General features: G+C 38.4%; 11 protein-coding genes across 22 annotated transcripts; 5 read left to right on the forward strand and 6 right to left on the reverse strand.

Moving 5' to 3' along the window:
- The first annotated feature begins 1,785 nt into the window (after positions 1–1,785).
- Positions 1,786–4,369, forward strand: LOC113060510 (complement component C1q receptor-like). Its single transcript, XM_026229470.1, has one exon. The coding sequence runs from the start codon at positions 2,011–2,013 to the stop codon at positions 3,670–3,672; it is 1,662 nt and encodes a 553-aa protein (XP_026085255.1). The 5' UTR covers positions 1,786–2,010; the 3' UTR covers positions 3,673–4,369.
- A 16,510-nt stretch (positions 4,370–20,879) lies between these two features.
- On the forward strand, positions 20,880–27,874 carry LOC113060511 (matrilin-2-like). The gene is made up of 2 exons (XM_026229471.1): positions 20,880–22,733; positions 27,379–27,874. Exon 1 carries the CDS (start codon positions 21,050–21,052, stop codon positions 22,076–22,078), a length of 1,029 nt encoding a protein of 342 aa, XP_026085256.1. The 5' UTR covers positions 20,880–21,049; the 3' UTR covers positions 22,079–22,733; positions 27,379–27,874.
- A 2,683-nt stretch (positions 27,875–30,557) lies between these two features.
- Positions 30,558–37,188, forward strand: LOC113060512 (sushi domain-containing protein 4-like). Of its 2 annotated transcripts, XM_026229474.1 has the most exons (9): positions 30,558–30,649; positions 31,134–31,307; positions 31,977–32,180; positions 33,297–33,470; positions 33,606–33,794; positions 34,239–34,430; positions 35,592–35,736; positions 35,818–36,203; positions 36,320–37,188. In XM_026229474.1, the coding sequence occupies exons 2-9, from the start codon at positions 31,169–31,171 to the stop codon at positions 36,355–36,357; spliced, it is 1,467 nt and encodes a 488-aa protein (XP_026085259.1). In that variant the 5' UTR covers positions 30,558–30,649; positions 31,134–31,168; the 3' UTR covers positions 36,358–37,188. The 2 variants fall into 2 exon arrangements, with proteins under 2 accessions (XP_026085259.1, XP_026085258.1); XM_026229473.1 differs by lacking the exon at positions 30,558–30,649 and having other exon boundaries at positions 30,741–31,307.
- A 5,645-nt stretch (positions 37,189–42,833) lies between these two features.
- Positions 42,834–46,644, reverse strand: LOC113060513 (mitochondrial amidoxime-reducing component 1-like). The gene is made up of 7 exons (XM_026229475.1): positions 46,275–46,644; positions 45,344–45,514; positions 44,435–44,600; positions 44,103–44,243; positions 43,963–44,024; positions 43,814–43,885; positions 42,834–43,514 (listed from the first exon to the last, which is right to left on the reverse strand). The coding sequence occupies exons 1-7, from the start codon at positions 46,529–46,531 to the stop codon at positions 43,400–43,402; spliced, it is 984 nt and encodes a 327-aa protein (XP_026085260.1). The 5' UTR covers positions 46,532–46,644; the 3' UTR covers positions 42,834–43,399.
- Positions 46,645–47,740: 1,096 nt separating this feature from the next.
- LOC113060514 (potassium channel subfamily K member 3-like) lies at positions 47,741–52,421 on the reverse strand. The gene is made up of 2 exons (XM_026229476.1): positions 51,922–52,421; positions 47,741–50,329 (listed from the first exon to the last, which is right to left on the reverse strand). Exons 1-2 carry the CDS (start codon positions 52,202–52,204, stop codon positions 49,461–49,463), a joined length of 1,152 nt encoding a protein of 383 aa, XP_026085261.1. The 5' UTR covers positions 52,205–52,421; the 3' UTR covers positions 47,741–49,460.
- A 2,846-nt stretch (positions 52,422–55,267) lies between these two features.
- Positions 55,268–66,885, reverse strand: LOC113060515 (radixin-like). Of its 2 annotated transcripts, none has more exons than XM_026229477.1 (14): positions 66,685–66,885; positions 64,049–64,132; positions 63,498–63,593; positions 62,246–62,520; positions 60,210–60,293; positions 59,979–60,125; positions 59,628–59,724; positions 58,634–58,797; positions 58,270–58,400; positions 57,979–58,080; positions 57,609–57,766; positions 57,094–57,228; positions 56,696–56,959; positions 55,268–55,993 (listed from the first exon to the last, which is right to left on the reverse strand). In XM_026229477.1, exons 1-14 carry the CDS (start codon positions 66,697–66,699, stop codon positions 55,829–55,831), a joined length of 1,917 nt encoding a protein of 638 aa, XP_026085262.1. In that variant the 5' UTR covers positions 66,700–66,885; the 3' UTR covers positions 55,268–55,828. The 2 variants fall into 2 exon arrangements, with proteins under 2 accessions (XP_026085262.1, XP_026085263.1); XM_026229478.1 differs by having other exon boundaries at positions 57,609–57,754; positions 66,685–66,880.
- Positions 66,886–67,396: 511 nt separating this feature from the next.
- LOC113060516 (T-cell activation Rho GTPase-activating protein-like) lies at positions 67,397–73,405 on the reverse strand. 3 transcript variants are annotated; one of them, XM_026229480.1, is made up of 11 exons: positions 72,284–73,403; positions 71,628–71,950; positions 71,222–71,300; positions 71,028–71,087; positions 70,637–70,706; positions 70,262–70,404; positions 69,989–70,150; positions 69,761–69,870; positions 69,499–69,667; positions 69,233–69,341; positions 67,397–68,780 (listed from the first exon to the last, which is right to left on the reverse strand). In XM_026229480.1, the coding sequence occupies exons 3-11, from the start codon at positions 71,246–71,248 to the stop codon at positions 67,768–67,770; spliced, it is 1,863 nt and encodes a 620-aa protein (XP_026085265.1). In that variant the 5' UTR covers positions 71,249–71,300; positions 71,628–71,950; positions 72,284–73,403; the 3' UTR covers positions 67,397–67,767. The 3 variants fall into 3 exon arrangements, with proteins under 3 accessions (XP_026085265.1, XP_026085267.1, XP_026085264.1); XM_026229482.1 differs by having other exon boundaries at positions 70,262–70,401; positions 71,628–73,405; XM_026229479.1 differs by having other exon boundaries at positions 71,628–73,403.
- Positions 73,406–73,512: 107 nt separating this feature from the next.
- LOC113060517 (neudesin-like) lies at positions 73,513–75,643 on the reverse strand. The gene is made up of 4 exons (XM_026229483.1): positions 75,208–75,643; positions 75,039–75,099; positions 74,546–74,649; positions 73,513–74,406 (listed from the first exon to the last, which is right to left on the reverse strand). The coding sequence occupies exons 1-4, from the start codon at positions 75,340–75,342 to the stop codon at positions 74,230–74,232; spliced, it is 477 nt and encodes a 158-aa protein (XP_026085268.1). The 5' UTR covers positions 75,343–75,643; the 3' UTR covers positions 73,513–74,229.
- A 1,578-nt stretch (positions 75,644–77,221) lies between these two features.
- On the forward strand, positions 77,222–79,780 carry pacc1 (proton activated chloride channel 1). Of its 2 annotated transcripts, none has more exons than XM_026229484.1 (8): positions 77,222–77,397; positions 77,624–77,720; positions 78,282–78,494; positions 78,575–78,729; positions 78,806–78,951; positions 79,029–79,170; positions 79,375–79,482; positions 79,591–79,780. In XM_026229484.1, exons 1-8 carry the CDS (start codon positions 77,362–77,364, stop codon positions 79,750–79,752), a joined length of 1,059 nt encoding a protein of 352 aa, XP_026085269.1. In that variant the 5' UTR covers positions 77,222–77,361; the 3' UTR covers positions 79,753–79,780. The 2 variants fall into 2 exon arrangements, with proteins under 2 accessions (XP_026085269.1, XP_026085270.1); XM_026229485.1 differs by having other exon boundaries at positions 77,225–77,397; positions 78,809–78,951.
- A 4,296-nt stretch (positions 79,781–84,076) lies between these two features.
- Positions 84,077–105,179, forward strand: LOC113060519 (zinc finger protein 106-like). 5 transcript variants are annotated; one of them, XM_026229488.1, is made up of 23 exons: positions 84,078–84,218; positions 85,163–85,323; positions 86,442–86,542; positions 86,834–86,895; positions 88,685–88,879; positions 91,566–93,311; positions 93,408–93,804; positions 93,997–94,066; positions 94,148–94,302; positions 94,405–94,465; positions 94,739–95,062; positions 95,150–95,849; positions 97,007–97,050; positions 97,797–97,939; positions 98,055–98,189; positions 99,560–99,676; positions 99,787–99,978; positions 100,177–100,239; positions 100,316–100,435; positions 102,235–102,306; positions 102,432–102,503; positions 102,586–102,732; positions 103,658–105,179. In XM_026229488.1, exons 3-23 carry the CDS (start codon positions 86,489–86,491, stop codon positions 103,712–103,714), a joined length of 4,926 nt encoding a protein of 1,641 aa, XP_026085273.1. In that variant the 5' UTR covers positions 84,078–84,218; positions 85,163–85,323; positions 86,442–86,488; the 3' UTR covers positions 103,715–105,179. The 5 variants fall into 5 exon arrangements, with proteins under 5 accessions (XP_026085272.1, XP_026085273.1, XP_026085274.1 ...); XM_026229489.1 differs by having other exon boundaries at positions 85,163–85,267; XM_026229487.1 differs by lacking the exon at positions 85,163–85,323 and having other exon boundaries at positions 84,077–84,218.
- LOC113060520 (calpain-3-like) lies at positions 104,941–121,549 on the reverse strand. 3 transcript variants are annotated; one of them, XM_026229493.1, is made up of 21 exons: positions 120,853–121,549; positions 119,281–119,350; positions 118,749–118,867; positions 118,536–118,669; positions 118,049–118,217; positions 117,856–117,939; positions 117,661–117,755; positions 116,683–116,760; positions 116,449–116,609; positions 116,098–116,267; positions 115,965–115,976; positions 115,560–115,768; positions 113,983–114,019; positions 109,088–109,165; positions 108,860–108,917; positions 108,704–108,777; positions 108,156–108,224; positions 107,961–108,039; positions 107,729–107,845; positions 106,728–106,786; positions 104,941–106,580 (listed from the first exon to the last, which is right to left on the reverse strand). In XM_026229493.1, exons 1-21 carry the CDS (start codon positions 121,102–121,104, stop codon positions 106,554–106,556), a joined length of 2,151 nt encoding a protein of 716 aa, XP_026085278.1. In that variant the 5' UTR covers positions 121,105–121,549; the 3' UTR covers positions 104,941–106,553. The 3 variants fall into 3 exon arrangements, with proteins under 3 accessions (XP_026085278.1, XP_026085277.1, XP_026085279.1); XM_026229492.1 differs by having other exon boundaries at positions 108,713–108,777; positions 109,052–109,165; positions 120,853–121,548; XM_026229494.1 differs by having other exon boundaries at positions 108,713–108,777; positions 120,853–121,547.
- Positions 121,550–121,896: the final 347 nt, after the last annotated feature.

The following is a 121,896-nucleotide window of genomic DNA, read 5'->3' on the forward strand; positions in this document are numbered from 1 at the left end:
AGTGTAGATTGATGTTGGGAAAACAGAAATTTTGAAGGGGTAGCATGGAAGTTTTTTTGTTTTTGTTTTTGTGAATGAATAAATTTTTTACAAGTTTAGCAAAGATTAACGAAATTGAAAAGATTCATGTTTTTCAAGAAAATGATATGCTGTACGTGTGTGTGCGTTTGTATATAAAAAGTGTCGTGTCACCAGTTCACCAACAGAGGTCTCTGACGTCAAAGAAGTGACATTAAATCCCATCGTTGCCTGTGTAATCGTGAAATCTTCATGACAGCATATTGTGAACAAACATGTATTAATATTTAAAATGTATGTAACACAGAGAAGGTTTTTCCATTTTGAAATTATCATTAAATATAGTTCCCGTAATAAAGATTTTGTCGATAGGTCTTGCATTAGATAAATTCAACAATACATTTTTAACTACATTTTTATGCTCAACTGATGTAACAGTCTTTGGTAAGTTCTTGGATCTCCAACATGGAGAGTGTCTGATACATTTTAATGTGAGGTTGAATGGATTTCTTATAACAGCAGAGATCCCTGATAAATAAATAAAAGGAAGGAAACTGTTTACAAAACTAGAATCAGAGTTAATGAGACAAAATCAAATGGAAGTGTTCTGTTTTGAGAGAGAGAGAGAGAGAGAGAGCGAGAGAGAGGCCTATATATACATTTATATATATTTTTTATTTATATTGAGAATTTCTGATGTGATTCATTATCTGTCATCCCTTTGGTGATTCAGTGCTGAAGACAATGTTAGGAAAGAACACAATTTCTAATGGCTAAGAAAACATTAGCAACTTCTGCACTGACATTGGGTCCAAAGGTCCCACCGGAAGGGTGTCGTAGGTCATTTCCTGCCTTTCAAACAGAGACAATGTCCTGCTTAACACAAACACAGGATGTGATCCATGGCTAGATTTATCAGCAGCTGGCAGACAATGTACACAATAGCAAGACACATTGTATGTTTGTTTCAATGTAAAGTACAGAAAAAAACATAACTAACTTTTGTGGCCAAGCATGTAGTCTGTCTTCAGACTCATTTTGGAGCTAGATGTCACAAAGGCTATAAAAGTTAATTACACAAAAGTATGGTTTTATATATTGGTGTTCATTTTTGTATTTTATGCTTTTACATTTTTGGTATTTCATGAATCCTTCAAATTCACATTTCAGATGAGTTTGTCTGTTCATATTAGACTAGATTCGAATTAGATTCAACTTTATTGTCATTGTGCATTATTGTGCAGAAGGGTCAACGTAATGCAGTTAGCATCTAGCCAGAATCGCAGATAGCCAATTTATATAAAAAAAGCCTAAATATGTATATATAAATAAATATATAAATGTAAGCATGTTCAACCCCTGTTCAATGAACAATGCGGTGTGAATATGATTTTTCACCGGACTCTACCATTGTGAAACTTGCATATATATATATATATATATATATATATATATATATATATGTATATATATATATATATATATATGTATATATATATATATATATATATATGTATATATATATATATATATATATATATATATATATATGTATATATATATATATATATATATATATATATATATATATATACATATACATACATATTGTAAATGTAGGCCTAGCCTGCTTTATAATATATATATATATATATATATATATCAGAATCTCAGTTTACATCTAAAATTATACTGATGTCACACTGTGAGTTACCATAGGCTGAGACATCTGGGAAAACTAGTCAAAACAATAGGCAGCCAGGGGCAGTTGTTTTTTGTTGGCGGCAGGAACTCACTCTGAGAAGAGACAAATTAAGCCTGCTGCTTAAACAAGATTTCCTTTGTAGGCTTTACACTAAACAGGATGCATCAGTTTGAGTCCTCTCATGGTGCTTGGAAGGCCTACGAACAATTCCTTCTCCAGTCTCTGAGATGAACTGAATATTTTCTCGTCAAAGCGAGTAGTATTTTATAATTAATGATACTGCCGGGATGATGCTCGTACTGATTCTGATGTTATCCTGTTTTGTCTGTGGCGGGACCGACCGGGTGAAGAAAGCATGCACCCCCGAGGCTTGTCTCACGTTGCATTTGGAGAAAAAACGTTTTGCAAATGCTTCAGAAGACTGTATCAATAATGGCGGCAATTTGGTTACTATGAGAAATGAAAATGAACTTCAGATCATCAAATCGGTTCTTTCAGCAGCAGGAGAATACGACATCCTTAATTCTAAAGTTTGGATCGGACTTGAGCTGCAGAAAAGAAAGTGCACCGATGTCACTGAGGAGTTAAAGGGCTTCAGATGGACGTCAGAGCCAACCAATTCCAGATATTCCAACTGGAAAAAGACACCTTTGTCCACGTGCACGGAAAAAAGGTGTGTGTCGATTTCACTGGCAGATGGTCTCCAGTGGTCAGATGGCTCATGTAGAGACCGTGCATTTTATATGTGCAAATTTATCTTCAAAGGAATGTGCAAACCAATAGAGTTGAAAGAACCAGGTGATGTCAAATATAATGTTCCGTTCCTACTTAAACCGCTACGTCCAAATGAAAGGTTGGCGATGTTACCACATGGGACAGTGGCTGAAATAAAATGCAGCGGCTCGGAAGATGCAGAAACTTTTGTCTCCATTTGTCTCAACAATAACTCTCTTTTTGGCTGGACACCTGAACGTTTTTGCACACAAAATCAAAGTTACAAAAACATGGGCTGTGATCACAATTGTTTTGAGACTGCAGGAGCAGGTGTTCGTTGTGAATGTTGTGAAGGCTATTACCTCATGGATGATAAAGTGAGTTGTGCTCCTAGAATTAACTGCGAAAATTCACCTTGCGAATCAAAGTGTGTACCGACTCCCACTGGGTTTTCATGCAAATGCTTGGATGGATTTAATTTGGCTGAAGACAAGGTCAGTTGCATTGATATCGATGAATGTCAGCAACATATCTGCGGTGAACACGGCTGTCAAAACACTCCGGGAAGCTATTTTTGTGAGTGTAAACCCGGTTTCAGGCTTGTTGCTGGAAAATGTGAAGATGTGGATGAATGCACCGAAGACAGATGTCAGCAGGGCTGTCTCAATTCAGAGGGGTCATTCTCTTGTTACTGCCATGCAGGATACAGTTCATCATCAAACGATAGCAAGAAATGTATAGATATCAATGAATGTGTCAGTGGACCGTGTGAAGACGACTGCCAAAATACCTTGGGTAGTTTCAAATGTCACTGTAGGGAAAACTTCATTTTGGCTAAAAATGGCATCAGCTGCATCCCGTATCCCGTGGAGAAAACACAAATCACTCCATCTACAGATCATAGAGGAGCATTCATCACTAAAATGAGTCAGTCGCCTGTCACTTCTGGACCGTCAACAATCAACACCCCTCTACTTAACATGACAAACACTAAAGCGGACTCTAGTAAACGCAAAGAACGTTTTCTCGGAAGTTTTTTGATGTTGGTGTGCGTCTTGGGTTCAGTTATTCCATTGACTGTGATCACTGTGCTCATCATGTCTGTCTTTGTTATCCACCGATGGAATCGTTCAAGAAAAGCCGCTTTGAAAAATGCCAACGCTGACAACTACTGCTGGGTTTCATCTGGAATCGACAATGAACATAAAAAGAACAACAGTCAACTGAATGGTTAAATGAAGCCAAAATATGAACGTTTAGTTTTTGTCAGCATCAAAGTCAGAGTTTAATTTACTCAAATGCTGTTTTCCTAATTTTAATGTCCTTTTTACAGCCTACACTAGTTCAATTATTATTAATTTTATTATTATTTGTGACTTGTGTCCTTTAAACTGGAATTCCATAATTATTCAGAGGTTATTCTGTAAACTAAGTTTAATGCAAGTTGTATATATGTTTATGTTTTTGTTTTTTACCATAGTATTTCTATCTTTTACATGTTTGCTGTTTAATTGATTGCTTTGTTTAAGTTTTTTTTTTTTTTTGCTGAAAACATCACGTTTGTAAAGTGAACTTTGTATGTCTTTCTGGCAATGGAATAATTATATAATTTTACAGTCTGTAGTAGACAAGAATGCAAGGTACATATAGAGAAATTGACTTAAAAAATTAACCTATTCTAAGATGTGTTAGATAAATTCTAAGATATCTATTCATTTGAGTAACACTGTGACAATTTAGCCCACTCTCCCCTTTAAATGAACTATGTAAAAGTTAATGTTTGGACAAGCTTCAAACCTGTTCACAAGTGTCACTAAACGTCTTATAACATATCTTATATTATCTTTTTCATTTCATGTATATGATAAATATTATTGTTGAATCAAAATCTCTGTACATTTTGGTAGAATAAATAAAGTTTAGTTGAACTAGTCTCAGTGTCAGTGATTGAAGCGCAATGTTCTTGTTTGATCTATAACAAGGCTATGGAAGCCCATTTCCACCACAGTTGAGAAAAATATGATTCTGTAAGACATAATAATGAGAAACTTTCCAATTATGACTTAGTATCTTGTTATATTGAGATTTTTTTTCTTGTAATAATGACTTAGTTTCTCATAATAATTAATTAGTTTCTCATAATAATGAGAAACTTTCTCGTAATAATGAATTAGTATCTTGTTATATTGAGAAGCTTTCTCATAATAATGAGAAAACTTCACATAAAATTGACTTGTCAAATAACAGTGACGCAGTCAAGCCAACTTTTAGCTTCAATAAAGGTTTTTCAGAAGTCTACGGATGACGTCACGGATACTACATCCATATTTTTAAACAGTCTATGGTCGTAACACGCTCATTTATTAAAATGTTAACATAATGCAGTGTTCCTGACAGCTTGAATATAATATAATATAATATAATATAATATAATATAATATAATATAATATAATATAATATAATATAATATTACATTAAATTATATTATATTATAGTTATAAGTATATTTGTAGAGACTTTATTTCCAAGACCTAGATGGCTGCACGTCAGTAAGTCATTGACAGGTTTTTTTTTTTTTCGTTAATCCCTATTTTTCCCAGTCTTTGAAATAATTACTTCTTTTATTATTTTTTTGTTCAGTCATTTAATTTAGATGTGTATTTTTTTCTGCCCTTTTTTAATTATTTCATTTATAAATTCAAATTTAACTATACTCACAAGAAGTTCACAAGAAGCACGAATTCTGAATATGGGTCACCATAGTTGGCTGTATTTCACGTCACACCAAGAATAAAGACTCGAATAAAGTTAAAGGTGTAATCTGTAAGATTGTCCTACATGTTACCAAATCTGTATCCTAAAGATGCACTTATGGCTTTACAATTACTCGTATTACAATTACTCCAGAGCACTCATAGATCAATAATGATTTTCAAGTGATACTTAAGTTACAATGCTTTTAGGAAACAGACCATAATAATGAGATCGAATTTCTTAGTCTAGGGAAGATATATCCAGAACCGGAAGTGAGGGGCGGCATTATTTACTATGAGACAAGCATGGCGGAGAGCATGGTACATAGTATCTAATGTTTTTGCTGTCATATGGTCAATAATTATCGTATATATTAAGTTAAGTGTTTATCTGCAAAAAATACTTAATTTGTGCTTGGCTTTGTTGTCTTTTTTGTAGCTTCAATTTGTTGTCGTAGTTTAATGTAGGCTATAGAATGTCTCAGGTTACGAATGTAACCATGGTCCACTGAGTAGGCAACAACACACTGCGTCCTCTAGGGGTCGCTATGGGGAACACCTCGTTGTGACCCATGTTTGAAGCATACGTTGAAAAAACACCAATGAGTTGGCCGGCGACAGCCTCTGACATCACTACCGGCGTGACTATAAACAGGCACCGGGAGAATACGTCATTCACTTCTTCATCTGAAGCTTGCATCCGAAACATGGCAGGGAGCTAGAGGAAACAGTGTCTCCTTCCCTACTTTCAAGGGAACTTCGAACTGCATCCTCTAGGGGTCGCTATGGGGTACAGTATATAGCTCATAGATGGAATGGTTCATCTAAAAACAGTATGTTTGAGAGTTATCAACTCGATCTGTGGAAATAATGCTGGATCGCTCTGGAAAAAAAAAAAGCAACGAAAGGAGAACTCTGAATTCAGAGTAGCGCACTCATAGGCGACCCTTATTGGAAAAGGGAAGCACTGCTAACCTCAATGAGAATCACCCAAATAGCCCCTCATGTTGAGGGAAGCGATGCTTGAAGTGTATAAACAAATACACACTGACTGAATAGAGCCCAAGGAACCAAGGTCTAATCATTTCAAGATAGGGAATGAGGCAGAGTGGGTAGCCCTTACCGTACAACATTTCAGAAAGTGCGCAGAGTCTTGCGTGCACACTTACCACTAACGTGGATTTTAGAAAGTGCCCAAAATGTTCACATGCACACTAACCACCATGTGGTTTTCAGAAAGTACATAGAGTTTATCGTGTGTACCTAAAGGTTCCTAAGCATTGCAGAGGCGCTGTACCGCACAGGAGAGGCAAGCTAAAGTTTTACAAACCTCTGGCGACGAGAGCATCACCTGAGGCAGCATATACAAGAAGACTTCTGTAACTGCCACATTCATTTCAACTAAGTGGCCAGGAAACCCCTTAGGGTGACCTGGCCAGACATCCATGGAATTCCCTGCAGTGCTGCACCAAGCCTGATGATCAAGGAGGCTCCCGCAGAAACCTGTGATTTCAGCCGCCTAATACCAGAACATGCAGCTGGATGGCTGGTGCTGACAAGCGTTTAGTAAACACTGTAACTGAACACATGTAGACACATGACCACAAGCAATTTTATACACAAGTATACATAAAGGGTTACATACTCACCCACCCTCCTGCGCAGGAGCCCTGCTCAAGTGGTGCCTCCTTTTAGTCCGGACCATCAGTAACATGGTTGCTATGAACATAGAACCAGCCAAAAACATTAAAGGTCCAGCATAGGAGACTGTTATGCGAGAGGTTTCCACCTAACCTCAATCAGGTGGAGAGCTGGTTGTTACAGGGGAATTAGGAAGGGGAGGATAAAAGAAGAAGTTAAAAATCTCCAAAGGGAATGAGTAGATACCTAGGTATTGCTCTGATTCGGCGAGAATGCTGCCCCGTCTGGATCACATCCCTTATGTTCTGCTTACCTCCTCGTGACCCACGATTCCTATTCAGGTGGGGGAGGAACGTGAGTCATGACACTAGCCTTCTGTGCCTGTCTTTGATCCTCAGATCGAGACAGGCCAGGACCCCTATGTTGTTCGGGCTCAGACCTGGACCTTCGTGGAATGAAGGATCTGAAAGCAGCGGAGCGTGCTTTCGTCTCCCTGAACTTCTCGATCACCATCTCAATGGAAATACCGAAAAGTTCAGAAGGCGAAATCTGAGCATCGAGAAGAATGCCTTTCTTTCTTCCCAATGTCTGCCAGGTTCATCCTCAGATGTCTCTCCACTACCACCATGGTCGCCATAGTCCTGCCCATATATGGATACTTTTTTTAACCTTTAATCTTTAATAAATGTGTGTGCGTGTGTGTTTGTGTGTGTGTGTGTGTGTGTGCTCTTGTTTTTGTGACATATCAGGACACTGTATAATGACATGGGTATGACACAGGTATTACAAGGAGAGGGTGACTTGTGAGGACATAACCCATGTTCCCATTTTTCAAAACGCTTATAAACCATACTGTTATGTCTGGTTCGGAAAGAAAGGCAGAGAATCCAATAGAGAGTTAATGACAGAAATTAATTATACACAGGCACTCATGAAATGTTAATGTCAGTTTCGCTGGATGAATCACAGATGAGTGAAGACGGGCTCTGAGGCAGGCAGGCAGGCAGACAGGCTGAGGATACCACTGCTCAGAGCAGTGACGCAGGGAAGCAATGGGCGAACCGGACTGGCGGGATCCAGGAATCCGAAACGGAGAGTGTAGACCAGAAAGCACATGAACAGCCGGAACCCCAAACACACTGCAATGAACTGACAACATGGCTGGGTGATAGACAGGTTAATATAGCCCAGGTTATGAGTGCAGCAGGTGGCAGTGATCAGAGTGATAGGTAATCAGTAACCACGCCTCCAACACAACCGCACGAACAGAAAAGGTGAGACAGTGTATTCATGAATCGTGACAGTACCCCTCCCCCTAGGAGCGCCTGTAATCATCAATAAGGGAGTGATTCAGTATGTCCCTAGCAGGAACTCAACTTCTCTCCTTTGGACTGAACCCTCCCAGTCCACCAAGTACTGAAATCCACATCCCCTTCATCTCGAATCCAGAATACGATTGACTGTATAAGTATGTTCCCCATCTACGAGACGTGGCAGGGGGTGGGGGGGTTGGGGGGCAGGACAGGCAGGTTAATATGGGAGTGAAAAACAGGTTTCAATTTGGAGACATGGAATGCGGGGTGAACCCTCCTATTCACAGGATGTAGTTTGAGGCGGACCGTCACCGGACTAATGATTTTGGTTACAGTGAATGGACCAATAAATTTAAGAGCCAGTTTATTACTCACGGAACACAGAGGAATGTTCTTGGATGAAAGCCACACTTTTTGACCCATGACGTATACGGGAGGATTAGACCGGTGGCGATCGGTCTAAGCCTCCCGTATACGTCGTGGGTGGTGGGTCAAAAAGGCCACTGAAGGGCCTTGCGGGAATCTGGGCTTGACCAATCAACCACAGCCTTAACCTTGTTGGCGTCCATGCGCACTCCATGGGACGACACAATGTACCCCAAAAATGGAACTGACTATGGGTGAAAAATTCATTTCGCCGCCTTGAAAAAAAATCTCATTCGCTCGCAACCTCTGGAGCACTAGTCTGACATGCTGAATGTGTTCCTGGAGAGAAGAAGAAAATATAGGTATGTCATCCAGGTAGACATAAATGAACTGATCTACCATGTCTCTCAACACGTCATTGACTAGTGCTTGGAAGACAGCAGGGGAGTTGAACAGCCCGAAGGACATAACCAAATATTAAAAATGGCCCCGGGGGGACCAAATGATGAGCATTACGTAAGTCCAGTTTTGTAAATATAGATGCTCCATGCAGCCTCTCGAAGGGTGAAGGCATCAACGGCAAAGGATAGGTATTCTTCACCGTGATGTTGTTCAACCCTCGGTAATCAATGCAAGGTCACAGAGATCCATCCTTCTTACCCACAAAAAAGAACCCCGCCCCTGCTGGAGAAGAGGAAGGGCAGATGAACTCAGAAGCCAGCAAATCAGAAATATATTTCTCCATGGCCTCCCTTTATGGAGTAGAAAGTGAATCTAACTTGACCTTAGGCGGAGACGTACCTGGCATAAGGTCTATCGCACAGTCATAGGGACGATGGGGAGGAAGAGAAGCAGCCCGGGACTTACTGAACCCTTCCTTTAGGTCAAGGTACTCCTTGGGCACCTTAAACGAATTCACCGCCTCCTCCTGAAACACAGAACTAGACACAGACGAATGAGCAGACACAAGACAAGAGGCATGGCACTGATTACTCCAGGTGAAAACGGAGCCTTGGCCCCAGTGCACCCTGGGGTTGTGTTTGATAAGCCAGGGGTGCCCAAGAACAATGGGGAGTGTCAGTGAGGAGGAATTCCAGTGTTTCAGTGTGGTTACCCGCTACCGTTAACGTGATGAGATCTGTGGTCTGCGTGATGGTGAGTAATGTCTGACCATTGAGAGCGTGGACTGCTATGGGTTTGTGGAGTGACGTGATGGGGATGCGGAGGTGTTGGGCCAGTCAGAAGTCCATGAAATTACCCTCCACTCAGGAATCCACAAGGGCTTGGCATTCGTGAGAACAAGTTGCCAATTGCAGTCTTCCCGGAAGGAGAGTTGCGGACGAGGATGGCTGGCTGGTGATGTTAATAGGGTTGGGGGGAACAGGCGGTGGGGTGGACACAGTGGGCGATTGTAGCTGTTGAATCTGGGTAGTGAGCTCAGACACCTGCATCACTAGAGCTTGTACTGCCTGAGCGACACCAGCGGCACCAGGGGGGTCTTGGGGGGTCTCAAAAAATGCCTTGAACCCATTTGACCCCCTATCCTCTTCCTGATTAAAAAAAAAAAAATATATATATATATATATATATATATATATATATATATATATTAATATATATATATATATATACATATATATATATATATCTGGGATAAAGATTAAAAAATGTTTCTCTTCTAACTATGCAGAAGAATAATAAATAATTGGTTATTCGTACACTGAACCGAGAACCGTTTCTGTCGGACGTGTCTGATTCGAGAACCGAGGAGCTGATGATCCTGCGCATGTGTGATTCAACGTGAAGCAGACCGTCACACAGAGCGTCTGAACCGAATTGATTCTTTTGGTGATTGATTCTGAACTGATTCTGTGGTAATGTTATGAGCGCAGGTAAACCGATGGCTTAAAGGAACACTCCACCGTTTTTTGAAATAGGACTTATTCACATTATTTCCTACATTTAGATAGGTGGGCAAATGCATTTTTGTGTCAGTGCATGCATTGTTTTAGTTTGACTGGGTCGGCGTTAGCTTAGCTTAGCACAATGAATGGAATCCTTTGTTGCCAGCTAGCATGGCCTGAGTAAAAGTGATCAAAATTTTTTAAAAAACCCACCTAATTACTTCTTGTGGCCTGCGTATTCACAACGAGTATAAATAGCGATCCAGATTAACACTAGGCGATTTCCTAGGCAGATATTGACTTGGGACTATATTATGGGGAAGCACAGGCGAAGCACTGCTGCTTAGGCGAAGCACTGCTACTTCGGCGCAGAGATATCACGCAACACATGAAATCCCACGACTTCTGTCAAACATGCCGGCATACAACGCATCAAAAAAAAAACAGAAGAAGAACATACCCACGTGACCTGCACCGAGTGTCTTCGCTTTTGGATGATTTATTTTGAGAAGTTACAGCAAACATGGTTATTACCTGCATAGCAAAAGGTTGTGAGAACAAGCAAAGGACATACACGAATGTAATGTTTCACAGAATTCCATCTAATGTGGAACTGAGAAATAAATGGCTAGCAGCTCTGGAGATCTGTAGTTCAACGCCTCTCAACAAAATAAAGCAGTATCGTGTTTGCGAAGAATATTTTGCACCAGAGGACTACTTTGAAAAAATGGAATATGGGTCCAGAAAGACGGTACTACGTCTGAAAGATACGGCAGTCCCATCTATTTTCAAAGCACAGGAAGAACAAAGTGCACATGTAAGTTGTCTTTTATTTCTCTTCCTTATGTTAATCTGTGTTTTTATTCGGATGTAAAATAGATGCTGCACTAGACTACGGATAGACTAGACTACTATCTAGACTACGAACCTGTAAAATGAAATGACTGAGGGGTAAGTTAGCTAGCTATATTTCTCTCACCAAGTTAGACTCGGGAGTTTTAGTATAACTACTAGAGAGGAGAAGGCTACTAGCATTTTGACCAAAGGAGGTAGCAAAACGGTCTTCATTGTTTATGTAACACACACACACACACTCGTTGCGTGATATTTCTGCGCCGAAGTAGCAGTGCTTCGCCTGTGCTTCCCCATAATATAGTCCCAAGTCAATATCTGCCTAGGAAATCGCCTAGTGTTAATCTGGATCGCTATTTGTACTCGTTGTGAATACGCAGGCCACAAGAAGTAATTATGTGGGTTTTTTTTTTTTTTTTTTTGATCACTTTTACTCAGGCCATGCTAGCTGGCAACAAAGGATTCCATTCATTTTGCTAAGCTAAGCTAACGCCGACCCAGTCAAACTAAAACAATGCATGCACTGACACAAAAATGCATTTGCCCACCTATCTAAATGTTGGAAATAATGTGAATAAGCCCTATTTCAAAAAACGGTGGAGTGTTCCTTTAAATGAAAGGCAGACATGGCCAATGATGCCATTACGTCAAGCACAAAAGAACCAGTGAACCGTTTTTTTTTTTTCAACTGGTTTATTTGATCGAACTGTCTGAAAGAACGGTTCACTTGAGCACCTGCTCCTTTGCCCCTTAAGTGCCCTTTTGTAAATTTTTTTGTAATAACATTCCCTTTTGTGAATGCCTGACCATGCCCAATCATAATATTAGTACAATTAATGAATAATAATTTAGCCATAAATAAAATGACCAACATGATGACCTCACCTGACGATGCCGATTCCTCACGCCGCACGCACATTTTTAAATTTCTAGAGGATATTTTCAACACCGTGGCAGCTGGTAAGTGGTGTTTCATTCTCAGCTAAGTGATTTTGATGTTTATTTACTCATTATTATTTTACAAGGACGATGTGATGTGAGAACATGCAGATATGTTGTTTATATATATATACGTATATATATATATATATATATATATATATATATTAGGGGTGTAACGGTTCACAAAATTCACGGTTCGGTTCGATACGATACACTGATGTCACGGTTCGGTTCGGTTCGGTTCGATACGTTTTAGATACAGCAAAATGTAAAAACATCTCAACTTTTCAGAATGCCGCAAGCGCACCGCGGGTCATGTGACAAGAACCAACCAATCAGCTAAGGCGCTCGCTCACTCAGCACGCGCTGAAGGCTCGTTGCAAAATGTCTAATGCATTTAACAGACCAGAAATATAAGATCCTAAAATAACCAACAGGTCTGGTGTTTGGGTTGGATTCCCTGTAAGCTATAGTGTCTAAATGCTGCAGGGATAGTTTGCTGCGTGCATGTTTCTCCTTTTTTTCGTCTTTTCCCAGATAGTACTGACGCATATATCCCAGATATTCCCGCTGGTGTTTTTTTTTTTTTTTTTTTTTTTTGTATTCCCGCTGGTGTACCCTGTCATGTTGCAGATGCGACATACCGTTGTTTTTTTATCCACCATTCTCTTGCCATCACCATTATAGCTTAAAGGGAATCCAAAGTGCACCCAAACACCAGACCTGTTGGTTATTGGAGGATCTTCTCATTTCTAGTCTGTTAAACGCATTGGCTATTTTGCAACGAGCCTTCAGCGCGTACTGAGTGAGCGAGCGCCTGCTGAGTAGCCTAACATAAACATATAAGATGGTGTTTTTTTCTTCTTCGGGAGTGTCAGGGGCGTTGCCTGTTACGTTGTTTGGGTTATTGGGCTACCTTGTTGAACGCATATCATTATATTTCTATCTCTCTCTTTTTTTTTTTTTTTTTCAAATATAATTAATTACTCCAACGAACCGTTCGGTATACATAATGCGTACCGCGTACCGAACCGAAAGCGTCGTACCGAACGGTTCAATACGAATACGCGTATCGTTACACCCCTAATATATATATATATATATATATATATATATATATATATATATATATATATATATATACTCAAATAGGAATATTAGGAACACCTGTTCAGTTTCTCATTAATGCAATTATCTAATCAACCAATCACATGGCAGTTGCTTCAATGCATTTAGGGGTGTGGTCCTGGTCAAGACAATCTCCTGAACTCCAAACTGAATGTCAGAATGGGAAAGAAAGGTGATTTAAGCAATGTTGAGCGTGGCATGGTTGTTGGTGCCAGACGGGCCGGTCTGAGTATTTCACAATCTGCTCAGTTACTGGGATTTTCACGCACAACCATTTCTAGGGTTTACACAGAATGGTGTGAAAAGGGAAAAACATCCAGTAAGCGGCAGTCCTGTGGGCGAAAATGCCTTGTTGATGCTAGAGGTCAGAGGAGAATGGGCCGACTGATTCAAGCTGATAGAAGAGCAACTTTCACTGAAATAATGACTCTTTACAACCAAGGTATGCAGCAAAGCATTTGTGAAGCCACGACACACACAACCTTGAGGCAGATGGGCTACAACAGCAGAAGACCCCACCGGGTACCACTCATCTCCACTACAAATAGGAAAAAGAGTCTACAATTTGCACGAGCTCACCAAAATTGGACAGTTGAAGACTGGAAAAATGTTGGCTTGTCTGATGAGTCTCCATTTCTGTTGAGACATTCAGATGGTAGAGTCAGAATTTGGCGTAAACAGAATGAGAACAATAACCAGCATGCCTTGTTAACACTGTGCAGGCTGGTGGTGGTGGTGTAGTGGTGTGGGGGATGTTTTCTTGGCACACTTTTTTTCACACTTTTTATAGGCCCTACAGAGGTTTCTGGGATTTGCCAACTTCTACCTGCGTTTTATTCGCAACTTCAGCCAACTAGCCGCACCTCTGACTGCCTTGACCTCCCCCAAAACTACGTTCAGGTGGTCACAGCCGAGGCTGTGTTTGCCAAACTGAAGGGTTGCTTCGTTTCGGCCCCCATCCTAATTACCCCTGATCCTTCAAATGTCAGTTTGTGGTGGAGGTCAAAACGTCAGAGGTGGGGATACATGCGGTGTTATCCCAGCATTCTCTCTCAGAAGACAAGGTGCACCCGTGTGCATTTTTTTCCTACCGTTTATCCCCTGCCGAACATAATTATGATATTGGTAACCGAGAATTGTTGCCAGTCAAGATGTCATTGGAGGAATGGCACCCCTGGTTAGAAGGCTCGAGGGTTCCTTTTATAGTATGGACCAATCATAAGAATTTAGAATACATTAGAACTCCCAAAAGGTTGAACTCCAGGCAGGCTTGGTGGGCACTTTTTTTTCGACCGTTTAGATTTTAGTCTCTCGTACCGCCCGGGTTCTAAAAACATCAAACCGGTTTCGTCAAGTAATTTTTGACCTTTCCGAACGCCCGTCTACTCCCGAGTGTATTTTACCCGAGACATAAGTGGTCTCCACACTCACATGGGAGAAGGGATTACGGTCCAACGCCATTCAGTGGGGGCATTGTTCCAATGTGGCATTAAGGAGTTAACCTTACTACGTTTTTGGTCAAGCAACAATTCTGGTGGCCACTTAAGGCTCGTGACATTTGTTTTGGCTTGCTTCCAATCGACCCCCTTGATGGGTTACTCCAACCCTCTGCTGGTCCCTTCGAGACCCTGGTCCCATATCGCACTATAGATTTTATTATAGTGATGTCCGATTCGTGAACAATCGTTCGATTTAACCGGTTCTTCTTAGTGAACCGGTTGAACCAGTTCACTAAATCGAACTGAATCGTTTGAAACAGTTTGCGTCTCCAATAAGCATTAATGCACAAATAACTTATGCTGTTAACTTTTTAATGTGGCTGACACTCCTTGTGAGTCAGAATAAACCAGTATCCAGTACACTGACTGAACTGCTGTGAAGACCGAACTGAAGATGAACACCGAGCAGAGCCAGATGACGAATGAACACACCCACTGCTGGAGCAGTTCTCGTTCTCAAGTCAAGAACCGGTTGCATCGATTTTCAGATCACCAGTACACTGAACTGAAAACCGTTTCTTTTGGACACATCCGAATTGAGAACCGATGAACTGATGTTACTGCACATGCGTGTACTTTTTCAAGTATTTTGTTAAACATCGGAAAGTGTGATAACATAACTATTTTATTTTGTTTTTGTTTTTTTAAGAGGAATGTTTCTAATCTGTATATTGTAGATTATGTATAGGCCAAAGGGGTTTTCAGGGAAGTTGGACAATAATTAAGACTCTAAAGACTCTATGGTCAATAGGAATAAGGGATGATTTATGAAATATCTGTACTGTATTTATAGTTAATGATGACACATTCACAAATTAAGTTTGTAGTAAACAGAACATGAACACGAGTAGAGCAGCTGATGATACTGACTTGCAGCACGTGCCGGTTAGAGAGGTTCTCGTTCTCGAGTCAAGAACTGGTTGCATCGGTTTTTGGATCATCAGTACCCTGAACTAAAAAACGTTTCTTTCGGACACGTCCGATTTGAGAACCGAGGAGCTGATGATAGCTACTGCGCATGACTCACAGCGCGTCTGAACCGACCTGATTCATTTGGTGATTGATGACACAAAATTTATTTACTTTATATCTTCAAGACTTAATTCCTCATATGCACATTATTGCTGTTACTATATTTGGATGCGTTGTTGCAAAACTTAACTGTAAACTTTTCATGATTATGAGGTTTATAACTAACTATGATTACTGACTTTATATATTTGAATGTTTGATAGACTTGACGCCATTGCACCATCACCAATGACGTCATAACCTTAGGGTTAGGAGTCAAACTCTCTAACCACCAAGCCACGACTTCCCCACATGCCACATTGTTTTCATTAAAGTAGACCAATTATTATGACAACATGACAGTCGAGCACGTTTCCCAGTTCAAACCTTTTGGTCAGGTGATTACATATGGTGAAATGTGTCTGTGTGTTGGTGCATACTGTCTAAAATGATCGAAAACATGTCTCTTTCAAGTTTCAACTAATTACCTGCATGTGATTTGTGATTTATTTACTGGAGCGATGTTTAGAAACCCAAACAAAGGAAACAGTGTCTGTGGCATCCTTGACTTTTAATGTCTTATTTATGTGTAATAGGTGGGTTTGTATTAAGTGTAACAGTCAAAACAGAAAATGACAAGACTTATTTTCAAGTTGAGGTAGGGGCTATTATGTGTCTTTTTGACACAGGTAGACAGGATCTAAGACAACCAAAAAAATCATATCACACTTTTAGTTTTAAACACTCATCCAGAAGGACTATCCTTTTATTTATTTTTTATGCCGTAGTTGTTCATAAATTCCTATGAACATACACTGCATGTTTGACCACAATCAGAAAAAACTAATCACCTGAAAGATATGCAAATACAAACAGCGAACAGATCGATTATCTATCAAATAAAATAAAATCACACATTCACAACAGAGAAGGGGAGAAGGTTTCTCTTATGTGCTCAAAGGTAAAACACCATCCCAGTTGCTCAAAAAAAAACACCTTGACGCGCCATTCCCCCATCCGCGCTCGCCACCGCTTGTGCCTCAGGTTTGCTGCTGAATTCAAATGATCATAAATTAAAGATGGACATCTATGCCAGTGAAAAGACATCAGCAATCCGCCGCAGAAATAAGAAATTAAAGAAAGAAAGAACAGATGCAAACGAAGTCCATGCATACATTTCGGCACATTCGTAATGCTGTGAACGTTAATAGCGTCTTTTAATGTCGAAATAATTTCACCATCACTAACGCATCTGATATTCCATGTTCCTTTATGAAAACAAGTCATGGTTTTAACACGAATAACACCAAAACTTATCATTCTTTTAGATTTGGTAACTGCAAATTAACCATGTTTTTGTTACTTCAAATAATAAAGAAGTATTAAGGTTTATTTTTTATTTTATTTTATTTATTTATTTATTATTATTATTATTATTTGGTTATAAAAACAGACCTAAGCCAACAATAGCCTTAAAATGCATTATATAAAAACAATGAGGCAATAATGATTGGTTAATAAGGCTGTTAAAATACATAATGTTGGCTAATACAAAATAAACAATTTACATTACGTTATTACAAATGTCTGCAAAGGGAGCCAAAGACCTGGTTATTGCTGCTGTTACACTTACAGGACAAGCAAATCCTTGTTGGCCAAACATTCAATTCAAATATTCACTTAATCTTTCATTTTTGGCTAGCTTTTTGCTATAAGATGACACAGCCTTTATAATTTATTCAACAGAAACATGTGGACATCACAACGCTTACAAAAACAAACCATGGTTTTATCATAGTAAAACTACTTAATTTTCTTTTTTAAGATTTCTGAATGCTTGAGACTATAAAATCAATTAGACAACTTTTAAGCCATAGCCATAGGTAACTGTCTAGAGCTACAATAGTAATTTGTAAATAATACAATTTATTTATTTATTTACTTATTTAATTTAATTATAGTTACATTTTGACCCCTATTCTCCTGAGAACCAGAAATAAAAAGCTTTGTCAATTTTGTATTTTTGATGTCATTACATTGTTTAGCGCTTAAGAGAGAAAAAAAAGGTAAAATACATTTTTTGCTAAATTATATTTTATGTACTCTGTAGATAACACCAAAATTGACAAAATGATAAGAATAGACATGAAATCAGTCAATTCAGGATTTTTTAGACCAAACTTTAAGGATGGTTCTCAACTATGTTATAAAATATATAACAAAATGATTTGATATACCATTTTGCTTTATACAATATGTGTTCAAAAATCCATAAACTGGGTTTTCCATTAAGCACAATGTTATCTTTACACTGTATCTAATTTGCACATTAAAGTGCTTGTTGGAACAGCGTGCTGAAAAAAGAAGTGTAATAATGAGAGTGGTAATTGGCCATTTTCATAATAATATCTAAAAGTTCATTACAATATTGCTATATAATTTGTTTTCCTATGCAATTCTTTTGTCTCCCAAAATGCACAATACAGTAAACATGCTTTTAGTGGTTTCCTCTCTACATGTGTAAAATTATGTCCTTTTTCATAACAGGAAGTCATATTTTAATTTGAAGCCCCATAAATATTTTCCTGATATGTTGATTTATGACAAACAATTTGAAAGTTAATCAGATTTAAATTATAATAACAAAATATTATCATATCTCAATAAGGATGTACAGTCAGGTACAGGTAAAAACCAAGAAGAGGGAGTGTTCATGGTGAAACATCTAATCATTTGGTATTTCGGGAAAGCCCTGAATGTGCCCTGTACAGCACATCCAGACTGAAAAATGTGGCATCTCACAGAAATTTGCTAAAATACACTGCGTTCCAAATTATTAGTGACATCAATATCAATAGGATTTACAATAAAGAGTCTGCTCTTTTTTGTGTTGTTTTTCACATCTTTTTTGATAACTGCTATCAATCTCAGACAGGTTTGTTCAATAGTTTGCCAGGTTTTCTTAGGTAAATGGAAACCCTATTTAAAGATGCTGTTCCACATTATTAAGCAAGTCACAGTTCTCATGAAATAAATATGGTGAGGAAGAAGGATATTTCTGAAGAGGAAAACTATTAAACAATGCAATGTCTTGCAAAAGGCAAAAAAACACTATTTTGTGAAAAGCAAATAGAGATTATTGAACTGTCACAAGATTTGTGAGTGACAGAAGATGACATGAGAGCACAGAAGATCTTGGTCAGATGAAGATTTATTAAGGAAAGTTTCTGTCAAACAAATGACAATCCTGCTTATACAGTATTGTTCAAAATAATAGCAGTACAATGTGACTAACCAGAATAATCAAGGTTTTTCGTATATTTTTTTATTGCTACGTGGCAGACAAGTTACCAGTAGGTTCAGTAGATTCTCAGAAAACAAACAAGACCCAGCATTCATGATATGCACGCTCTTAAGGCTGTGCAATTGGGCAATTAGTTGAATTAGTTGAAAGGGGTGTGTTCAAAAAAATAGCAGTGTGGCATTCAATCACTGAGGTCATCAATTTTGTGAAGAAACAGGTGTGAATCAGGTGGCCCCTATTTAAGGATGAAGCCAACACTTGTTGAACATGCATTTGAAAGCTGAGGAAAATGGGTCGTTCAAGACATTGTTCAGAAGAACAGCGTACTTTGATTAAAAAGTTGATTAGAGAGGGGAAAACCTATAAAGAGGTGCAAAAAATGATAGGCTGTTCAGCTAAAATGATCTCCAATGCCTTAAAATGGAGAGCAAAACCAGAGAGACGTGGAAGAAAACGGAAGAAACCATCAAAATGGATAGAAGAATAACCAGAATGACAAAGGCTCAGCCAATGATCACCTCCAGGATGATCAAAGACAGTCTGGAGTTACCTGTAAGTACTGTGACAGTTAGAAGACGTCTGTGTGAAGCTAATCTATTTTCAAGAATCCCCGCAAAGTCCCTCTGTTAAAAAAAAGGCATGTGCAGAAGAGGTTACAATTTGCCAAAGAACACATCAACTGGCCTAAAGAGAAATGGAGGAACATTTTGTGGACTGATGAGAGTAAAATTGTTCTTTTTGGGTCCAAGGGCCACAGGCAGTTTGTGAGACGACCCCCAAACTCTGAATTCAAGCCACAGTACACAGTGAAGACAGTGAAGCATGGAGGTGCAAGCATCATGATATGGGCATGTTTCTCCTACTATGGTGTTGGGCCTATTTATCGCACACCAGGGATCATGGATCAGTTTGCATATGTTAAAATACTTGAAGAGGTCATGTTGCCCTATGCTGAAGAGGACATGCCCTTGAAATGGTTGTTTCAACAAGACAATGACCCAAAACACACTAGTAAACGGGCAAAGTCTTGGTTCCAAACCAACAAAATTAATGTTATGGAGTGGCCAGCCCAATCTCCAGACCTTAATCCAATTGAGAACTTGTGGGGTGATATCAAAAATGCTGTTTCTGAAGCAAAACCAAGAAATGTGAATGAATTGTGGAATGTTGTTAAAGAATCATGGAGTGGAATAACAGCTGAGAGGTGCCACAAGTTGGTTGACTCCATGCCACACAGATGTCAAGCAGTTTTAAAAAACTGTGGTCATACAACTAAATATTAGTTTAGTGATTCACAGGATTGCTAAATCCCAGAAAAAAAAAATGTTTGTACAAAATAGTTTTGAGTTTGTACAGTCAAAGGTAGACACTGCTATTTTTTTGAACACACCCCTTTCAACTAATTGCCCAATTGCACAGCCTTAAGAGCGTGCATATCATGAATGCTGGGTCTTGTTTGTTTTCTGACAATCTACTGAACCTACTGGTAACTTGTTTGCCACGTAGCAATAAAAAATATACTAAAAACCTTGATTATTCTGGTTAGTCACATTGTACTGCTATTATTTTGAACAATACTGTAGGGCACCCATTTGGCCAGCAGCGGCCCTGGATTGAATCATTACAAGTGAACATTACACTTTTGTGACACAGCCAGTTGGAATGCTGTTCGTGTGTAATTTTCGTCAACATCATTATGCTCTCCCAGTGGGCATTGCGTGCATCCCGTTTGAACAAACTCACTCCGGAGTAGCCATTTATCGACTCCCGCAGGCGGGGTTTCCTTCCTATCTTTACTTTTATCTCCTGGATGTGCTTGTAAAAGGTAGAAATATTTAAAGCTTTGAACACCATCGATGCAACTGAAGCTGCCGCCTAGCTCTTGAAATCAAAATAAAATGGATTATCATAAACAAACGATTTTGTTCATCATGTTAATTTCATATTGCGCTGGAATGGTATGTAGCTGTGCTTGTTCAAGCAATCTAAAACACTGTGCTAACATTTACCAAATGTCAGTGGACTTCCAAACGGCTGAACAGATGTGCAGAGAACAGGGCGGTCAGTTATCTGTCCAGTCAAATGGATCAGATAAAGTTGTCGACTATCTTATTGATAACCTGATCGGGGACTTTTGGTCCGGACTCCATCTACCAAGCGACAAGTGTTTAAATAATACGAGCGCATTACGCGGAGAAGAATGGACCAACTTGGAGACCGAGGAAGCGCCTTGCCTTCCACTCTGCATGTCTGTCTCCAGCGACGGAACGCGGACGCCGAGACCATGCACGGACAAACTGGATGGGTTTTTGTGTGAGGACTCTCAAGGGGATCTTTGCAAAGGACGTGCGGTCATTCTGGATAATACACGGTGCATGAATGCGCCCTGTGAACATGTATGCACTCCTGTGAAAGCCGGATATAAGTGTTCATGCATAGAGCGATTCCGTGCAAATGCTCGAGATCCACGCCGCTGTGATTTTTATTGCGCAAAGAACGTTTGTGCGGCGTTGTGTATGAGAAGCGGGTCGGCGTGCTGGTGCCCGGCTGGTTTTGTTAGAAGCGACCAAAACTGCGAAGACATAAATGAATGTGATTCTAATCACGACTGCGCACACAAGTGCATAAACACCATAGGAAGTTATAGATGTGAATGCTATGAGCCTTTCATACTCGTTAATGGATCTGAGTGCACTCGTGTTCGTAGTTTTTATAATGGTATAAAAGTATTAACAACACCGTCACCGAATTATATAGCAAGAGGGACACTGTCTACCCCAGGAGAGTTTGCTGGGCTGATAATATTCCTGGTAATGGCTGGTTTTGCTCTATTAATACTTGTGCATTATTTACGCGGTCGTAAAGCAACTGTACAGGAATGCAATCCATCAGATTCTGGCGAGTTTCAAAAAACTGTATCTAAGTAAATGGAAACTTTATATAAAGATGGTGATGTCCCTTAGTGTATCTATTATTTCATTTGTTTACTGTACACATTCTGTGAAGGATTAGATTTGATGGAATGACTGTTAAATCTCGTAATATGTTTGTGAACATATATGTAATATGCAAAGTAATGTACCCAGAATGACTTCAGTTTACAGCCAGATGAAACTGCACTATGAAAGTCATTTTCCATTTTACATAGGCGTACCTTTTCACTCAACCTGCCCTGTACGAAATACAAAGGGAAAAAGCGCTTTTTATAATTATTTAATGTATAGTTTATTTTGTTGTATACAAACTTTATTCAAATTCTAAAGTTTACATGACATTTTCAAATTTATTTTGTAGAATTCATTTAAAAAAGTGTTTATCACTATTAAAGTTTTTTTATTATTATTATTTTTTTTTTTAATGAACAATAAAACCAAAAGCTGATTTTTTTTAGGTGTACCATTCATCAGTGTTTGTATCAGTATTGTTATCAATAATCAGTAATGTTCAATCAATATTGTTTAATTTAGTGTTATACATATGTTATAACATTTAAACAGCATGTTTTCTTCTAATGTCACAAGTCATAATCTCAAGTTTACTGGGTTTTACATGATTTGATTCTTTTGTGTGCGTTTATGAAGGGTACTGTTGAGAGATTGTCTTTTGTCCATGCTAAGTTACCGTAGTTTGGGTATGCTAACCACTAGAGGGCACTGCATGATTATTATTGATGGAGTCCAACGGATGGCTTAGGCTGCTCTGTGTGGTAGTAAAATAAAGAACGCTCTTGAATAAATAGAACGAGCCGTGTCTTACCTAATAACATGACATGGTGTCAGAATTAAGTACTCCACGCCGACATTAAGAGCAAAATGGCAAAGTTTGGACCTCCCGAGCCGTTCGATTTCTCGCAGCCAGCGGAGTGGCTTACATGGCGGCAGAGATTCTCCCGGTTTAGAGTTGCATCGAAGCTGGACAAAGAGAGCAGCGAAGTGCAGGTGAACTCGCTCTTGTACTCGATGGGGAGAGATGCCGAACCTATTTACGGCTCGTTTGTGTTTCCGGCGGCAACCGAGGCCATGCCACATCCAGAGTATGAGTTTAATCTAGTGATGCAGAAGTTTGATGAACACTTTGTCCCGAAAAGAAACGTCATCCACGATCGCGCCTGTTTTCATAAGCGGAACCAAAGGGCCGGTGAGACAGTTGAAGCTTTCGTGCGGAGCCTGTACGAGCTCGCGCAGCACTGCGAGTTCGGTGCGGGGAAAGACGAGCAGATCCGCGACCGGATCGTCATCGGGATAATGGACAAAGATGTTTCGCAAAAACTCCAGCTAGAGGCGGACCTGACTCTGGAAAGAGCTATCCAGCTTGCACGGCAAAGTGAACAAGTGAAACAACAAAGTGCAGAGCGTGTGGAAACAACAGTGAATGAGGTGAGACGGAAACAGTATAATAGCACAAGGAGGAGCTATGATAAACCACGGCAGGGACAAGAACAGAAATACAGCGAGAACAAATTGAATTGTCAGAGATGCAACAGGATGCATGATAAAAAGTAAATCCCTGTCCAGCCCGTAACAAAAGGTGCAGGAAGTGCAATAAAATCGGCCATTTCGAGGCCGTGTGTAAATCCAAGATGCTGAAAGAAGTCAGAGCAGAGGCTGTTATGGATTCAGATGAGGATTCATTTTTTATTGGAGAACTATTCCTGAGAGCAACCACAAGGTCAAAACCAAACATCATTGAGGAGTCAAACGCCGATACTGACTGGGATGTAGAGCTACTTGTGAATGGCAGTCCAGTGGATTTTAAAATCGATACAGGTGCGGATACCACTGTTATGACTGAAGAGGCTTTCAGCAAATTACGTCAAAAACCAAAACTGAACAAGTCCAGGCCAACAGTGTACAGCCCAGGTGGGAAAGTCCGATGCGTGGGCAAGTTCCTTGCCACCACTACATACAAAGGTCAGAAATACCAATACTGGATTACAGTTGTTAAAGGACAGTATGTTAGTAACTTGTTGGGCAAGGCAGTGGCAAAGCATATGGGGCTGGTAGAAAGAGTCAATGCTATCACTAGTGACTTAACAAGTGATGTGTTTGGGGAAATAGGACTACTGAACTGTGAGCCTGTAAAGATCGAGCTGACTGAGGAAGCAGTCCCATATAGCGTCAACACGCCACGCAGAGTTCCGTTTCCGCTCCTTCCAAAAGTAGAGAAAGAGCTAAAGCGTATGCTGAGCCTCGAAATAATTGAGGAAGTTACAGAGCCGACAGATTGGTGTGCCCCAATGGTGCCCGCTCCAAAACGCAACAAGGACGAAGTCAGAGTGTGTGTGGATTTGAAACGCTTGAACAAGGGAGTGAAGCGTGAACGTTATATTTTGCCCACATTGGATGATATAACACCTAAGCTGGCAGGAGCCAAGGTTTTCTCCACTCTGGATGCCTCTAGCGGGTTCTGGCAAATTCCATTGGACCCGAGCTGCCAAAAATTGACAACCTTCATTACCCCAATGGGCCGGTTTTGCTTTAAACGTCTGCCATTTGGCATTACATCAGCGCCAGAGATTTTCCAGCGGCTGATGACCGACCTGCTCAAAGGCTTAGAAGGGACTGTCGTTGTAATGGATGATATCCTGGTTTATGGATCTACAAAAGAGGAACATGACCGCCATCTCGACGCGGTGTTGCGGACGGTTAAGGCGTCCGGTCTCAAGCTCAACAGGGCCAAGTGTCACTTTCGGAAGACTGAACTGCAGTTCTTTGGACACATCATTAGCGCGGATGGCGTGAAGCCTGATGAAAGCAAAGTGGAGGCTATCGCTCAGATGTCCAGCCCCTCCAACGTGGAGCAGCTGCGGCAGGTGCTTGGACTGGTTAACTATGTTGGAAAATTCCTGCCAGGCCTGTCTTCAGTGTTGCATCCACTCACTAACCTGCTCAAGAGAGAGACTGCGTGGGTTTGGGGTGAGCCTCAGGAGCAAGCATTTAACAAAGCAAAAGCAATGCTCATGGCTGCACCAGCTCTTAGTTATTACGATGCCAACAAATCAACAGTGGTCAGTGCCGACGCCAGCAGTTATGGCCTTGGAGCTGCCCTGTTGCAAGACCATGATGGAGAGTTGCGGCCCGTTGCCTTTTGCTCGCGCACCCTCACTGATGCAGAGAAGAGGTATTCGCAGATCGAAAAGGAGTGTCTGGCATCTGTCTGGGCCTGTGAACGTTTCGCCCGCTACATCCAAGGTATGGGACGAGTCCGTTTACAAACTGACCACAAGCCACTGGTGCCATTGATCAACTCATACGATCTGGACAAAACGCCACTACGATGCCAGAGACTGCTTATGCGCCTCATGCGATTCAACGTCACTGCTGAACATGTTCCCGGTAAGCAGCTAGTAGTTGCAGATACACTCTCCAGACATCCACTGAAAGACAGTTACGTGCCTGAAACAGAAACGCAAGTAAAGGCATATGTGAACACTATGGTGGCTAGCAAACCAATCAAGTCAACCAAGCTTGAGGAAATTCGCAAAGTCACACAAAGCGATGCCGAACTTCAAAAAGTAATCACATTCATCCGAAAAGGGTGGCCTCGTAGAATGACAGAGGGCTCACCACTGCGTGGATACTATGCAGCCAGAGGTCACTTATCGGAGTCGGACAGTCTGGTCCTATATCACGACCGCATAGTAGTTCCAGCAGTACTCAGAGCTGGGGTCCTGGACCAACTGCATGAAGGCCACCAGGGCCTCACCAAATGTCGGGAGCGAGCCAAGTTGACAGTTTGGTGGCCAAACATCGGAGCTCAGATCACAAACAAAGTGAAATTATGTGATTTTTGCAGAGAGCACAAACCTACACAAAGACGTGAACCGCTGGTAACCACTCCCCTGCCCAGTGGCCCATGGCAAAGGATTGCCGTTGATCTGTTTGAGTTAGAGGGTAAGACTTTTCTTGTCGCTGTCGATTATTTCTCTAGAGACATTGAGATTGCTTCCCTCACCACCATTACCAGCAAGCAAGTTATCAACAAGCTCAAGCACATTTTCGTGAGATGGGGCATCCCGCTAGAACTGGTCAGTGACAACGGGACACAGTTCACATCAGCCGAGTTCCAAGATTTCAAACAGAGGTATGGTTTCACTCACATTACCTCCAGCCCACATTATCCACAGTCGAACGGAGCTGCTGAAAGGGCTGTTCGGACTGCCAAGTACATCCTCAAGCAGCCGGACCCCTGCTTAGCCCTTATGGGTTATCGCTCTACACCAATCGCAGCAACAGGTGAAAGCCCAGCACAACTCATGACTGGTAGACAAATCCGTACTACTGTTCCTGTTCTAGAAAAGACATTGCTGCCACGTCCATTCGACCCGGATCAAGTCTGCATGAAGGACGCAACAGCAAAAAGTTCATACAGATTCTACTACAACCGCAGGCATTCGGCACGCGCGCTCCCTGAACTTCACCCTGGTCAAACTGTTAGAGTGAAGCTCGATGGCGAGAAGGGATGGACAACACCTGCCAGGGTCATCAGTAAGTCCAAGGAGCCGAGATCCTACCTCGTGGAGATGGCCAATGGAAACGTGACTCGTCGGAACAGGCGTCACCTCCAGACTGTTCCTGAGACCGAACCTCCTGCGGAACAGCAATGTGCTCAGCCTACAGTGTCTCAGCAGGACAGCAGTTCCCTACCGACAGACGAGACTGCGCCGCCGGAATCACCAGGGAGCCAGCTACCAGCAGGCCCTTCCCCAGGGTCTCCCCTTCCGCCATCTACTCCTGTGAGAAGAACTTCCAGGGGCCGTGAGATAAAGGTGCCTCTTAGGTTTCAAGACTGATGATGTTCAAAAGGGCAGAATAATCCCTTTCAGGACTGAGGGCAGTCTACCCCTGTGATGTCCTGCACCGTTCTAAGACTGTTGCTAAGACGTAATGAAAAAAAAAAAAAAAAAAAAAAAAAAAAGTTATTTGATAACAAAGTTGTTGCATTTATTTTGTTATATTATATAAGAAAATTTAAGATTTAATTAATATTGCAAAATGCAGATGTTTGGGATCTTGTTATTGCTAACTTCTAAAAGGGGAAGATGTTGAGAGATTGTCTTTTGTCCATGCTAAGTTACCGTAGTTTGGGTATGCTAACCACTAGAGGGCACTGCATGATTATTATTGATGGAGTCCAACGGATGGCTTAGGCTGCTCTGTGTGGTAGTAAAATAAAGAACGCTCTTGAATAAATAGAACGAGCCGTGTCTTACCTAATAACATGACAGGTACCCACAATCTTATCAGTTTATATGTGAAGAAATCCAACTTCTCGCAAAATGACTGTTTGACAAACTACTCAGCAAACTAATTCCTCTTACCGCTGCTTTCTGATGGTTTGAAGAACATTTACTCCGAGTCGCCCCTGTCTTTTCAAAGAATTAAACGAAGGTGAGCAAGTGTAAAAAGTGTCAAGCAAGTGTCAAAAAAGCCATTTGGAGAGGAGCGCACACAGTCAGCAGGTTTGTGGAGTAGAGGCAGGCGAAATTATAAACAAGGCTTATAATAAGTGCAACTGCGCCAAGCGCATCACACTCTTTTACTCAACCATTGGACCATGCTTCTTTTTCTACTCCGAAATTTTCCCACTAAAAGCTGCATGGATATATTTGCTTAACCTGACTGGCCTTTTTCTATGTAAACTTTTTAGAAAAAGTTAAATAAATTCACACTTGATTTAACTATTCACACTTTATATCGATGCCACTATTTGTCACATCCCTCAGGCCTTAAATGCAGTAATGCTTTAAATACATTTGTGACCTTGGACCACAAAACCAGTCATAAGGGTCCATTTATCTAAATTGAGATGTATACATCATCTGAAAGCAGAATACATGGTTTATTAGGATCGGACAATATTTGGCTGAGATACAACTATTTGAATATCTGGAATCTGATGGAGCAAAACAATCTAAATACTGAGAAAATCACCTTTGTCCAAAGTTGTCCAAATTAAGTTCTTAGCAATGCATATTACTAATCAAAAATTAACAACTTAAGACTGGTTTTGTGGTTCCTGAACAAGTTGATGCACAAAATCAGCACTCTGATAAAGTTTTATTTATTGATTTTATTTTATTTTTTCTGGTAAGAGGAATAAGAGCCTATTTGCTTGTGTAAAAATATTCATAAAAAGAAGTTTCCCTTTTTCAGCATAGTGAATTTTGAAGTTCATTTTGTGAAATCCAAATAAGCTTTACACAACTTTATTGGATTTTTTTTTCATGTCTGTTCAGAGACCCATAAACAATTATTGCACATGCACCTGTGGAACAGTCCTTAAGACACTTACTGTTTACAGGTGGCAGGTCACAGACACAATAACTTTAACATTGAAGAGACCTCTCTATTGACTCTGAAAAACCCCAGATGAAAGATGCCCGGGGTCCCCTGTAGGAACAAGCCATAGTCCTGCTGCAGGGAGGCATGTCACAGGGAAACATCTCACAGCAAGAAGTGCCAAATCTGGTTCAGTCCATGAGGATGAGATGCAACGTACTGTACTTAAAGAGACACAAGATACTCACTGCATCCATTGTGTCTTTGTTGGTGGTTTTTCAGAAATCCACTTCAGCAGTAAATAATACAATTTTGAGCAACTGGATCTTAGAAGAGCTCCAGATGTTGTATGAAAGAATCCCTAAGATACAGACCAGTGGGTCAAGGTCCAGAGAGATTTCCAATATGTTATTAATTACTTGAACAACATCAGACAAGAATGCCATAATATGAAAAGTCAAACATACGATTGAAAATATGTACCGTCTTCCATTTTACACTTACAGTAACACAAATGTATTATTCATCTTGTGTCGTTTCACTTATGAGATCTGAAGCCTGTGTATAATCTTTAATTGCATTTCAGATGCCTTATTGGTCATTAAATATCCAAAAAAAGAAAACGGCTAGCCACATGGCATTCCAATCACACATCAACCAGAGATCCCAGATCCCTTTTCCACAACTCCTTAGACCTTGAAGAATCTAACAGTGCTCCATAAAACATTTTAAAGTAAAGTACTGCACTGCTTATAAGGCATCCTCCATATGCATATTCCACATGGATTTGCTCTCAGTATAATGGAAATGAAGCAATTCGCCTGGAGGAACCTAAAAAGGGGGAACTTGGCAGGTAACATTTTTCTTTAAATCTGTCAAAATTCATAATCTCACCAAGGTCTCCAATGACAGATATTCCTTTTATCCACCCACTTCAGTCAAGGTCCCGGTTCAAGGATGCATGTGTTTCCTTGTCTATTTTCATACTCTCAGTGAGCACTGTGGCAAGAAATTTCCTCCGACAGAAAAGGCAGAGGGTTTCCAGTTACCCAGACAGCTCTGAGCCATACCTCAGACTTTGTGTAGTTTATTCTGTAACCTGAAAAGCTGCCAAATTTATTTATGATTTGAATAATTCTGTCTCTGGAAAACTCAGGACTACTTAAATACAGAAATATGTCATCCACTTATAACAATATTATGTGATCCTTTGTTCCTGCATCAATCCCCTCTATAATGGTCTCTTTTCGAATGGCCTGTGCCAAGTGCTCATTAACCGCGGGAACATATAGCAACCTTGCTCTGTTCCTCGATCTGCTCAGTGAGAAGAAAGAAGAGTGTGTGCCATTGATCAAGACAGAGGCTTGCAGTGATGCACAGAGCAGCATTACCCATTTAAAAAGATTGTTACCAAGGTTAAATTTGTTACAGAAGGTTTGATTGTTACAAAAGGTTAAAATCTGGAAAAGGTAGGGCCACTCTATCCTGTCAAAAGCCTTCTCAGCGTTGAGAGACACCACCAGTTATCACTCGGAATATTTTGTCCATGTTGTATAATGTTCAATAAGCATCGGCCTAGAGTAAATCCAGTCTAATTAGTGGAGATTATTTGAGGAATTACTGCTTCTAACCAATTAACGTTATATTAGCCTCTAACACTGAATGTGGCAAGCTGTGTCAAAAGACTGAGACAGCATTCTCAGTCAAGTAAAATAGCGACTAGAAAAAGCAAGTAAAATAGCAACTAGAAGATCTTCATATTCTTTATAGAACTCTGAAGTAAGGGCTTTAATAGATAGCTTCTTCAGTCTTGGGCTTATTAAGCATCTCTTTCTGTTCATCTAAAATTATTTTTATGTTCAGGCCACTCAAAAAACTCTCCATGACTCAGAGTCTACCTCTGACCTGTACAGCTTCTCATAGAAACTGAAACTGAAACATCACATTAACCCACTTATTACTGTAGCTATATTTTATGTCCTGGTGAGTTTTGCACATATGAAATGGCCTGAGAAGCCTATATATATATTGCTTTTGGCAGTTAGCCTCCTCTGTCTAAAAGCTAAGCTTCCCTGTTACTCATTTTATAATACTCCACACTGTACTTCGACCTGTATAATAATTCATCACGAGATAACCTACATAAAGCACCAAAGGCGGGATAATTTTGCTTTCAATACTGTCCTGTTTCCAGTGAAGAACGGATCTACAGCCGAAGTAAGATTATTATTCCATTTCTAATCAAGATCAGAGAAACTCCGACGCAATTGATTTTCGGTGTACGGCAAGAAATAATGTGTGTGTGTGAGCAGAAAACAGCGAGCACAATATTTAAAACCGCAGTTGCATCAGTAGACATTGGTTTTTAACCGAGTAAGGTAGATCAGTGACGCGCGTGACGCATTTTTCATCATCATCTCGATCATCGTACATTTAGACAGCATCGTTATGTTGCGCGAGCCTTATTCTGATCTGCCGAAGACATTTGAATAATGCATAATAATGCGTGCTGGATCTGCGACACACGCGTTCCCGAAAAGACTGATTTGGTATTTACGAACTGAAATGGGGATTTACTGGTCATCATGTTCTGCGCGTCCGCGAGGAGATTCTGCAGGGCTGAGCATCCATGATGCAATCCCAATAGATGTAATGTTTTCACGTTTTACCTAGCTTTTTGTCGTTGTCATCATAATTTCAGAGCGTTGTGACCAGATGAGTTTTATTCAGTGAAAGATGTTTCATCATGGTGATAAAGAAGGCAAGAAATCTGCATTTGGACCTCCTGTCTACGGCCGGGTTGTTCTCTCGATTATCCTCCCCCTCTTCGTCCTCCCTCCTTTTCTGGTCACCGCCTTCCCGGGTAACACAGTAGGTAAGAGATCTGCATAAAAACTGCAATTATATATTGACAGGAATATGCTGAACTTCCTTTGTGGTTGCCTGTGTAGTAGGACATGCTGAAGAACCTGGCCCATCATCTTCATTAGAGGTTCTGTTCTGTTATGCAGCCTCAGTTTCTTCATGACAGCTGCATGTTATAACATTTGGTCATGACTAAGCAGAACATTCACAGCAAGCAAGAACCACACTCATAAAACTACAGACATCATCTAGGCCCTAAACTCCATAACAACATTTTATGAAGGTGATATTTATGTAACAGTGAGTAAAAGGAACATCTCAGCAGAAAAGTGTTTTCTCACATAGAACAAAAATGCTGTATTGAGTGTAATGTTGAGAGACTGTTGTAACATGGGCTGAGTTGTAACAGTTTCACCCAATATAAATTATCTACAGGCTGAGATCACTATCATGTGCTCACCACCCTCCTGAGGGGATAGTAGTTGTAAGACCATATGTAAAAATAGAAAGGATAACAAGAAAACAGTTACATTACAAGAACGAAAGAACAAATTTCCATCTTGATTATGGATTTGATCATTATTTTGTTATCATAATGCATGTTAAGTTACTGAACTGTTACGGATGTGGAGATCAAACACTGAAATGCATGATTTGGTTCTTCCCTGTGCACTTTCAGTGGAGCAGTTCTGCAAGGATCCTGGTGTTCCTGAGCACGGAATCAGAACTCCAAGCAGCGGTTTGTTCTTTGAAGACTCAGTGGCCAGGTTTGCTTGTGTGGATGGTTATAGCTTAAAGGGGCCAGCAAAGATCATCTGCACGCGCTTCCATAATGGATCGGTAGGCTGGAAACCAAGCCTTAAACCAGTGTGCCTTTCAGAAGGTGAGGCTACTCAGTCTTAACCTTTTAACTGTCAGCATCCTGTTAGTGTACTTTAAAATCTTTTACCAAGCTCCTCCCCCTAGCAGGAAATGTCTAGTATCATAATACAAAATTTACTACAATATTTTATAATCAAAACTTTTCCTAATCTTGACAAAACACACATTGTTGGTAAGGTCTGAGACTCAAGGTTCCATATTTGGTTGTAATTTTGTTATAGAATTAATATTGCTACAGAAATGTATACATTTGTAAGTACGGAGCCCCACAAATGACATGCAGGGAAAAAAATAGCAGGCTAAATCGTGTGTGTGATTCACTATTCTCGATTTATACATTTTTCACGATTTAATAATTTGTTACCTTGGTATATAAAGTGTGCACACAATTTACTAATTTGTTCCTTCAATTTTCTAAATCATGCACACCATTTATAAATCAAGAGAACAAATTAGTAAATTGAGTGCACAATTTATAAATTCGAGGGAACAAATTAGCAAATTGAAGGAACAAAATAGTAATTGTGCGCAGGTTTTAGTACATCGATGGAATGAATTAATAAATTGTGCACACATTTTTTTTCTTGCATTTCATGTGCAGGGCTCTGTAGTGACAGAAAAAAAATGCCTAAAAAAATTGATGTAGTTTGGGTGTCAACCTGTGACTTTTTTTGATATAATCCCTAAACAAAATCAGTAATGTCGTTTTTTGTGATATCACCTTCAAATTTGGAATATAACTCATTTAGACAAACGGTTTTAATTGTTATAGCAATTTTAAAATCAAAAATATTTTGTAAAATATTCATTTTAAATTAAATGTAAAGCACATTTTCTTTACATAAAACTTAAACCTTTATAATCTTTTTACAAATAAACTGCTGATTGTCTTCTTTTGAAAAGAGATTAACTTTAGGTCTGTATTCCAAAGCATTCATGAATCACTTAATAATTTAACTTAATTTATATAACTTATAATAGCTTAATAATTTAAGTTCGGATACTACATTTTCACAGTTAAGAGGTTAAATATTTAAATTATTTATTTTTTGTTTAACTAATTGTACGAACATGTTGCAGCATTTATTTATTTATCTATCTAATCTGTCCTTCTAAGACTGTCTTCCTCCATTCATCGAGGATGCTGACATCACAAATAAAACATACAGGCCTGGCGACAGCCTCATTATTAGCTGTCATGAGGGATTTCAGATCCGATACCCTGACACGGAAACTATGGAATCAGTCTGTCAGTCCGATGGGACATGGGATAATCAGCCAACTTGTCAAGGTTTGACACCAAACCATTTTTTGACAGTTATTCAAAATAAATCTACTCTTTAACTGACTATACTTCAATAATCCAACACCACACTCCACTAAAGATCTAGGAAAGGGTTTCATGCACTGTCCTCTGTCTCCACAGGCTGCCTCCGGCCGCTGATGCCTCCACACAGTTACATGAACGTCTCAGAAACAGAGTTCTCTGTGCCTGTTGGGACTGTAGTCCACTACCAGTGTTTTCCTGGTTACAAATTGGAGGGACCTGAATTTCTGGAATGCATGTATAACCTCATCTGGTCAAACACGCCACCCCGTTGCCTTGATGTTGAGGGTAAATATCAGTATAATTTCTCAGCTTTATGTTGAAAAACCAACAGATATAACCAAAGGAGATATACTTTTGTAATTTTAATATTTTACTACCTTTAATATTATATATCTATAATACTATATTTTATAGATCAATTTTATAATTTAAAATCTTTTATAATTGCACGCTGAAAAAATCTTTTTTATTTGCATGCTGAAAACTGATTGTTGAAAAACTACTACTTGTGATTTATAGTTTATAGTAAAATCTCAAAATCTATATGTAAACATTTGAAATCTACTTTAAAAATGTAATTAAGGAAATCTGCAATCATCACCTGGAAATATTATTTAGGAGTGCCTGTAAGCAAATACAGGGGCAGATATTAAAATAAGTCTGGGAGCCAGGAAGAGGAAATGAGTTATCAGTTTAAGATGTCTTCTCTCTGTCTCTGGTGTTTTACAGCATGCTCTTTACCCCCAATGATAAAACATGGAGATTACGTGTGCCACCCACAACCATGTGACCGTTACATTCATGGGACGGTCGTAGAATACTACTGTTCTTCTGGCTACTCTCTAGCGAATGACTATAAATACATCACCTGCCAGTACGGACAATGGTTTCCACAAATGCAGGTCTACTGCATCAAAGATGGTAAATTAGCCTGCAACAGTTTCAATAAACGTTTACAAACATTTTATTTGGAACAACGTAATCTGATGAACTCTGCACGTTAACCCAAGGAATGTGCAATAAGATGTAATGTTGCCTGTTTTAATGTTTGTTATGATATTAATGGGTTAGTCATGCATATATTATATTAATGATATACATTATGTAATATATAGTATATATTAATAAACATTATTTACTGCATTACATCTATTACATCGGATTGACATGTGTTTATTTTTTCTATATTGTTACAAAAACATTCTACTTTCAACCTGTTCTCTTGGACTTTCCTGAAAAGAATGTATCACTAAAATATTTCGTGAACCTAAAACTGCCAGCGGATAAAATGTACTCAAAAAAGTTTAATGTCAATGTATTACGCCACTGTCTTCACAAAAAGTCATGAAATGATTATTTTTAGTCATCAACTTTGTTCTTGTCGTGTTGATTTATGTTCAAGTCTGTTTGAAGCAGGCTATACTAATCACTTTTGAATAGAGGCTAAACCAGCCTGCAATGACAACGGGAATTAGAAGGCAATACATGCATGTTTGGGTGGTGTAATGTTATAATAAAATGTCATTAATCACAGATTAAGGCAACCCATGTTATTTAAATGACTAAAATAATAACAATAATACACAATACTGAGCAATAATCATTTACTGAATCTGAATTATTATTATTATTTTTATGTATTATTATCTTTGGATTAATTATAATTTTTTGTTTATTTATTGTTCATCATTTTGTTGCTATTTATTTCATTATGATGAATTATTATTGCTCATATATTGTCTACTGAACATAAAATGAGCGGACAAAAACATAGTTGATGAATAAAAATAATTATTTCATGACTGTAGAAATTACTTTGTGAAGACAGTGGCATAATACATTGACATAATATGCCTTTTAGCCAAATCAAAACAGTAGTCATGTGCATGGCTAAATGTTACCCGCTGGTGGTTTTAGGTATACAACAAGTGTTTGTATTTTAAAACAATATTTTATAGAAAACCTACTATGTGCACTTTAAAAACAGCCATGGGTCAATTTTACCATGTGGCGGTTCTAGTGTTAAGATTCATATCTCGTATTCTAAAAACAACGTTAAACTCGACTGCTTTCTTCCCACAGACACAACCTGGCCTGGTTTTCAAGACTCCCTTCTAACCACATGGAAAGTAGTGGCATGCACGGCCACTAGTGTGCTGCTAGCCCTGCTCTTAGTGATCACAGGCAAGACGTTCCACTCGAAATGCAAATCCCAGCAAAGTCCAAGGTACAGCCAACATTATAATCAGACCGTGTAGCATGATCTTCTCTAAACTTGCTCGTTAAAAAATATTTCTTTCTTTTTCAGTGAAGCGCAAGCTGAGAGCCGAGATCCAAACATCTTGGTTGTAGATGGTGTGGCTGTACCTCTTCCCTCTTATGAAGAGGCTATTAGTGGTACCTACTGTCAGCCCCCAAACGATCCGCCCCCTGCTGGTCTGGGGAGCGCACAGCATTCAGAAGAACAAACCCCACCTTCATATCCCGGGCATACAGGGAGTCAGAATGGGGTGCCGTTGGACACTGGTGAGGATGAGACCTTTGATAGCATCTCGGACACATCAGAATGTTTTCAAGGCATACAGCCATCTTCCTCCCATGCTGGTGGACTCAATAACACGTCTGAGAAAACCAATGCCATCACCTCTATGGAGGAAACCGCCTCCACAAGCCCCAGCATCGACATTGCAGATGGTAAAGCTGTAGGCTGCTGCCACCTAGTGGTAGAGACACACACTGTCGAATAATATCATTTGAGACATAATTGTAATTTTGATGCACTTATTAGTGTTTTGCTTTGTGTTTTCCAGAAATTCCTCTCGTGGAGGACGGTGAAGTGGACTGCTGATCGTTACCTTTAACTAAAAATAGGATATTTGAGATTGTTTCACTCCACTGTTAGTAATTTCATCGTTAATTTCTGATTGTGTTCAACAAAATGCCACAGGCCAAATTACTGCTCATAAGGAATCATTGCACACTTATAATGAATGAGGAAGAAGAAAGGCAATAAAAAAATATAATGATCAAAAACTAAATAAACTCTCAATCCTGCTTATGAAGGAACTATGCATTAGACCATAGCATATTACTTTATTTTAACTTCCCCACAATATATAGCATCTAAGTTCTTTTGACTTTTACCCAGCAACTGGGCTGCATCCTGGTCAGCTTTCAAAGGGTATGGACTATAACAATTATGAACATTTCTTAAATAAATAATATGTTAACTTTGCATTTTAATTGATTGTGATTTAAGTTCCGTACATTCATCCAGGCTAACTGTGGACGAAACTACAAGCTAAAGGCAGGTGTACTGCAAACATTATGACAAGCTAAAAATGTTTGTAAAAAAGTTTGTTTCTAAAGTGTAGTTGCTTATTTGGGCATGTTCCCAGCTCCATAATAAGTTATCAAGCAGATATTTTCTATATGTGGTGCCGGAAGTAAAAATACAATGCAATTTCTGCATTGACATATGGGAAATAAGCCATAAAAACGTAACCATACATGGTAGACTTAAAACCAGCTACGGCTGTACTAAGCAATAGTATATGCTTATATAAACGCCAAAGGTTCATGGGGCACTTACCTTATTTTGAGATAAATGCCTTTTATTCGCGATGTCTTGGATAAGTACGTCATTACCCACAATCCTGAACAATCCTACAGTGATGCATCTGATTGGTGGAACTCGTGTAACTGTCTGGTTAAACCCCACGAAGGTCCGTGAAGACTGAAGATCATTAATAAAAAAAAAAATAATAATAAAAACCTGTGTTGCGTTTTTTGCCCGGTAGACTTATCAGTGCATTCGTGTGCTCAGTGGAAAACCACTTTAGATAGGGTCATGTAAAGGTAGTTGAGTGTAGCGTGTCCGATGGTCAGCTTGTGGGTTTTGTAAGCGCCACCATGAGGGACAAGACCTACAAAGTTTTGCAGAGAGGTTGGTAACTTTAGTTAGCATTATCGTCAACTTTAGCTAGGTTACTGTAGCCTTCATATGGTATAGAGCTCGGGCGTAGACGTCATGGAATGGTGCATTGTGGGTAACGGCGGCCATTTTAGAGGCATCGCAAAGCAGGTTTGTAATAAGATAATAGCCAGTCTCCAGAAAAAGTTATAGAACGTGACAAAAAAAGTTGCCTATACCTATACGGACAAACTTAATAATGAAGCCAAACAACGCTAATTAAAAAAAAAAGAGGTTGTAGGCGGAATCGATCCCTATGAACACATGAAAGTTTACCAAGCCTCAGTTTCCCTGATAATTTCTCCTACCGGGTCTGTGGAGTGAGCGCTTACACCTCCGATCAATTTAAAAATGTCACTTTCACTTTTTAAAAAGTCACTGGAGGCTCACCTGCAGATCATAAATGGATCTGCAAATTAAACGTGGAGAAAACAATCTTTTTCACTAAGGAAATGTTAACATTAACCAAGCATCAGTGGTGACACACACACACACACTTATCAGATTCTGCGAGTTATGAAGCTTGTCTATGCGGGTTTGTTACACTTCAGGAGTAATTACTCACCTATCATACTTGCCAAAATCCACTGTTTTCCTCCGGTAGTTCTGTAATCCGGTATAATATTGACGAACATTCACCTCAGACACAACCCACCATTCACCAAAACAAGACGCTTAACTTCCTATTTTGAAGTTCGTTCCAGTTTTTTTTTTTTTTTTTTTTTTAAACAAGTTGTTCAAATTTGTTAAATACAGTCAGCACAAAAATATCAAAAAGCAAATTAAGTTCAGGATTGGGTCAAAAGAAAATGTTTAAACAAAAAATACAGACACTAAACTGACTCCCTTACTGGCCAAAAACTAGAGAAAACGTAATGTGTTTGTGTCTGAGTTTGTGTGTGTGTATGTGAGAGAGAGAGAGAGACCATACACAACATGTCTCACCATAACTATGTATTATAATATTATCGAAGGTGATGGTTTCCCTCCGTACAGTGGCGACCCAAGCCATCTGACGCCTCTTGGTGATTTCAGACACCTTGTGTTTTTTTTCCAAGTAGGAAAATGTTGAAAACTAATGATTCACGAGGCGTTTGCCCTGTCGATCATGAAACCGATTACAGCAGTTCACAATACAGCAATACTGAACCATTTTCCAAAAAATAATAAAAATTAATGACCAAATGACCAACGTTACCTAATGCCTACTATACAGTACATCTACTTCTGTACCGCGATTCCCACAATGCATTGCGACGTGACGCAACGATCCCGACCTCTATAAGTCATATCAAGCATTTTATGATGCCACTGTCAAAACAATATTTAGCCTAGGCATACCTTTTTGACCATTTACTGAACATTTGTTCAACGACATGTGTTGACGACTGAGCGGTGATTGCAGTCAGGTAACGTACAAAGCACTGCACCATGTTGCTGTCGTTGTTGTTGACCGCTTTCAGACACGCACACAATATATAAAATGCACGATGATAAATATAAAAATCAATACACAATACCTATATAAAACACTATTTATTTACACGATTAATACTAAAAGAACTGCTATTACTGCACATTCACTTTATAAAATAAAATTTTGGGAAAAAGTTTGCGCGGCCTATTTTGGTCTATATTGATAATTTTGCCCTTCATGACAACTGTGAGGGGGGTGAATTTTTTTTTTATAACTCATCCGTTTAAATTATATTAAGCCTTAAAGTTCTGCATAATTAAGGGCGTGGCTACTTGAGTGACAGGTGGATTGCCGCTGCTGACAATGCCGTCGCACTATTTTGCCCATTTTCGATTATCCGGGAGAGTCGCGCGGTGATGCGCTGCCAAGATGGCGACGGCCCGCTCTGCACACTTTAGGCTTCAAAACCGCTATTGAGGAGTCTATGGGTGACATCACAGACACTACGTCCATAGGCGTTTCTCAATGTCAAGGATACTTCCTTGGTAGGACTGATCCTTCCAAGTCACTTCCTTCAGAGGCTAGGTGAGAGTCCTCTTTAGCATATGGAGAACCATAGACAGTAAAAGAAATGGACACAGCGACCCCATTGGAACTCAATTGAGACAAATGAAGCCCAGTTTTAGCGTTTTTTAGCACTTCCGTTTCTGTCGCGCAGACTCAAACGAAGCTTGACGACGTCAGCAACCTGTCTGACAGATGTAAATCTTCTAAGTGGCTGTGCGTGCAAACTGCCATCGTTAATCTTGCAGAGACGGCGAGCTTGAGCGGGGAGTTCTTTGTCGTGAGTGAGCAGGAGTAAGTATTCTGATTAATTATTTTGTATAGTATTTTAAAATGTAACGCCAGTACGCCATATTAAGTTAATTGCCTGTGAGCTTCTCCTCCTGTCTGTATGGTATTGCGACAGAGAGACGAGTGGTTATGACGCAATCGTTAGCCTATTTTTTACAAAAACTGTTTATACAGGGCCATAATGTAACATAGAAGGTAATGGAGCCCTTTATACATTGTCGTGTATCTTTAGAAATAAATAATGGACAAACAGAGTCTTTAAATGCCTCAGATGTAAAGTTATTCGCTGTCAAAGTGACGGCAAAATGAATGGGAGTCAATGGGAATGCTAACGCAAGTGAAGTTCTGCTAAAAGATGGCAGCCCCCACCCGACTTCAACTTCCGGTCGAGTTCCTTGCCCCTTGCGGAGAACACGTAAATGGAACAGGCTACCAAGTGCACGTAATTGCGTCATTACGTCAGTGAAAAGGTCCGTTTGAATAATGCTGTGAATGGTATCATTAAATTACTTTGGACAACTTAACTAGTTATTTATAAAAGAAATGCCGTTGACGCAACCAATTGTTAAATGACAGGTCCGGTTCAGTTAACCATTTGTATTTGTATAATTTACAATATCAGTACGGCAGTAATTTGTACTGGCATTTAAACGTCAAACTTTACTTATAATTACTACAGTTATAACAAATGTTTGGTAACGTAAATAAAAACCGTTAGCGCTCCGACTACGTTAATGTTCGACATTTTTTAATTTTTGAACTAATGTTAGATAGCAAAGCTGCGCGCATAGGATTGTGGGTGATTTGAGAGCGCGAAGAGCGCGAAGGATACACATATGCATCCTTTCCTGTGTATGGGATATTCTTCGAACGAAGGACTCAGTCCTTGGTTGAAATTCCGAGGATCCTCGACATCGGAACAGTCCTTCGACGGATGTCGATGACGTAGCATCCTCGAAATACTGGCTTCCGAGGATCCTTTCTTGACATTGAGAAACACCTCATAAACACCTCATATTTTTTTACAGTCTATGGTCGAATTCAGTGAGGCGCTCTGGTTTATGGAATGAGTAGTTCCTTTGCTCGAAATGAAAATATGTACACAGTCTTGTACCTTTTACTTTTTTGGGATTTTCTCTTAATTTTTTCACTCAAAATGATATGTTATATGCTTATGAATTCAGCCATAGCTGGTTATCTTCAGACATGCTCTAAAACTCTTTAAATACATTTTTTTCCGAAAGTCAATTGGAGAAATAAATGGGAAATTTACTTCTGGCACCATAGCTCTCTCGGGCTGTGGGCGGGACAGTGATGCTCTATATGCTGGGCCTTTTTCACAATGGAGTCAATGTAATTTGTCCCATTTCAGGTCCTGAGAGATTGTGGTGCCTATGAACCTGAATGACTGCACTGCTGTTCATGATGGTGAGTGGGGGGAGTCCTAGGGGGTTTCTCCTGAAGTCCACGATCATCTCCACTGTTTTGAGCGTATTCAGCTCCAGGTTGTTGAGACTGCACCAGACAGCCAGCTCTTTAACCTCCTGTCTATAAGCAGACTCGTCGCCATCCTGAATGAGGCCGATGAGTGCGGTGTGATCTGCAAACTACCACACTGAGCACAGGTGCCCCACAAGGTTGTGTGCTCAGCCCGCTGCTCTTCACACTGCTGACCCATGACTGTACTGCCAAATTCAGCTCCAACCACATCATTAAGTTTGCGTATGACACGGCGGTTGTAAGTCTCATCAGCAACAGCGATGAATTGCACTATAGAGAGGAACTGGGACACCTGGCTGAATGGTGTGGCACTAATAATCTGTCCCTCAATGTGAAGAAGACAAAGAAGGTTGTCATGGACTTAAGGAGAAACTCCACTGACCATCGACAGCTCGACTGTGGAAAGTCAGCAGCACTAAATTCCTGGGGGTGCAAATCACAGATGATCTCATCTGAACCACCAACACAATGTCACTATCCAAGAAGGCACAACAGCACCTACACTTTCTCCCTCCACCCATCCGCACCACTTTCTACAGAGGAACCACTGAGAGCGTGCTGAACAGCTGCATCACTGTCTGGTACAGGAACTGTAGTGCAGCAGACCACAAGACCCTCCAGAGGACAGTGATCACAGCTGCAAAGATCATCGGTGCCCCTCTCCCCTCCATCCTGGACATTTTCCTCACACGATGATTCATCAAAGCCAACAGTATCATGACCATCACCCATCCCTCCCACAGTCTCTTCCAGCTCCTACCATCAGGAAGACAGTACAGGAGCATCAGAGCCCGATCCGCCAGACTGCTCAACAGCTTTTCCCCCAGGCTGTGAGAGCCCTGAACTCAAATCACCCATCCTCCTCTGAAACCCCCTACCTCCTGAAACATGGACCATCTCATCTCCTCCACCCCCAACCAAATCACAGAAAAACTGTCTGAAACAATCTCGTTTTTTCCCCCTCTCTCTTCTTGTGCAATTCTCCTCTATGCACAGTAGACAGTTTTCACACACACACTGCTGTGTCTACACAATCCCACTAAAGACTCAGTAATATGTAAATGTTTACATGCTCATGCACTATAAATCATCTTGCACTATTCCCCAGCCAGCTGCTTGACTTACAATGTTTCTCTTTGCACATGTACAGTATTATGGGAAGCATTTGTAGTCTATATTTTTCCTTTTTAGTCTATGTATAGGTAAACATTTATATACAGTATATTAATATTCAAAATCTGTAGGTTAGTTTGTGCATAGGTACAGTGTTTATGTTTCCCATTTGTATAGTTTGTATTTTGTTTTTAGTTTATGCATAGGCAAACATTTATATATAGTCTATTTATAGTCAGAATCTGTCAGGTTAGTTGGGTATAGGTTTATACTGTTTGTAATGTCTGTATTCATGTAACACCGTGGTCCTGATTAAAACATTCTTTCCCAATGCATTATTATATGTAGCCGCTAAACACTGTAAAAGCAGAGGTAGTTTATGTAACTGGTTGTCAAGGACAAATCAAACTCCTTGAAATCACTGAAATGGCGCTATCTACTGGATGTTTTACAAATGAACAGTGTCTGATAGTTGAAATCATTTTAATATCTTTAGAGAAATCAATAATGAAAAAACATCAATGTTTTGATTAATGACAAATACTCATGACTTTCTTATAGGAGACACAGACAGTGTTTGAATTAACATCCTGATATGAGCGATTACATGAAACCAGACCATTATACAATTTAACAATTATATCCCCAATACATAGGTCATTTCCAGGTACCTAAAATATAGAATGCTGAATATAGTAAACACAAATCACATCGTCTCATTTCACATAATATAATTAGTTCACTCAGGTTGGAGTAAATAATGACAACTTCAGTTTTGGGTAAACTATCCCTTTAACTCTGCTGAAATCTAATGGTTCTGGAATCTCCCAGACATCCCCACCATAATTCTACAGCTAATATAGAACATTTCACAAAATGTATATATTATTTTATTTTTCTTCTTCAAATTAAACTTTTATGAAAAGAATATTGATTCATTGAAGCATTAGAAGCGGTGTTTGTAAGCAATGATGCTTGCAAATTAGTCACTAGATTTAAAATAAGGTTCTCCATTCATCCAGTCTGGCCATTTCAATAGCTGATCTTATAAACAGGTTCACCCACATGAAGGACACCCGTTTTCTTGACGATGTAGTACTGTCCCAATATTGGCGCAGTTTTCTGCTTAGGGTCAGTCAGTCGATAGCTATAGTATGAAGTAAAAACAATTAAGTGATGAAAACGGAGGATGACACAATATTATGAAATGAACCTATGCACAAAGCATGTGCTTCTCACATGATTATATTTCTTGGACAAATATGAGTAAAACAATTTCTTCTGTGTGTTTTGTTTTATAGAATACTGTATTACTCTGAAACCTTTCTTGTTTATGTGCACACATAAACAAGTGTATATATACACAAAAGCCGTGAAGCTGTGTGCACATGCTCTGGGTAAATCTTAAATTAATGAGTGTAATAATTTCAGTCTGTCTACACTTACGCTTTGAGAGTGTCCAGTGGTTCTTTCCTGGTGATGATTCCAGTCTCGGGGTCAACAGTGGTTAAAACACATCTGAATATTAATGCACAGAATTAATCATTTTACTTGAAAAAAATTATGTATTAGAAAACAATGTATTTTTATGTTACCTTCCACAGCCAACGACTCTCTTCAACTCCACTTGACCAATCTGAATATGATCCCATGTGTCCTAGTTAAAGAATAACAGAGTTATATTTTACATCATAACTCATCTCACATTGCATAAGACTGTATGTTTTAGTCATACCTCTGTGAAAGCCTCACAGTCACTGACAACAATACTGGGACGAAACTGAAAGACAGTAACATCTTTATCCAGCCGGGTATTCAGGTCCCTAACAGAGGCCTCTGACATCAGCATGATGGGAGCAGCATCAGGATAGGCCACCTAAACAAATTGTGAAGAATTATTGCAAGAAACTGTAACTGGATTTTGACACGTTGAAAAGAGGTGGAAGCATATGTGAAAACTCATAAAATATATATATTTTAGAATTAAACTGACTCTCTTCTGTCGAGATCATTGTAAATCACTTTTTAAATAATAACTTCAGTTTTTAAATCTTTATTTTGAGAAACCTTTTCGTCCTCAGGAAAGAGGGGATCTTTCTCAGAAGGCCTTTGGGCCTTCAGATGAGGTTCATAATGCACCAGACGAACAGTCTTGTCAGATTCCAGGTATCGTGTGAGCCAGTTAGACACCTCGTCCCCACAGTCCCTGCCCTGAACGTCTCTGCTGAAGACTCTAGGGACACAAGCACATTTATTTTCTATTTAATCACTTAAAACGTTTGAATGCTGTCGAATTCCAGCACAAAATACCATACTAAGTGGAACGTACTGTAAAGACAGTTAGCGCAGGCAAACTTTCCAAACATAATGAGTTTGTCAAATGATTAAAAAAACAGATATATAGTTCAGAATGAAAACAAAAAGTATTTGGAAACATTCTGGTTGGTGGAAAATGTTCAAAGTTAATATATATATATATAGTTAATAATAAAAGCTAATCCACTATGACAATGAAGCCAGTTATACTATGCATGGCAAAAGCAAACAAAAAAAATGCTAAAACTTGAAACTGAAAATATTCAATAAAAGCTCATTCAAAACATGAATAAATACTATGATAATATACAAATATAAATAATTATACTAAAATAACACTGAAGCCTGTTATACTATGCTATGAAATTCAAATATTTTAATGTAAATATAAATACTTACAGGGCCATTTTATGTAAAAATAAATAAATTAATTAATTAATTAAAAAGTCCCTGCTGAAAAACACAGCTAAAGCCAGTCTATGCTGGATGGCTGGTTTGAGCTGATCTCCCAGCCTAACTAGCTAAGACCAGTCTAAGAATGGCACAAAACCCCTCTAGAACCAGTCAGCTGACCAGCTATGAGCAGGCTGGACGAGCAACTTAAACCAACTAACCAGTTTAGGCTGGATTCAGCTTGGTTTTTTCAGCAGGGGTACTTACCTGCAGTCCACAACTGCATTACTGGACTGCTGAAGAGGAACCCTCAGCTCCTCCATCTGCGGTCCACTGAGACACAGCTGGCCGTCTTCACAGCTCAAAGACACCAGCACCAGACGCGGCTGCTGTCTGGCCGTCACCATGTGTCCGTCCTCCGTGATGACCAGCCAGTGCCTGCAACAGATACACACTCTCTGTGCAGTTAACACTACAGCCAACAAGAACAGCTGTCCATGTTCTTCTGTAACACACAGATTTCAAAGAAAAAGTCTACTGGCCTACAGCGTCACAGCACGAATTATGGGCATTTGTCCCTGCGGAAGAAAAATTAAATAAATTACCTAAAATCAGCTTAAACTGGTTGACTGGTTTTCTGGTCAGCAGGCGGAGTTTGGGCCACTTCTTTAGCTGGTCAGGATGGGAGACCAGCTGAAACCACGTAAGACCAGCCAGTCAAATTAGACTGGTTTTATTTTATTTATTTATTTATTTATTTATTTATTTTTTTACAGCAGAGATGGTGCGTCTGACCCGTTGAAATATGGCTGGAACCCCTCCAAAGGATGTCAAAACAAAGACATGTTGTTACATTCAATTTTAACAGTTTTTAAAAGTTTTGGTAGCCCACAGAAGTTAGTCCGAGCGCTAAAGTAGAAAACAACATGGCAAAATCATCAAAATAGATATTCTGCCATTGTTCGTGCTATTATTTACTGGTTTAACAACAAAAAAATGGTAAAAAGCGTTTAAGCGCGTGTAAAAGCGTCGTTCGCACGAAACGGAATTCACAAACTGCGGTGCGTCATAATTATACTCAAATATTCCTTTAAAGAGACCTAATTTAATTAGCAGAGTAAATGTTTAAGCGTATACTGATTTATTTGCGTCCAAGGAAATTGTATGACTCTAAAGCAAAGGTGAAACAAAAACTCACCGATCCCGCAGCTGGCCATATTTCAGCCCCATTCTCAGACACTCTGCTGTCTCCACCAGCACTGCTTTCCCGGACTTCATAGGATGAAGCAACAGTTGAGTAACAACTCCCACTCGAGTGAACTTTTTCTCTGGACGCCTAACGTTATATTTATATACTAGACCGAGTCCGAGCAGAGCAACTGCTGTGCCTGCAGCGCACAATACTATTTCCCGATCTCGGCCGAAGATTTTCACAAGCACCCCTTTGAAGTCCATACTTAAACCTCGGCAATAATATCTTGGCTGTGATATTTCATAAGTCTGAAACGTTTTACAGCCCTCAGACTATCTGATGGAGTGTTTTTATTGCAGCCAATGAACAGGCGCGTTGCTAGCAGGTAGTTTTAAAGGAACAGTCCTCGCTTTCTTTTACACGTTTTGATTCATCAGCAGGTTTTTCAGTAAAATGTAACAAATTGATCACACTCTGAAACTATTTATTTTGGCTGTTGGCAGCTGATATGACTAAGCCTGCTTTATTTTATAACCCTCTCCCACAAAACACCTGTCATTCAGACTACATTTCACTAGCTAATAGCTAAAAATAAACAATTAAAGAGATAGTTCACCCAACATTTAACATTTTGCCATCATTTACTGTACGAATTTCTTTATGTGGAAGAATGTGGGTTACCAAACAGTTTCTGGTCACCGTTGACCTCCATAAACTGTTTGGTTACCCACTTTCTTCAAAATATCTTCAGCAGCAGCAAAATAAATAAATAATAAAAACCTTTGGACCATTGCAGGGATCATAAGTCAAAACCTAGAAATAAGTTATCATTTTAACACTTATGCTTAATGCTAACTTATTTCTATGTTTGACCTAGGAAAATAGCAAAATACATTTCCAAATATAGGAAACTAGTGCTTATATTTTTCAATATACTGCAATATATGCATTGACCATGTATGGCTATATATTGATACATACAAAAATATTTAGAAATAAAGAGAAAATAGCATTACATGTGATATTCATAAAGTTTTATCTTTTATTGTGCACATATATTGCACATACATGTTCCCAAATAAATGTGAATATGAACACACATATAGCTGGAGATCTGTTTAATGTTCTATTATTTTGGAATTGAAAAGGGTTTCTGCTAGGCCTATATCTGAGTTTTTGGGGTTACAGTTGTCCTGAAGAGTAGAGCCTGTACATCTATGTTATGAAGTGTATTACTGAATATGTGTGTGTGTGGGGGGGGGGGGGGGGGGTTAAATGCCCGAAATAAGGTCTGTGGTGAACACGAGCTCAAGATATTTTCATGTTTTATTTCATAACATAAAATACATAGGTAATGCCCTCTTGTGATTTTTTTAAAAAGCTTTTACTTGTCTTGAAAAAGACGGCTGCTAACAACTGTTTTTGAAAGGATAAAAAAAAAAAAAAAACATTAGTTTTTTTTTTTTTTTTTTTTTTACAAACTGTTGGACGGATTAAAATTATTTCCTGAATTATTTCGGAAACTATTTATTAAGTGACAGCATGTTACATATTCTACAAAAATGATTTATGATTGAACTTGGAACATATTTCTTATTAGACCCTTTACAGTATATAAACTGTGAAAGTACATCCCTTTCCATAGTTTCACAAGCATTTGACATGATCATATCAGTTTCACATGGGCAAAAATAAATCTGCTATTCTCTATATCATTATTCTACTCAGGCAAAGAGTTATATTTGCCCTGTTTTCTTTGGTAAGGACAAAAATAGAAACAAATGTACACTCTGCCCTGCCCCCGCTGACCTGCTGGCCAAAGATATTTTCTACCTTTTACATAGATGTAGATGCCAAACTAAAAAAAGTAGAAGGAAAAGCAACAGATGCAACCACCGTGGGGGGACGGGGGGCAGTGCAATACAGGCATTTGTTGTAATGACGTTCCTTCTGTCACTGTGTCATGCAGGTTTAATAGCTGTAGGCAAAGTCTTGGGCACAAAGCGCTTTCTCCTTGGCAGGATGAGAAGATGGCACACACTCCTGATCAGCAAGGCCTCTCTGAATCATGGAGGATACACAGGACATGATGTCCAGATCAGTGCTGAGAGCACTTGGAGAGTCCGTATGCGATAGCTGCTGTTTTTCCTAGAACTCTAGTTCAGACCAAGGTCATATTTACACTTTGTCTTCAAAGGAATTTTATGTGCTAAACATCAAAAGTAACTAAATACCTCAGGTTCAAGAGTCTATAAAATTTTCCGTGCCGATATGTTGAGTCTGATATCACCGTTACATAGACAACTCTGTCCTAGTTAATAAAAACAAAGTCATCTGCTCCCTGTCCAAAATACTGTTTTATCACTCTATGTGAATATACTTCAGGAGATTTCAAAAGGTCAGATTATTCTCTTAACACACTGTACAGAGCTGGGCTGAAAGCAGGAGTCATGTCGGTATGCCATCTGGATCAACAAATACCTGATAGGTGTTTCATTTGTCTGGTTACAGTAGCACTGTATATTATAGGGGACTCATTACAGTAATGGAGAGGCAATCTGGCAAAAATATCAGATCATAGAATACTTAATAAAGAGTGTCAGATGTGGTTTTCTCAACATCGCAACACTGTGAAAACTATTGATGCTTTTAATGCTTTTAGGTCTGTTTCCCTGTTATAAATCAATGCTAATTTATTTGAATTTAATTCATTTAGCCTACGTCCTCAATCAAGTTCAAATTGCAATTCTGCATTCTGTTTGCTATCTCAATTCCAAAATTCAACTCAAATTCAAGAATTGAAATTTAAAAAGGCATTATTAGTCCAATTCTGAATAACACAGAAACCTGCAATGCAAAGCCTAAAAGGAATGAATAATGACAAATTCACACCTCTGAACAAGATGAAATAACGCTGCAGATCAGACTATTTGGTCATATTTAGTAAAGAACTGTTAAATTACTCCACCCTATCAGGGTGCAAATTAACTATTTGAAGTAGAGGATCATTTGAATTCTCAAAAGAGCCATCCAAGTGTTGAATGAATATAGATGTGCTGGTGCAAAAAGACTCTTTCATCAGTCCACTTCAATCTTGTGCGGCCCGTTCAAGACTCTTCATGTGAATGCTATGAAAATAACTCATGTAACTCATTAATGATCTACAGTGACTGTATAAGAAAGTGAGGTGATTCAGACAGATCTACGTCTCTTGGAGAAGAACCTGAAAGGTGAGATGTTTCTCAGGTCAGCAGACACAGTGTTAATGGCTGAGCAGCGTTGAGGGTTACACACACAGCCTGTGGAGCCGGGTTCGAAGAAGTGGTGGGGCGATACGTCTCCTTGCTCCATTAGCGCATCGGTAAAGGACAGATCCTGTGGGAGGATCACCAACTTCTCACGGCTTTTGTACCACAGGCAAGAGCACACCGTCTGGAAGTGGAGCACCTCAGCGTAGACGCTCTTCAGCCCTCTCCTTTTATCTCGCCTAACGGCGGCTGGGCTCGGAGGCTCCGGACGCCGTGAAACCAGACCTTTTGGTTTATCTTTGGAGAGCAGCACCTTCTGCTCTGCGTCTCTTCTCTCGTCCTCGGTGTTCATCGTCATGAACCGTAGCACCACTAGATTGAGGAAAGCACCAATTACCGTGAGGCCCATCAGGATATAGACAAAACTAAAGGCCACGTAATGAGGGTCGTTCTGGAGAGCGTTGTCCTTCTGTAGGGCGACGTAGTCCCCGAATCCGATGGTGGTGAGGGTTATGAAACAGTAGTAGAAGGCATGGAAAAAGGTCCAGCCTTCGTAGTGGGAGAAGGCAGCTGCTCCTATGCACAAGGTGCTGATGCAGGAAAAGAAGCCGATGATCACCATGTTGGCCATGGAGACTTCCGGCCGCCGCAGGCTCATGCATTTCTTGGCTTTGTGCAACAGGAAGCGGACGAAGGTGTTGATACGTTCGCCCAGGCTCTGGAACATCACCAGGGTGAGGGGGATGCCCAGAAGTGCGTATCCCATGCAGAATGCTTTCCCAGCATCCGTACTCGGGGCGGCATGGCCATAACCTTGGGTAGAAGAGCAGCACAAGATGAGTGTTTCAAAAAACCCAATGTTTTCATAGATGATTTGATGCGACGTTGTATGTTTAGATGTCTGCAGACCTTAACCTTTTCAGACCTTGCATCCACTGATATTGCTCAGCTTTCACAAAATGGAACACAAAGAATTGTGGGATATCAGAGAAGGATGCATAAGGTAAACAAGCCTTTCAATGACTTCACAGTTTGTTATTGGCCAGAATCATCAAACTATTCGTCAGATACACACACCCCACTCTTATTTGTACTAGATGTTCTTTAAAATCCTGTAAATATTATTACAGACTGTCATTTCACTTAGCCATCCCAATTTTGTTATGATGATGCTGTAAATTCCCCAATGAGGGCAGACTAATACGGCATTAGCCTGGGGATTTGTTGAATCTCTGAGCATAGCTCTCAGTACTGGGGTATCAAATAGACTCATGGATCAATTTTTCAACAAGCAAAATAGGACAATGAAGTTGAAATGATTTAATAATAGTCTACTGTTATATAGCTAAAACCTTACAGGGTCTCTGTTCCTGATTTTATCTCTTAAAAGCTCTTTGTGGTCTTTGAGGGTTACAAGGAAATACAATTAGTTGTAATTGTCCTTTACAAAAGCAATGCTACATCATTGTCTTCAGGTTCTGAAAACACAGAGAGAATACATTAGCATTTTGTATGGTGCTATTCTAAAAATAACTCATGACCATTTTTGAATTTATCCACCGGAAGTAGTGACCGAAATCACCATGAACAGTAGCACAGGATTAAGCACTTCAATGATGACTGTAAATGGAGCGTTCTTCTTCATAATTTTCTGATTTATCGATCACATCCTACAATCTTACTTCATTTTATCACTTAGTCAATCGTATTGGACATATTTCACCAAGATTGAAATCTAATTTGATTGAATTAAATTTTTTATTTCATACACACAGCAAACAAGAAAATGTTAATTCTACGTTTCAGAATCGTTCTGCTAGTTGCCAGAACTTTTATGTGAAAATACAGTTTTTATAGGGATTTTTGTGACTGACTAGCTTATATATTCAGAGTTCCTATTCGTATTAATATACGTGATATTTGACCTGTTTGTTTTCTGTGCTGATAATAACAGGTGGTGCAATGGAAAACCAGATGTTGAATTTAAGTTCATCGGAATTGTCCTCTCGGCAAATAATAACAGTAGGCAATGGCCCACAAGAACACAAAACAGCATCAGTAAAACACGACACTAAAATGATGCTATCCTTTAAATAAATAATCTAATAAAAATAAAACTATATAAACAAATTTGATTGTTCGTGCAATCACATTTGAATTTTCCCTTTCCACATAAAGGCGATTTGTAGTTAAAACTTTCTGAAACTGATAAAAGTATACGTTTTGCTGTGTCTTTCGCATCTTAAGAGAATAGCTACTGTGAAACTAAAATGTTAATAAAATTAAACGAAAAAGTTTCTAAAACAAAAGTTAACTGTATTAGCTTATAGGCATCTAGAAACTATATAAAAACTATAAACATAATTTGACTAGAATGACAAATCAGTTGGAGCTGAGAAAATTACCTATGGTCGTTATCACAGTGATGGCGAAATAAAAAGACCCGGCGAACTTCCACTGTACTCCAGCTTTGTGAGGCTTCAGAAGCAACACGACCTTTTCAATCTGTTCAAAGTCAAGCCTGGTGAGATTGTATTTATGCATAAGTAGAAATTTTCGATAGTCGAGTATGCCCTTCTGGCTTTTCTCTTGCTTTGACTCGAGAGCGTCGAAGACTCCCGCTCCAATGAGTAAATAGGACAAAGTGCAGATAATTAAGGCGAGTGTCCGCACGTTTTGTCTCTTCATTTTCTCATAATCGCCTCAAAATATCCCTCAGTTTTCAAAGCTCCGGTCCGGCATGGGAACTTTCCTGATTCACGGCTTGTCATAGCTCCCTTGTAACCCCTTAGCAGCAAGAATCCAGCTGAAGGTCTTCTGAAAATCTGCCACAAGGACCGCTATTAAAAGAAGTCGTGTTTAGAGGAGCTGTTCTTTCAGCACCACCCCCAGAGACTCGTACACGCTCCTTATTTGGGCATTTGTTCCTTCCAGTAAGCTTGAGTTCACTGGTAAGCTGGGAGAACGAAGAAAGGTTTAAACTGTCCCGCGTCATCGATCATATTACATTCTAATTATTAAGTAATAATAGAATGTCACTTTTTGGAGCTGTTTAAAGGGGGGTGAAATCCTCGTTTTCACTCAATATCCTGTTAATCTTGAGTACCTATAGAGTAGTACTGCATCCTTCATATCTCCAAAAAGTCTTTAGTTTTATTATATTCATAAGAGAAAGATAGTCTGTACCGATTTTTCCCGGAAAAACATGAGCCGCTGGAGGCGTGACGTGTGGGAGGAGCTAAAGAATCACGAGCGCCAGTAGGCTTTTGCTTTGAGAGCCTTTGGAAACTGTGACATTATTACCGTGAGGGAAAAAAGATCCAAAACAAACCATGGCTAACAGTCAGATTCAGCGTATATTTATGATCCAGAATCAGATCCAGAGGCTGAAATTTAACAAGAGCAGCATCAGCAATGACGTCACCAGCTACAGCAGGACGTCTCTATGTGGTATGTACTGAAACTGTATATATTTGCTTAGCGGTTTTGGAAAATGACTAAGTTCCTCTTTATGTTGTCTTTTTTTTTTTTTTTTTTTTTTAAGCTGTACATGTGGAAAGTGCAGTTTGATGCCATCATCGCATGTTGTTTACTTGATGTGCTTACATGCCGATAGCTAAGTTAACAACACAGAGATATTTGAAGCAGTTTTACTCACCGCCTGCGGTTCCAACACACGATCGTGACCCTTTTTCGTTGGGACTGCATTATCCTTAAGAAATAAACAATGTGCAAATCCTGGGTCAAACTGGGTCTTGTTTGTAAAACAAGCATCTTCGAAATGCAGGGAACAAACAAAAACACTTGCACCACTCCGTCGATGCTCTGTAAAAATAAACTCCATCCACTGGTCCCTTAATGCTGGGTTTTTTTTTTTTTTTTTTTGTTAATCTGTGCAGGGTTGTCTTGCCCTCGCAACCAAAAGGGAGTTATTTTGCGTGAGTGAGCAGGAGTAAGTAATCTGATTCATTATTTTGTATAGTATTTTAAAATGTAACGCCAGTACGCCATATTAAGTTAATTGCCTGTGAGCTTCTCCTCCTGTCTGTACGGTAATGCGACAGAGAGTCGAGTGGTTATGACGCAATCGTTAGCCTATTTTTTACAAAAACTGTTTCTTCGGGGCCATAATGTAACATAGAAGGTAATGGAGCACTTTATACATTGTCGTGTATCTTTAGAAATAAATAATGGACAAACGAAGTCTTTAAACGCCAAAATGAATGGGAGTCAATGGGAATGCTAACGGAAGTGACGTTCTGCTACAAGATGGCAGCCCCCACCCGACTTCAACTTCCGGTCGACTTCCTTGCCGCCTGAAAAAAACTTTCCGAAACTTGTGACAAACCGGAAGGAGTATTTTTGAAACAAAAATACTCCTTCAAAATCTACAACTTATTTTTTGAAACTTTGTCGATGTTTAGCATGGGAATCCAACTCTTTAACAGTGTAAAAAACTCAGTATGCATGAAATAGCATTTCACGCCCCCCCCCCCCCCACCTTAAATACATTTGGGAAGTGCACGCTTAAAAGAAGGTTCCGATGGGCAGTTTTGAGATGCCGCAGAATATAACCTAAATAACCTTCTTCAACTATATAAAGAGCCTTTTGTTTATTTGAAAGGTTCAATAGATGTTAAAGGCTTTTCATGGAGCCACAACGAACCTTTTAAGAGTGTAGACTATTACTTTTCTATTTTATTTCTATTTTTCTTCTCTATATTACTATTACATTTTGACCCAGAAAGGATTTTCTTTTTCCAAAAAATGGACTAAAACTGACTGACTTTGCTCACATAGGTCATAATAACTTAATTTAGTGTATAGTTTTTGGAGATTTTTTTCCCCACCTTGTTACATTTGTGGTATTCCCAGTCAAAAATCACTGGCATAAAAAAAAAAAAAAAATTAAATTAAATTAAAACACACTTCTAAATATCTCAACAGGTTATATTACCGCATGTTTAAAAAAAATTTTTTGGAATTGATCAATCATAGGCCTTACTGCTCTGAACTTTTGCACCTCTTTTCTAGTAAACATTGCCAAAATGATATACAAATAATGCTTTTCTTCACTCAGTGCAAAATCAGTGCCACAAATAAATACAAAACCTTTACTGATTGAAAGGAAACAAGATGACAAAAAGTTTAGTAAGGAAATGAATCAAGGCAATCTGTAAGGAACTGAATCATAGACCAATGTCTTACCAATATCATTTGTGTTCACAACACTGCACATGTAGTCTATGGAAGATTTTTATTTGATTTCTTTTTTTTTTTATTTTTTTTTATTTTTATGAGAGGCTTTCAGGAAACTAACTAAGTCACTGTAGCTAATGATGGCTGAAACGTTTTCCAGTGGAACACAGTAATCCAGACCACTTGCACTGTTTTATTCAACCCTGCGCATATCTTAACAAACGGTTTCCAGGCTTCATAAATTGATGTCTAGCAACATAATTAACATTCTAGTCCTTGAGTAAATATCAGTGGTCCTTTTGGGCTCCTGCAGGCGCACCTTTTGCATAACAGTTTGCCTTTCACGGCCTATCTGCGCATCACTGCGAATGAAACTGTAGTTCTTTTAATGGTCAGAGCGTAAGTGGAGGACATCTGGGTAAACAGACAACGCAAACCTTTCTGCTATTCTGAACAATCAACGTGTTGTGCTCCTGTCTTTGTCAACCCGTTTCTTAGGCTGCATTTTTTTTTAAACAAACTTCAATGTAAAATAATAATAACAACAATACATTGTATGTCCCACAGTAACTGGACAGCAGATTTAATTCAAAATCATTTGTTAATATTTCAATGACAATGTACAATCTAATATAATACACAATGCAGCATTTCTTTCATCAAAAAAAAAACAAAAAAAACTTTGCATTGAAAATGCTTGACTTGTTTGTTAAGGCCACTATTTGGTCATATTCATGTTTTAGATAATTATCCATAATTCTCTATCATAATATATTTGCATTTTTCTGATACTCCTTTTTAAACATAAAAGCATGATGCTGCTCCACATTCTTTTGAATGCAAAAGATCTTAAGGTAGCACTACTTAAAAGGTTCCCATAAAAGATGACAAGCCTTTGGCACAATCAGCATAAATAAGATCTCAAGAGTGTTCTCAAGGCAGCACACACATATCATTTTAGTGCCTTGAATAAGAGTGTTTTCCATATCTTTCAGAAATGAGAACTACATTACCTGTGTAGTGTGTACAGACTGTATAAATAATCCAGTCTTTTCAACAGCAAAGATAAAGTGAGGCCATTTGTGGCAAGTTAATTGGAGAATTTATCAGCCATTACAAGGTTTCAAACTCATCTATTCTCTGCCTGGTGCTGCCAGTGCGGATCTGACGCAGCGTATTGTACTTGTCCCTCCCGGCTTTTACAATTTCTTTGTGCAGAATGTCGTTCTTAGTCTTCTTAGTGTCATCTTGGGCCTCTGCCAGCTCAGAGTTCAGGGCCTAAAAGCAATTTAGGATTACGAATTAGTCACAATGTACATACAAATGGGTCAATGGAAATATAGTTCATACTAGTGGTGTAACTGAACGCATGGATTCTTGATATGAAAGCAGTGATTTGATATAAATACATGAAGGAATCAGATAAATGTGGAATGTTGATTGTAAACAAACTGTATGAATAAATCATGTCTTTAATTGAACAGACTAATCTAATTTAGGATATAAAGGCTTAAAACTCTAAGCAAATTGTAAATCGTTGTAGTTTTCTGAGCAGAAACTGGTTAATAAATGATACAGTGAAATATAACTAACATAAACTGATCAGTCTTTAGGTGTAAAAAGAAAACTAGACTCTGTTGGAAAGATTCAATGAACCAATGAGATGAATAAAAATCCCTACTGCAAATAAGTGTTATGTGTGTATATGAAGGTGAACAAACTTAAAAAGAATAAGACAACTCTTTATTTAAATGAATCTCCTGAATGAATGATATAATTATTCAAAATCCTCAAAACATTAAACATAACCTTCATAAAAAGTGAACTTACTGAACTTCAGTGAATCACTGTACAAGTAAGTGTTATGTATGTATATGTATGTGAATGAACTGAAAATAATATAAGACCAGTTTGAATTTCAAACAACTCTCTCCTGAATCAGATAAATCATAAACCCCAAAAGCGTAACAGGCGAGTTACCATGAGCTGTTTCTGTGTGTGCTCGTTCTCCTCTGCCTCTGGGATGTGCTCCTGCTCATTACGGTGGTCCTCTATGGCCTCCACATGGAGCTCAGCACTGTAGATGCTGTTGTTCTCCTCTTGATCATCATTATAGTTCCCTAAGGGTTCCTCCATCATGGTACGGGACATGGGAGCAGCCATGGGGGCAGCAGCCACAGGGGACGACATAATGTGCTGCAAGTCCTCACAGGTCTTTTCCAGATCGTCCTGTACCTCTTCAGCCTGAGAGAATTGGAGAGGTCCATTATAAGAACAAAAATGTATCCCTATTTTCCACTTTTATGACTTATGACGGATTCAAAAATCTAAATTAACCCAAAAATTTTGACCCCATGAGTATACTGTTCAAAACTCACACTGTTCTGCCATTCACTAGCTTCTTCTTCTTTGATTCTCCTGGCTTCCTCCAGCAAGGCAGTCTCTGCATTGTATTCGTCCAGTTCTGCAGTGTATTCGTCCAGTTCTGCAGTGTATTCGTCCAGTTCTGCTGCCTATACATGTATAAAAATCAAGCTTCAGTTGACTAACAATCCATCACAGAATATGTAGATGTTCACTGTTTAAAGGGGTCATGTGATGCGATTTCAAAAGACAGTATAAGCCATTATAATCAGTAATTATGTCCCCACTGGATGAAACAAATGCCTCGTTTTTTAATGGTTTTGTCTCGTCTAGTGATGTCCGAATCGCGAACAATCTTTCTATTGAACCTGACCTGCTTAGTGTACCAGTCAAACCATTTCACCAAATCAGACTGAATCGTTTGCAACACATTGCATTACACATAATACACATAATAATGTTCTTTTTAGCAGCATCATATGACCCCTTTAAGGTGTGTTTTGTGTGTGTAAAGGTGTCCCGCGCTCACTAGCTGCTCCTGAGGTTTCATCTGGTCCTCATCTTGCCTGGCCAGTTGTTCTTCATCCATCAGCGCCTCCTGTCTCTCAGCCTCCTCCTCCACCCGCTCTCTGTCTTCCTCCAGTACACGTGGGCTCTCAAACTGCTCTTTCAGATCTGAACAATACACAAAATCAACCATAGGGAGGCAGCAGTCACTCACTTTATGTTTTTAAATATTCAACATTTAAAGATACATTTAATTAATGAAATATATACAATTCATAAATATGTCACACCACAGCACTGTCTTGTGTTTTCATTCCTCATGTTCTCTGCGTGACCTAGTTTCTGTCTCGTGTTGATTGTCTCATTATGTTCAGGTGTGTCTTGTCAATTACCCTCATTATCGTTCCCCTTATAAGTTGCATTCAGTTCAGTGTTTGGTTGTCCGGTCTCGTCGACTTGTACGTCTGTTTCTGCCGTCTCCTCATGGAGTACCCCTATGTGGATTATTAAAGACTTTGTATCGTCATCATCTTCCTCGTTTATGACCTTCTCTCCCATACATAAATATGCAATGTAATAATGCAAAGTATTATATAAATGTTTGTTTTTTTAACTATCTATCTATCCAAGAAAATATGTATTACTATATTAAAGAGATCAGATATGTAGAAACATTTCCTTGCCTCTCTCAAACGTATTGGACTGCTCTTCAAACTGGTGAAGTTTCATCCTCATCTCCTGATTCTCTCTCTCCTCCCGCTCCTTTTCTTTCTCCGTTGCCTCCATTTCCTTTTCCTCCATTTCCAACATGGCACTGGAAATAAAGTTAAAAAAAAAACAGGAAGAAAACACATTTAATTATGTACTCTTTGTGGGGGGAAATAATCTTCACAAATGGAAAAATATACAACATAAATAACACACAAAAAGACAAATCGTTTATTGGCCAGTACATTTTTTTTTAAATGAGTGATGATCTGCCCTGAGCTGGTGTCTTGCTGGTCATTGATAATGACGCTCTCTGAGCAATGAACATTGTGTCCTCACCTCTCCATCTGTCTCTGCTCTTTCTCCTCTCTGTCTTGATCCTTCATTTGCTGCACCTCAGTGGTATCAGCTTCCCTGCGCTGCAAGTAAAGTTCATGGTTTCCCTTGCACAGCTCCACGATGTGCTTGTTCATACACTGATGAGACGCACAGAACACAAAGTCCTGTAAGAACAAGAGAGAGATCAGAATGGGTCACATTTCATAATGTCGTCTGCATAAATAGGATGGTAAATATATTCCAACCAGCCTTTATGATTGAAAAAAAAAACATACATTTGAATAGACTTCTCATATGAAGAATGTTAACATTAATAACATAAAAAATATCAGGGCAGGGGGTTCAGATGTCCTAATATAATGATATAAAGAAAAAAGACTCAGAACACTTGATTGACTAGTGTGTGTGTGTGTGTGTGTGTGTGTGTGTGTGTGCTCTTGTTTTTGTGACATATCAGGACACAACTCTGTATAATGACATGGCTATGACACAGGTATTACAAGGAGAGGGTGACTTATGAGGACATAACCCATGTCCCCATTTTTCAAAACGCTTATAAACTATACAGAATGTTTTTTTTTTTTTTTTTTTTTTTTTTGAGAAAGTAAAAATGCACAAAGTACACACACACAGACACATTTATTTATTTATTTATTTATTTATTTATTTATTTATTAATTTAAGAAAATAAAGATTAAGATTTATATTCAAGGTGTTAGAAAAATACATTATTTTACTATTATAACTTGAAATAGTTACTCCACATGACAATTCTCATTTAATCATTAAATTGAAATTATAATTTTTTTAAGTATAAAAGTTTTTCAAAGCCACATGGAAACCAGCATTAATACAAAGATTTAATTTCATAATATCTCGATTTTTAAAAGACTTTTCCTTTCTTCATCTTCTAAGATGTTATTTGCCATTGGCCCACACAAACAATAATTCCAGATGAAAAAAAAGACATAAAATGATTGATGCAACTACTTACAGGAGCTTTTCTGTCAGTGGGTTTGATTATGAACTTCTTGTCATCAAATAAAACGTTGCTTATTTCACTCCAAGGGAATCCAATCTTTGGAGTCAACCTAAGTAATGAAGAACAGCCAAAATGTATTTCATGCAACTGACCGTTTTTAATTTTCTTTTTTGTGTTTCTCAATAAACATTAGAAAAATCACAGACTTTGCAGCCCATTAGTCCTTAGGTGCAAAGACCTCTCAATAAAGCACAATGTGTTAGTGTTGACTTGTTTGGCTTGTTTCATTAACCACACAATCATGAGAGCTGCCACGCTGGCACTGTTTCTAAAAAACCAAGCCCTGCTCTTAAAAATGTTTACCTCTCCTCTTTTCCATAGATGTAAAGTCCCAATGCATCTACGCCTAACCACAGGTCTGTTCCTTTCTTGTTCTTGATGTCAAAATAGTTGATGCCATACATTTCCAAATCCTGTGAGATCTTTAGATACTCCAGCATGGCATCTTCCCTGATTATGAAAAATGTAAAGAAATTATAAACTTGTGGAGCGACACGAAGGCAAGCTGAATGGCAGCATATAAGTCCAACTCACTTGAGCATGCCTCTGTGCTCCTCGTGCCAAATCTGGATCCTCTCCTCCCATTGTTCTTCAGAGAGTTCGTGCTGGTCAAGCACTCTGAAAACACAGAATATCATATCTACACACCTTCCATTTGGAAACATGAACCATGGTTTTACTACATATAAATCCTAAAAAACATGGTTATTATAGTTAAACCAAGGGAACCATAAATAAGCCATTGTTTTGCTACACTAACCATAGTTTAACTGTAGTATTTGTAGTAAAACTGTGTTTATACAAATGATAATCAATCAAAAAAAAAATACATTATTACTACTTTTACTATAATAAATCCATGGTTAATCTACGAATCATATGACTAAAGTGTTTTGACCATGTAACATAAATATATTTGGGGCCAAAATATGAATAATTTCTGTCTATTTAGAGTCTTCAGAGTTTCAGTTTTCTTTATCAGTAATTAAAAGTGGCCAAAACATGCAAATGCCGTTGCAAATTCTTTGTAGATTACGATTATTATATTCTAAAAAAAATATGTAATATGTTTTCATGCATTTCTTTTTCTGGAAACTTGTATAAATTAATAAATATATATACTTGTTACACTTGCAACTTTACGTGTTTTAAGTGATGTTAATTTTATATTGATTTTCACATGTGGTGGAATATTAAGTAGCTTCTTGTTTGTTTGTTTCTTGTAAATGTTTGTTTATGCTTTTAATAAAGCTAAATAGAAGTCTCTCAAACATACCTAAAAAGATTTTTAGATGGTTAGAAGCAGCACCAACAATAAGCATAGATAAGTGCAGATTTTTATGGTTATTTTATTTTTACATGAATATATAGCAACAATAGTGAAGTGATTTCAGTAAAATTCTGAATAAAGTACACTTTTTGTAACACGTTACTATTAAACCTAGTAAAAGTCTGTTATTTTAGCTGAATTCTGATCATTTAGTTTGGAATTACTAAATGAATACAAAACTCTGCATTCTCCTCACATGTCCAAATGATGTCAGCTTTTACATTCTTAATGAAAATATGTTTAGCCAACTTGATTATAATCTGTGTTGATTCTTTTATTTATTTTTATTTAATTGTTTTCTAATTAAGCAATTTAAAGGTACAGGTTGTAGGACATGCCACTAGAGGGCGCACTACCAAAACAATAACAATCGTGTGGTTTGATGGCGCTAAGAAGGAGCATGGAATGATGGGATTTGTTGTCTTCTACCCAACCGCTGACGGCCATCAACCAGACGGAAATATAAATCATGGATTTAACGTGAGTTCAACGATTTGCATGAGTAGGTTACATAAAAAGTCAATGCAAAGACCTGATCAGACTATGAATCAGACACGTCCTCGCGTGGGTCTAGAGACGTGATGCCCCGCGTTTGGCCTGTATGCCCCATTATACTAATCTTGTTGATCGTTATAATAGCATATGTTTTCTGTAAAGATACGAATCAAAACTACTCGCTTGTCGAGTGAATCACAAGCGAGATCGGCATCTTTCTCTAGTTGAAGTTTGTTGCGAAGCTACTTCCGCATTTGTCCTCGACACTGTTGTCATGTGGTTTCTACGTCAGTAAAGGAGGTAGCAAAGAGTAACTAACGTCATTGACAGGCGACTGCACTGCCCCGTGTCACTGTTTAGAATGGGAATTAGTAGAGATTTTGTTAGTAATCAGCTGGACAAAATATATAACACTGGCCTAGTGGGTTTTGGATATTTTACTGCAAATATCTTACAAATTGTACCTTTAAGCCAGAGTCCTCAGTTATATTCCTAGAGATCTTCAGCATGCCTTCCTGCGAGGTGCCGCACCGACCCCAATCAAAACCCCAATCTGACCCAGCTAATTAAGATCTTCAGGAACCCTTGATAATTACAAACAGGTGTGTTGGAGCAGGGCTCGAACTGAACTTTACAGGAAAGTAGACCTCCAGGAACATGAACAAGCACCACTTGCGGTATGCGAGTAATTTCTGATCACTAGAAAGCAGTGAATGAATGTTTTTTGAGTAGTCTCCACACTCACCTCTGAGGCAGGAGCCGCTCACTCGTTAGGTATCCAGGTCTGTGGGCTTCTGGTGAGTGGTCTCCAAACTTGGCCTGAACAGAATAAGAGGCCAGCAGAACGGCTGTCTCTGAGGGGCAGTAGACCTCATCGCTCAAGATGCTCTCCTTCACCTGCAGGAAGAAAAGCTTTTTCGTAATGTCCTCAATCAGCTCCTCAGACACCTCTTCAGGGTAGTACTTGACCCGAAGCTTGAACTGCAGAGGGTTTTCTTCCTTCACCTCTTGAGAGGACACCTACGGAATCAGAATGAAGAATGAATGTTGGGTTGTGGCACACAAAACTCTGCGAATGCACAAGTGGTGATCAAAGTAATATGAAATGGTAGGTAAAAAATAATTTTAGGTTCCTCCAAGAAACTATGTGTTTGCTCACAAAAGCCAGTTTTCACAAATACAAATATTCCTCCCATGTATTTTACCCCCCCCATCACTATATCCCTTTAGAGTCTCTTTATTGGGTATATAAGTGACAGACGTTTCTTTTGAATGTCGTTGGGCACATGCAATGTTACAATTTGTTTGTAACATGAACGTTTTGTATTATGGAGTATTAATATACAAAGCCAATGACTATATGGCAAAGTTCAGTACAATGCTTATTTATATATTATTATACAGTGCAGATATTTTGGTTATGATATGTATTACTATATGATGATATGTATTTGAGGTGATTCAAAGCTAGAGTGAATTTGAAAAACCTGAATTTCAGTCCCCCTACTGCATTATAAGCAACAGTCTTAATCAAATGTTGTAGGCATCCAGCAACATGTTGAATCACATGTCAGAAGGTGAGCCTTCAGAGCAGTAAATGTAAGAGTAGTAAAATAAGGCTAACACCTACATCTCCACCTATAGATAACATATACTTAGAAACATCCCTGTGCAGTTTCTAGGGTATTTTGAATGTTTGCTATGGTGGTTAAATGCTTACTCAAGTCAAAACAGCCCACTCCTACATTTATGATATTTTAGTCTATATTTAGTAGATATGAGTTGGGTGCCAGTAAATCTATGGGATTGTTTTGTCTGTTTTATCATCTTCCATGCAAAAATCATGAGCTATATCAATTCCCTCCTCATTACGCTACACAATTTATGGTATCATTCAAATCAAAGCATTGTTAATATTAAGTGGATATTTTGTTTAAGTGCAGGAAGATGTTTTAAAATATGTATATATATAAAAAATAAAAAAATAAAAATAATACCTTGTCGTCCAGGTTGAGCCATGTCAGAAAGCCTTTGGTGTCTGTGTACTGCAGGCCAAAGTAGCAGACCTCACGCAAACCCACCAACTTAACCACCTGAACAGATCAACACAGACGATAAAGTGACTAAGCCAATACTAAATGCATGAGAACAAACTGGCATACATTTAAAACATACATCTACATCTAATCACCCTTGATAAACACCATGACGTTGTGTTTTAGGTCAAGCAATGGGAGTCTCGTCTTAGTTGATTAGAATAGGTACTCTACTTAATATTTAGCTATTAGTTATTTTATTTCCCAGCATGCAGAATGAAGCTAAACATGTTTAACACCTGCTGCTAAAGTCCAGGAAGTGAAATATAACTTTTTAAATAAAGTTTTTATCATGTTTCGAATTCAGAGGCCTTTGAAATGTGTGTACGATACAGTAATCGGTATAGGGTTAAAAACTACATAAGACAGGTGATTCTTCACATCGTCTCACTGGGTTAGCTTTAACAAAAAATCATCCTGGAGGATTTCAGGAGGCTTTGGCTGTTGCTTACCTGCTCAAAGAGCTGTTTGCCTGTTGCATCCGACTGGATTGCAAATTCCAGCTCGCTGTCCATCGTGTTGACACGGACACTGATCTGCAGAGGACAAATATAAGTGAGTGTTTTTCCATCGTCACTGAATCAGACAAAAATGTGATGGTATTTGAACAGAAATGTTAAATATCCCATTAAGCAGAACAGATTTTTTTTAAAATGTTCATTTAATTAAATATTTCACACTACATTATTATTATTATTACCATTATATATTTTTTTTTATTTCACTAAAAAACTTTCACTTTGACTTTTCATTGGGAATAACCATTGAATTTATGGTGAAAATCTATTACATTTAATTAGACTTCACATGTGCTCTCACAGTCAAATGTAGATGTTTTTATTAAATAATACAATTCACTATACTTTATTTTGAAAATCAATAAACCAGTGAATATGTCCACTTTGATTCTCAATCTCAGTTTTAGTTAGAATTCACGTATAGCAATGTTAATAAAAAATTGCAATGAATTTGAAAGTACAAGGTCTCTGATCTTCTGAGTAGAGTACGGCGTTACTTCATGAAAATGAACCTTTATCAGCAAGCCCTTAGATAAGGCACAATAGGAGTTTATGACTGCTGCCACTACTCTAAATATGACAACCATACTACATGCATAATTCACATGATACATTGATTAGCACATGCTTTCAAAAATCTTTTGGGTTTTGTCTCTAAGTGACAACAAAGCTGCTTATTCCTGGCAACTTCAGCTTGTCCTTATAGAAAATAAACAGTGATCCCAATGGCAGCATGGCTGATATAATCTCTAATCTTCAAAGCTTGTCCTCTCGGTTGGGTTTGGCCTAACAATGGAAGCGACTGCGTGAGTGCTAGTGTTTAATCCAGCAGTCGCCACCTCCATGAGCAACCATCAGGACTGCAGATTTATCTAACAGGAGGAAAGACTCAAAGTACGTCATAACACAGCGTGCACGTCTCATTTGCCTGAAGGGTGCTAACACACTCCCCTCAAATCACAGATAAGTGTTTGTGCTCAAGTAATTCTTCATAGGCTTAGAGAAGCTTTAGGCTTATATTAGATTTATTAAATGCATTTGGATAATTCACAAATGGAAATGGATATGAATATTCTGGTTAACATGTATGCGTTCTTATATGCTATATCTAGTCACTATTTCTTTTTATCACCCTTTTTCTGTAGAATTTTAATGGTTTTGTAATGTTTTCAAATTAAAAATATTGTAAAAAAGCATAAGTACAAATATTCCCTGAGTCCCTTCATTAGTTCATGAAAGCTGAATAAACAATAATCATACAGTTAGGGTTTAAAGTATGTCTGTGATCATCCTGTATTGAGGATGATTTATTTTTTACAATTCAATCAATCAAATTGAAATGAAATACATATTTTCTAAAAAAGTGTATTGTTTGATAATAGACAGAGTTTTTTATTTCATTTTAACAAAATAATTCATAAATTAATACAATAATAATATGCTATTCAACCATGGGAACAAACTTAGCAATGTTTTATTACCGTATTTTTCTCTTATCTTATAGATAAGGATTATTCCATATAAAATTTTATTATGTTTTTTATTATGTTTTCAGAAATGCAAACCGTTAACAAAAATGTCTGTGAAATTAATGTCCTGGCAGAAAATGTATAGTATGTTTTATTTATTTATATTATTATTATTATTATATATTTTAGACTGCTTTCTCGTAAAGAATAAAATATACATTTCAGCATTCGCTGAAAGATCTAAAAATGTTTACAAATTATAAAGAATTTAAAAAAGTTGATGAATAAGCTGGTTTACCAGTTATCGATCTTGAATGTTGAAAGGATAATAATTAGAGTGATATTAAAACCTGTTAATCAAATACTAACGTCAAAAATATATTTACAGCAGCACAATCTGCATCTAGCTAATCTTTTACTTTCGCAGCATGAACATGCAGCATGTTCTTATCCTCATTAAGTCTAGTTAATGTATAAAGACTCATTCATGTTAACCATCAAATTAATAGTAGTATCCTTCTAAAGTTTGAGGTAATCACCACAACTTGGAATATAAAAATTATAATATAATTTCAAGAATAAACACTAATTATAGGCATAAATAACAATTACTTCTCAAAATAATAATACTATAAAGGTAATATAGCAATACATTATATATATATATATATATATATATATATATATATATATATATATATATATATATATATATATATATATACTTAAGACTCTCTTTTGTTTTAACATCATGGATTTTGTCAATCAGACCACATTACAAAACTATTAAATAAAATATGAAACTGACGTTAAGCTATGAAACTTATTTTTAATGTGGGAGTCTTTATGACAGAGGCCTGTTGTAAGACACACCTCAGAACAAGACAGGATTCAACAAATGTATCAACATTAAACATAACATTATTCTAGAAATAAGCATGGATTAATATATGGGATATTGTAGCCTAGAAAGATCATTCTCAAAATCCTTGTGTAATACAGATATTTTACATAATTGTTCCCATTAATGAAACTGTAGGCTCGTTTTTTTTCCATGTACTTAACCTTTATGTTTTTAATAAAAAGAAAAGAACTACTTGCAGGATTTGGAGGCATTGTCAGTCTTGTGTGAGGACGAGCTGAAGAAAACAAACAGAGACGCGCGCCGTGCTCGCGAGCGATCTGAACAGTGAGCACTAGACTCTTTTATGAGTCATTTTCGATTGATGGTGGCAAAGTCTCGCCCCAGCAGATACGATAAATGAGTTCACATTAGACCACTCGAGTTAAAGCGTGCCAGCAGCTGTAAATTCAACCTTTGATCGGGCTCGCCAAATGACTCCATGTTCGTTTAAGAGGACACAAGACACTGCTTTAAATCAGTGAATCAGTGAATCTTTTAGGGCGGCTACTGAATCAACATGTGACTCACTCACTGAACTGATAGTTCCATGTAAATAAATCATCGCTTCAGTATAATCATTAGACGGCTCCTACTAGATATCTCAATGCTGAATCGTTGATTCTTTTAATTTCTTGTTTAATACTGTGAAGAAGCAAAAAAATATGTATTTCTTAAATAGTTTTTGGCTCTGAAGGTGGGTCCTGACATGAAAAAGTTTGCAAACCCCTGATCTACTTCAATTACATTATCTAATTCTGTGTGTGACGTTTTGGGCTCACTGTAGACAATAGTGAATTTTTTTTAACATTATTTTTTTTGTATAAGTTGCATTTTCTTAAATTATAATAATAAAATGATTGTTAAATACTTTTTTTCTTAGTGACTCATAAAGTGTATGGCAACTTGACTTTAGCTTTATGTTGTCTTTATTTCATGCGAAGATGAGAAGACATACATATGATTTGCATTGTTTTTAAGCATGCACATTAGTTCTGCAAACATTGCACAAAAACTTAAATTCTATGTAGTGAATTTTCCTCAAAGTGCCTTTCAGTCACATTTTTGGTTTTGGGGTGCTGTAGAATCAAAGCACAGAGGGCATGAACAACACATTGTCACGAAAGACTGGACAAAAATGAAGAATCAAATTCAACATATTCAGCACAACTGAATTGCACTTGAAACCCTGAAATGTTAACGCCTCATTATGAGGTCATATGCAAAAGACATTTCCCCTCCACCAAAAAAATCAAAAACAAATAATACAAATGAACAATACATCAGACATATGTCTCTCTGAGGTCTTTCTGATTGCACCAAACTGGCATTGATGCTTCATACCCAGGTTCAGATGTGGTCCTCTGTCTCAACTTTGAGGAGAATCCACTCATACGATCACAACATGTCTCTTTATTGTCTCTTTTGTGGATATCGAAATGTTGTTTCCCAGAAGATAATCCCAATGTCTCTTCACTAGAAGATCTTGAGTAGCTGCACGTTTTCTTTGACAGACACCTGGCATCCTGTACAGTCAATGATCTACGGCTCGAGAGAGCGATGTGGGAATTGTCCTGAACGGCTTGCTGATAACTTGGAGGATTGCTTGGTATCCTGCTGTCCACCTGCTGAAAAACCTCCTGGCTACACAAGCGTCTCGGCTCCGGTTGAGGTTTCAGTACATCAGGTAGGGTCTGGCTGTGGCGTAGGGCTCTTTCGATGGCCCGTTTGGTGGAGCCGCTTCGCCCGAAGACAGTCCTGCTTCTGATGTGTGCGCTCTTCATGGATTGGGAGCGTTTTCTGGGGGTCTCTGAGCGATTCGGTGCAGGTGCCGATTGGCGGGTGGGGAATGAATGTTTGCGTTGAAGGGCTTTTCTCTGATTGCATGAAGACCCAATAAGAGGACTGTTATGGATAGAGTTCTCCGAAGAGCTGGAGAAACAACTCTCAAGTGAACTTGAAGAGTAATACGAACCGTCTTTAGAGGATGTCCTGCTCTTCCCCAAGCTGTTGCCTGCTCTAACCACAATACAGTCATCCGAGATCTGCTTTGTTAAGAGTTTGTCATAAAAGTCTGTTTCTGTCTGGCTCCTGGAGAGGGCAAGGTGCTGATGAACTCCCTCTTTGAGGTTGATTACTGGTTCTGAACGTCTGCGAATCAGTTTTTTTGTCCAAAGTTCCTCTGCGCTGGAATGTTTCTGGGATTTCTCTTCAGTGGCGGATTTGATAGAGTCCACGTCATCATCAGGGTCATTACTGTCGTACGCAGAGTCGTGACGGTGCGAAGAAATAGAGTCTGAAGGGGAAATCGAGGACAGATACTCATTAATTATCAAGTATTTTGCTTACATTTGCTTTGCTAAATATGTGCCACCGTATGTAAAGACTGCCTATACATTGGAGGAACCTGGACAGTTGGGAATTAGTAAGATTTTTTGAGGCTGTTGAAATAGCTTCCTCAATTTGAAATCAAGTGGGAATTGGATAGCCAATTGGATTTTGGAAGGTGCAACTGGACCCGCCTCTATCAAATTTTCATTGGTCAATGGATGTCTACAGTTTGTTTTAACAAATCAGCTATACAGTCCATACTGTTTTCATAGCTCTATACTTTTACTGTACGTCAACAATAATTATCTCTGTGTGTTTATTTTATTAAGAGACCATGTTAATTCTTCATCCCCATTGAAATGAATCTGCAGTAGTAACTCCAGTGCATAGGCAAAGACAAAATATTCAAAAATGTACCTTGGCTATCGCTGAGTTCATCTTCATCAGAGTCTCCAAAGAGTGTCAATGCATCCTCACCAAATATTTGAGGGCAGTTGTCAATGAGAAACTCAGTCAGTTTCGTCACCTGCAAATACAAGATACACATGAATTAATCAAAGGGCACATCAGCAACATAAAAGATCATGTGGGTTATGAAATCTCATTAAAATGGGTCAAAATAAGTCTGCATATGGAACTAGTTTTAAAGCTTTTCTTCTTGTTGTTTCAGTCACTACACTCACCTCTTCCATCTTTTCCATAGTGTCTGTTTTGAGCAAGTTGGGGGAAACACAAGTAGCCAGATTGGAGGAACTCATCTTGTTCTTATCTGCATTCTCACTTATGTGGTAGAGCAGAACCATAAAGTGCTTCAAGAGCTGAAAATTCGGCTCAGGAAGTGTGTTGATCATCCTAAAGTAAAACATGAAGGAAACCTGGTCACAATCACAGTTTATTTACCGGTACACTAAACACTTTTTATTCAAATATATAGATATAACTTACATTTTAAGTTCAGCACACTTCTGCTCTTGACCTTCCTTTTCCATTGCAGTCTTCCAGGATTTGTACTTCTCCACCATTAGCAAACAGCCAGGCAGTTGTCTAAGAAAATCCTGCAAATCAAAACACACATAATAGACAGGTGTTAATGATCAATTATGCATATTCTCGACTTTAGAATTGCTGTTAATCACATCAAATTAAATCATAGTGCACAAGGTTGTCCCTTACCTTGACAAGATCTGCAAGCAAAAAGACCGAATGCTCTTTCAGATCCACTTCTATCCCTTCGTTGAGCTGCGCCTTGATCTCTTTGAGAGCCCTGGCGTTCCCGGCCTTCCTGAACACCCCCTCAGTGGACAGACCCTTTCTCAGCAGCAATGTAAAGATATCCTGCAAAGGAAATTAAGACATTTGAAATACTAAAACCACATACACATAATACCAGATGTGTGTATGGTTTTGCATTGAAGTTCTATGGTATCACAAAATGACAATTCTTACCATAATTGCTTTGGGAGGACACCCATCTTTTTGACAGACATCAGACAAGGGTCGCCCAAACAGTGTGTTTTGGGGATGCTCCATGTTCTTTTTCTGTACTTGATGGAAGAATTTCTTCCAGCGCCTTTGGTTGATGTTTCCTGCTAAATATGAACAGACAGTATATTCTTTAAAAAGTACCAACATATGTTGATATTTTCTAATTTACAGTAAGCTGCATTTACACTTGTTTTTGTTTTGTTTGTTTGTTTAGTTTTATTTTTGTTTCTTCTTCTTCTTTTTTTTCTTCTCAACATGAAGATTCCAAAAAAACTATTAAAAAGCAATGACATTTCAAAGAACAGAAGTGAGACAGAAGTGAGACTTTCAGCTTACCATTGTGGGAGGTGTTGGTCAGATTGGCTTTAGTCTGCTGACTAAGGGAGAATCCCATATTCACTGGAACCTAATAGAAATGAAAGCAATCAATCAGATGAAGCAAAGCACTTAAGATGTATATCTAATTAAAAACAGAACTAAACATAGTAACTGGGGGATTCTGGGTTGGTGCAACAAGAGTTTAACAGAACAAATGCTTTGTAAACATCACATCTAAACCATGTCTAAGTGAGATTTATTGACATTTAACAGGTCAGGACTTTGTAGCATCCTATTGTAGGCTTTGTTCTCAACACTCAGCCTTAAAAGAATCCATAATTGCACTAATCTATCAATCAGAAGGCTTTAAGGAATGCTGTATGCGCAAGATCTTGGGATCAATACTTACATCTTTGGCTGGGATGCTGATTACGTCCATGCTGCTTTGGGTCGACGATTTGACAATAGGCTGAAGGAGAAAGAACAAAAGCCTGTCAATGGGATTTAGGGAAGTAAGTCAATTCAAATACGTAGTAATCAGTTTCCATGATGACATTAGAGACAATAGGTGTGTGAAAGTGTTTGGAGAAGGTGATAACTTACCACGCCGTGACCACTCAGCACCGTCATAGGTTTGTTGTGTTGTGATGACCAACAGATGCCGTCCTCTAGGTCAGAATACCTGATCGGTGAAAACGGGTTTATTTATTATTATAGCACTATAACAACTTAAATACAGAATGCAATGATAAAATCAAACTTTGCAAATCAACACATGAAGTTCATGGCACAAATAATGCATTAAAAAAATAAAATTAAATACATTTTAGTCTTCTAAAACATGACAGTTATTAGTAAAATATTAAGCTGTAATATAAATTACAGTAAAAAAAAATGTATGCATAAAATGTTAAACTCCATTATAGCTAACAGCTTCAAAACACTGAAAAAAATAACCAAGAACACATCACTATATTATAAAATACATGTAAATAAGTATGTTACTCACCACTCTAAAATTTTCAGTCGGGGTCAAACGGTGTGGGTGGCTGGAGAAAGCAACGATCTACATTGACTCAGGAGCAGAACAGACTCTATCAAGAGACTCGGACAGACTGAAGTGAGACAGCCCAGGCTCTACACAAAATGAAAGTGGGCGGGCAAAGGGGAAATTCTGATGTGCAATGGAGACAGGAAGCAGCATCACGGACTCCCACCATCAACACCTCTTTAGCTACAAATGGCAAGCCGTTGTGGCAGAGGGTGGAAAGTGTGATATCTACGTCACTCATGTGAGCATGAATGCAGCATGTAGCACGCGGGTGACAGAGTCTACGGCAATGAGAGAAAGTTCATATCAAATTACGTGATCAACAGGCTCAAAAACATGTATATCATGTTACATCTTTCTGTATTAGAATAAATCAGACATGGAAGTGAAGTCATAAACAATAGAGATTAATATCTTTAGATAGATAGATGCTTTATTTGTCATTTATTTGTCAAATTGTGTTTCACACGTCCACAGCTTATGGTTCAGTGCCTTGTAAAACAGTAAAACATTTTAAGAAATACTAAAACATAAATATTCTAGTAAAATTATTTAAAATACTTTAAATGTATTAAAATATAATAATAGAAAATAACCACAATAAAGTCACAAACTCTGATTTAGCAGCCTGACTGCTGTAGGAAGAAAGCTGTTTAGCAGATAAGTTGTTTTCCTCACTGCATCGATGTAAACAATCCATAAAATGGCCGTGTGTAGTCTTTCAGGATGCCACCAGCTCTCAGCACACAGTGGTCTGAGTAGAAGTCCTGTAGCTGTGGCAATGAGTCCAATAATTTTCTCAGCTGTTCTCACAGTCCGGCTGAGATTGTGTCTCTCCTCCACCGTATGCCAATCCCGGACGAGATGCAATAGGTCAACAGGCTCTCAGGTGTCCCTCTGTTAAACAGGGTCATGGCTAGTATATAGGAAGTTCCACTTTCTTCAGCCTTCGGAGAAAGTGAAGGCATTGTTGGGCCTTCTTGATGACAGCTGATGTCTTGTCGGTCAGATGGAGCGGTTTATGGTGAAGTTGGCGAACCCTCCTGAAGTCTATGACATGAGGCAGCAATCATTAACAGCTCCATTTAACTTGTTAGATAAAATGCAGGACAGTTATTCAGAGTTCTTTCTTTAGTTTCTGAAGGTTTTCTGGTAAATAGAAACATAATTGATCTTGGCCAGTGTTTACAGTAAAGGCGCTTTTACAATGATTCACTATTTTGCTGTAAATGTTAATGAGACCCAGGGGAATTTTGGTTACAAAAAGTAAACTATCATTTTGAGACTCTGAATCTGACAGTGTTTGCCGACTGACTCACTATCGTTCATGAAAACGTCCAGCCCCCATGTTTTTACATGAGATGCATAATAGGTCAATTCATTATGAAAATAAAAAAACTGCTTTGGACCAAATGGTTTTCAGCATACCCACCTACTGCTTACAGTCTCCTCAGAAATTGAGGTCACTGCCTTCTCATCAGGAGCTTTTTGATGTTTTGGAAAAGTCAATAAAAATCTATATCTGAAGTTTGAAGTTTATCTTTACTGGGCAGAACTAGATTTCTTGTCACACTTTTTATGCCAGTGAACACTTCTCATTAGGTTTGAATTATTTTATTTTTTTCTAGGCACATACCTTAGAGTTAAAAAATAGGTATTTCATAAAATAAATAAAATACACATTTTATTCATAAAGGATGCATTACTTTTACAGTATAAATAATTATGTTACAAAAGATTACTTTTTCAAATACTGTTTTTTTTTCAATCCTAAATATATATATATATATATATTAATTGAATAAACACAATTTTTTAACAGCTGTTTTCCAACTGCCTGACCCACATTAAACTTTTTTTTTAGACCAGATGACACCTGCCTGTGTGTTTCTTCAGAAATTCATAAACACATTGCATCTAGATTTCTTATTTGACACCAATATGACAGTCCGACAAGCTGAAATAACAAACTCTCTCTCTATCTCTCTCTATCAGATTCACGAGAAACATTTCTGGTCATTGAGGGCATTTCTTAAAGCTTAGACACAAACACTATAATTATGACTGAGCTGGCGTTTGAGTAAAAATGTTGTTGTGAAATGATATTTTAACGCTTAATTTGTAATATGAAACCTCTCACCACAAGCAATTTCAATTTCTAAATGAAGTGAATCACCAAACTTTCCTCTCATGTACAGTGATAGAAACCAAGAGATTTCATGCGTTTACAATTACAGACACTTCTTAAGCATTTAAAATGATTATTTAACATCATTTAATACATGTAAATGTGTCAAACAAATAAGCCTATGTCTTTTTTTTTTAATCACACCTGTAGGTGGCCACTTTGAATGACATTCAAAGCAGCCCACCGGGGAAAAACCCACGTGGGACAGTATGCATCATAATGTTTTCTATGATTGTAGGCTGAAAGACCACCAGACAACCTCAAATGTACACATGCCCACTTAAGAGTAAAGACAAAGGTCACAAACAACTATGATTCAAACTTTTGATTTGACTTTTAGATAGCTTTATTGGAAGACAATTAGTATATGCATCAAAACTCATCTTTAATGTTGAAACTGGGTTGGTCTTCGGGTTTGAAGTCTATATTGGGGCTGCCGTCCTCATTGAGAACGCGTCTGCTGGTGTATCCCACGATGGGGTATTTTACTTTGTATGTGCCCTTGAATATCTCCTCAAGAGACTGTAGTTGACTCTCAGTGAGGTCCGTCTAACAAATAGAAATAGTGTAAAAAAGTTAGTGCAGAAAAGTCTGGTGGAATCCAATATTCAGGTTTATATTAAGAAACTGAAACGAAATGTTTTTCTTCTGTGGCACAGTTGTGAATTTGTTAAAATACCCATCTTACAGTGTCATAAGTGAGGTCTGCTGGGTCAAGGGACATTTTGGCCACAGCTCTGGTTGAGTCTTTGCCCACAAGGGCATTATAAGGTGCTCCCTTTCCATAAAACTCTGAAAATAAAAGAAACACAACAGGGTTTCCACACACTTTGAACAAGAAACGCCCCTGTCATTCTTGATTACGTAAATCTATATAGACTGCCATCACGAATTACAATTTCTAGGTGATGAAATAGAGTAGAACTTAACATAACTGCACAATTTCACTATAAGAGTTCCCATGGCTCCTGGAACTTTATGCTAAATAGCCCTGGGAATCCCAGTTTATTTTTTTCCATTGTTGGAAAGTTAGTAGCCAAGTGGTTTACACAAATAGCAAAATAAGGAACAAAGCATTTGTCTATTAAAAATTACACGGATAGATGTAGTTCCTCTAACACGTTGATAACTTCCTCTAGCACACAAAAGCCCGGAGAACGTTGTTAAATAAAACATCTAACCTTTTCCAGCTGTGACGTCAAACACAACACCTTTAATGGCCATGTAAATTGGTTGTCCTTCCTGTGGGGGTGGGGGGCGTTTAAATATCTTTAGTAAATGCAATTTGCATTTAGTATTTGAAGAAATATCGACTAGTTCAGTGTTTGTGTGACACAACACGTAGCTTACCTCGCTCCCATCGTATCTTTGCAACTCCTCCTCGGTAAACAGACGCACCGGTTTTGATGCGTGTTTTATTTTACTTTCATTTGTTGAACAAATACTTAGTAAGATGTATAATACAACAATATGTGCATAAAACATCGTGGACTGTCGTGTTGAGGTTTATATGTTGTAGGAACCGAGTCTGCGGCAGCAGTTTCCTTGTTGTCATAGGAGGGTCTGGTTTCCATTCAGCCTATTTTATGCTGATCTTGGATCAGCTTTCACAATCAGATTTGTAAATGCTTTATTTGTTTTGAAACGGATTCTGTGAGTGGTGCTTGAGGACTTAACGGTCTTACATTTTAATGTATCGTTATTTTTGGTCCGAGACTTAGATTGTAACACTGTAACTTCTGCTTCGGAATTTTCTAAACTTCCAGCCGCGAGTTTCTGTTTCTCCGTTCACGTGAGGTGGTCCGGAAGTGACGCGCACTACTGAAACTTCTCCTTTTGAGCACGGTCCTCCTCGGGACTTTAAAATAGTGCATTCCCACGGTTTCATGGGGGATTATCCACAAAGTTTTATGAATCTCTACATTTACAACAACATTGAATCTTTTTTTTTTGTTTTGTTTGTAAAGTCCATGCATTAGAAAAAAAATCCAAGCCACGTCTTATGCAGGTTATGTTTTAAAATATCTTAATATTTATATGGAAAAATGAAATAACTGAACCCCAAAACATTTTTCAACATGGAATATTGTACAACTGACATATATTTCTACCGTCAGTTTATTACTGTAGCTTATGTGCTCTATTATGCCTTTGTACATTTAGCCCGTACTCATGCAATTACAAATAAAAAATGTATGGAGCAAAAACTGTGGAATTTTATACTTCAGACAAGGCTAGCTGCTTAGGATGTCATGTAAGCCTTCTTTCCGTTTATATGGTAATTGTTTTAGTCCTATACAAAAGCTGTGAAATTCATGGCTTAATCATCCTTACATTTCATTTCTTAAACTGATTTATACTTAAAATATAAGTGTAAAATGTTGTCACAAATGGTGTGCCCAGTGTTTAAGTGATAGGCTATATATATATATATATATATATATATATATATATATATATATATATATATATATATATACACACACACACACACTTGTTTTAATGCTAACCTGGAAGTGTAATTAACCTTCGTCTCATAATAATCTTTTGAATCGTTCGTCAAAAAGATTCATTAAGATTCGTTCAGTAACTTTTAAGGACTTAAGTTGAATCACTGAATCAGTAATTCAAACGATTGATTAAAACACCGATTTGTTCACTAACGAGACAAGCCTTCTATCATTCATTAAAATTGGCTAAGCATCATTGTTTCCCCACACATCTTTTCATCCAATATATAAGCTGTGCATGACTTTTATCAAGCTACAAAACAACCACGATAATAGTCCAAACAAATGAAGCTTTTAATTAGCATCCTTACGTCATGTCAATTGTGTGTTGTTCTTACACAATTAACTCCTTTCTGTCCTCGTGTAACTGTCTGAATCACATGACTTCGCGACTCCTTCACTAAAAGGGGCGTATTTCTTTAAAAGTTTCAACCAATGAAATGCTCCGTCACAGCTCGCTGTCGAATGCTATTGGCTCACGCCATTGTCAGTCCTTCATGACATTACAGTCACGCGAAAGTGAATGACAACGGTTCATTCACTCTTAAAACATACAGAAGTTGTCTCTGCGTAAAAAAATAAAATATATAATTAAAAGTTTCCCAGCTCTGATGTAAAAATACCTATCTTTGTTTATGCAAGTAAGAACTGTCCTCTCATTAAAGGATATGTATATTAATTGTTATTATAATATACGACAGTGTGATTTTAATCATAAGAGAAAACATTAAGGGGAAACCAAATGCGAAAGAAATTAGCGAAACAGAACCTATGGAAGATTCTGAGTAACGTTAAACTTTAAAGAAAAAGATCAAGGATTGTATCCCAAGCCCTCCCCAAACTAACTGTGATGTCACGCTTGGCATGTTTTTTGGCCATTTTTCTGTGCCTCGTTCCAGCTCCTCGGGACGATCCGTAAGAAATGAACCTGGATCCTGCTCCTGAAAGTTGATGGCAAATTTTAAATGCCCCAAATATTCGGAGGCGAAGCAGAATGCTGAGGAGAGACACATCTCGATCTTATCAGGAGGTAATGAAACTGAAGTGTGAAATGCGGTTAGATCCTGCAGGACTCATATCATCGGGGTTTCTGCTTGCGATCGTAGTAACGCAGAAAGTGCGTATGAACATCTGCAGTCATGTGATAACAGCTGACCGCAGCTCTTCATTTCAACAGCAACCGGGCGTAGAGCGAAATATTATCATATATATTTATATATGTCTATACATTTTTAATGTAACTTGTTGCATTGTAGTTTAACGGTGAAGACTGTGCTGGGCCACTTGGGTCTTACCAGAACAATGATGTTTCTGAAGTGGAGCAAGATCAAGCCAGCTGTGACCCTTCACCAGGTCTGAAATTATTTCCTAAAAATATGACAGTAATAAATACAAGTTTCTGTTTATGTAGATCTAGATTTTAATGTAGATTTATGTATGCAGACAGAAAACCTATGGTTATATTTTGAGATATTTTGCTGATTATTGATTGATTGATTTATATTGCATGCATTAATATATTCATATCATCATCTTCAGGAGTTAATTTGCCAGTTGGATTGTATGATACACTTTGTATCAAGCTGCTGAAATAAAAGAAAACTGCCAGCAGAATAATCACAAAATAAACCGCTTTCACCTAACTGCATCTGTATGTTTGTTTTTTCCTCCTTTTCTCAGACTGCTATACTTATGTTGTGTGATGGTTTAGTTGGTGCAATTGAGTTTTCTAAATTAAGATATTCATTTATTTTTACAATCTCAGAAGGTTAATTTGCAAAGATAGATATTTTCTAGAAAAAAATGTCCCTTTCTGTGACAATAAAGTCTGTATTTATTTATTTATTTGAATGCATTTATTGTGTGTTTTATTAAAGACATGGCTTTAAAATAAACTTGTATTAAATGTTGCAGATGAGGACATTGTGGACAACAATGTAATGCCCACTGGTTTCAACAAAGCGTGCCTGAAGAATGTTTTCACAGTCATCCTTGTCCTCATTTATTTGCTGCTCACTACGGTCGCTGTGTTCTTGGCCTACCAAACCATTTCAGACTTCATGGAGAAGCTCAACCATCCAGTCATGTCTGTTTCATACAAAGAGGTTGAGGAGTTTACTGCACCAGGTGAGCTATAATACACTGTTATTAATGGTATCTCTCAGTATCTATATTTACAGTATTTTTCACGATTCTTTTGCAAACAGGAATAGCTTTGTATCCTGGGAAGGCACAGTTATTAAGCTGCGTTCATCATTATCATGACAACATTCCACCTCTTGTTGCATTGGGCATACTAGAGGAGAGAAAATGTATAAAAGAGGAGGTTATTTACCACGGGCCATATTCAAACCAGACACAAGTATGTTTTAGATCTTCCTTGCATGTATTTAAAATAAATTGTGCTATAAATAATCATTTATGTAACATGTCTGTGGCAGAAGCGAGCCATAGTTGTCAGAGGGCCGACTGATGTGAGGAACCGAGAACTTATATTCCTCCAGTTCAGCCGGAATGAAACGGAAGAGGACTTCAGCGCAATCAGTTACATGATTTTTGCCAAATTTAGTGACATGCTTGAAAGGTACAGCTATATTGAAACGTCTACCATGACTCAGATTTGTTTTCCTGTTTGTGTAAAATCATTTTTTTTCTTACCAGCTCAGATAAAGCTGCTTTTATGATGGACTGTGAAAGGAATTACTCAATGTGGACCTTTTCTGGAGGCTTTCGGACATGGGTCAAAATGTCTTTGGTCAAGACGTCAGGCAGAGGAAATGAATCAGTTGAATTTAGACAGGAGGTAATATATTATTTATAGGATTATTTACCAGTCTTTGTCAACTTCAGCATAATAGTCAGATTCATAACCACCATAGAACATGTAGAGATCATGCTCTTCATAATTATCAGATTAGTGGTCAACCAATTTAGGTTTTTTAGTAGCTAATTCTTAATCTGATCCACAAATACTGAATATTTGGTAAATTTTCCATATTTATTTCAGTCCAGTGTTGTGAAGTACATCGACAAGAGGCCACCACAAGAGCAAGCCAATGAGCTTTTCTTTGTTGTGTTTCAATGGCGAGATCCATTTATACAGCAAGTAAAAGATGTAAGTGAGCATGTTATTAAATATTAAACTGCTTATCAAATTGTCTGAACGTTTATATCCAATGCTTTACAGAGGGTCTAATTAATTGTGCCTTATGTTTTTGAACAGATAGTCACAGCAAACCCATGGAACACCATAGCCATATTGTGTGGCGTCTTCATGGCTCTGTTTAAAGCAGCAGACTTTGCCAAACTCAGCATTAAGTGGACAATCAAAATTCGTAAAAGACACTTGAGGGCAAAAATAAGAGAACTGAACCAAATAAGCTAATTCTTTTCTGATTCATCATATCTTAATTTTTTTTAATTATGATCATCAAACACTTTGAGCTTTCTGAAAGCTTTTTTCAGAGCAAATAGTCTATTACGCTTTCATGAGAATTGTGCTAATGTTGTATTGTACATTTTGTTTTAACTGGATAATAGATTTTAACTTGAAATCGTAAAGTAACAACTTATAGTGAACAGTGAATGCTGAGGCAAATTGTATTCATGAAGTTGCTACACTGACATATTAACTATTTGAACCCGTTTTATGTGAGATTAAGCTAGTTAAAATGATGACTAAGAAGAGACTTTGCTGCAACAAAAAAAGACAAGGACCTTTGGTTATGGTGGATTTCTCAACAATAACCAACTCCTGCAGGGCATACAGTGACATCAAAGTTTTGTAAAGCTGAGGATCTTGTCTTACTGCTGTTTTCTTTCTTGCTAGCAATGTGAATGAGATAAGTTTTGTTAATATGACACATGTTGAATGAACATATATCAATCCAATTAAATTATTTAATTGACTTAAAAACGTTGAAAACATGAATTTTTTTTTTTAACCACGCTTACAAAGCAAGTTGAACTTTAGGCCTATTTCAGTTATTTTTTATCCATTGTCATGGTACCATTATAGTTCTTTCTAATGATAAAAATAAGTTTTGTTTTCACGTGATGTAAATACATCTGTCTTTCTTTTTTTTTTCTTTTTTGATTTCTGTTAAAACTGATGTTGCCTCAAGGACTAAACATGTTATATTGTTTAAAATATTGTTATTGTATGTTTTGGGATATTTGGGGAAATGCATAATTCCAAGTAGTTATTACAGTACATTCCAATTACATTTCAAGCTATTATTTTATTATTATTAATATTATTTTTAAACCATATTACCTGAATTCTCAATTGAATGCAGCTGAATCATGAATTATTATGGGGGATAAGAAAATTTTGGTTTTGATTAATTTAAATACAAGTAATCTCATAATTATTTTGTGGCACTAATGAATAGTTCAATAAGAATTAATACATGGAATTGATGTTAATAGCATTAAAATTCTGCAGCAGAGTTATGATATTTCTGATAATTATTTAGGCTTGTGTGTACTCCAAATGGCTAAAGCTGCAAACTTGACTCCTTCCATCATTTCTACAGAAAAATACCATTAGCCATTAGCATTAAGAAAAACTTGATGTTGTAACAGAAACTATGGACTCTCTTTTCTAGACCTTTTTTATATGGTTGCTCCTTTACACTTAAAGAAGTGTAAAGAAAACAGTCCAACACCGTGGTATAATGAGCATACTCACAGGCAGCTTGGAAAATGGTGCACAGCTGGAAGAAAACAAAATTGGAGGTATTCCATATTGCATGTAGTGCAAGTACTTCTACTTATGGAAAAGCTCTTAAAAAGCTAGATCTGCTTACTTTTCATCTCTTTTAGAAGAAAGAAACCGATACTATCAGAGATAAAATGTAATTTTTGATCCTAGAAAATTACAGGACAATCTCAAATCTCCCTTTTCTGTCAAAAATACTAAAAAAGACAGTATCCTCTCAGTTGTGTTCCTTCTTGGAAATAAATGATATCTGTGAGGAATTCCAGTCAGGATTTAGACTGCATCATTGTATGGAGACTGCTCTCATCAGAGTTACAAATGACCTGCTCTTATCATTTGATTGTGGTTGTATGGCTCCATTAATGCTACTGGATCTTAGTGCTGCGTTTGACACTACCGACTACAACATTCTTTTGAGTAGACCATAAAATTTGGTTTTCATTAGTGGAATTGCATTTGCATGTTTCAAATCTTACTTATCTGACCGTCTTCAATTCGTAGCAGTGAATGATGAGATATCATATCGATTGCAAGTACAGTATGGAGTACCACAAGGCTCAGAACTATGACCGCTGATTTTCACCCTTGACATGTTACCCTTAGGAGATACCATCAGGAAACCTGGTTTTAGCTTTCAATGTTATGCTGATGATACTCTGCTCTTTGTTTTTTTGCAGTCTTGATGAAACATACCAATTACCAAAACTAACAGAATGCATAGTTGATGACTTATAATTTCCTACTGCTAAATTCTGAAGAAAAAAAAACTAACAAAAAACAAAAAACAGATGTGTTCAATATCGGACCAAAAACCACAGCATTTAATAATCTAGAAACACTTTCTAACACTTGATGGCTGCTTTGTCAATTCTTCATCATCAGTTAGAAACCTATGTGTGCTATTTAACAGCAATTTTCCTTTGAAAACCATGTTTCTAGCATTTGAAAACCATTTTTTCCATCTTAAAAATGTATCATACATTCATAATATTACAACCTATGCTCTTAATGTTAAATGCAGAAACATTAATTCATGTGTTCATTCAAGGTTAGATTATTGTAATGCTTTATAGGGTGGTTGCTCTGCACACTTAATAAGCAAACCCAAGTTGCTCCAAAGCAGCAGCAGCTAAAGTTCTTACTTTAAACAGGAAGTGTGACCATATTAGCCCGGTTCTGTCAACTCTGTACTGGCTTCCTATTTAAGGTTGAAAGGATTTTTTTAAATCTTGCTAATTACTTATAAAGCCCTGAATAGTTTAGCGACTCCATACTTGAGTGAGCTTATATCACATTATAGTCCTTTACATCCTTTGCCTATTTAGTGCCCAAATTCTGGATCTATCTACCTAACTTTGTTCGGGAGGCAGACACACTCTGTCAGGTTTAATTTACAGTAGATTAAAGACCCATCTCTTTAATCTGGTTTACACATAAAACACTGTACCATTTCTATATTTCAATTCCGTTAAATGATTTTTATGCTGCATTAATTAGGTCAAACAGAACCGGGAACACTTCCCAAAACACCCAATGTACTTGCTACATCATGGCATCTACGCTAATATTAATCTGTCTCATGCTTATTCTGAGGTCACTGTAGCCACTAGATCCAGTCTGTTTCCGTTTCCAGACCAGATGGTGGATCAGCACCTAGAGATGACCTCTACAACCCTGAATGTTAGCAGAGACAATGTCAACTAGATGAGGTCGAGAGACAGATACCCTGCAAAGACCTTGTCAACTAGATGGCCATCGGGACAAGACAAGGGGAACCAGACAAGTCCTCTGCGCAATCTGACCTGTGTTGCAACATGGAATAAAACCATATCATGCTGGTTTCATCTGGCCAGAGGATATATTTAATAATTTAATACAGTTTGCTAGTTTGCAGTTTGACTTATCCTCTTTTAAAGACTGTTCAGAAAACACACACAGACACACACACACACACAAAAAGCACATTGTATTGAGGTGGTTCATCATATGTGAAACAACATAAATAATACTATTTGTCACAAACAGCAGCTTTTTATGTAACTTCTGAGTGTTTTCTTTAAAATAATATACAGATATTGCATTATTCCCCACAGCAGGTATGTACAGTATAGGAACATTTCATATTTGTGTAGGTGGAAATTGTATACAAAAAGGGTATTATTCCTTTCTTCAGTTGGAATGGAATAACTTTTGCATAGATTATGATAGAAACACATTTCCTTTTTCCTCTATTAGCTGACATGTGCTGGAAACACATAAAATAGGTCTGAAGCTGCTAGGCCATTCATTGCCTGAGCTATACTATTTCAAACTTCAGTTTATACAAATAAAACAAAAAAAGCGCCTTGTTTTTTCCCCTATTTATTATAACACAGACAGCACATTCATTTTTATCAATTTCAACAGTGTTTTATGTAATTTCAAAGGGTTTCCTTTAAAATGATACCAAACTTCGCGTGTTTACACTTCTGCATTGTAGGAATGGGAAGCTGTCTAAATTAGGTAGGAAAATGGAAAACGGAAATCCCCAAAATAGCATTTGAGCTTAACAGGTTTAAGTTTATAATAATAATTTGTGGCCAGTTGCATAAACTGTTAAGACTAGTTTTAGGAGTAAGTCATCTTTTTTTTTTCTTTTTTTCAACAATGGGTCATAACTTTTTAGAAACCAGTTATGCTACATAAAAAGTTAGATTTGTCTAATTTGAATCCAAAATGTAAGACTGATTCCCACTAGGTTAAATGCTTAATTAAAATAGAGGCTAAGTTCATGCAACTGGCCCTAGGACCAACCATTTCTATATCCATATGAGGACTCTCTTTATTTAAAAAAATACAAATAAAGTAAAGAAAGTATGCTGATTATGTAATACTTGCTTTATTGAATATTAAAGGAGCACATTTGTTATTGAGCTTTGTTTTTTAATTTTTTTTACTTACGCAGACCGTTATTTTAATGACTTTTACGCTACAATGTTGACGGCCATTTTGAAGCGAATCTGTTGTTTCCTTTTTCAGAGTAGCAATAGTAACGTTACCTCCATAAAGGAACTAAGCGTGGATTATCAACAGAAATATTGTCTTTATGTGGAATTTGGAAGAAATGCATTCTCTGCCTGAATTAAGAGGTATACATGAAACCGGATTTTTCTTTTATCCACGTTGTTTTGTCGCTTACTTTATTTAATTTTCAGTCCATGCAATGTGTTAGCATTCATGCTAAACATCTGCACATGAGCAACACCGCTGCATGTTAAAACACTGTGCATATTTAAAACTTTCTTTTTGTTTTGTTTTACATCCTTCAGCAGTTTAATCTCATGTCAGCTCACAGTAGTACTTTGTTTATTGACGTTAGCAGAGTTGGCCTTAGAAATGCATTAACCAGTGAACGAAGTAACAAACAATTCACTGCAGGAAGGAGTTGTCCTCACAGTTTGCCTTGCTCATCTAATGATAGATTTCAGTAACTCAGACGTGGTTATTAACCTTCAGTCTGTTTTATGCTCCACCCTGTTATCATATCACGAGCTGTTTCGCGTTTTAGAGGGAATCAGATTTCCGTTGTTGAACAGTTTTTGAAGAGGACATGCACACTAACCTGTGGTTGAGAGCTGTTTAAAGCATTATTCGGTGGCTAAACTAATGGAAAATTACTCCGATGATGTTTCTGACAGCACTGAGCTTGTGCCATTTTTAAATGGTGGATGTTAAATCTTTCCACTCTGGTGCAGACGAATGTCTTGCGATTTTTTTTTCCCGGGTACTCATTCTTTGAAAGAACGCCAGTTCATAGTCATATATCTTAAAATGTGAGTTCCCAGCTTTATTCATGAAATACAGAAACCAAATTTACAAGGTTATCTTGGACTCCTTGAAGCAAAGTTATAGTTTCTAAATGTGATTATATATATATATATATATATATATATATATATATATATATATATATATATATATATATATATATATATATATATATATATATATATATATATATAATACCTTAATTGGATACTCCAATCCCAAAATAATAATAATACTAATATTTTTTTTTTCTTTCTTTCTGCAGATGAACACACAATTGAACATGTTTAGAAAAATAATCCATCTCTGTTAGTCCATATAATGCAAATGGATGGTGTCTTCAAAGTTGATGCTTCAAAAGCCTCTCAAAGTAAATACAACTGTGATCCAGTTGATGAATCAATGTCTTCTGAAGTGAAACAACAGGTGTGTGTGTGTGTGTGTGTGTGTGTGTGTATTTGTGTTTGTTTGTTTGTGTGTGTGTGTTTGTATTTGTTTGTGAGGGAAAAATACTAATGTTTGAAACTTACACAAACCCTTTCTTATGGCCGACTGTTCATGAGAGTGTCGTGAAACGCTACATTGATTGAAAGGTTTTGCACAAGCTTCACAACATTCTTACACCACATTATGAATGCACATGTGATATTTGGCCAGAAACTCTGGTTTAAGGTTAATAATAATAAAGTTCTTTAAAATATTAGTTTTTCTTGCACACTTATCGTTTTTCTTCAGAAGACGTTCATTCCTCAATTGGGGCTGTAAAAAAAAAAAAAGAAATATAACTGTGGGACTTTAATTTGCATATGCATCTTCTGTTTTGGGTGGAGTATCCCTTTAATACCTTAATCCCTCCCTGCTGTGTAGGAACCGTTTTTTTTTTTTCAAACTTTGTTTGAGAATTGAATATGCCAAGACATGACCCTGCAGTGTTTTTGTGCTTGACTTGTGTGCTGCACTCTCAGCTTGCTGCATGACTTGAGTGCTGTCCCCGGTTCGTGTCCTCTGGCATCCTGCCGTGGAGCCAGATACACTGACCCTCATTCCTTCCTTATGAAGTTTGTCCAGCCTCGTGCATTGCTGACACCACACGATCTAATGTAAGGTTAGGCAAACCCTTATACAAGCCTCTTCAGTATGAAATAAACAAGAAAGTTTAGTCATCTTTGAGCTATGGCTGAGTCTGAATGCTGTCACTGGCTGCATTTACCTGCCAAAAGCTGGAGACAGAAACTAGAGATTTTTGTGTATGCCTAATCCAATCATTTTTATTTGATGTAGAATAAATGTAAATATATAATCACAATATTGCAATTTTGAAGAAAATATTGTTTTCCTTTTACATTATAGTCCTTATATGTCCAATATTTTAAATTGATTCATAAATTCAAACTAATTTAATTATCTCACAATTTGAGATGGAATGATGAATGGGATGGAATGAGAAATCAAGAAAATAATTCTTAGCTAGTGATTTTAATAATATGGTCCTCGTTATACAGTATGCTGCCTGTTGTGATTGTTTTATTTGTCTCTACATGCAGAACCCTGTTTGTTTGTGGTGGCCTGAGATAACGTAACATCATTCAACATGGTTAAAGAACAGAAATGCATTCTTTGTGAAACTGTCTACAGCTCCAAACAGGTAAACCTGGATATTTAAACATACTTCATCTCACATTTGTGCTAGAATAAGACAGCTAGCATGAGTTCTTGTGTGACAATCTGTAATTTATTTGCTGATGCTGGCACCTGTCTGACCTCTGCACATGCACTGTTCTGTTGTGAGATCTATGGTTACAAATAACCTTTGTCTTACATGTAAGTTCTCAATTGAAATTGATTTGTGTAAAATAAAAAAACTGTTCCTGTATTAAAAAAAAAAAAAAGGTTTAATACTGTTATGCTATATTGTAAAGATGTCTTTGGGTTTTAGGAGATGGAAGAGCACATGAGAAGTATGCTGCACCACCGGGAGCTGGAGAATCTGAAAGGCCGGTAAGAGCCCATGTTACACAGCAATGTTACCTTTATGTCAACCAAACTTTTGACTTAAAATGTTTATCTTAACTCTTGCATGATGTTGTAAGTTAATATTTAAAAACGTTAACAGTATAATTGCATGCTTATGTTTTTTATGAAAAAAATGAATCATTCGATTTTTAGCAACTCACAAAACTCACAAACTACAGTTTGGGAGACTCATCTCTACGTTCAACACTAAAGTTATACTCTCAAATTCAGAGAACTGAGCCTATTCCAATCTCATTATTTGATACATGCAAAACTAATTATAAGGTATAACTGTTTTGAAATCCATGCCACAGTTCTCTGAATAAATCCTTAAAAAAATACTAAATGGGAAGTTCGTGTAAAATACTTTGGAAGATTCTTTGGTGAAAGGTGTGGAATGTGGTCATGGTCGAAGATGAAGTGCACGTGTGATGTAAGGCACATGTCTCCTTTGGTCAGACGAAAGATAAGCTGAGGCAGCTGCCTTAACCCGAGGGTATATATAGGACACTGGAAACAACTGGCAAGGCTGACAAATAACAACTGCCTCGTGACAATTATGTACATCTCGGGAATGTGAAAATTGAGAATGACGTTCTTAAATGGGGAGGGTGTTGAAATCTAAAATGCAAAACGCACGATGTGTGTATGTGTTGGGTATCTAGATATCCGCAGTACGTGTCAATTTTAAAGGCAAGCACGAACAAAAATACACAACAATGCCGGAGTACATGGTACTGTTGTTGCTGCTCAAGAGTTTTTAATGCTTCTTCAGCAAACTGTGGATTTACTTCACCAATATTACAACAGCGGAGATGCATCATATACAACATGTTCTGTTTACTAATAAGATGACAGCGGCAACTACTGGCCTTGCATACGTAATACAGTGTTTCGGCCCATTTTCGCAGATATGTGTAAACGCGAATCATTTTGAAAACGTTGTCGTGTACACGGGAAACTTTTTAAAAACAAGAGAAAAACTTTTCAGTTTTTGATTTCATCGCTGTCGTGTAAACGTAGCCTTAGAGCAGTAATCAATCGTTCATTCGATCAAATCGAAATTAACTACAGAACATGGATATAATTACACAAATCATAATCACAATCATAGTACTCAAACTCACAAGCCGCACAAAAAATACTTTTGAATTTTAAGTTAGAAATGATAACATAGCAGACTGCTGAATGGCAAGCTGCCATGACACCATTTTTCAGGGAATAGACTATCTGCCAACAGCAAGTATCTATCAGCTCACGAGTTTGACACTTAAGACAGCATCTATGGCAGGGAGAGGTTTTCAAGTCGGCAACTGTAAGCAGCTCACATTACAGCTAGCCAAAGTGTCCCGTCCTGGCTGCAGCCCTAAAGAGTAAAGGAAGGTGGAGACAGAGGGTGGGTGGGGGGTGCGATTTCACACACCAGAATCCATCAGCTCTCCCGACTCTCGTCTCAGAGCACAGCGGACTCCATCATGACAGCGTGCTAAGGCTCAGCAGCTGCTGAGAGGGTGGTCGCCCCTCTGAGCTCAAGATCTCCCAGTGCCTTCTGCTCTTGCCTGTTCACTCAAAACCAATTGTGAAGTCCCTGAAGATGTATCTCAAGATCAGGAAGATTGCGTTTTTTTTAGAAACTAGATGGATTTTATTTTATGATTGAAAAGTCAGTTTACCTCCCGATCTCTCAAAAATACCTTAACTCATTAGACAGTTACTCAGCGGTAGCCATGCCTGAGGGAAGTATTGAGCAGCCTATGTACCCCTCCGTCCCCAGGGACTGTGGACACGAGTGCCGGGTCTGCGGCGTAACGGAGGTGAGCCTGACCGACTATGCCAGTCACATTTCCAGCCCTTTGCATAAACAGCGCATTGAGGATCAGAAGAACTCGCCCACAAACAAAGACCAAGATGAAGAGTACTTTGACAAGGACATTGTGCAGCTTATAGAGAAACGCAAAGAAATGATCAGGTGAGTCTTTGCTTGCTGTGTGTTTGAAAGCCCTGAATTGCAATGATGGTGGTTGCAGTCCTGTTATCTATTGATTAATTGCATGGTAATGTTTAAATCTTTATCACTCAAGTGCGTTTTGTGTGTGTGTGTGTGTGTGTGTGTGTGTGTTTTCATAATCTGTTTTTACCACAACACCTGTAGTTCTATATTAAACTGTTCTGCATACAGTGGAGTCTAGGGCTGCACGTTTTCAAGTTTTTCATTAACCGTTAACCGAGGCCCTTAGCGGTTAATAATCGGTTAACCATAGTGTGCGCCAGGGTTTCCGTTGTCCGGTAATTTCCAGACATTGGCCAAAAAAAAAAAAAAAAATGTCCGACAAAATTTAATCTCACCGGTCAAACTGTCCTATTAAAACTACCTAATAATCCCGCCCACTAACACAATCTGTATTTGAGAATAAGCCTAAAATGTATAAAGCAAATATACACCGACCTTTGGCTATGTTATAAAGGAACAGGCTCTAGTAATGGTTATGTAACTTTCCGTGTTTCGGCGAAGGTAACAAGCAGGCTCCGCGGCCGCCTCGCTAAGGCTATGACTATGATATGTTTGACAGGTACAATATTTGAAAATCGATAATTATTTTTTTTAATTACATTTATATCTGAATTTATGTCAACCTATAGACTTTCAAATATCAAAATGTCATGAATTAATATGTATTTGTGTACAAAATGACATATAAACATAATTTCCTATTATATTTTGCCTGGAAACGCTTCCAACAAGGCGTCGGTTCTATTTCTAGCATGCACGCGTCGAGCCGCGCCTGAGCCGCGCGTCTCACGCAGGCAGTCGGCAAGCTCTAACCTGTTAACATGGGAGCCGAATTAAAAACAGACACGCCACGCAGCTGAGATGCTTTCGCTCATCGCCACGCATCCAGTGAGTCCTGACCGGCCTAATGATGCCCGGGTGTTGGCTGTTGAGATTACAACAACGAGGTTGTACTTGAAGTATATCTAAGCACTGTATTGCAATACTTGCATTTTGCCCCGTCACTCTCAATTTTAAAGTGCTCCAACGCTGTACTTTTTTTGCCCGCTTCATATTAGAAAAATGACTTCTTCTTGTGGACATTACAAATGTATGGGAGCGCTCTGGCGGTCTCTGGTGGTGCAAAAATGTATTACAACTAAATTCAATGCACGCCATTGACGTCACTTAACCGAGCAAAATGTTTCACTCGGTTACGCAATTTTTAACGGTTAATCGGTTAACCGGTTAACCATGGACACCCCTAGTGGAGTCTGTTGTCAAGTGAGGCCAAAAACAGCCATGACTGCAACACTCGCACTCTCACACTGTTGAGCCCCTTTCACACTGCACGTCGGACCCGCAATATTTCTGGAACATTGCCGGGTCGCCTTCTGTGTAAAAGCAACCACGTCCCGGGACTGATTACCTAATTGAATCCGGGTCGGGGACATAGTAACATTGCGGAGTTCGACCCGGGATGAGCGCTGTGTGAACAAAGGCCAGATCCAATTCTGTGTCGAAGTGATGACGCGCGTTATCACGCGACTCTTTTACCGGCTGTTTTGAAGGAAGATCAACGTTCGCGACGAAAACATATGTGCAAACTGTAATTAAGCAGAGATCAGTTAGTTCCTAACTTTCCGCGCTGACGCCGAGATCATTTGCTTGCTTCAGTGAAAGTATAACGTGTCTAGCGTTGTCGACTCGTACATTACACGTCACACACTGATGTCACGTGTCGTTACGGGATCTTCAAGGGTTGTCAAACAGGTAGGTTCCAATCAATACATTTCAGCTCAGAGGTTGCTATTGCTAGCAGTACTGAATTATCAAATGATTATTCTTCATTTTAAACAGATACTACCTTCAGCAGTCACGTGTCGTTACGGGATCTTCAAGGGTTGTGTGTGAAAGCACGCACATATATCGGGTCATCACTGGCAGTGTGAAAGTGCAAAATCTAGCGACCAGGGAACAATTGCAGGAACACTTTACCCCTGTATTTGCCGGAATGGCAGTGTGAAAGGGGCTTTGGATGCACACCCCACCATGCCTTTCTAGCTCAACCTTTAAACAGCATGAGCACCATGTATTTAAATAGTCTGAAACACTTTAAAAAGTGTTTTTATGCACCATGCTGATTAAGTGACACGTTAGACATTAATTGCTGACTGAAGTTATTTTCTGTTCTGCGCTAATGCATAAAACATTTTTTTTTTTTTATTTAACTTTCTCTTTATTTTTGGCTATCAGAAAGTTGTTTTCCATTGATCTCACACAAGATAATAAAAAGATCTGAACGTCACTCACCATTTCTGTGGTCAGCCGCAGAACATTTAGATATCCCAGTTGTTCAAAATCTAAAGAAAACAACTTTTGTTATGTGAAGATTGCAAAACAGAAATAATAATGATAACTAAATAAAATAAAAGTAGTTCCTTATTCATGAAAGTTTTAATAACCTTATTTACAACTGTATAGAGACATGCTTTTATACAGATAGCCTGTCATGTTTTGTGTTTCTCTGCATATTTGAATTTACAAACATTTGTTGTTTAACCTATCTATCATGCTTTTCACCTGTCCTCATTGTGGAGTGTGTCAGTACCATTTTTGCCATTTAAATCATTGTATGTTACCATTCTATACTGAACTCTATTAGGAAAGAAGAGGCTTCTGCAAAACAGGCTAAAGAAGAACAGGAAGAATGCAGGAGGTGGCAGGAGTTTCAGACTCAGTGGCTTGGGCCAAGGCCTATGATGTACCAGCAGTGTGGCCCTTGGGACCGGCCCTATCCTAACTTTCCTCAGATGCCCAAAAGGGGCAGAGGCTCCAATTGGCGGAATTTCAGATTTTCATCCCCTGAACGTGGCAAAAGGTTTCATCCTAGCCGGGATGTCAGGTGTGCCACGTGGCATGCTCAAGGACCGCCTCACTTGCAGAAATGGGAATCTGTTGGTCATCGTGGAGGGAGTTTGCACAACCAAGGAAACTTCTGGGGTGGTAGACCAGGTGGATTCAATGTCTACCATCCACAACTGAGAAAGCAATTATCCTGGAACAAAAGCCAATTTAATGACCTATGGAATGGACAATATATGGCACCACCTATGCTCTTTAAATCACCTGCAAAAGAGCCTCAGAAGACACCCAGCAGCTCTGAGAATCAGACACAAGGTGAACAGTTTCTAGAAGAATCTGGTGGAGAGCATGATCCCAACAAAGGTAAGGGACAGAAGTCAGAGAAAGCTCACAGATGGGCACCATATCCACAAACTAAACTTGGGGATCCTTCCTCCCAGACTAATCCTCAGCCACCATTAGATAAGTCAGATGTGGAGTCTCCTCAGACCTCTAAGGCACAAAGTTTCAACGTGGGCAGTCAGGACATGGAGAGGATATCCAAGGCAGACCAAAATAATTGCCAGTATAAACCCACAGAACCTGAAAAGAGTTGCTTCAGGAACATTGGCAGTATGGGTAGTTTCTCCTATCCCTCCACATCAACTATTTGGAAACCGGAGAAGCCCAGCAAGCTTGCTGAAGATTCAGAAATGAATCTCAAACAAACAGGAAGTCAAAACTTTGTCGGCTCTAAAGGTTTTAACCATTCCCATTCAAGCTCTGAATTCCCACAACATGCCACTTCCAATGCAGAGCAAGATCTGCTGTCTGAGATAATGCGAAAATCTAAAGAGACATTGCTTAATAGAAATAACTCTGACATATCTGGTACAGAGAGCTGCCTCAAAGGATCAAAGGCTGTGCCTCAGATAAACGAGCAAGTAGAGAGTTCAGAACTAAACCATAATCAAAAATTACATGAGAGTAAGAAGATACTTAATGAGAACAAGTGTCAAGAAAGTTTGGTTTTTGTGAGCTGTTTTAGCAATGAACAAGAGCAGTTATCCAGTACTGAGACCTCAGTACAGATTGGCAATGTGTGCAGTGATACTAGGCCATCTCTGCAGTCCTTACAAGTTAGTACCTCCACTATGGACCACGAAGATGAGGAGGAGTGTGGTGAAATGGAAGAAAATCAAGTCATGGACACACTGGATGGAGGTTTGTGTTCAGCTGGTGAGGGGTCCCACAGTAGCCCATCCCAACAAACTGCTGGTGAGTCTGTGCCCCCTTTAAGTAAGCTTGCCTTGCCTGCATGTCTACAAAGGGATCTGAATCGCCATATGGGCACCAAAGGCAAAGCTGCATCCCATGAACCCAACTTGAATATTGCCAGGCGTATTAGAAATGTGAGTGGCACACGAAAGAATGAGACTGAGAAGGACTCGGGACTTAAACCCACTTTGCGACAGCTTATTAGCTCCTCTGGCTCAAGGCGGAATGTCAACTGGGACCAGGTCTACCAAGAAGTCAACCGGAAGAAGCAGGGCAAGGGTTTGCCAAGGTACTGCATGAAAATCTCTTCATTTTCCATTTTCTTGCATAAATAGGTTCTTCCTTCATACCTTCAATTCCATATCTGTCTCCTAAATCTTTTCAGATTTGGTATAGAAATGGTGCCCTGTGAACCTGAGGGTCCGAACCAAATGGATGAAGGTGACGTACCTCTTTCTGAGGGCTTTCATTGGGACTCCCTGGTTGAATTTAGTCAAGTGCCTTCCCGTAAGCGTAGCTTGTCTGAAAGCAATGTGGTCAAAGATGGTTCTGCAGGTACCAGCTCTCTCCCCAAAGCTGTAGAACCAGTGAGAGACTCTCCTTCTCGTGGCCCCACACAGCCACCACGGAGAGAGGAGCTGCAGCCCAAAGGCCATCTGGAGATTCTAGGTTCGAAAGGCCCTTCTAAGGGCCCAGAGGAATTTGAAGAAGAGGGCGGTTGTTTATCAGAGCCTGAACTGATTGACACGCAAGGAGCTGGGAAGAAACGCAGAGCTCCAGGGGTAAACTTCATACTTTCCACTGTGGTTTATGCTTGGCGTACTCAGAAACACAGTAGCTCAATTTCTAATGTAATTTGCAGCCTGCTACATTACATAACTGCGTCTAAAAGCAACATCCATTGTCATTTTTAATTTTCTACATGAACATTAATGCAAGAATAACTTGCCATTATCTGATTGTTGGGTCATTAGGATGTAGTGTCTCCAGAGATTCCTAATGAAGAAAGAAAAAACAAGAGGCAAAAAATAAAGGCTAAGAAAGGTAAGCAAACTACTTTATGATATAACTACAGAGTGTCCTATTTAAGAATTGTAATATTTCTATGTGTTTTGTGTTTTGCAGAGCGCTCGCAAGTGGATCAGTTGTTGGCTGTATCTCTACGTGAGGAGGAACTTAACAAATCTCTTCAGGCTGTGGACGACAACCTTATTCAGGCACGTGCTGCCCTGCAAGCTGCCTATTTGGAAGTGCAGCGCTTGCTTGTGTTGAAACAACAGGTAAGACCTAGCACTGTAGAGCTAACAAAAATGCATTCAACTGTTTTCAGTTCTCACTGGGCTGTCACTTCATTTTACAGTATTGTATTAACTATTTTACAGGTAACTACTGAGATGAACTCTTTGAGAACCAAGCGCATTGAAATTCTTCAAGGAATGCAAGGTACAAAAAACAGAAAGCAGGGGTCATGTAATCATATTTATTAACCATAAATCTAAAGTAAATGAAGAGGAAAGTCAGATTAATATTACATATCCTTTTTATGGAGTTCATACCTGTGAAGGTGGTTTATAGCCAGTTTGTAGTATGTGTCGTACATAAGAGGTATGACAATCATCACCTTACATGTACCAAATATAAACCAAATTAAGTTTTATGAAAAGCTTGTTTGTTAGTATTAATAAAATAAATATGGACATCACAATTCTTTTTCAGGTGAATTTGAGTCAAAAGAAAGAGAGAGGAACAGTGAGGACATATTAACTTCTTCATCAACCCAAGTTTCTCAGATCACCGCCAAACCTGTTCTCCCAACAACAGCTTCTCACTCATCCTCTTTAGTCTCCTTACTGCCTGTTACCATCAAACAGGAGCCCATCTCTCAATGTATCCTCATTCCTGAGCCTAACCTCGTCAAAAGCCCCCTCCTAGCACCTCAAAGTACTGCACCTCAAAGTACTGCACCTGCACCTCAAAGTACTGCACCTCAAAGTACTGCACCTGCACCTGTCCAAACTGTGTTTGCAACCTGTCAAACAGGTAGGTTCCAATCAATACATTTCAGCTCAGAGGTTGCTATTGCTAGCAGTACTGAATTATCAAATGATTATTCTTCATTTTAAACAGATACTACCTTCAGCAGTAAGATGGAGGCTTCACGAGACGCCACAAGCATGGCTTTGACAGCAGCTTCCTCAATTCACAGATCACAGCCGTCACCCGTCAAAGAAATTCATCCAAATTTGAGTTCTCAAGAGGGCCCAAACCCATCTTCCTCACTAATGTCTGCAACCCTCTCTCCTAAGCCACTGTCTCCCTCTAACCACTTAGAAAATAATCCAGTTAAACGTGTTCGAAAGTTAAAGAAGAGGAAGTGTCTTAATAAAGCAAAGTTGAATGAGCAGCCTGAAATCAGTGAATCTGAGCTTGATGCAGTGCAGCCCGCTACTCGACCTACCCGCAAGTGCCAACCTCATCGGCGATCCAGCAGCACGAAAGTCCCACCCCCCACACCAGATGAAAAGGAAGAGATGGCGGTGACCAAAGTTTCAAAGACGAAAACACAGGGAGCCAAGCTAGCAACACCACCAAAGAATGAACGACACTCTGATTCATCTGAACTGGAGATGGTGGAGCTTCCTCCACCTGATATTGACATTGTCAATCTAGATTCTTCAGACGAGGAGATGCCTGAAAAGAAGGCCAAGGAGTCCGCCTCTGCTTACACAACAGGCCATGCCGTCAAAGACCCTCAAAATCTTGCCTGCAATGAGGTCACCTCCACTAGTGAAATTCATACTAGCAGCACAGTCAAGGCTAGTGAAAGGTATTATCATTTATTTTATTGTATTATATTATTTTAAACGTTCTTAATATTTTAAATTAGGAGCGTCCAATCCTGTGCCCTGCATAGTTTAGCTCCAACCTGATATAGCACACTGCCCTAGAGATTTCTCGTAATTCTATAAGACCTTGATTAGCTGGTTCAGGTGTGGTAATTAGTACCGGATCAGCGGTATAGTGACCCTCCAGAAGCGAGATCGAAAACCTGTCTCTTATAGCAATGATAGTAAGCTTGTGAAGTAAAAAGGTATCTTTTGGAACTTGACTTCTATATGAATGCTTAAAAAATTGGGCCAAACTGAGATCAGTTCAATTTGAACTAACTTATTTTAAGGGTGCTTTCACACTTGGTTCACTTGCCTGGTCCGAACCCGAGCTCGGTTGCTCCCCCCTTCCCCTTCCCCCGCTGGAATGTGTTCATATTATAATATTTGCGTCTGAACCGCGGATCGCGTGCGTCATCAAGCCAACAGCTGTTTACCCCATTGTTTAGTATCGACAGCGCAGGAGATGGCGGCAAATGCAGCTTGGTACATAACGGCACTTGCGTCTGTCTTATGAAATTTACTGAAAATGCTCTAAAGATCGTTGAAGGCAAACATAAATGAGATGTACAGCTCTCTGCTTGCAGCGCGTCAGTCACGCTCATCAGGAAAGTGAGTGAAACACACACAAACACACATTTTCATCAAATAATTTGTCATTAAAAGCGGTTCACTTCCGCGATTTGGTACGATTGCGTTCACATAAGCAGCGAACCATACCAGAGTTCACATGAAGCGTACCCCAGACCACCGTTTTTAAGCGGACTTGGGTACGGTTCGCGGGTGCGCATCCGAGTACGGAAGACAGCGAACGAACTGAACTCTGACATCAGTCGACCCCGGGTGCGCACCAAAAGTACTAGTGTGAAAGCACCCCAAGTCTGCAGTGTACATAGCTTACGCTTCGTGAATAAAAACAACATCTTATGCCACTAATGCATAATATAGGCTTTTTTAATAGTAGTAATAAAAATATTTAATGCTATATTTTTCTAGTGCTTTGGCTTTTTTTTCCCTGGCACCTTAACTCTTTCTGTTAATGATCATTGAAGTTTGTCAGTATTGAAAACCCCTTCTTTTTTCATTTTTGTTACAGTGAAGTAAAATCAGTCTCAGTGTTGGAGTCCAAGGTGCCTTCAGGTATGTGATGTGTTCAAAAACACACATGGAAGCTGTTGCAAATGTCCCACTGCCTCAGCATTATCATGCATTAAACATCAGTTGATATGTCATGTGCAAATCACTTTGTCATTTATTTTATTAACTTTTTAATTTCTGGTAGCATTGAGTGCATTTCAATTCGTCTTGTTCTTTGCACAGTGCAGTTGTAGCAGAACGACCAAATCAGAATACTCACACGATCAGTATACAGAAATAGTTTGTCAAGTCCCCAAATTACTTTTTAAGGGCAAGGTATTCTTAGTGCCTGTTAATTTTATTCTTAACCTGTGCTTCTGAGATTGACTGCCGGGATGACAGTCCTGAGAATTGTTCTGGGGAACTCTATTAGTGTCTCAAATTAAACATATCGGCACTGTACGTTAACTCACTCTCCCAAAGGTTAGGTTAAGAAAGAAAACGCTGATTATTATCAGTTTTGATGATCAGTCGTAATGTTGCATTGATGTGGCAACTTAAATCCAAAGTATATTTCAGCTTTGACATGAAATGCTTAGCGAATGTCTGCAGCTGAACACGTAGGCTTTCAAAGTATACTTTGTTTGAAAGACCATGACATTTTTATCAAAGGAAACTTTACCCACTGGTTTGTATTGTGTTCTGTTTGTTACGTGACAGCACATAGATTATCTCGACACACATCTATTTCACGGAATTAATGTTTAACTCATTAACTGATATGTCGGTGCGTGTGTGTGTTTTATCAGATATATCAGATCCAGGGGAGGAGGAGGTGCCAACAGAAGGGGAGTTTGAAGGCCATCAAGAGGCTGTAAATGCAATGCAGATCCATAATGGACTGCTGTACACTTGCTCAGGGGACCGCACTATACGCGCTTTCAACCTGATAGTAAGACTTTGTAGAAACTTGTAGTTCAGTAAAAGCATTTCAACATGAAAATGGATATCTATGAATGTAGCAGGCATACAGGTTTCTTTAAGAAATCTCTGTATTGTTGTTACAGAGCCGGAAGTGTGTGGCAGTGTTTGAAGGCCACAGCAGTAAAGTGAATTGTCTGTTGGTGTCATGTGGAGGAGGCCTGCAACAGCGCCTGTACTCGGGATCAAGTGACCAGACCATCCGCTGTTACAACCTCAAAGTACTTTGATTCACACCACTTTTGAAATAGTCCAACCAAAAACGAAAACCGTCATCATTTATTCACGTTGATGTTGTTTGCAACTTTTTTCTTCAATAGAACATGAACGTTTTCAGATACACAGGGTGAACTTTACCATTCAGTGATTCACATTGTCAGAAAGTACCATAAAATAATATAATACCACAATGTTTCCTACACAAAATCTGTGTGCGAAACAAACTGACATTTAAAGGAATAATTCACTTAAAGTGACATTTCTTTCACCAATGAATAGTTCCTAACTCAAATGACATTATTTCATCAGTGGAACACCAACTGGAAAGTTCTCTCTATTGAAAGTGAGTTCTAGTACAGTAAAGGATAAAATATGATGAAAGTATGAGTAGTAGAACTGATGAAAGTAGAAACATGTATTATTTAATAAATATTGATTGGTTGAAATTAAAAATGTATTATCCAATAATTATTAAATGGTTAAAATTAACCTGTTAACTGTCACCCCGTCCCGTATACAGGACGCCTACGTTGACTATACTATATTACAATCAAATTTAATCTAATCTTGACAAACTATATATCGTTGGAAAGGTTTAAGACTCCCAAATATATATTTTACCAATATGTTTTGTTAAAAATTATGTAGAAAAAGTAATAGATTAATTTATGACAAGAGTGCACCCTCAGAAATCTACATTACAAAAGGAGTTTTGACCTTTGTTTAAAAAAAAGACTTCCTCGTTGCCTTTTTCTCTATCACATTTTAGAAATCATCAAGTTATATATCACTTGAAAACATAAAATCTCAAAATTCATGCTTTAAAACCCATTATAAAATCAGACATTACATTACCATGTAAATGGCACATCAAAATCATGTTACAAAATGTTTTCAGTCATGAATTATAAAAATTTTGGTTTGTATCATGCACTTTCAAGTCTATCTTCAAAAACGTGAGTGACAGTTAACAGGTTTTAATATTTAAATTTGCCAAAAACTGTGGACACCATTCAAAAAGCATGAATAGATGGAAATAAGTGTTATTTAGTATTAGTATTATTTATATGCTTAATAGTTTTTATTTTTAAATTTTTTTATTTTTAGTCTGGATTTCATTATAATTTTAGTTTATTCAATTTTTTTGTAGTTTTTTAATTTCGCTTTATTTAATTTAACATTAACATGAAAAATATTGGAAAATTTGGAAAACCGTAATTAACGTAGATTTCAATAATTAATAAAGGCACTGTTGATAGAATGACATTTTTTGCCGAAATTATATTTGTAGTGTTTTCTTTGTATTGTTATTATTATATATTTTTCTATAATAATGAGAATATTACGAGTATTTCTGTTTGTCTTTTCTCAGACGACAGAGTGTGTGGAACAGCTGTCTCTTCCGGACCGAGTGCTTTGTCTTTATAATCGTTGGAAAATTCTCTATGTTGGTCTGGCCAATGGCTCTGTGGTCACCTTCAGTCTTAGGGTATGATTCAGAATTCAAGGTTTTGGGCTAAGTCTCAGATAAAGTGAGAACATATTGAGTCGTCTGTTCCCTGATGGTGGGGTGATTAATATTTCTCTCATCTCCTGTAGAACAATAAGCAGCTGGATGTGTTTGAGTGCCATGGCCCGCGGGCCGTCAGTTGTCTGGCGACGGCTCAGGAAGGGGCTCGCCGAATCCTGCTGGTCGGCTCTTATGACACCACCATCAGTGTTAGAGATGCTAAGAGTGGCCTGTTGCTGCGAACGCTGGAGGGCCACAGCAAAACCGTGCTCTGCATGAAGGTATGTGCCTGATCACACTTTTAATAATGAATGTGCTTGCTTTTGCATCCTGTTTGAAGCTTGACAGCCCCAGTCCCCATTCAGTTTCATTGTAATAAAAAGAGTACCCAGGATATCCTTTAAAAAGTACCAATTTGTGGTGCACAGAAGAAATTAATAAAAAAACAACATGAGGGATTATTTGGTTTTTCTTTGCAGGTAGTGAATGATTTGGTGTTCAGTGGCTCGAGTGACCAGTCTGTACATGCACATAATATACATGTGAGTACCTGATGCACAGTGATTCCAGTTTCTCATTGTTTTCATCTAATTCACTTCTTTGTCTCTGGATCTCCAGACAGGAGAACTGGTGAGGATCTATAAGGGTCATAGTCATGCCGTCACTGTGGTGGCCATACTGGGAAAGGTGATGGTCACTGCCTGCCTGGACAAACTGGTCCGTGTGTACGAGCTCCAGGTAGAAATTTACATATTCACACACTTTAACTAGTGGCTTGGCCATAGGCAAATATTACAAAGCTTGTCAAGAAATGTCCCCACCATGGCAAGCCAAAATCACAAGAATTGTTTTTTTTTTTGCTATTTTCAGGGCAATTAAACATATTTGACCCCTTATCTTATTACTTCATGCAATCATGCACAGAAGGCACGTGTCTACCGTCGGCTGTAGTCTGTGCGGTGTGTTCCAGCGCAGCTTTTTGGTCTGACGCTGCCGACACGAGGCGACAACACCATCTGCTTTCATTGCCGCTAGTTCTTTAAAGTCGGCTTGGTGTGTCTGGGTCTTGAAGCATCCCGTCATTTTCTTAATTGCTTTGATTATTTATTCATTTTAATTGACAATACTTTTATTATTGTCACTGATTACCTTATTTTTTACAGCATTACAGTAAATCAGTACTGTTATTTTTAATGTTTAAAACTATTAAAATGGTTTACCTTAATTGACATAAAACTTAAATGGAATATGAATATTAGATGAACTTATTATAAAAACGTATTTGCGGTTCATTTTCAAGTCAGCATATCTTATTTTCATTGAAGTACTAAATTTACTAAAACCGAAATTAAAATAAAGCCAAATAGAATAATTAACTAATAATAGAAAATTTAACTAAACTAAAAATAGAAAAATAGAAGCTAAATCAAAATGTGAATGAATTAATATGAATAAATAATATAATATGTATATTATTAAAGGTGCTGTATGTAAGTTTTTGACTCTACTAAAGCATAGAAGTACCATAATATGTTTGCAGATATTTGAAAAAATATGGTAAGTTAAGATACATGTTTATCTGAAAAACAATGCTGCAGTCCGTTATTCTCCTTGGAAATGTGCGTTTAGGGCCAGAATGTGGTCTCTCTTATGGTTTGTGAAACCCCCAGTTTACCCAATTGTATTTTGGGAAACCCCGGGTTGCCAGTTGGTGGAAAACACAGCGTATATAATTTCATTCATTGTCAAGTGCCCGTGTTCATATTGGTGTCGTCAGTCTGGCAACCTGTGTGTGCGAGGGGGTAGGTGAAAAAAACAACATCCTCTACAATATTTAAAATTTGGACTGCAATACCTAGTTCAATCCTACAAACAGCACCTTTAATATATTATATAATATTACGTAATGCTAAAATAACAATGGTGTTGATAAACAGTATATTTTAAGATCTTGACATATTACTAATATGCTGTGTGAATACTTTTAAGTTTTTTTTTTTTTACATAAGGGCTTATCGCACCGCAGGAATCTTTTAAAGTACCAGAACTAATTGTGGAACTGCCCACTTTTGGGTGTTTTCACACTACCCGAACTGGTTGCGATTTTAGTACTGGACTTCTTTTTAAAAATTGGTATTTCTTGCTCTGAATCTACCATAAAATAAACGTTTATTGATCTTTGAAAAGGTGTACCTAAGTTATTATGCCATTATCATTATATAAGTTGAAACTGGTTTTAGAACGACAATATTATCGTTTATCGTGATAATTTCTTGGACAATTTATCGTCCAGCAAAAATTGTTATCGTGACAGCCCTACTCCTTTCCCTTCTTTTCATCGCTTTACGTTTATGTTGACATTCCATGTCCATTATTGTGAAACCCACGAGACGCAACAAAAACACAGCTCCGATCACAGCGTCAATTTTCTTGATTTGGATTCACTCACTCACTAGTTGGACTGTATTCCAGTGATATTGTTTTGTGCTTGTTATAACCTATTTTTGTGATATTGCCTAAATCTCTGGTGTTTTCAGTCTCATGACAGACTTCAAGTATATGGTGGACATTCAGACATGGTGATGTGTATGGTCATTCACAAGAGCATGGTGAGCACATCTTCTTAACGCCCTGTTGGCATCCAAAACCAGATTCCAGAAACTTTTTCATAAAGTATTAATTATGGAAGTAAATGGTTTTAAAAATGAGGCTGGTGGTGGTTTGTCTGTTGCAGATCTACACAGGCTGCTATGATGGGAGCGTGAGAGCTGTCAGATTGAACCTGATTCAGAACTACCGCTGCTGGGTAAGAAACTGAGGTCACGTCATGTGCCAGAGACTCAGGAATAATGTAACGTGGTTTACATGTGTTGCATGCCTCTTCACAGTGGTACGGTTGTACGCTAATCTTTGGCGTGATGGAGCACCTGCAGCAGCACCTGCTGAACGATCACACCTCCCCAGCACAGCAGACGTTCAAATGCCGCTGGAGGAACTGCGACACCTTCTTCACAACCCGCAATGGCTCTAAACAGGTACGGACACTCTTAATGGAGGTAAAAGTAGTCACTTCCACACATAAGTGAAAACTGAAGGTTGTACTTTAAAGGGAAATTTATATATTTTGCTGCATGTACCACAGTTGGTTCAATCTTACACATGACATTTGATATGTTTGATATTTAAAGTGGTTACTGTCTGGTGCCTATAAATTCTTCAAATTACTGCATCAGAAAATATTGCAAAAGGAATAATGGTATAATTTATTTTTGCGACTCTTATACACATTTTCCTCCCAATTCAAAAAGAATATATTATTTTTAATGCAAAAATTATATATTTATTTTATGGATTTATGTTATGATTTTAAGTTATTAAAGTAAAAGTTTTAATGTTTTTTTTTTTAAATAAGGTTAAATAACAGCAATTTTTAAGCAACATTTTTGACCAGATATTTTATTATTAATGTTTTCTGAAAGAAAAAAAAAACTAGTTATATACCAATGATGCAATAAATTGATCAAAAGTGACAGGTAACTAACTTATATTGTTAGAAAATATTTCTGTTTTAACTTTCTATTTATCAAATAATTCTGAAAAATTCAAAAAAGCATCAAAACCATTTATAAGAAGAAGAAATGTTCCGTCAGCCGCAAATCAGCATTTTGCCATCAAAATAATAAATACAATTTTAAGAAATATATTAAAAAAGAAAACGGTTGTTTTAAATAGTATTTATAATATTTCACAATATTACTGTTTTTGTATTTTTGTAAAAAAAAAAAGCATAGCCTTGGTGAGCATGAGGGAAAAAAATAAAAAAAAGATCTTACTAACCCCAAACTTTTAAATGGTAGTATGTGTGTAGTTATTTGCAGATAAAATGTGACATTCTGTGTGTAAATTATAAAATACATGTTTGCATGTGTCAAACATTGACGTGACTCTCGTCTTTTGTAGGCAGTGCACGGTCACATGCAGAAACATGCTGAGGACGACAGTAAAATGGAGCCATGAGGGGCCAAGGCAGTTTCACAGACACAGTCTCCTCTTCTCCCATATTGGGAATGTCTCGTTCAGCCCTCAGAGGAGCCCTGTTATTTTTATATCAACCATCAGATACCAACAACTGCCACTTCTGATTCTGATAACACAGTTTAACCACTGATGGATCATTTTAATCGGTTTTGTGAAAAAAAAAAAAAAGTGCTACTGTAAATTAAAACGAAATTAAGAACATTTCTCTGTAAGTGGATTTGATATGTTGGTATTTTGATGAGAGGAAATCTTTTACATGCGACTCGTCTCTGAAGTGTGAAATGTGCGCAGTTCTTTTATACTGATGTGGCATTGCTCTGATACTCTCCTGGAAGGGATTGATTTCTGTATCAGACTCTTCTCTAAGTCCCTGATCTGATCATAATGTATCGTATCATCAGCTCTGAGATTTACTGACCAAATAAAGACAGAAACTGTGGGAAACATTTGGGTCTCATGGCTGCAGCTCCCTCAGCAAACACGTGTAGCTCACTATGAGTTTAGAGATCTTGGGATGTGGAGAGATTTCAGAAAGCTTGAGACTTGTCGTGTTGAGCATCCAGATTCTAGTGTTGTAATGTTGCAGGCTTTTATGAAGGGCAAGGTCATTGATTTTTCTGGTTTCATAGTATTACATACCTGTCAAAGCAAACTGTTATTCTGGGACAATACAAAAATCGAATTAGTCAAGTTGTGTCTGCTGATTTTATTTGGTTTTCTTTTTTTATTCTTCATTCAAATGTAGTCGTTTGAGTGGTTGAATCTATTTGCAGTATTTTATTGTATTATTATAATTTTTTTTTATAATAACAGGATTCAGGTTTGCTGTGACAAGTCTGCAGTTGAAATGTTTGCTGTGCTGTTGACTGAAATGGGACGGGGTGAACAAGACAAGGTCCTTTTATTTTCTTTTTCTTTTTTCTATAGTCAAGAAGTTTGGGGTTTTTTCTTTTTCTTCACAGTATTTTGTGGCACTCGTGCCAATGAGATTTGTAGCTTTATGCAAGTCCAGGAGGGTCCTCTTTACAGGAAAGTCCCTATTTTTTTGCAGAGTGAAAGTGAAAGTTTAGGGGTGGCCAGCAGGGGAGGTGTGTTTGTGCAGCTGGAAGTGTATTACTCAGAGTAACTGCACTATCCCAGTCAGTCGAACATTTTACTACCCCTGAAGTATTTTTTACTATATATGATCACTCAAGGTGTTTTTTTCTCATTACATTATATCATATACAAAGATACAGCTAGTTTTTCCACCCAGTCACAACCTTTGAAATGTGTCTCAGCTCTTTTGCTATAGTTGTGTGTTGCTGAGGAGAGATTTGCAGCCAGCCTCTAAACTGGTATTCCCAAGTTTCTCACACTTGTTCATTTCAAATACTGTTAAAATCTTTATAGACATTTTGTACACACATGCTATTGAAACAAACTAAATAAAAGTTACACTGTGCTCCTGTGTGCATTTCCTTTATCCCAAGGGGAAATTTGGCTAGAAATGGTCTCCCATTACTTTTAAATCAATAAAGACGTCTTCTTAGAAAACAATTAGATATGTTGAAGTGTTATCTCACTAAAATAGCACAAAACATTCATTCATCATTTTACTGTTGACTTCATTTGCCGGCATGCCACCGTTAAGCCCCGTTCACACCAAGAATGATAACTATTAATATAATGATAAAAGCATCCACACCAGCGCATGATAGCGTACTTGTGCTTTTGTCTAAATAATTAGGCTTAAAAACTGATTTATTGATCCTGGGAAAGCACTTAAACCAAGAACTACACGATTATTAAACAGCTGAAGTCAGTACACTCATAAAATAAAATAAAAAAGCTTCGCATTGACCCATGACTACTATGTTAATTTTGAATTATTTTCCTTGGTTCTTTAGGTTTATTTTCTATCATTTAAACAAAATTGTCTCCACAAACAACCAGGATTTGAAACAATAAAGACCACCTTCATGGCCCTCATGCATGCTTTTTTAGTGGATTTAATGGATGCTTTTTTCAATGGATTGATTTAACCAAATCAAATGGGAGGCTATCTGGGTGAAGATGGAAACACATTTTTTAAGAAATCTGAATCAGAAAGAGTGGCAGTATGATGATAAGTGTCTCCAAGTGTCTTAGACACTTTGTTCAGACAAAATTCTGATTTACAAACCTGGTTAAAACCATATCCACATGTGGTGTGAAATCAGAAACAAACCTGGATTGTGTTTCAGTGTGAACGGATTTCAAGTAGTTTTTCTCATCACTGCAAGGCATCATGTGTACAATGTAAGAAGAAGTGTGCGATATTGTCAAGAGTTAAATCCAAATCGATTCCTTTTTATTGTTATAGTTCTATGTAATATTAGAGAATCAATTATATATTAGGTCCATCAGCATATGGCAAAGGAAATCTCAGGGCCATGGAACATTAGCATCTTTTGAGGCTAGGTGAGGTAAAAGAGAAATGCTGCCTGTAACACCAGTGTAGACAAACTGAATGAAGTTCATGTGAAAAGCTACTCTGAGGAATGAATGACAACAGAAAATCAGAAACTGTGACATGCCGCCATGTATATGGAGCTTGGGCACAACGCCCCCCAGAAATGTCGGTCTGTAACACTAATACTCACTTCACTCTTCTTGCCATCTCATATAAAACTAAAATGAAGAGGAGTAATCATGTGTTAAGTTTGTAGAGCTGGTGTTCAGTGTGGGCTGAGGTACAGAGAAAGAGGTAACAGTAGTCTGGCACATTGAGTGTTGAGGTAAGAGCTGGTGGTTCTGGTCCTTTCCGAGTCCGGGCTCACCTGGATCCACAGTCGGTCTATGCATACATGGTTAGCTGAAGCCACTGGAGAAATTGGAATTGAATTTTAGCATTTTGTGATCAGCCAATCTACAGATTAATTTTTTCAGGCTTTTGATGTTTGAAACTAATGACGTGGACCTGATGCTAAACATTACATTGTCTTAAGATGATGGATTGGTGTCCACTCACCTCCAGTACATTAAGTCTGATGGTGCCATCTCCACCTTGATCAAAGGCCTGGAATGCTCCTACGAAGAGAACAGGTTCACTTCAGACAGTATGCATGTGTGATTTTTAGTATACACAAGCCACAAATCAGTTGTTGGTAAAATTAAACATATGAAAGATTTCAAATAGAACCCAGTAAAATCTGTAGTTGTTAAGAAAGCGGTTCTATGTGCATTCCCCACAACTTTTAGTGTTTAAAGAAGTTTAATTTGTGGAAAACAAATGTGGAAATTTTCTTTATCTCTACACATTCTCAACCCTGTTATAATGAGATTTCCTTTGTAGTTCAATTGTGGCAGCGTTGTACTAATTAATTCCATCTGTAGCCAAAACATAGGAACAAATTAGGACAAAGTAGCCACAATTAAAAAATTATAATAATATTATAATGAATACTTTATTTAATGATTTGAAAACGTGGACACACATTTTTCTGTCATGTGCAGAGCCTCATATAAAAAAAAAGGATTTCTGAAATATTTCATAATAATAATTCCTTAATATTTTATAAAGTAATTTATTAATATTTTATTGTTTACTTTATCAAGCTCAACATTCAACTCTGTTATGAGAAAGAGAAGGTCAGTCAGCAATTCTTTATAAATAAATAAGTACTGTTCGTGGAACAATTTTTAAAAAGTAAAATGATATTTGCTTGCTAATACTGTTATTTGTAATTTTTGTCCTCTCTCGATCCAAAGATATTATGAATGTCACAGGGTTGACAAAAAAAAAATTTTTTTTCAAAGACAAAGTCTTGAAGTTTTTTTTTAATGCATGATTTATTACAATGCACAATGAAACTGACTTGTAATAAAAAAAGATTATAATTGCAAACTTAATATGACAGAGTTAATAATATAAAATATTGAAAGAAAGAAAAAAATCCAGCTTAGCTTGTGTACTATTTACTAAAAACTATTAGTTTAACTATTTGCTAGTTAAAAAAGATTACAACTTACTGAACATCCCCTCCAGTCGCACAAGACAGCTGACGAAACTGTCAAAGTCGATGTTCATGCTTTCATTGGCGTAGCGCATGGTGATGATGTCATAGAGCTGGTTGTTCAGACGGAACCCTGAGTGGAACACAAAACACACGACTGAACAGTGACAAGACCATTAGAGAGACAGACAAATGTTCTTCAACATGAGAACAGCTGAACAGTAGAAATACATGAAAAGCCTTCTAACCTGCATCATTGATGGCGTTTCTCATCTCATAGCTGCTGATAGTGCCAGTGTGATCAAAGTCATAGGACTTGAAGATTCCCTGTGGAGAAAATGTATGTCCATTTGTCGAACAGTCTTGTTTTGTTTATATATATATATATATATATATATATATATATATATATATATATAGGAAAGAAAGAGGAGATTTCAAACCTGCCACTGTTTGATTTTGTTCCACAGGTGTCTAAACTCTTGTAGGTTAAGTCTTCCTTTTCCGTCCATCTGTGTAATTAGGATTAAGAAAGATTTGCATGCAGATTTCAAACGTATCTGCTACAGAATTAAATCTACTGTACATGAAATGGTGGAGAAGTTACATTTATTATTTCAAAACTGTCAGAATCATAAAACGTTATCTTCTTTCTTCTCAACCCTGTTATGCTGTGAAATGTCCCTCTTTTTTAATGTTGTAATTGTAATTAATATGTTGTGGTGAAATATTATTTGACAGGTTGTTTTTGCACTGACCTTTTGTAATATTCAACTCTGAATGTTAAGGAACAGAGTTGAGTGTATCAGTTTGGCAAAACTAAAACAAAGGCTTATTGCTAATAATGATAAATAACTATTGGAACATTGTACAACTTTATTGACATATTGACTGGTGGAAGCAGACACAAATGGCACCTTTTCCTGAGAATGACCCAAATGGTTTAAACAATGCATGAATGGGCTTTACAGAAATTTTGTCATCTTGATACAAAGGATACGTCCATGAGAGCAATCATGCTTCTACAGTTCTCACGACTGAAGCCCTCAGTATTTATGTCCTTGTCTGTAAACAGCAGATCATTTCTTGAAGACATTAGAAAGAAAAACCACAATTATACTATATAGTAATCTTCAAAGATACGTACATTTAGGCACCACCTTGTTCAAGACATCTTTGAGGTCATTGGCTGAGATCTCCATTTGCTGTAAGACACAAGAATAAACAGAAAGTCAGGTGTAATGTTTATTACACCAACAAAAAACTGTAATGATATGGCTGTTACCACTGTTACCACTGGCATGGCCAATTACCGGTCCCACCCCACCACCATACTCACACTCCCCCCAGCGCTCAGTGGCTCCCCAGTACTCACGTCCCCCGCGATCTGCTGGAAAATGGACAGGAACTGCTGGTCCTCCTCACTCTCTTCCCCAGTCGAAGCCGGAGCCGGCTGATCAGACATGGGAGTTGTAAAATACATATGTGAGAACTGAATTTATTCTCTCATTTTCATGTGAGAAGCCAAAGAAACTGATCACTACTAGATAAAAAAAGTTAAAACAAAGATGATGTGCTCCTTTTTCTCAATAATTTGTGCTGATTTTACTTGGACAACACTGCCCCTTTGAAATAGGAGTCAAATAAAGTACTAAGAAATAACAGAATGAATTGAAACCTTTAAAATATATATTATTAATTAAATTATTTGAAGAAAATTGCTTGCCTCTGCAAAATATGCCTTGCCAAGAGGTTGCAATGTGGTTGCTAAAATGTAGTTTTAAGTGTGTTTCTTAATTGTTCTGGCTTCATTGTAAGGTGGTTTTAAGTCCACTCCAAATCTCAATGATATTCTGGGGCTGGATTTACTAAAATCTTCTTAAAAGTTATGAATGTCTTAAGATAAATTCTGACAAATATGTAAAAATGTTTTTTTTGTGCTATTCTTGAGAAGTTAAAGTAGCTTTTTGCCTGCATATTACCACAATAATCATTTGTTGCGATTGACTTGACAAGAGTTCAGCACTGGGCATATGACGTACGTATAATGTAGACATATGACTGAAGCGACAACACTGAACCCGCAGCCTCGTGCCACGGCATATAACGCAGTACTCATTCCGTATCTCAGGGAACTGAGGTTACGTTTGTAACCGAGTACGTTCCCTTTCGATACTTCACTCATACTGCTTATGGGGAACAAATTAAACCGCGCCGTGCCACTGTAGAGAATGACAAGACTTATCTTGAACACCCTGGGGTCCAGAGGATAAGTGAGAGGGCCGGAGTCGTCGAACCCTTGACGCTACACTGCTAAGAGGGAGCTAGCTCCCTGGAGGTGGTATGATGACGAAATCTGCTAGAGGCCATAGTATCAAACCGAAAGAACCCGAGCATGCAAGGTCGGGATATCCAAGTTATAGAATCTGGCAAAAGTGGATGACGAGGACCAGCCGGCCGCCTCACAGATGTCCTTGATGGAGACACCACTAGATCAGGCCCATGAAGAGGCCATCCCTCTAGTAGAGTGGGCTTTTACTCCTATGGGGCACTCAAGGCCCATAGAGGAGTAACATAGAGCGATAGCTTCAACTATCCAACGCGAGAGGCGTTGCTTTGAGACCGAAGACACCTTGGTGTGGCCACCAAAGCAGACAAAAAGCTGGTCAGATTGCCTGAACGGCTGTGACCGCTCAATGTATATCCTCAAATCCCTCACTGGGCAGAGTAAATCCAGCTCTCGCTCATCTGACAATGGAGGCAGAGCTGAGAGGGAAATTACCTGTGCTCTGAATGGCGTCGAGAGCACTTTAGGGACGGAGCCATGCCTGGGTTTTAAAATGACCTTCGAGTCATTGGGCCCAAACTCAAGGCATGCAGGGCTCACCGAGAGGGCCTGCAAATCGGCAACACGCTTGACTGATGCTAGAGCAAGTAGCAGAGCGGTTTTGAGCGTTAGGGGCCGAAGGTCAGCTGACCGCAGTGGTTCAAAGGGAGGTCTTTTGAGTGCTCCAAGGAGCGTGTGAAGGTCCCAAGTGGAAACAGTGAGAGGACGTGGGGGCTTCAACCGCCTAGAACCTCTCAGGAAATGCACAATGAGGAGGTTTCGACCCACTGATTGGCCAGCAATAGGAGCATGAAATGATGCGATGGCTGCTATGTAAACCTTGAGTGTGGAAAGGGTGAGACCCTTGTCTAGACGCTCTTGGAGAAATGACAAGATCAGAGATACGTCACACTCAACAGGGTCTTCGTTTTGTGCTGAGCACCAGTCAACGAAGACTAACCATTTCTGGGCGTAGAGGCGTCTTTTAGAAGGGGCTCTTGCCTGAGCAATGGTGTGTAGCACGTCCCCGGGGAGGCTCAGAGGCTCCCATCGAGGGACCATACATGCAGAGCCCAGAGTTCTGGATGTGGATGCCAGATTGTCCTGACCTCGCACAGAACACCCCAACCCAGGTTGGACGCATCTGTTGAGAGGTCTGCTAGACAGGCCTGGTTGACCCTGATGCGAAAGCGGGCGTGCTGCCAAGCATGAGGTGGGGCCCGGAGTTTCAGCCATTATTGCAGGGGCCGCATTCGTAGGAGGCCGAGCTGTAAAACTGGGGAGGCAGAAGCCATCAGCCCTAGCATCCTCTGAAAGAGCTTCAGAGGGAAACAGGCTTTGTTCCTGACAGATGCCGTGAGCTGCTGAAGTACCAGAGCGCGCTCTGGTGATATGACCGCCCTCATATTGACTGAGTCGAAAATTGCTTCCAGGAACGTAATACGTTGGCTGGGGAGCAGTGAGCTCTTGGCGAAATTGACCCTGAGTCCTAGGCACTCTAAGTGGCTCAGCATCTGTTGTGGTCTAGCTCGGTTCGTGACTGGGCTAGAATGAGCCAGTCGTCGAGATAGTTCAGAATGCAGATTCCCATCTGTCTCAGAGGGGAAAGTGCCTCGTTCATGCACTTCGTGAAAGTGCAGGGAGCTAGAGACAGCCCAAAGGGAAGGACTGTATATTGGTAAGCCACACCCTCGAAAGCGAATCTCAAGAATCGTCTGTGATGGGGGGCTATCTGAATGTGAAAGTAAGCATCTTTCAGGTCCAGCGAGAAGAACCAGTCCTCGGGGCAAATCTGCGTGAGGATCTGCTTCAATGTCAACATCCTGAACTTCCGTTTCATGAGGGAGAGGTTCAGGTGTCTTAGGTCTAAGATGAGTCTGAGACCACCATCTTTCTTGGGGACAAGGAAATAATGGCTCATAGCCCTTCTCCTGAGAACCATCTACTGAGCTGAGAGCTGCAGAGGAAGTGCGTAGGCGGGCCGAGTAGGGGGCGTGCCACGACATTGTCAGCTTGGGGGGCCCCACTCCAGATGGAGTTCCTCAACGGCCTTGGAGAGGATGCGGAGAAGCTCGGCATCCATCCCAGCTCTGGCGTCGATGGGCTCTAGTGACGGCAAGTGGGCGGGGTCAGAATCACCGGCCCAGTCCTCCGTTTTAGAGTGACATGGAGTCGTCAAGCGGCTCATGCTCCGATCCGCCAAAAGAGACAACGTTGCTTGCTTCAGCCGAGGGACGCTGCTCTGGGCATGAGACGAGGACAGGGAACGGCTCTCTCATTGGAGAGGGTGAGGCACGCGGGTGCTGAGCCAGCGTGAGCTCACCCAAATCCGGGCTCTGAGCCCCTCTTCCCCACTGTCTTTTCCTGGCCGGCTCGCGGGTGAAATTAAAGAAAGCGATCCGCGAGCGCAGAAAGGCGAGACTCATGCTCTCACAAAAGCAGCATGAAGTCTCAGTGAGTGCAGCCTCAGCGTGGGGTTTACCCAGGCAGAAAATACACTCACCATGGCCGTCGTCATCATGCAAAGGGGCTCTGCATATGCCACAGCTGTGGCGCGGCATGGCCGCCGCCGTTAACACAGCGTTAGAAACGCTCTTTTAGAGAAGCTCTTTTGTGATCACCGGATGGCGGCAGGAGATCGCTGAGAAGCGGCCGGAAGCGGGAAGCGGGTGGCCCGAGAACGGCGCTTAGAGTGGCTGTCTGCGAGAACGCTGCAGGCATTCGGCGGTCTCAGCTGGTCTGCTGCGGTGCCTCTTCGATGGCGAGAGCTCGTTCCAGGCGAAGGTGTTCAGCAAAGATCCAGCGAAGTGAAGTCGTCGCTGAAGGAGTAAGATCTGATTTCTCTGGCGATTGCCTGCTTATATAGCCATTCGCCCCGCCCATTTTGGCGGGCTTTGGCGTGCTGCATCCCCACAGGCTCGCGCAGCTTTGCAGCGCTGTCATTGGTTTAAAAAAGTTTACAGATTAAACCAATGGCAGTGCAGTTGCACTGCGTTATTGAAAAAAAGCTTCATTATCGAGGAAAAAAGGAGCTTTTCCACATACGCAGTACTCGTTCCGTATCTCAGGGAACTGTTGGAGCAATTCGATATAAGCCAAGAGGAAACTGGTTATCCTTCGCTGTAAACAAAATGTCATACGTATTCCACTGGATGCCTCTTTCTGGTGAACGCGTGTACGACAGTTAGCAGAACTTAGAGATCATGGTTTCTAAAGTTATAAATATGGATTTTTTTTTTTTTACACAAGCACATCGCTTCACTTCAGGAGGCCATTATAAACAATTTTCATTTTTGGGTGAACTACCCCTTTAATGCTCAGTGTATTTTAAATAAACAGCCTGTCTGTTACATTCACTGCAGCGCATTTTTCTTGCATTCTCTATCTAAAATGAATGTACCCTATGCATGGCTGCTCGTATGAAGATTTTCATAATTGTAAAAATAAAAATCCCTATTTGACTCATTTTTATAGAGTTTCAACTGCGTTTAAAGTCTAGCAAAAATAAAAATAAAAGTCATATCATGAATAATCATGACCGATCACCGTTTACATTATCAATCAGAAGTGTCGCTTGAAGCAATCCTGCACATATCTAGTAATGATAATGTGTAGTTAGTTTTATGTTCTAATGCTTAATATTTGAAACAACCAAATAAATTAAGCATCTTACTTCTGGGGATTTGAGACAAGTTGGAGGATAAGGACTTGTCCGAATGTTTCGTGAATCCGGCTCCTCATCTCTAGATATGGCCGTGTCCCTTCTTTTTATATCAATCTATTGGATTTTACTACAATTTTCATTAGATGTTGTTGTACATCTGTCTTCAAAACTTGCAGCAGAGTTCGAAACTTAGGGTTAATAGTTTGGTACTAATCGTAAAAAAGTCATGGCTTAGCTGAACTCAAATTTTTCAAAAGCTTTTAGATGATCAAGGACTTACCACTGGATGATCAGCTTCAATCCTGTTCTCTATCTCCCTGAGAAGAAACCAACAAACACTGGTCACCACAGTAAACAGCATCACAACAGGTCATCAAAGAGCTTTCGGGGAGCCGTCTCATCATGTAGGTTTTCTTTCACATTTGAGCTTATTCTCCAGTAAGTCTTTCAAGCCAAATTATCAATTGTTATTCTGCTTACATCAGCCATGTAAACATACACTTTTTTTTTTAATGATAATCGAGTAGGAATTACTCAAACTTACCATATGTGAGTAATCCTTAAAATATGACTACTTAAATGTATCATTAAAAGTTAATTCACTGTATGATAAAAAAGGGAAATAAGTTTGATTTATGGTTACAATGACTATCACAGGACCAGTTAGATCACATCAAGAAACTGGAAATCATTTTTAACATGATCCTTGTTAAAATACTCTGATTCCTTGTCTTCCACCAGCATCATCAGTATTCCTTGGAGAACATCGGCAGTCCTTTGTGCGTCCCTGTCTTCCTTGCAGCCGAAGTTGAATTGTGCTTCACAGTGGGCAGAACTGAAAGGAAATGTTTACCGGAGGGTCCCAAAATGTGCTGCTGCTTGTCCTAAAAAAGATTCCATTACAGCCTCGAACTGGGGCCGATTTCTTCCAGCTCTACAAATCAAATTGTCATTAAATTTTTTTGTCCTTGTGTCTTTCCACCCCTTTTCCCAATTGTTTCCCATCCCCTCTGTACCGAGATCTCAATCAGGTAACAATGAAGTTAGCTTGCATTCATGTGATAATGTAACCATGCTCCTTTGTTCATAAAATAATGCTCATTTAATGTGCCCTTTTGCAGCCATTATAACCCACTTCTCTAACAACTGCTTTCAAGCAAAGTGTTTCAGATGTTCTTCAGCAAGACAAGATTTAACGTAACAAAATACTACTACAAAAGGCAAACACCAGAAAAATGTGGATGTCAGATCAGTGTTACGGATTCAATTTTTTGCTGAGCCCTGCACATGACATGTGGGGGGAAAAAATGAAATTTATTCCAAAATTTGTTAACTAAATTAAAACAAGTAAAATGAATTAGTACTACACAGGAATTAACTTGTGCCAAAGATATCTTATCTATTTTTCACCCCCCACGCATGTGCATGTGCATACATGAAAAACATTTTTTTTCCTCATAATAAAAATATATGTTTTCAGGCATCATTTACACAGAATACGTTTTTCAGAGCAAACGATCAAACTCATCCGTATAGCACATTTCTACCTCAAAAACGATGAAAAAACAGCACAGTGGAATCCAAAAACGCATTCTGTGTGAACGGCCCCTTAACCAGCATTTTTATTTCCTTAAGACTATAAAATATGAAAAGATGTTACATTTTCAGGGAAATTTATATTATTTGTTTCTTTTTTTATTTTGTTTCTCTAATAAACATTGAGTTTAAGGATGTTTAGACATTTTTTCTGAATAACAAGACAAAAATACTGATTAAGCGGTGCGAGGAAAAACCTACTCATTGTACAATCGAAAAAGACCAACAAACACCCCTACCGTCCCTTCAGCTCTCACTCACTCAGAGGTGTTCCTCTTTTCAGAGAAGACGCGGAGGATGAACTCGCCTTCCTGGTGCGGCTCGTAGGTGGAGGGAATGATGACGTACTCCCCGGGGCTCAGACGGAAACGCTGGGTCACCTCGCGCAGGTTAATGTAGGCCTTGGAACGAGCCTTAGAGTTGCTAGACATGAAGAACTCCTTCTGCATGTGCTGCTTGTTTCCGTGCATCTGACAGACAGACAAAAACAAAAAAGGAATCTGTATCGAGGTATGAAGACTCCTCTAGACTCCTCTGATCAACAGTGACAAAGGAGTTTATATTCTATCTATAAAACACATGTAAAGGAACTTGTTGGAATGCTAAACAGCTATGAACAGCATGTTATCCACCAGCCTCGAGTCCAAACATTCATTGTCTTCATACCTCCTTTGGAACCTGTGGACAAATGGAAATGAGTTGAATGCATTATCAAGCTGCTATTTGTGTAATTTCATGCTGGTAATGACAGGATAAAAATGCATTATGTATATTATATTTTAAATACGGTGTTTGATACCTCATAGATGGAAAATCCAATAGTGAAGAGATTTGCACCCAACTTGCGTTCTCTACGCCTGTTTTTCTGCATTAGAGCAACAACAAAGGTGCAAGCCACTTCATCATCCTCCGGGTCATCATCTTCCTCCAAGAGACGCAGGCGGTATTGTGGATTTGTCCAGAACGTTTCTATAGGAGACCACACATATTATATTAAAGCCATTATTGTCTTCTGTGAGACTTCCTGTTTGTTTTTTTAATGTGTGGAGCACTTTTAGGTGCATGAAAACTTACATATCAATTAAATGTACAATTAATATAATAATAAAAAGAAAATATTCCAGTTTCAGTTCATTAAAATAACACCCACCTGGATAATTCCTGCATCCTCCGGCAGAGCATCCTCTAACCCAGCGTCCCTCATTAACAGACACGGTCCATTTGTGCAACTTGTCGTCCTCCAAAGCATCAGGGGTCAGGTTGCAAATCTCAATTTTGGTGTAGTTTTTCTTAAAATCCTCAAATGACATCCTACAGGGGGATGACGAAAGTTCAAGCTTTCTCTAAGTGAATACCTTCATCATAAGGAAACGTTTGAACTCACCAGAATTCTCCATCGTCAGCGTTCTGATGCTGAAGTTTCTCTTTTTCTCCTTTAGAGAGGGTTTCCCACTCTTTTGAACTGCAGTAAAAAAAAAGAGAAAAAGCAGAGAAAAAAAATGATTGTAATAATTGAATACCAACATCTGCTTTTTAACCCTGAAAAGACTGGCATATGCTAAATTGTAAGTTTATTCAACCTTTAGAAAAAAGTAAGATAAAATTGCATATAAGTCATTTTTGTCATATTTAATACATTAGGGTTTTATGGCTCGTTATAGTCTGATATAAGAAAATATGGAAAATATGAAATTCTGGTAGTCTGTAATGTAAATCATTAAATCATTAAAGCACCTTACCTAGATTAAATGCATATGAATATCAGTTGTCACTCTATATCTCACAATAATATGTATTTATAACTAAAAATCTGTAGTTTTTATTGTATGGGGGCAAAACATACAATGCAATGCAGTACAAGGATTACTGAAATACAAATAAACTAAATAATAATAAAAAAATGCCATCTATACAGTACACATTTCCATACAGTATATTTTACATTAACTTAGATAAAAGTATATATTTGGAATGTATTTGGAATATATATTGATATTTGGAATGTTTCTATTTTTATATTTTAGTTTAGTTTTTTATGCTTTAGTTTTTTCACAACATGAACTTCAACTTCTGTGTGCTTTATTAATACTGATAAAGATTTCACAGAAAAAAAAGACACATTACGTGACCTAATGGTGATCATTTTTACGATCACACTAAAGGGTCTTAAAAAAATAAACTTTTTTTTTAGCATAACATTTGTCTTCTGTCAGATTTCAGAATGCATGCAGTAGATTGTGTGCAACAGATTTTTCAGCAACATTTTGAACATGCTGATGATAAAGGGGTCTTAGAAATATGCATATCAAATATGACACAGTAGACTTCACAGGTTTCAATTCAGGAATAAGCAGATACTCACTTATCGCTCCAAGGTCCGTTCCATTCGACCTGACCCCAAGGGTTACGCAGACGCACCAAACGAACTTTAGTCTCCTTCTGTTGGGACTGTTTACACTGCAGACACAAAACATCACCAATATCATCAGACACTACCAATATTATACTTTATAACAGAAGAAATCATCTTAAAAGTATCAACTAACAGAATCTTTACCTCCTCTACAGCAGTAACAGAGTAGGCATGACCCTTCACGAGTCCTGTTGTAGTACGAGTTTCAAAGCGAGCTGGAACCAGGGACTGTGGGTAAAAATTCAATTGCTTTATGGAAGAATATGATGATTTGGGCCAAAAGTTATCATCAGTTTTATAATAAAGGTTATTAAGCTGCTTCTTCTGCCTGACTCACATCAATGGAGCAGCCCATGAGGGAGCCTCTCTCCAGAGCTTTCTTCATGATCTTATAAAGCTCTTTAGGGGCCTCCTTCATCTCATAGAATTCAGTCACTCCACCAGTGAAGTCCTCCATCCCCTCAGCAGTGTTTCCACCTTTAAGAGCCTCATAGGAACCATGAAGCCTTAACAGGAAAGCGTATATATATATTATGTTTGTATTCCATTGGCATTTCATCATGCATCACCATTTCATAAATGTAATATGGGATTTTGTGCATTGGAATATACCAAAACATTTACTGATATGCATTTGGTGTTACAGAGAGATCCTTTCGTTCACAAAATTAAGCGCCTCTTAAAATAAATATCATCTAAGAATTCTAAGAAAAAAGCCACAATTCTAAGATTTTAGAGGAAATTTCTTGAAATGCAAGAAATTATGCCAGAATTGTGTCATAAACTATCTAACTGTCATAAAACATGCAAAGATAATTGCTTACTTAGCATAAGCTTTCTCCAGCAGAGCACTCCAGAATTCATTTCTTTCAGCCGACTTGGTGAACACCAGCTGGTTGTTGAAGGTGGGAATGCGGTCATCAACAACGACATCCACCCAGTCGCCATAATGCCAGAACTGAGGTGGAAAGCAGACATAGAAAAACAGAAAATCAGACATAATCAATTCAAAAGCTACTTTTCTCAATGACACCGACCTGGAAATGGAAAATTCCAGCATAGCCTTCAGAGAAGCTCTGCTCTTGAGGTATAACACGATACAGCAGCTTGTCGTTCAGAGTCAAGGATGCAATGGCTGCAAGCAACCAGCAGTCTCCTAAAATGAATAGAAAATAATATGTCACATCAGTGGGGGATATTTAATACTGTACATATAGACCTATTCGCAGTAAAACAGGGGCCTACACTGCTGAGCTCTGCATTTTTACACTGTCCAGGGCAACATGCCAGGTTGGTAATCTGCCCTATGTTTTAGCAAGCTTTGTGTCTTTGGTCTCTTTTATTGTGCATGTGGCGTCACAACAATAGAAAGCGCTGCTAGTTGGATTCCTTTCCAACAGGGAACACAACACAATATGGAGGGGTCCCACTGTACTGCAGGTCTGCATATAGGGGGCCAGAGAGGTGCTTACTGCCATGAAGTTGCAATTTGAGCCTATAAACACTACCCAAAGATCATTTAAACAGTCTATAACGATAGTGTGTCAATGTGTTCAAATGTTGTCTTACCCAGGTCTCCCTGGCAGATATCTGTCCTGCTAGCGCCTCCAACAATGAACTGTGGGTTATCACATATCTCCTGCAGGACACACATCACCAAAGAGTTTGTTTATAACTGATTCAAGAGCTTTGGGATGTTACACACAGATTCACAGATGCAAAGAGTGAGACTGTTTCTGATTATTTCTGAAATCAATGGATGGATGGACAGACTAGTTGTCACATGGTTTTAAGTTAGTATGGAAGTATGTTTCCACCTCAGATTAATTATATTGTAATTGTCTATTTCTGTGCAAATTTTATTTCTTGTAATTGTGACTTTATATATCATAATTTCACCTTTATTTCTCATAATTGTGACTATATCTCATTTTGACTTTTCACAATTGTTTTTTTTTTATTTCTCACAATTTCAGTTTTATATCTCAAAGTGTGACTGTATTTTCCACGATTGTGACTTTTTATCTCAAATTGATTTTTCTCAAATGCGACTTTATACCGTATCTTACAATGTGACTTTCATTTTTCTTAATTATGGTTAACATTTTGAATGTTTCTTGTAATTGCGACAATATATTTCACATGACTTCATTTCTCGCAATTGTGACGTTATATCTAACAGTTTGACTTTACTTCTCACAATGTGAATGTATTTTTTACACTTTTGCGACTTTCTATTTTGCAATGCAATTATTTTACATAATTGTGACTTTTTATGTCACAATGTGACTATTTCTATCAATTGCAACTTTATATCCCACACTGTAACTTAATTTTTAGCATTTGCGATTTTTCACACCGACTATTTTGTAAATTTTTATTTTGTCACAATGTGAAGTTTTTTTGTAAAGGTAACTTTATACTGTGGCTATCATTTATCGTAATTGCGATTTTATATCTCACAATGTGAATTTTATTTATTTTGCATTTGTGACTTTTCAGCTCACAACGTGACAGTTCCTTGTAATTGTGACTTTATATCTCAAAATGTGAATTTATTTTGCTATTTGCAACTTTTTTTATCTCACGATTTGACTATTCCTTGTAATTGCGACTTTTAAAGCTCACAAATTTGATGTTATTTTTTCTCAATGGCAACTATATTTCACAATGTAATTGTATATGTTGTTAAATTATTGAAATATTAACTTACTCCATCAGCCAGCACTTCAAGGAAATATTTTTGCTTGGCATAACAACAAATGTTAATTTGTGCATTTCATAAATTCCTTTGTGCTTCATAATTAACTTTACTAAAAACTCATCAAATACTCCTTAATATGCTATTATTTTGTTGTCACCAAAGATGAATGTCTAAACCAAGCTTGTATACACACATGTTAAGAAAAGTGACACCTAGCCCCCAAATATTTTTCCAATATGCTCTCTAAAATTGTTTGCCATCTGAGCATTATCACTGTCCATGAATGTGTACATTTACAAGCATATAAATACATTTTACAAGCATATAAATACAAGTCCCATTAGTAGAGTTGCTTCATAAATCCAATTTGCCATTTCCACATCCCACCTATGTTAGTCCCAGTCCAATCGAACTGACATAGGCCCTCTGCCTCCTACCTTGGGACGCTTCCAGACAATGTTCTTGACTTTGTTGGACTTGTGGCCCAACTCTTTGAAGCCAAGGGAGTCCACAGTGGCAGGGAAGGATTCATCCTCAAAAAGGGCCTTCTTCTGGAGATACTCCTGCTTGAGGGTGTTGTAGTCCTGGCCACTGAAACGGATGGGTTTGCTCAGGGATCCTTCGCCATCCCTTCTCTCTCTTTCACGGATTAACCGGTCGCAAAAGAAACCAGATGGTGTATAGGGCATCTCGTCTCACTGGGACAGTGTTTTTTAGGGATTGAAAATACTGGCTTTTGCCACCACAACTTAAATCTCACAAGCCAAAAATCCCTGGCATAAATTCAAACAGCTGAACTCTGATTGGTTGTCCTGCTATATGATGCACCTTTCATGCAGTCAGGGAATAGAAAACAGGGTTAGAAGAAAAAGACAACGTGTGAACACACTCCTTTTACGTGCACAAATATGTACACACAAACACACCTGCATACATACACAAACTGCTACAGTCTTCTCTTTGGACTGCTCTCATTGGCTGACGGACAATGAGTATTGGGCGACAGTTGTGCTCTCGTGCCGCCATTGTAGGGTGACACAAAGGAGAGCAGCCCTGCAAAGAGAGGCCAGTGAGATGGCCTACCTCAGCAGAAGGCATTCACAGCCTTTAAACCTGTTCTCAATAGAGTTCAGCATTAAGCACTCTCAGCATAAAGACAGCAGGCTTGACCTAACTTCACAAAACTCACTATATTATGTCACTTTATCAATTTGGATAATTAATAACCCTCTTTTGTTACCACAGCTGTTGAATGTTCACTTGTATCATACAACAGTGTTTCGTTTGGGGTCGCTAAGATTTTTTTAATCAAAAGTACAGTAAAACAAAAATATTGTGAAATATTACAATTTTTAATTGTATTATGTTAAAAAATGTATTTATTCCTGTGATGGTAAAGCTGAATTTTTAGCAGTCTTCTGCATCACCGGTGCTCAAGTACTATTTTTTTTTTTTTATTACACATTTTTGTGTTTACATTT

This window comes from Carassius auratus, chromosome 42 (genome assembly GCF_003368295.1).
Source record: "Carassius auratus strain Wakin chromosome 42, ASM336829v1, whole genome shotgun sequence".
NCBI classification, from domain to species: Eukaryota; Metazoa; Chordata; class Actinopteri; order Cypriniformes; family Cyprinidae; genus Carassius; species Carassius auratus.

Coding starts and splice junctions, on each gene's coding strand:
- LOC113060517 (XM_026229483.1), bottom strand. CDS start 75,342: ATGTTTTATGCACATATTGTTGTATTATACATCTTACTAAGTATTTGT. Junction 75,100..75,207: donor AAAGATACGATGGGAGCGAG/GTAAGCTACGTG, acceptor CCACCCCCACAG/GAAGGACAACCAATTTACAT. Junction 74,407..74,545: donor CAGACCTCACTTATGACACT/GTAAGATGGGTA, acceptor TCTATTTGTTAG/ACGGACCTCACTGAGAGTCA.
- LOC113060515 (XM_026229477.1), bottom strand. Junction 60,126..60,209: donor GAGCACAGAGGCATGCTCAA/GTGAGTTGGACT, acceptor TTTCATAATCAG/GGAAGATGCCATGCTGGAGT. Junction 59,725..59,978: donor ATCTATGGAAAAGAGGAGAG/GTAAACATTTTT, acceptor TTCATTACTTAG/GTTGACTCCAAAGATTGGAT.
- LOC113060512 (XM_026229474.1), top strand. CDS start 31,169: ATGTTTCATCATGGTGATAAAGAAGGCAAGAAATCTGCATTTGGACCT. Junction 34,431..35,591: donor GGTCTACTGCATCAAAGATG/GTAAATTAGCCT, acceptor TTCTTCCCACAG/ACACAACCTGGCCTGGTTTT. Junction 36,204..36,319: donor CAGCATCGACATTGCAGATG/GTAAAGCTGTAG, acceptor TGTGTTTTCCAG/AAATTCCTCTCGTGGAGGAC.
- LOC113060519 (XM_026229486.1), top strand. CDS start 88,563: ATGATTGAAAAGTCAGTTTACCTCCCGATCTCTCAAAAATACCTTAAC. Junction 94,466..94,738: donor AATTCTTCAAGGAATGCAAG/GTACAAAAAACA, acceptor ATTCTTTTTCAG/GTGAATTTGAGTCAAAAGAA. Junction 95,063..95,149: donor GTTTGCAACCTGTCAAACAG/GTAGGTTCCAAT, acceptor CATTTTAAACAG/ATACTACCTTCAGCAGTAAG.
- LOC113060510 (XM_026229470.1), top strand. CDS start 2,011: ATGATGCTCGTACTGATTCTGATGTTATCCTGTTTTGTCTGTGGCGGG.
- LOC113060514 (XM_026229476.1), bottom strand. CDS start 52,204: ATGAAGAGACAAAACGTGCGGACACTCGCCTTAATTATCTGCACTTTG. Junction 50,330..51,921: donor CACTGTGATAACGACCATAG/GTAATTTTCTCA, acceptor CTTCTACCCAAG/GTTATGGCCATGCCGCCCCG.
- LOC113060516 (XM_026229480.1), bottom strand. CDS start 71,248: ATGACGGTGCTGAGTGGTCACGGCGTG. Junction 71,088..71,221: donor TGCTGAGTGGTCACGGCGTG/GTAAGTTATCAC, acceptor TTTCTCCTTCAG/CCTATTGTCAAATCGTCGAC. Junction 68,781..69,232: donor TGAACTCAGCGATAGCCAAG/GTACATTTTTGA, acceptor TTTCCCCTTCAG/ACTCTATTTCTTCGCACCGT.
- LOC113060520 (XM_026229492.1), bottom strand. CDS start 121,104: ATGCCCTATACACCATCTGGTTTCTTTTGCGACCGGTTAATCCGTGAA. Junction 118,868..119,280: donor TATCTGCCAGGGAGACCTGG/GTAAGACAACAT, acceptor TATTCATTTTAG/GAGACTGCTGGTTGCTTGCA. Junction 117,940..118,048: donor TCATGGGCTGCTCCATTGAT/GTGAGTCAGGCA, acceptor TTTTACCCACAG/TCCCTGGTTCCAGCTCGCTT.
- LOC113060511 (XM_026229471.1), top strand. CDS start 21,050: ATGGATTATCATAAACAAACGATTTTGTTCATCATGTTAATTTCATAT.
- pacc1 (XM_026229484.1), top strand. CDS start 77,362: ATGCTGAGGAGAGACACATCTCGATCTTATCAGGAG. Junction 78,495..78,574: donor TGAGGAGTTTACTGCACCAG/GTGAGCTATAAT, acceptor TTTTGCAAACAG/GAATAGCTTTGTATCCTGGG. Junction 79,483..79,590: donor TTATACAGCAAGTAAAAGAT/GTAAGTGAGCAT, acceptor GTTTTTGAACAG/ATAGTCACAGCAAACCCATG.
- LOC113060513 (XM_026229475.1), bottom strand. CDS start 46,531: ATGGACTTCAAAGGGGTGCTTGTGAAAATCTTCGGCCGAGATCGGGAA. Junction 44,244..44,434: donor TCTTTCCTGAGGACGAAAAG/GTTTCTCAAAAT, acceptor CAATTTGTTTAG/GTGGCCTATCCTGATGCTGC. Junction 44,025..44,102: donor ACTGTGAGGCTTTCACAGAG/GTATGACTAAAA, acceptor TTCTTTAACTAG/GACACATGGGATCATATTCA.